The sequence below is a fragment of the Aythya fuligula genome, chromosome 25 (assembly GCF_009819795.1).
Source record: "Aythya fuligula isolate bAytFul2 chromosome 25, bAytFul2.pri, whole genome shotgun sequence".
Classification (NCBI taxonomy): Eukaryota; Metazoa; Chordata; class Aves; order Anseriformes; family Anatidae; genus Aythya; species Aythya fuligula.
The window spans coordinates 5588395-5725921 of record NC_045583.1 but is presented as its reverse complement, the minus strand read 5'-3'; the positions used below and the strand labels follow the sequence as shown (position 1 = coordinate 5725921).

Here is a 137527-nt window from a genome sequence, read left to right as displayed (position 1 = left end):
AGTTAAACAGCCCTAATTTTGGTACTATTGTCATATTGGACCTCCATTTGGTTTCTGCTAGCGAGTCCTTGCAATCCTGTCTCTTCCTGTTTTTTCCCAGATGCAGGGATGTGTGAGTGAAGTGAATATTGCCTCATGGAGCAAATTCACCAGAAAATGATGGGAGAAATGCAGGCAGGCTTCTTGAGACCCTTCCCTGGTGGGTTCCTGGGCAGCTGGGGGGGCGTTCTTCTTGGGGTACCTTTCCCCTGGGGTGATGTCCCTCACATCAGAACAGCAGCATCAGCCTCTGCAGGAGTGTGGGCTTCTCCACCCAGCAGCAAAGGTACCAGCTGTGAAGCCTAGATGGGATGGAGCATGATGTTTCAGCCAGGACTGATGTTCAGTCGTATTTCCCCTAGAAATATCTGCATCAGGGAGCAGCGAAGGTGAGGATGCTGCAGGAGTGATGCTGCTTGCAGATAACAAAATGAGACTCTACAGACTGCTTAAAGGCAAGGCTCAAAGCCCGTCTGAGCAAGATGCAGACTGCCAGAATTTTGCTGGTTTTGTGGGTCTGCCTTTCCCTCTTGTGCTGGATGCTGGAAATGGCTCCTTGCTTCTCAGACAGCTGCCCTGCTGCCTTGGCAAAACCATGCTGCCTGGTGCCATGATGGTGGGATCACTTTGTCTTTTCAGGAAGCACAGGCCATTACTTGTGTTGTCATTGTTTAGCTGTAGAGATACTTCTGCAAGGAAAAAGGGCTTAGGAACAACTTGTGGTACTTGTCTGTAGCTGCATTGCTCAAAGAAGGCGTCATCTGAGCCACCCAAACTTCATCCCCTTTCAGCTTTCTGACCTTTGGTCCAGGTTCTGCAAGTAAGTGAGCCCACCAAAATCACAGGTGTAAATCCCCCCGGATGAGCACAATCAGCACATGGTAAATGCCAGGGTACTTCCCTTGACTATTCCAGTGGACAAATTGACTGGCAGAGATGTGGTTCAAGCAAATGTGAGGGCATTTTAGGAAAGAGGGAGCTCTGAATTAGAAAAGTGACCTGTGTAAATGTAGTGTTGTGGTTTGCTCTCCTTCAGTGACTGGTGTAAGTAAAAAGCTGAATTTGTTTCTTGCTTTGTGCTGAATCAGGCCTCCTGATTTAGTAGAAGAGGTTCCCCCTTTTGCAACAGATACCCATCCAAGGGCACTGAATTAACTGCAGTATTCCCCACAGCCATATGACGATAAAGGTACATCTCAGTGGTATATTGCATGCAGATGTGAAGCTATTCTGCCAGAGCTCCAGCTTTGATCCTGTGGGGCTGCCAGGGAAGCAGAGCAGAGCCTGGCTGCACACATGTCACAACTGTCACGGCTGCTGGAACCAGTGCACCTCTGCCCATGGCCATGCCTCCAGGGCTGGCTTCCCTTTGGCCAGCCTGCACCACCATTATTCAGGGAAAGTTGGGAAGATTTTCGAACAAGGAGTGAACTGGAGAAGAATCCAGATCTCTGGCTGCCAATTCACAGCATGGGGAAAAAATAAACATAAATAAAATAAATAAATAAATAAGTAAACAGTTTGCTGTGAGTTCTTGCGGCACTGTCACAAAGCACGACTGCTGTTGGAGGTGCTTGTGCCAGTTCTTGTCAATCGTGGAATTTTACAGCTGTGTGTCCTCACTTCAGCAGGGAGATGAAAGCCAGTTTCCTTCAATTCATTTGTGCCAGTGCAGGCCAGTCCTGTGTGGAATCCCAGGTATCGGTGATAGAAATGATGCCTGGCATGAATGGATGTGAGTGAGCCCTTGGGAGGAATTGTGTCCCTGACATTGCAGTGACAGCATGCTGAATTGTAGCCAGAGGCTAAGAATCTTCAAACGCATCCCAAATGAAGGAAAACTGCCTGGAAGCTAAGGATTTGTACTTAAAAAAAAAAAAAAAAGATGATAAAAAACAAGTGTGATTTCCCAGCTTCGGCCCACTCTCATTTCGTGCCCTGGAAATGATCCAGAAGGACCTTTATTTCCACAAAACTCAGGGTTGTTCGGAGTTTGACCCATTTTTAGAGGTATGGAACTTGTCTCAAATACCAGATCTAGATTTAGATTGCCACCGTATTTTGGATTCTGGTTTAGGGTCAAATCTATATGAATGGCCAAAGGCAAATACTTCAATAATATTGTGGCCTTATTTTTTTTTTCTGGTAATTTAATTAGGAGCTTGATCTGGTTTTGGGGCAGGAGACAAAGCGGATTGCAGGAGCAGCTCTCTTTAATTAGGGCCATGTATCTGTTGTTAAAGTTTAACCTTTCCTTGCATGAAGAGGCAAAGGCAGCGAGGCACAGAGCCTGGGCAGGGCGTTGCATGCAGGCTGTGCAGGGGCAGCCAGGTATGTGCAGGGCTGCGTGACTGGGGATCCTCTGATCATGCTCGAATCTCACCCCAGCAATCTCAAAGTACCAACTGGCACTTGTGTGATATGGCTATTTATAGAGACCAGGAACTAGAGGGTAAGTATTTATTTACAGTCTGATGCTTAATCTACTACCGAGTGATTGTCTGGAAAGCCTGAGCCCCTATTTTTTTTATTTTATTTTTTTCCTGCTGCGATTTATAACCAGAGCCCTCATCTCCTCTCCTGCTCCTGGTGTTCACATATCCATTCCCCAGGATTAATTCTGCAGAAAATGAGTATGGCCTGGGTTCAGATCCTGCAGCACCTTCTGGTCCCAGCTCATCCTGGCAGGCATCTTGCCTCATTTTCACTGGCTGGCATTCAGAAGCAGAAATTGCAAATCCAGGGCATATGAAGGGGAATGGCATGAAACTGTCACTGCTCTGTTGGATAGGCAGACTTGTTTGCAGTGGTGTGGGATGGGGCAGAGAAGCGGATGGGAGCTGTTGAGTCACTTAGATTCATTGCTAAGTGGGCTGAAAGACAACTGCTGTGCTGTTCTGCCTGCTGACAAAGCAGAACTGCTCCTGTTTTAAGTCACCTCTGCTACCCCAGAGTCCTACAGTGGCCATATATCCTGCCATCACCTACCTCCAGCCTTTTCTGAACCAGAAACCAGATGCTTGTCAAGGTTGGGGATAGGGATCTGGAAGGATGTTCTGTGTTCATCAGCAAGGACTGATGGAGATGGGGACATCTCCCCTGCTCCTCTGCAGCCACCAGCACCTGCCTGGGCTCCGTGTGTCCCATCACAATCAGAGCCCCCAGCACCAGGGCCATAATGATGCTGTGTGCCCTGCTCTGGGGGTGGGAAGGTAAGGGCAGAAGTGGCAACCAGGTGGCAGTAAGCACAAGGGGGATGTGTTAGTGCTCATTACTGAAGCTGGAGCTTTTTAACACTGTACACAGTCCCACCTGTCCCACCCCAGGTGGTGGTGGTGTTAAAGCAGTGTATCTCCTAATGCCTGCTTCTTTTACCCCATGAAGGTATTGCTGGAGCCCCCCAGTACCAGTAAGGATAGCTGCGGGAAGCTGGCATCCAGGCTGGCCCGGGGAGGTGTGGGAAGTGGGTAAGCTAGCAAGATCCATCTCAGGGCCAAAGGGAGCAACGTAGGGAAGAGAATGGTTGAGGACAGCTGAGTATGAGCCTGTGTGCTGCCTTGGGGTGTGGAAAGAGAGCGGGTAAATGTGGCAGAGCCTGGGGATCTGGGCTGGTGTTTGGGAAGGGCTGCCCAGGATGGTGGCTGTTGCAGGAGTGCTCATGCCCCAGTTTCCTTGGGGCATCTTTGTGCCAGCTTCTGCTGTGTGCTTAGCGCTGTGACTGCTCTGTGAAGGTGGTAGCACCTCCCAGTCTCAGCGGTGTTGGACACTTCTGATAAGAACATCAGTTTCCTTTCACTTCCCAGAGTGTTTTACAGCAGCCGAGAACCCTGCTGTACGCCTCTGTAATGGATTTTTCTCTAGCAATTTCCTATCCTTATTGCTTCTTGAGGTGTGGACACATCAGAGATAAGATCCTTAACTTCTGGGCAGGCCAAGGGGCTGATCAGACAGACGATTACTGCTGCTGTCTCCTTCATCCCTGCAGCACCTGCTCTGATGGCACTGCCTTGGACGGCAAAGTGAGGTTCAGAAGCACGTTCCCCTCCCCACCTAGCTCTTTATGCTAGAAAACATACAAGAAGGCCTGATCTCCCTAAACTAATGGGGAAACTGAGCCTGCGACTGAATAGCTCTTGCAAATTTTTGCAAAGGAACCTAAAATGCACAATGAAAGGAGTACATCTTCCAGGAAAAAAAAAAATCAACACATCTAGAAAGCGCTGCATGTACCTTTTTTTTTATTTTCAAATATATATATATATATTACATCACTTTAAAACAGAATATTTGTGAAAGAAATGCTTTTGTGGTAAAAGCAAGCCACCATGTTCCACACAGTCCCTTTGTCTGTCCTTTAAACCTGGTCTGGTCTGCAGGCAGCTCCTTCTGGCTGCCCCTGGCACAACCTGTGGCCTGCCTCCTCCCTCTCCTCCTCCTCCTCCCACTGGAAAGAAAAGGTGTTCACCAGCCCTTTCCCACCCCTCCAGAGTCAGTGCAAGGCATGCTTTTCTGCTCCATCATGTACCCCGTCTTCTTCCTGAGCAGGGCTTCCTGGAGGGGTACAGAAAGGAGCTGGGGAGGGAGCTGTGTGGAGCATTGTGCGCTATGCTGCTGCCAGAAAGGCGAGGAAGAGTGAATAGAGACAGCGTGGCTTCAAGTATATGCATAAACCTATCACACAGAGCTTCACAGAAGGCTGCCACCAGTCCTGACCGCAAAGACACTGGTCTCTCTGGGGCAGCGGTCCTCGGAGCCTGAACCCTGCTGTTCCCTGCGTTTGGCAGGGAGGGTTTGGGCTGTTGGCTCACAGCATGAGGAACAGCCACAAGTGAGGGGATGTGCTGACAAGCAAACTGATAGCTCAGGCAGCTTCCTCCATTCAGGAGAAAAGAGCTGGGGTGGAGGGGGAATACACCATGCCCTCAGATTAAACTCATTAAATGAGATGCTCTTCCTCCAGCTTCTCACCCCCTTTTTACAGACCCATTATTACCAACACGAGTTAAATCTCCCTGCCCACCCACAAACACACACTTCAAATTGAAGGAAGAATTTTCTGTCTGGGCAACTCTGTGTCACTTAGCACCTCCTCTGGGCTGCCTCTGGCACAAAAGAAATACCCACCAGAAAAGCCCCAATTTCCTCTCTGAAATCCTTCATGTGCAGGGACCCAACAGAGAGGGACTGGGAACAGCATCATGGAGCATGTGGCCTTGACCTTGATCAGCAGCCCTGGCTCACACCCGTTTCCAACACCTCCAGCCCTGGGGGCTGGAACCACTGCCTGCAACCCTCGTTGCTGCTTCTAGGGTGCACCTAAGCCTTCACCGGGCACCACGATGCTGAAACGATCCCATGTAACAGATCCTGGGGCTGGGTGGAGAAGGGAAGCAGCAGGAGCCTTCAGTTCCTTTCCCTACCCGGTATAGAGTCAGGCAGGCACAGGTGCCAGCCAGTACAGGTATCACAGAGAGCCAGACCTTCCCGAAATACAGCCCTGGCTTGGGTCACTGCTAGACAAATGCCACATCTGCTCCAGCTGCTATGTCACCACCAAACCCTGTAGCGATTCAGGTGTCTTTGACAGGGGCTGAAACTTTCCTTCTCACCCGTTTAAGCCAGTGAACAATCCCCTCCTTGTGAGCAACCAGAGCTGAGCCTTCTGCTCTCCTGCCTTTCTTTTCCAGCTGAGGGTTTCCTCTCCCTGCTTCCCTTGCTCACTGGGGAAGAAACCAAAGCTTTGGGGGCAGCCACGCCCCAATAGCACCATAGTGGCTAGGAAGGTGACAACAGGGAGAGCCTGCCAACCAGTGCATTACGTGGGCTTCTTTTCATACAGGGTATCACACGTGGCTGGGTTGCTGTTTAAACACAGCTTACACTGCTTAAAAATATTGATCAGGTCTTTATCCTTCCAGAAGGAACTGATTGATTCAACCTCTCAGGGAACATTTGGGGTTATTTTGAGATTTCTTTTTTTTTTTTTTTATTTTTATTTATTTATTTATTTTTTCTTCCTTAGAGCTCTTACTTCTGTAGTAGGGATGCACATTTTGGTAAAAAGGGCTCCTGACACTTCCAGCCTGAGCTAAAGCTGCCTGCACGTAGCCCAGGTGCCCTGCGGTGCCTCAGCCAGGCCCTTCCCTGAACCCTGCCTTGTGGGACTTTGAGGTAGATTCCTGCTGCAGCTCTTCAGAGAGCCCACCGGCCCTGCAAAGAGCATCTGCTGGGGAGGACAAAGCCTTCTCACCTTATTCTGCCTTGGGTCCAGCAGCCCCAGCCCATCCTGCTCCCAGCAGCGGTCAGGCCCTGGCCCAGTCATGTCTGCCCTTGCTGCGTGCCAGGGCCCGGTGTGCGGCGCAGCTCTGGGAGCACAAACCACCGGTCACCTGGCCAAAGAGGGGGCCTGGAAGCAGGATTTTCCCCCTGTGGGAGTTCAGCACCCAGGTGGCTGTGGCTGCAGTGCTGTGGCCATCCAGTGACGGGACGCAGTACTACAGAGCAGCCACCCATTCACGTTCCCACTTTGAGCCTGTCTGCTCAGCCATGGTGCCAGGAAAGCTGGGAGAGGTGAGAGCAGAGCGAGACGACGTGCTGATACCCTGAGGCAATCCTCCCTGCAAATCCCCTGAGGAAATAGCTAAAACGGAAACTTCCCTTTGTACAGCACCTACATCAGAAGTTCCCTTCTCAGTCCTGGTATCACAGACTTTACTAAGGCTTGATCGTCTACCATAAAGCTGAAAAATTACCTTTATTTAAATGGCCCTACATCTGAATGTGGTTTGCAGGGTGAAACCCCTTCTCTGGAAGATGAGAATAAATTACAAGCAGCATGACTTTCTGTACTAGCAGAAGTACTCCAATCTGTTAGAGTTCTTGGAGTGTGTCAGTAAAGTAGTGAATAAAAGTTGATGTACTGTTTTCTTTCCAAGGCCCTCTGGAAAAAGTCCTGCTGGAGACATAACCAAATCAGACAACTAGAGGACTGTGGCAGATCAATAACGTGACTGATTAAGAGAAAAGGAAAATAACAATTATCAGTTCATTTTCGCTGTGGCAAAAAAGCTCCATCTGGTGGTGTTTTCACCCAGAAAAAGAAGGTAAGCTGGCGGAGAGGAAACTGCAGATGATAACACTAGGTTGTTCAGAGTGGTTCATGCCAGAGAAGAGTCAGGAAATCTCAAGATCTGCTCAAGACAATTGAACAGGTGGCAGGATGGTAAATGAAGCTGTGTGTGGATAAATGCAAAGAAGTGCACTTGCAAGGGGACAGATAAACTACAGGGGGGTCAAGCTGCTCACAGAGCATCAGCACAGCTGCAAAACCTGGGCACAGACAAACCACTGCAGGCTTGTGCTGCTCAGTACATACATATTACAAAGAAAGCAACCCAAACAGATATATAGCGGAAGAATATTATAGTAAATATTTTAATGCCTTTTTAGGGAGTACAGTCCAGGACACTCCACCAGGGATTGGGATACTGCAGAAAGTGATGGGCACAGAAAGACTGATATGGAGAGAGGCCAAAGAGTTTGCTATTCTTTCGTTAAAAAAAGAAAAGGAACTTGAGGGACATAAGTGATACAAAGTTATGGCTGGTCCTGCGCTAAGCTGCAAGGAGGAAGGCTGCCAGGTGTCCTCTGTCTGTGCTTTGACAGGACACAAAATCCCAAGGGAGAGACATTGAGGAAAAAATCCACCTGAAGACAAAGGTAGGAAGTAATGACACGGTGAGGTGATAGAGGAAGGTTTTAAAAACACGACAGCCAGGTGTCTGCCAGGAACACCTTTGGTACAGTGGGGCAGAAGGGCTGCTCCCTCTGCCCCCAGTTTGCCCACCCCAGTGACCCTAGGCAGGGCTGTGGGTGAGCTGGGCTCTGCCCTGCCACCGTGACCCCCCTGCCAAGGGGATGAGCCAGAGCAAGGGCAGTCGTGGTCCCCCAGCCCGTTTTGCTGTAGCAAAGCCAGGCGAGGTCCTGCCATTGGGGGGCAGCCCCAGTGGGTAGAGGGCTCAGGCTGCGTATGCCTGTGGTGCTGCTCCAGCCCTGGGGTCCCTCTGTGACAGGAGAGGAGCTCAGGCACGGGTCCATGGCTCATTTCCTACCTCCAAGGTCCTCCTGGCTCCCTCCCCCAGCTGGCTGAGCTGCTCTAGGAGCTCAGTGATGCTGGAATGGCTCAGACAGGGCCAGTCACAGTTTCAAGCCTTATAGTCACCTGGAGTAAAAAGAACAGATGGAACTAAACCATGCAATCTGCACTGGAATGCTCTCCCTATTTTGCAAAAGTCAGAAAGATTGGAGATCGAGCGGCACCTGCTTGGGTCCCTGCCTCCCCCAAAACTCATGTTCAAGCATTAGTCAAGAACAAGGTCAAATCCTTTGCTGAAAAAGCCATGGGTTACCAGGGCAGCGTGCTGTACCCTGCTGTCCCCACAGCCCTGACGTGGCAGCCCTAGCTCAAAGAGGACATAACAAAGAGCCTGTGCAGGGGTGAGATGCAACCAGTGCCTCCCAGTGAGAGCAAGGGAACCAACTGGTCGTACTGGGGCTGCTCACGTGCCACCGTGCAGTGTGCTGGATGGAAGCAGCCAGCAGACTGGAGGGAGGGCAGGCTGCCTGCACACTCCCAAGTCACCACCCCACAGCTTTTTAGTGTTTGGAAACCTGCCGCTTCCCAAGGCCTGCTGGCATGCGGCCTCTGAACTCCTGCAATGGCTGGGGTACAGGCAGTGAGGCACGACTGCGGCCCTGGGACCAGCATCAGCCATGGGATGCTGCAGGTTTGGGCTCTGGGCTGGGGCAGGGGAAGTCTGCCTGTGCCAGCACTGCTGGCTGCTGCCATCGATTGTCAGATAATAGGTTGTGCTCCAGTCACCATGTTCCTTTAAAAATGGGAAGGGGTTGCTTGCTAAAAGGAAAGGGAAAGCTCAAGTATTTGGGCTTAGGAGCACGGAGAAGGTGAAAGCAAGCACCACATGGCTTTCTAACACTGGCTCACCCCTCCAGGGACTTACAACCAATGCTTGGAGCAACCAAGACTGGAATCCCTCTTCGAATGCAAGTCTGGGCTAGAGCCAGCAGCAATGGGGGAGCTCTGTGCCTACCCCATAGAGTGTCTTAGGAACAGCACAGAGTGGAAGAGACACAAGACACATGCACAGATACGCCCACGCTGGCATTATCGCAACAATGCTTTTGTTCCTCCAGAGGAGCCTGTTTTCCTGCCTCCCTGTTGCGGGCTACTGGGGTCACGGCGATGCTCCGTCCTCAGCAGTGAGGCTTAAAGCAGCCAACAAAGTCAAACCTTCCCCCCCTGCTGCCTCTCTCTGTAGCTCCTGGTGGCATCGCTGCAGGTGGCAGAGACCCTACATCCTGCAGCGGGAGGGTCACGGGTCCAAGCTGCGCTCTCTCCCCCCCAGAGGTTCCTCAAATCGCCCCCCTCTCCTGGGAGACGTCAATGCAGGACAGAGGTTTGAGAGAGAGCTTGGCCGGACCCCCCAGTCTCTGCCCCCACGTCGGTCAGGGCCTGAAGAAGCGTCGTACCACTAAATGCCCCACCATCACCAGGGCCACCACCGCCAGCATGTACTTCATGTAAACATTGTCCAGATCGAGTGCAGCCACCTGACGGGAAACAGAGAGTTAGCAGGGGGAGTTAGACCTGCCTGCACCCTGCCTGGTCTGGCCTCCTGCTCTGCCCATGCTGCCGGCCCCACCAACCTCAGCTGCACCTTGGAGCCCATCAGCCTCCCCTTGCCCCCCAGGTCCCCCAGGGCACAAGCCGTGACCCCCCCGGCTCACCCATCCTCCCTGCTGGGCGATCCACTGGGCGATGCGGTTGCGCAGCATGAACTCCGTCACGTAGCGGGCGATGCGGCGGAGGAAGCCTGTTATGCCGTGCTGGTAGACGTGGATGGCCATGCAGTAGCCGAAGCCCAGCAGTGCGATCACCCGGCCCCAGTTAATGCCGCTTTCAAACAGGCTGAAACGAAGCCGATAGGTTTGGTTAAATCGCCCCCAAAAACTGCTGAGGCTGGCTTGCCTCCCTAGTCCTTGAGGCGCATCCCTGCCGCCTGGGCAAAGCCGTGATTTTGTGGCCAAGCAACACATGGCCACCAATAACCTGACATGCTTTCAGAGCAGAGCAACCACAGCCTCGGCCACAGACACTGACACAGACACCCCAGCCAGGTGGATTGGGGATGTTGTAGGAAAAAAAGGAAGCTTCCAAACCCTGCACACACAGCTACAGGCTCTGAATTGCTGAACTGATTCCACCTTGGGATGGCTGTGGCTGTCCTGCCACCCTCCTGTCCATTCCATCGTTCCCTCAGGTCTGCACCCAAATACAAGGGCATGCTGGCTCCTGTGAAGAGGCTCCTGAGCTACCTGGGTTTTCACAAGCCAGGGTGTTAACCCCAGCAAGCTGGAGCAGGTGCCACTTTAAGTTGGCTGTAGGCTGCAGCAAGCTCCAAAGCTGCTGTACATGCAGCTGGGAGCAGGAACAGCAGCCCAAGTACGCCACAGCATCCCAGGCAGAAGGAACAGGATTTTCCCTTTTCCTGCACACACCCCTCCCAGACCTACAGCTGACCTCGCCTTCAGCTGATGCTCCCAAGGGCTGTGGGGCTCCAAAATACATCTAAGTTGTGTCCTAGTGTTCCTGATCCCAGTTTCAGCTGCTGTGGGCACAAATCTGCCATGTGCAGGTTTGGCACTGATTTACCTAGATGTTTTTTTTTCTTGTTTTCCAGCAAGGTAAGCAAGTAGGAAAAGAAAAATAAAATCAAAAATAAATAAATAAAAAAATAAGAAGGGGAAAAAGAAAAGTAAGTGCTGCGTTTTAACCTGGTGCTGCCCCAGCTGTCCCTGCACAGCTGAAGGGAGCTCTCCTCTCTGCAGAGCCGGTCGCAGAGGGCGAGGGAAGGAACCACGAGGACACAGGTAGCACAGAGAGAGGGACAGAGGTTAATTTACCTGTTTGCGGTGCGTTAACCGCCTCAGGGTGGCAAAGCGGTGAAAACAGCGCAGCTTGGCTTCCCAAGGAGAGGGGAGCAGGAAGAGGACAGAAGAGAGGCAGTTAGACAACACACACCGAGCAGAGGGTGTACGGGGACGGGTCTGCACCACAGGAGCTGCCAGAGCCCGGGGCCAGAACCCAGAAAAGCCCTGTCAGGGGTCTTCTGCAGGACCCTGGGCAAACCCTTAAATGTGCATGGGGTCTTGGTTTTCCTATGGACAAAATGCAGGGAGAGGGGTGAGGACTGAGCCCCTCAAGGCACAGTTGGAGCATCTGCAGCCACCTCGGTGGAGCCGGCATAATGCTGCAGAGTAAGGTGCCTCAGGACATAGACACGAGCCTGCATCTGGTGCAGTCAGGGCAAAAAGTTATCCAGCTGTTTGCATCTCAGTCCTCATCCCGTTGCTGTGCTTGAAGTGGGAAAGCTGGGCACGCGTTGCCTGCACCAGACAGCTGCAGGCTTTTGGGGCATCCCAACATCTGGAGCCAGCCCCATCCTGCTCCAACTGGACACCACCATGGGCAGCAAGCGCCTGCCCTTCCCCAGGGCTGTGTTTTCTTTGTGCCCTTCAAAAGCTTGGCCCTCCAGGACTTCCAGCCACCAGCCAGGCAGTGCTGGGACCAGCAGCAGCTATGCCTTGGTCCGGGGCTGGTTGTACACCTGAATGGGAGCTGGGACGTTTGCTTGGTCCCACTTCCCAGCCACTTTCCCCAGACTTTCTGCCCCCAGACAGCTTGAACAAGGACCACCGCTGCATGGCCGAGGAGATAATGTGTGAAGACTGTGCCAGCAGGAGCAAGAGCAGAGGCAGAAAACGCAGGAGCCTTCATGGTGAGCTTGGACAAAGCTCAAGGCAGGGATGTGGATGGAGTTTGAACCAACAGAGTCTGTGTGCTGCAGCAGGGGTGGCTGCTCTGGGCTGGGGAACAAGGTCTCAATGGGCTGCACTGCACCCAGCGGGACCTTTTCATCCCTGCCCTCCTCCAGGAGAAAGTTTCCTGCCTGCACCAAGGGCGCTGGCGCCTTACCTGGAGGCAATCGTGATGAAGTAATCGTAGGCGTTCTCCTTGGTGGGCTGCAAGGATTTCAGCATGTAGCGAAACTCAGCGTCGTACCGCTTGTTAATGTCATCGCCGATGATGGCCAGGCGCCTCCCCACCAGGCTCCCGGTACTGCCCAGGGGAAAAATGGCATTACAACAGACAGGCCAGGCTTCCCAGTAAGACCAGAAGCAGGTCTGTAACGGAGCCTAGCCTGGGGCAGGGTAGAGGGATGTGCGTGCACTTGGTGCCTGAGTTTTACCTGCCCAGCTCTTGCTGGATCTCCGCAATCTCCGGGTCCAAGGGCACTTCTTCCCCGCTCTCTTCTCTCTCCTGTTGGTAGCGGTAGAAGGCGTAGCTCCGAAACACCTCCTCGGTTTCCTGAGCCACCTGGTCTTCTGAGAGAGACAAGGGGAAGAAAAGTCGAGGGGGCAGCTCACCTGCTCACTTTCCCCAAGTTGGAAAGGGATCAAACCTTCGTTTCCAGCCTGAATTTGTGCTGGCCTGCTCAAACATCTCCTTTCTCCACGTGCATCTTTGGCGGTGCCCTCCCATCGCAGTCTGCATCCTTTCCCTCACCCTGCGGCCCCGTGTCTCATCCCCAGCCCCTCTCCCTTGGATGAACACCCAAATGGTGCTCGCATTTTGGGCGGTCGCTGCTCTCAGCAGCCAGCCAAGCCCTCTGCCAGGGGTCTGCACAGCATTTCAGGAGTCCCCAGGACGTGACAAACGCAGCCAAGTTTGCCTCTTCCCTTGCAGTTGCAGGGGACTGGTTGGGGTTCACAGCTATAAGTGAACAGCAGAAAGTAACGCAAAAGCAATCCAACATGGATCAGTTCTCAGAAAGCTCATTTCGATGCCAGACTTGTTTCTTGGAGGGGCACGGGCCACATTTGGATCCTTTTTTTTTGTCCAGACACAGGGCTATCGCCACACACATTGCTGACATTCAGGCTCTCCCCACGTGGCAGCACCTCTCTGTAAGGGAACTGTTCAGCAGAGACAAATTCAGGAATCCTGGACCCAGACCCCAAGAGGCAGCAAAGCTCAATCAGTGCAGAAAAGCCTCTCTCAGCAAACAACGCAGGGTTGTTTCTATTTTAATGCCACCCATGATCGTGCCCTTGCGTGGCATCAGCGATGACACAGTGACCAAAGGTTAAACTGGTCATTTTGGAATAACTGATAATAATTTGGCTGATTCAATCGCTCACTGCCAGTCTCACCTACACCCATCAGCAACGAGGCCAGGGGAGGGTTTGTGCCTTGTGCACGGGCTGCCGGCAGGAACAGAAAGATGAGTTTTTCGAATAACTCAGAAATCATACACCAAAGAGGTGGCTCCTTATCTTGCACTGGCAAGCAGACAAACAGCCCAGCGAGGGGTCTGAACACAGCCGTGTGCGGACCCCCAGGCCCTGAGCTTTGTTAATGAACCCACGTGGAGGCAACGATCCCTGGGCATGGAGAGGCTCTGGGCTGTGAGCTGGTGCTTGTGCTGGGTTTGGGTGCCGCAGCTTCCTTCCCTTGCTCTCGTAAACAAGCAGGGTTTGGCACGCCAGCTATTTGGGGTTCAGCGGGGGCAGGCACCCAGGCAGTCACGTCACCGGCTCTGACAGTGCGCGCGAAAACCAAGCTCAGGCAGGAAATGAGTCAGGAGCAAGTGGCAGCGGCAAACCTGCGCCATCTGGATGCTGCTTGGGCTCAAGAACTGCACGTGGGGCATGGGGACAGATCCTTCGAGAAGAGGGCAGCACCTCTCCTGTGCACCCTGTGCTGCTCGGGGATGGGAAAGGGTCTTGTTGCGGCTGGGACCTGGAGCAGGGAGCCCCCTGTAGGCGTCCCGGTCCAAAGGTACCATGGTGACCGATACCTTATCTCACGCACTGCATAGCTCCTGGGGAAAGTACCTGGTCTGTCACAGGGTGTCTCTGATTAGAGCGTGGTTTCAGCTAGCCCGGGGAATGTATTCTGGCTGGAGGAACACTCAGATTTACAGCACTAGTTTAGCAGCCCGGGATTTGGGGGAATCAGCTCTGAAGTCCAGTTAATGCACTTCTTCCCAATTTCTTTTCTAAGTCACAAAATATGTACATGACAGAAATACCACAGGCACATCCACAAAATCTGTAGGGGACCAACATACCATGGCACATCTGCAAAACCTACAGGGGACCGAAATACCACAAGCACATCCATAAAATGTAAGGGACAGAAATACCATGTGCACACCACAGATTCACAGACATCAAACAAGGTGCAAAGCACTGTGCACAGTTAAAGCAGCAGCAGGACAGCAGGACCCCGCAGACCTGCGGCTTTAGGTGATGGTTTTCAAGGTGCACTGGGAGCACACAACCATCAGGCAAACCTGCACCAGCAAGCGGGGCAGCTCGTTGCAGCAAACCCAGCCAAAACCCGGCCCCGGCATCCCAGCACATCCACCCACCAGCCTGTGTGCACGGTTTTCTGGCCACTTGCATTCCAAACACAGCGATGCTACGGGATGGTGACATCTCCACGGCCCCTGCACAGCCCCTGGGAGATGGACCCAGCCCTGGGTAGGGTGGTGCAGGGACAGCAGAGGACCTGTCGGGCGGAGACTCGGGTTACAGGGAGTTTGGGCTTTGTAAATAAAGGTGAAGGGAAGTGACAAGCCCCTGTGGCTGTGTTTTCAGGGGACTGTTTTTTGTTTTGTGGGAGCAGGTTTATTTGGCGGTAAACAAATCCAACCTTACTAGGAGCCAAGCAGGGAGCAGTAACCAGAAAACGAAACTGACTGAGTCACAGTTTCAGTGAGAGGCAGAGTAAACAAACTGCAAGAACAAAAGAGGAAATAAGCGTACCCAAAAATCCCTGCTTTTAACTATCCCAGGCACTACTTTTAGTAACATGAGGACAGGAGGATGTGCCCCTTTTTCTCCCATATGCTGAAATGCAGCACCTACTGGGACCACCTCTGGGTGTCCCCCACTGGAAGAACGAGGCTCTGGATCAGGACTTGCCACGTGGATGCTCAGGACCAGCAGTGCAGAGCAGGCTGGAGCTCCTCCTGCATCTCTGGGCTCCTGGGGCAATACCAGGGGGCTCGGCATCAGGCAGACTCCGTGCTGCAGGGGAGGACTCTGCTCCGCTTGCCTTTTGCCGAGTGGTGACCCCATCATGCTCGGTCCCCAGCACCCAGGCCAGACCTGCTCCAAGAGCAGCCCCTCGCCTGGATTCTGCTTTCTTTCTCACTGTTCCTCTCTCCCGGGGTGCAGCTGGTAAAAACTATCAGCCTCAAAAAAATCACCCCTCAGATGTCATTACAACTTAACAGCCCTGCTACAGGCTGCAATAGTGACAGATGCAACCTGGCAGCGTCCCTTTTGAGCTCAGGAGATGGGCAATAACCACAGTAGCTGTCCGCACAGAGACTGATATCCAACTGGGAAACATCGGCTGGATCCCAAGGGAGAAGACAGCTCAAGGGACCAAGAACAGTCCCTGGAGGTTTTTGCTTTGAGGGGTTGCAGTTGCAATTCAGGTGTGGGACAAGCAGCATCTGCATTAAGGGAGTTAAGCTAGCTTCCACCCGGCCAGGCAGCACCTTGTGTAACCTACCCCTGTCATCAGCAATGCCATCTAGGATCAAAGGCTGATCAGCTTAAAAATGCATCGTGCTGGCATAACCCTGCATCGCTCGAGATCAGAGCTTCCAGACAGGTAAATGAAAAACTGCCTTCCCCAGAGTCATCTGCTAAGGACAAAGCAATTCCCCTTGCTCTGTTCTTTACAGAAAATATCTTCCCACCCAAAAGAGGAGCGAGATCCTCAAAAAGCCACCACACAGAGCTACTGGGCAAACACCATTGGTTTTAGGATTGAAATTTCTCTATTTATGAGGGAGATTTTCTGGTCCAGATCCTGGACTGAAGTCAAGGAACCTGCTTTAGTTCAGGGGGTGCCACCCCAGCAGGGGCTGGGGGCCACTGCATGGTCTTGCTCGGGTACTTTGCTGCCCAAGCTGAGACCTGTCCCATATTTGCTGATCTCTGGGACTGCAAAGGGAGGCAGGGCCCCGTGCTCGGTGGGATGCCTGAGATAGGTGGGCATCAGCTCTGGCCCAACAGTGTTTTTAGAAGTGATTTTTTGGAACATCCTTTTCAGGCAGGAATAAAGGAGCCATAAGGCACTTCCAGAGCAGGGCTATTCCCTTGTGCAGCCATAAGAAGGATGACTTTTTTTTTTTTTTAATGGAAATCTCATATTGATGGGAGATGCAGTTCAACAGGGAAATCCAATACTCAGTGTCTGTTTGTGCTGGAGATGGGACCTGCAGGGGCACCAGAGCAAAGAAAAGCACGGTCAAACAGTTTCAGTTGCTCTACAGAAACTTTGAGAGCCTGGGCTTAAACAGGTCACTTTTTTTTCCTACTCATTTTGCAGGTGGTCTTGGAGATGAAGACATGGAGGTACTCACAGACGCATGACTAACCTCTCTGAGCAACTATTTATCAATTCATCATTTCTTTCGCATGCGATGTCAAGTCCACAGCTAAGATAAACAACTAGGGACCAAGCCGTACACCTCTCCGAGTTTGTTATGTGAGTATTAAGCACACAAACAAATGAGAAAGCCCAGGTAATCAGAGTAAGAGAGCAGTTGCCAGTTTAGCACTGCAAACTCTGAGTCAGATGGCTGGGTTTTCCAGGCACAACCCTGACACAGCAGACATCCTCACAGAGCCTTGTTCCAAGTCTCTGTCCACTTCCCTAGCAGCAGAAGCAGATATAGCACCTACACCTTTCTCAGCAAAGCGCTTTGGGATTCCAGCTAATGTGGCCCATACAGGAGCTAAGTGTGACTGCACAGATAGTATTTGCACTTGTCCTTCTTCACTGTAGGGGCGGTAAGCTGCATTTTGCACAACTACCTGCAGGTGTGAGGACAGCCATGTCCATGGGATGTCCCCTGGCATGGGATGTCCCCCTGACCTGAGCCTTAGTGTAGTTATCCCAACCGTTCCCAGAGCTGTGCGCACACCCTGGCAACATGTCTGAACAGGGAAGTGCCACCAGCCCCATTTTACAGATGGGAAATGAAGTAGGGCAAGGTTAACGAGTTAGTTCTCTGAATTAGGAACTCCACTTCCTGAGCTCAGCTTAGTACTGTTGGTTCTGGGCCTCCCAGCCCTCCTGCAATGTTTGCTCCCCTTTGTGTGACTGTTCATGAATTACATTGTTCCTCCTCTTCATCACACACTGCCACAAGGCTCCTGCCTTCATCTACAAAACCCTAAAAATACGAGAAGTGTGGGTTGCAACCCAGCCTCGCAGAAACACCAGCATCTTGTCCCTGCCCTAAGCAAGGCCTGGTAGAACAAGGGATCAAGACAACACTCAAATCCTTGACCAGCAGAGAAATCCCTTTGCTCCCTATGCATCCAAAGACAAACAAACAAGGCAAGCAAGCCCTAAATGAAAACCAGGCTTAATACCTGGTGACAAAAGCTTTCTTCCACCCAGTAGTCCCATAGCACATGTTGTTAGAAGCTGCACATTTTTGCTGTCACCTGAGTCCATGTGGCTTCTCCCAAAGAGGTACAGAGGGATCCTCCAAATTCCAGGTGGACCCCTGATTTTTGGGAAACAGACGGGTACCAGTATTGCCAGTAAGTGTTTGCAAATGTACAGGAAGTGTGACTGTAAAACTGTGTGGTTAGAGTTCAGGGCCCAATCCTCTCGCAGGTTTTCACATCAGCATCTCATAGGCCTCAACAGGAAATCAGCATACGTAAACAACTGTTCTAATTTATTTATTTTTATGCCTTGTAGACTTTGGTAAGGGAAGGACAGTTGTGGTTTTGTTGTTTTTTTTTTCCCTCCTCTAATGTGTTCATGCAGGATCCAGAACAAATGGTACTCCGAGATGGAGAAGAGCCTGGGCTGTACCAGAATACAAACAACATAACCAGGCCCATAAACCAGCTCTGAGCTGGATCTGGACTCAGACACATAAACAGTTAGATATAACTTCTAATCTCCAGTATTGACAGAGCAGCGGTGACTCAGCCTTATTTACAAGTCCACCTGCAAAACAGGTTAAGAAGCCACCCGAATTGAACACCTCACTGTGCAGCGGCATTTTATCAGCCGGGGACAAAACGGGAGCTGAGGCTTTTCCCAGCTTCCTTTCGGTCCAGTTCCCAGTTTCACCCATCAGCAGGCAATGCAATCACACCTTCTGCTGGGCTCGGGATGCATGGGGAACGGGAGGCACCGCTTCTTGCCCTTCCTGACCCCAAACTTTTTGTCACCGCCCTGACAAAGCAGAGACCCAACTTGGTCCGGCAGCCAATGCTGCACGACTGAAACCGCTCGGCACAGCACGTTCTCCTGCCTGCTTTAAACCTCAAGTACCTTTCGCTCGCTTGTGTTGGCGGAAGGGAAAGTAAATGACACCCAGCACCTGTGGCACATTGAGCAGCCAGCTGGGGCAATTCACCCCACGCCCAAACCTCCATGCCTGCACCCAGCTGGCAGCAGACCCCAGCTCTCAGCAGCTCCCTGCATGCTGTTTGCTGCATGCTTTGCAAGCCCCCTTGCTGCCCACTGTGCTAGCCCAACACCAAGCATCTCCCAAAAGCTCTGAGTGTGTGAACTCAGGAGTTCAGTTCTGCATAGATGGACAGAGCTGACTTCTTATCCCAGCCCTGCAAAGCCCTTGGAAGAGTGAAAAAACATCTTTTCAAAGAAACACAGCAGGAAAAAAAAACAAGCAAACAAACTAGAAAACCACAGCTGAATGAATATGCTTCCTGCCCCAGCCCCAAATAGCACATCCCCCTTTTTACCTGAATTGAGCTCTTGTGACAGTCTGCGCCCATTGCTGCCCTGGCGTCCGTGGGCCCTCGGTGGGTCTCCGTCGTTCCCTGAGGCCATCGCAGAGATGCTAAGGAGGATCAGCTTTACCTGGAGAGGGGACAGACAGGACGTGAGCCAGGGTATGGCCCATCAGCAGTCACACTGGAGACCTCTTGCTCCTTCCCACACCTCTCAGGTCAGCATCACGGGGCCCCTTTGGCTGAGTCAAGGGCTCAGAGAAGCACTGCTTGCTTTTATCTCCACGAGCAGCCTGGCTCCTCCCTTCCCTGCACTTGCTCCCTCATGGTCACACCGAGTCCTTTGGCTAGATTTCTCCTCTCTTCCCATCATGATGTTTGCAGACAGTAATATGCCACAATAGGAAAGTCACCCAGTGCCCTACCCCGCTTCCCCACCCTTGCTGGAAACCTACTGGCTGTCCCATGACCCAGAAAGTGCTTCTCCAGCCCAAACAATGGCATCATCTGCAGCAGCTTCACACTGGGAAGAAAAGCAAAACCCCAGCACCAAGGGCTGCAGGGCTGCCGGGTGCTGAGCCACTGCATTCCCACTGCAGCCAGCCTGAGCCATGGCCATGAATGCTCAAGAGCAAACCAAGTTGTGACCACAGCCAGCTTCCCCAGCAACAACGCCAATTCCCCTCTGCAAGCACCTCTGGCTCGTTTTCCAGAATTTCTGCCAGTCTCTCTTTTCCTATACCCAGATTCCCTAACTTCCCATTCCTCATGTCTTCCCAGCTCCTCTCTGAATAAGAAAATTAAACCAAGTGTCCATCTCCAACTGCTCCCGAGCTTCAGAGGCAACCTAAAACCATACCTGTGTTTAGGGCTCTGCAAATTTCTCAGCAGCTGCTTTTACCCCCTGCTCATCACACTGACATCACCCCTGGTTTGTGCAGAGAAGGAAGTGAGGCCGCCTGCTTAGGTCGGGGTTAGATCACGGCGGTGGCTTGCCTTTTGTTCAGCATGCCGGTACATGTTCCCAAGCCAGGCCTTCTAATAGGGCTGTGCTGGTGGGTTTTTCTGATTTGCACCAGCTTTAAATTTGTGAGGACACACTGACACACAAAAGTTTAAATCACATTCTGGCCAAAAATAAATAACGAAAAAAAATGTGCGGGTTGCAGATAAATAACCACCTACATCAAGCTTAGGAGTGCAACACCTGGGCCAAGCTCACAGCCTCACATTGATTATTCAGAAGAGAAAAACAGAGATGATAAAACAGATCGTGAAGTGAGGTATGCAGCCAGGGTGGGATGAGGGGCTGGAAATGCAAAGTTTATCAGCCTGGCTTCGAAAGCCCTCACGTATTTGCATATCTGCAGCCAGGGACTCTGAGCCCTGGTGACACACAGATGGAGGTGCTGTTTTTTCCTACACGCCTCCGAGGACAGGATTTCCCTTTTCCTCCCCGACCTCGTACATCGCCATCCAAGGAAAAGCAGAAAACATGCTGAGGACCAGTGGCGGAGGCCGGGGGCGGCAAGGAGCCAGGCTTTGGAGCAGAAGAGGGACGGACACGGTGCGGGCACCTTGGCGAGCGCCTAGAGCAGCCAACGCACACTCAGTGAGGCTGAAGTCGCAGCCCACCTCCCATATGAAGGCTTCAAAGGGAAGCAAGAGCAGACTGGGAGCAGTTCTCTGTCCGTTTGTGAGTAACCAAAGCAGGAGGAATTTATTCCGTGCCTCGCAGTGCTGCAGCCCAAGGCTGCGCTGAGCACAGTGCTGGTCGTGGATGTGTCCAGCCGGAGTTTAATCGCCTCTGGAGCTTTTACAGCACAGGCTATTGATGCAGCCGGCTGTATTCACGTGGCCTCTGCCCAAACCTCAGCCACCAAGAACCGTGAATTTCTGATGTGGCTCCGACTGCTCCATCTGAAGGATGTCTGGGGGAACACCCAACTCCGGAGCCTGTGCCGCAGCTGACTCATGTGTTGCTCCGCACTTGTTGTCTGCCAAAGCCTTTGGAAGTGAGTGTTGCAAGCTGCGACTGGGGCCATAGAGGAACTTTCATTTTCAGTTTCCCTCTTAATATAGTTTCTTGCAGCGCTTTCTTCTCTCGCTCTGCGGAGCACCGCAGCCCTCCTGCGCACATCTGGGACCAGTGGCCACATCCCTGTCCCCTGCGTGTGCCGAGGGGCTGCAACCCACTGCCAGATGGGACCCAAAAGTCCCACTCCTGCAAACTAAATGAACTTCTGAGCTAGCTGGCCGCCCACCTCTGCTGGGGCCAGTGCCTCAGCCCAGCCCCTCCGGTACCCAGAGCCCTCATTCCTCCTGCTTCCTGGTTGCTGCCCTTTGGTTTGCCCCATTCCCTTTGGTTATGAGAATGCTGTGCCAGGAGAGAGCAGGGAGGGTGTGAAGGAGGATTACGACACCCAGATGCTTAAAGACAGCCCAAGGCAGCAGAAAATGAAGGTCCTCCAGGGCTTGGGACACAAAGGCACGGGGAGGCTGCAGGGCACTAGGAGCGGTGTCTAACTCAGCAAGGGGACAATTCACCTCCACCCTGACTTTTTGCTCTTGTAGGAGGCCACAAAGGGTTAAAAGGAGCAGATAGCACCTGAGCTGTGGATTTAGCAACACTTCTGATATGGCACAGGAGCCTTATCTTTATTAATGAGCACGTGCCAAAGGATCGGCCTTCCTGCAGGCTTCCCTCATAAAAAGACCTTTGCCTCAACTGTTCCTCGGTTCGCCCTCCCTCACTCTGCTCTAAGGTCTCTGACATGCTTCCTGAGTGCCCCCAGGACGTGCCCATCGCTCAACTTCTCCCAGCTTTTCTCCCAAAGGACAGTGCCCAGGCAGCAGGAAAATGCTGAGGCCAGCCCAGCAAGGGAGGCTGATTTGTGGGGTGCAGGAGGGCAGGGAACCCGCAGGAACAGGATGGGAGCAGCCCCAGCCCCCCAACGCATTATGAAAATCTCGTTCCAGGAAATGCATGGAGTGTCCCCTGGGAGAAGCATTTCACGTGCCTGGCCCCCAGCCCATGCAGCGATCACACCAAAAAGCAAGCGGCAGCAGGACCAGAGGACCCCAACCCCTGCTCGTTCAGTGCAGAGCCCCCTCCCCCCCTGGAGAGAGCAAATGGGGGAAGTTCGCCCAGTTTTGTGCTTTCCTGTGCCCACCCAGCCCTTGAGCCCCGCGGCAGCAGCTGTCGGGGATGGGGACCTTGCAGCCACCCCTCCCGTGTCCTGGTGGTGCTGAGCAGGAAACCATGCAGCTGAGCCCATGGGGCCACACGTGTGATGCCCAGGGCTGAGGTCACGGCTTGGAATGGAGCTGGCCTGGTGTCACCACGGTCCCCAGCCTGGCATGGCACGGCTCTTGTCACCGATGGCCCCAAAAAACCCCTCTGCCTGCCTCCCAGCACCCGAAGCTCAGCATGGGGGTGCCGGGAGGGCTGTCACTGCCGTGGCCTCACGAGGGAAGAAACAGGGGAGGAGAAAAGAAAAAAAAAAAAAAAAAAAAAGAGAGGAGGGGGAAAAACGCCAAAAAAAAAATGGAGAAAACATTGCCAAAAGAGGCGATGTTTGCTCTTCGGGGCAGCACTCAGCACGGAGCGAGACCTTTCAGCCCTGACCCGGAGACCACTGCCCGCTGCATTACGCCGTGTAGTTCAAATCTCCCGCACCAGAAAAGTGCAGGATGAGGCCCTGGGTCTCTGTCCCTCCCCCCCCCCCCCAACCCCCTCCCACCTCCCTAGGGTCCCCCCGGTGCATTTCAACCCCCCCCAACCCCCGGCAGCGCTCAGCAGCCCCGGCCCAGGGGGGGAGGGGGGAGAGTTGGAAGGAGCATCCCGGCGGAGGCTGGGGGGGGTCCCCGCTACTCACCGGCTCCCGGCGGGGTCCAGGGGGGCCGGGGGGGTCCCGGGGAGCCCTAACACATCCCTCCGGGGAGCTGCCCCATCCCCGCCGCTCCCTTCCTGCCTCCTCCCCGGAGCGCAGCGGCGCGGCGCGGGGGAAGGAAGCGAGCAGGGCCGGGGAGGAGGAGGGAAAAGAAGAAGAGAGACCGAAAAAAAAAAAAAAATTAGAAACCCAACCCCAGACCATAGATGCAGAAGCGGAGCCGGGCAGGGCTCAGCTCAGCTCCCTCTAGAGGCGCCCTCCCCGGCCGGAGCGTGGGAAAGGGGCTGCGGCAGTGCTTTGAGCAGCGCCGTGCACCCAGGGGATGCTCCTGGGGGGCCTGGGGGGGGATTTGGGGGAACACCCCCGGCTGGGGGCACCCTCCGGCTGCGGGACACCCGGGGAGGTTCTCTGGGTGCTGAGCCCAGCGGTGCAGGGGTGGTGCGATGCACCTCGGCACCGTTTGCTGTGATTCCCTGGGTGTCTGCATCCCCTGTGGTCTCCAGTGTGGGTTTTTTTGGCCTTTGGGAAGGCTGCTGGTTCGCTCTCTGTCGGGTTCTCCTGGCAGGTAGGATCAGGAGCTGCGTTAAAGCCCTCAGGCCATTTTAGGTTTCCAGGAAGAAGCTTCCTTTTTGGGCCACCAGGCCAAAAGGGTCAGTGGTGGCAGAGGTGCCTCACACCTGGGAAAGCTGAAATCCACTGAGATCAGAAAAAAAAAAAAAAAAAAAAAACAACCAACCAAACAAACAAAAAAACCAGGGCAGCTGGAGGAAAGGGCGCAATTCACCCTAGAGAGCAAGATAGCTTTGCAGGGGGTGGCTATTTGTCTCAGCCCCAAAGCTTCCCCAGCTTCTTCCCTTCCCCCAGGAGGCTGCCAAGGGCTTCGCTGCTGGGGCTGTGAGCTGCCAGATAAGCAGGGGTTTGGGGCCGGTTTGAATGCTTGATTGCTAATCATCCAATTACTTGTCTACCCCATGGTAGGAGCACTGCTTGTGCCCTGTGGGATGTTCTTTGCCCAGGGGAGCAGAATGAAAGGATTTGATGAATCCCTGCTTGAGCTTCACTGGGGAAGCAGCCCCCAGATGCAGGGGGCACAGCCCTGGCTCCAGAGCTGCCCTCACCCCCTGGGCACCAGCAAAGAGCTGGCTGTGATGGGGGAAGCAATGAATGTCTCTGGTGACCTAGGGGACCAAGGGCCAGGAGAGCTGTGCCTGCTCAGAAATGGCTTTTTGGGGTATAAGACCATAACCATGGAGCAGAGGAAGGTGAGGCAGCAGCTAACGGGGCCTGTCCCCATCAGCCTGGCAGGCAGGGGTCTGCCATCCTCCCAGAGAAACACCTTGACCTGGGGGTCTTGAGGCCCATCAACCTTCATCCTGTGGTGGCTTTTCTTGTGCACAGCTGGCATTGTCTGTGCCTAGTTTCAGCCTATACACCAGCACAGGCACTGCAGGGGATGAATCCTGTACAGGTGAACCCTGCACTTGTCTCGCTGCAACACTGCCTCAACCTGGGTTGTTCCTCAGTTCATCACCGTTTCAGATTTGCCATCCCTCATTTGTATTACCTCACTAGAAGGCAGTGCGGTGAGAGCTTTTGCAAAAGGGGGATCTCATCTAAAATTCTTCTTCCTCATGGCAAACCACTTTTCTTCCACCTCAGGTCCATTGCATGATGCCTCTGTGGCATGGCTGTTGAAACCAGCTGGGAAAGTGGTACTTGGCGAGCATCAGGTAGCCGTGATCTTCCTAACTGAATAAATCTAATTGTGCTGAGCAGGGAAAGCTGAGAAATAAGCTGTGCAGAAGGCTGGGACAAATCGTCCGTGTCCACAGCAAAGGGGCTGTGGGGGCTGAGCTCTCGGTGGGGAGCAGGCACTTGGGCTTCAGGTGCTGCAATCTCTGAAAATGGCTGCTGGAGAGTGTTAAAGAGTGGAGAAACATTGGGGACAACAGGGAAATTGGTGTGAAAACACTAGCTCTGCTATGGGAACGGCTGATATGGGCATTGGGAAATGGTGGTGGTAAGAATTTAGGGGATCATTTGACACGTGGTCTAAACTCCTGCTTTGTATTGCCGTGCTTTTAAGATGTAGAAGCACTGGGGAAGAAGTTCCAAGCTGGCTTTGTGGCTGCAGATACAGATGTGAAAATTTCCTGGCTTCCTACAGCCCCTCTTGCTGGGGTAAGCACAAAGGTGCAGAACAGCCTCACAAGGAGCCTCTGGTTTGAGGACTTGTGGCGTTTTTACGGAGTGATTTCACCGACTGGCTGATGCAGCCTAAACCTGGGCTGCTGCTGGCAAGGGGGCTGCAGTGAGCTGTGCCTTCCCAGCCCTCCTCTTGCCCCACAGAGTGCAAGGGGCTGATGAGAAGGGGTGAATTTTGCGGCGAGGAGGGCTGCAAACTGTGCTTTGTGGGAACCCTGCCCTACTTGGCCGCCTGAGCTGGGCGATGGCAGAGGAAAGGAAACAAGAGGACGCAGCTGGGGTGGGGGGAGAATCTCAGTTTCAACTGATCATGATGACATGGCAGTTTTAGATGAGTTCGGCAGGGGGGAAACCCTTCTGGCAGCCTGTGCTTGTGGGCTAGCTGACGGGTAGCAGATCCACGGGTGAGCAGATGCTGGCAAAGCCAGCCAGGAGAAACTCTTGAGCACAGAAGCAAAACCAAACTCCACCCAGCGAGCTGCCCTGAGAGCCTCGCTACACCCGTGGAGAAAGCTTTGTGCCAGTGGCACTGCAGCTATAGCAAGGCTCTGCTAAGTACAGGAACTTTGCAGAGACATCATGCCCCTGCCTGTGATCCCAGTCCTAGGAAAACTCTGAAGCTGTGCCTGAGTGCCCAAGGGAAAAATAGTTTGTTGGGTTTGCTGCTGCCATCGTTGTCATGAACATATTGCAGTGCGGTGGCAAACTCCTTTTAAAAGTCATTTGCAAAGTCAGTTGCTCATCTGCTGCCTGAAGAAGTAGTATTATAGCCTCCTGTTGGCCATGGTTTTGCGCTGCTGGATGGTGCCTGAGCCTTCCCACCTCCCTTAATGGTGCAAAACCCCCGGGCTGGGCCAAGCCGTGGCGGAGGTGGGCATGCAGCGGGAGTGAGCTGCTGTGGGTAGAAGAGAGGCTTCATTTTTGGGGGTCCCTTTGCTATCCCAGCCCCGGGCTGTGCACGTGTTGCCCCCTTCAGTGCCATCCTTCCCCCCAGCTCATTTCAGAGCCCAGCTCTGTGTTCTGGGACCGTTTGGGGCCGTTGGATTCAAATCCCAGTCGCAGCCGTTGTTCCACCGGCCGGCCCCGCTGCTGACGCTGGCACCCATGGATGCCCCGCAGGCTGTGCCCAGCCGTCCCTCCCTGCTCCGGCTCCTCAGGGGGCTTTTTGGCTACCACCGAAGCACTCTGGGGACACAGGGGCCCAGAGCGGAGCACCAAGAGCCAGGCACCACCAGGGACCCCGGTGGCTCGCAGGGAGAGCGGGTCTCGCCTGCCTACAGGGAGCCTGGGGGCCAGCAGTGCCCGTACTGGGAGCCCCTGAGGGATATGGAGAGGGAGGGCACGGAGCTGCTGCTGGGGGAACTGCAGGAGCTCAGCCTGCAGGGCTCCCTGGGGAGCAGCAGGAGCTGCCTGAGCGCCGGCACCAGCAACACGGAGCTGGAGGTGGCCGGGGATGGGCAGGAGGCTTCTGCCAGCAGCGGGGCCCAGCAGGACACAGCCGGCGGGGTGGCCTCAGCAGAAGCTTTTGGGGACAAAGCTCTGAAGATGTAAGCATGGGTGGGGGGGTGGCATGGGGCCACAGTTGCTTCAGTGCCGTGTCTTTGTGGATACAGATGTCTGAAGGGATACAGTGAAGCTCCCTTGGCTGCATCAGCCTCGTCAGATCCCAAGCAGGCGACGCTTTGCAGAAAGCTGCACGGTTGGATATTATAAACAGACAGTAGCCTTTTTATATTATTATTATTATTATTATTATTATTATTATTATTATTATTATTATTATTATTATTATTATTATTATTATTATTATTTGTTCCTGAGAACACTGAAATGAGCCCAGCACCCCCAGTAAGGCCCCAGTTGGCTTCCCGAACCTGTGTGGTGTTTCAGGGTGTCCTGTACCCCCAGGCAGTCTCCATTCCCTGGTTGCTCCCTATCGACGATGGCACCCATCAGGAGTCTCTGCACTGCTGGGCCTCTCCTGGCTGCTGGCAGGGTGCAGCTGGGTCCAGCTGTGCTGCTAGGGGCTCTGAAATGGCCATGCTGCTCCTGCCTCTGTCCAGTCATACCCAATTCTGTTTTTCCCCCCAGGGATGGGCTCCTCCATGGTCCGAGTGCTGCTGCTGAAGACGTTATGGGCTCTGCAAGCTCTGAGCTGATGTTTTCTGCAGGCTTTGATGCTGAATGGGACAAAGGGCAGCTCCTGAAAGGTGAGTGTGTGGGTTTGAGGGCAAGAAGCCTCCTCCTTCCCCCTAAACCTGAGGGTGTGAGGGCTGCCTGGGGCAGCTGGCTGGCCCTAGGCACCGGTAACCCTTCTCTGGGTTTGTATGCTGCTTTTTGGGGTACAAGCCCAGGGGCTAGTGCTGAGGCCTGTCTGCTGGCTAAATGCTGGCATCAAAACCGTGTGTTGGAGGCTGCCCACCAGGGGGATACACCCAGGGAGCCAGACCACCAGGGGAGTACCCAAGGGCTCGAGCAGAGAGCACTGAAAATCACCCGGGGATGGGATGGGCATGGGACGGGATGGGGATGGGACGATATGGGATGGAACAGGATGGGACGGGACAGGATGAGACGGCGCACCTCAGCCTGTTTTCCACTGAATCCAGTGCCAGGCATGCCTGGCAGCAGGTCCGTCTGCTTTCCTGGTACTGGAGGATCTGGACCTGGCACTGTGTCCCCTTTGAAATGTTTGATTGCTGTGCCAGGGGCAGCATGGAAGGGAGGCGGCAGCTCTGGGGAGTCACTGCTTTCTCTGGGCTTGTCTTAAACAGCAGATCAGGGTGCAGGATCCTCCAAGGCAGAGCTCTCCCTGTGGAACAGGCTCATCAGCATGAACAGACAACAGTGGGCTTCGCATAAGGTTGGTGAGAGGACACGGAGCGTGGTGAGAAGGATTTTTGGGCAAGTCTAAGTGCCCTCAGACCTGAGAAGAGGTGTAGGGAGGGACCAGCGTGGATGATGCTGGCACTACCCAGGCACCAATGCACTGGGGCTATGGGCCTGATGTCTCAGGGGTGTCTCTGAAGCACTTCTGCACCCCCACGTCCTTTCCAGCTGAGCAAGGAAATGGTCTCAGGATACTGTAGGGCTGTGATGGGTGTTGGGATATTTGCTGAAAAGGGATGGGTGGGTGGGAAAAGGGGCTAGCAGCAAGAGCCAGGCTTTTGGGATTCCCTTCCTTCTTGTCTTACAGCCCCCACTGTGACCGTGTTTTTTTAATTGGGGAAAATTGTCACCCAGCAGCCCTAGAATGAGCTGCATGTACAGAATTACCTTGCTGTCTGACAGTCCTGTTGCAATAACTTACCTAACACATTGATCCCAAAACAAGAGACAACTCTACAGACTTGGTCTTCATCTGAACTAGGGGTCTGGCTGGGGATGCTGGTGTTTTCCCCTAGTATCTGTGGGACAAAGTGAGGCCACGGGTGGATGAGCGTGGGTGTCTCCAACCCAGACAACAAAACCAGGGCAGGTTTGTGGCAGAGGCACAAACCTGGAGCACAGCCGAGCCTCCAGCTGCGGGGCCAGGGCTCTGAGAGGTGCTGACACGGGACCTGGGGGAGCAGCAGGAAGAAGCTGGGGTGTTGGAGGGCTCATGCTTTAATAAAGCTTTAATGAACCTGCTCTCTCGGAGCGTGGCTGTGGGTGTGAACGGTGCAGCACGGAGACACCAGACAAACCAGGCCCCCTCTCTGCTGGCTGGTGCAGCACACTAAATCAGCTCAGAAGCGGTCGATGGTTTGTTCCAGGCAGCAGAGGGGGACTCCGGGACAGTGTTTTAACAGCAGTCTTGGGGAACTGCCTGAACGCTTTAGAAAGTTTATTTTATTGTTATTTATTTTTAATAGATTTCCTTTTCCAGCCAGCTGCAGATCCTGCTACTGCCTGGAGAAATACAGGGAACGAGAGCTAAGTTAAGGGTTAGGGTGTGGGAGCCCAGAGCCTGATGGGTTTTGTCTCTTGCTCCCTGTGTGGCCCAGGGCCAGCCTCTTCCCCCGCTTGCCTCAGTTTCCCATCCATACCAGGAGAGATCCCCTCACCTGCATGAAGCACTCCTGAGATGGTTGGTAAATTGGCTCAGTGGTGGGGAAATCTAGCATTTTTCACCATGAACAGCTGCTGGAAATGGCGTTACATCAGAGTCAAGCTTGTGCAGAGGAATTTTATCAACTCTGATGGCCTTTATCTTAATTTTTCCCTGCAGCCTCATGCCTCGGGCAGTTCGCTGGGACTGGAGAGCGAAGAGGAGCCGCTTTTGGAGGCGGCTGACAGCAACCCCACGATGCTGGAGCTGCGCGCAGAGCCCCGCAACGTGCTCCCTGCCTACAGGTGGGCTGCCAGCCCCGTCCTGCTGGGGGGCACCCCAACAGCTTGTCCCCCCGCTGTCAGCCTGCAGAGCAGGGCAGCGGCATCCCCTCGCGGCACCAGGTGGCACTGTCAGCCTTCAAACCGTGCTGAGCCGGGCTAAGGCAGCCGGGCTGCCGCGGACACGCGTGGGGCCACGCCGGGTTGTCCGCTCCGGGCTGCGGGGAGCAGGGGGCAGCAGGGAGGGGGCGCATCGAGGGGCACTGATGGATGCACCTGGGCCACACAGGCTTTTTGGCACGCCTTGTGTGGCCGTGGCCGTGGAGGCAGGCTTGTCTCCCACAAATTCTTGGCCGAAATGGGACTCGCACCCCGCTGCGGTCAGACGGCTGCAGAGCACGGAGCACCCACACCTCCATCCGGCTCGGCACAGCCTGGTTTAACTGGCCAGGATGTGACTAAGGGCAAGTCACCGTGCTTGGGGCGAGCCTTTCCCAGCAGGGTGAGGAGGCAGGAGGATGCTGAGGCTGGAGGTGCGATGCTCTAGCTCCCCACGGCACACAGCTGCCACTCGGACCCTGTGGGTGTCTCCGTGCCAAGTCTGTCACAGCTGTGCTGTCTCTGGGCTCTGAACAAGGAAAATATGAGGCTCGAGGCAAGGCACTTCTCAGGCACATCAGATTTATCAAATTGATTAAAGAAAGCCCAACATCCAGGCTTGTTCCTGCAGCAGCTACTGGTGCATGATGGAAGTTAATTGAGCAGCCTGCTTGCTGTGTCCCCAGAACCCAGTGTGAGCCATCCTGTCTGTTCCAGGCACTGGAAGAGCTGGGATCTGCTTAGGACAAAATAACTTACAAATACATCTCCCGATAGTCTGTTGTATAACCACGGGAAGGGGGAACATTCGGCATGGAGCTACCTCTGATGATTCTGTGTGTGCTCTGAGTGTCATTGTCTGGGCTGCCCGCAAGTGGGGAGCAAAGAAGTCCCTGGTACCTGCTCCTCCACCCCTGTCCTCAGCATGGCCCTATTCCAGCCAGACCATTCCTCAACTTTGCTCACTGGATCTGAAGCATTTCAATCAGCAGAACTCCCATCCCTTCCCTTGCAGTGTCTCCTGAGTCTTTTTTTGGCACCCAGGGAAGAAAACCCATCGCCTCCTGGCTGTGAGGGCTCCTGCAAGCAGAAAGAAAACTCTCCAATCCTTGGCACGTCAGCCACGGAGAGTGGTCAGGCATGCTGGCAGACCTCGCAGCAGGCAAAAAGCTTGGGACAACCTGATTATAGGGTCCTGCAGGTCTGTCCTGATGTGACCCAGCAGTTGGTGCCTGCGGCCGATTCCTGCTGCAAGGACAGGTTCAGAAAATTGGTCTAGTTTGCTGTCATACGCAAGGTGACTGCTTCTTTGACATATTTCTTTCTTCATCCAAGGTTTTCTGAAGACAAAGTGGGAGAAACCGTTGGCTGCTTTGGGAGAAGCCGGGTGGAGCTGGGAGCAAGTGGCACAGGAGCCCTTGGATAAAGGTGAGGGTGGTCAAGGGAAACATACCCTCAGGGCGCTGCCATGGGGCATCTCTCCATGAGCCAAGAGCCCCCAAGGTGACCTGTGGTCACTGCTGGTTGTCACCAGAGAGCTCTCAGCACCTCGTGGCTGGAGCAGGGCGAGGGGTTGGGGCTGTGCTTCGGCCTCCTGCCCCAAATCCTTGGGGGACCACTTGGGCCAATGCGTTTAAAAGTGCGTGGTGTTGGCCCCACAACCCTGTGCTGGTAAAGCTGGGGGTTTCTGAAGAAAAAGCAGCACCTTTCAGCAAGGTCAGTCATCAGCTGAGCCTAGTTTTAAGGCTCTGCCTTTGGGCAGCGTGGCTCTGCACCTCCCTGCCTCCGTTTTGCCTTTCCTACCATGCCACACCAGCTCCTGCCTGGTCCTGCAGGGCTCAGTGCCTCGTTCCCGAATGCCTCTGAAGACCAGTGTGCTCCTCCCCAAGGCTGGGACAGCCTCAGAGAGAGGAAAGAGCGGCTTCCTCTGCTCTGCCCGCAGGAAGAGCGTGTCTGCGAGGCGGGGAAGTGGGGTGCTGCGAGTCGGTGTGCATGGGGTCCCTGCACAGCCTCCCCTCCCCGCCCTCGTGCCAAGCCCCGTTGTGTCGCCTTGCCTTCAGCAGCTGCAACAGGGGGATGGGGAACTCCTGAATATTGCTGGAAAAATGTGTAGAGGCGTGTTTTTTTTTTGTCTTGCACCATGCAGGCCAGGAGTTTTAGTGGGTTGTTTGGTCAGTTGTTTTTTTTTCTCCTTCTTGTTTGGCTTTTTTTGCAGCCACCTCGCTCTGCAGTGTGTGGGCAAGTGCAGGTTTCTAGCTTTTAGGAAGGCTCCCAGAGCTTAATGGGGACACTGGGGTGTCTCTGTCCTCCCTTGTGAGGGCCTGGGGCCAATCCTTGAGCCCACAGCAGCTCCTTTCAGCTTCCAAGGGGGTGTCTGCCAACAGATGCCCATTCACAAGCATGGTCCACGGTTCAGGGACATGCCTGAAGTCGGTGGGGTGCTGCTGGCACCCAGCTCGATGGGGCTGGTGGCCAGGGGTGCAAGCAGCCAGGTGCCAGTGGAGTGTCGGAGCATCCTGGCTGCCCGCTGTTGGTTGCAGCGTGCTGGTATGGGTCCAGCTACTGCCTGGAGAGATGCTGGAGGTGCAGAGCTGCCCAACATCACCACCCTGAGGTGCACTCATCTCTCCTTCCTCAGATCCAGCGCCGGGCAGGGATGGGGAGCAGCCCCCAGCAGAGCCTCCCACACCAGCAGCCCTCCTGGAGGAGACCTGGCGCTTCCCCTCTGCCCCCTGACGAGCCCCTCGCTCCAGCTTCCTCCTCTTCTTCCCTCTGTTTGTTGTTCATGCACATGCCCCGTTTCCTTCCTGCTTTCTCCTATGCCCGTTCCTTGGAGAAGGACCCTGGATCTCACCGCACAGACTGGCACAGCCAGGTTTGGTTTGAATTTTTTTTAGATTCAGCATTTAGTGTGAATAAATTGTTCTCGCTTCTCTCTCTGATTATTTACTTTCCCTTATTAAACAATTCTTTGTCAAATTACTTTTCCTACTTTCTTCTTTTCCTCCCTCCCTCCAGCTTTTTTTTTTTTTTTTTTTTTTTTTTTTTTTTTTTTTGTGTCTTCCACGTTATTCTGTGGCTTTTAATGCTTTTATTTATTAGTTTTTAAATTTGGGAGTAAGAAGAGGCAGGTCTGTCTCTCTACATGACCCGCTGCAAAATGAGGGGTGAGATCCTTCAGCCTGTGTTTGTCCCCCCTCTGTGGGGCTGAGAGGTAACACTGACCTCATACAGGGGTGCTGGTGAGGGGCTCCCTGTCCCCGTGCGGTGGAGAAATGCCACCCTGCTCCTTCATTTACCCTTCAGGTGTTTGGGATAAGCATCCCACCCCATCCACCTCCAGCCCTGCTTGCTCCATGCCCACTCATGCACCGTGCTGGTGCACACCGAGTCCTCGCTTCGTCCCATCCCCTGTGGCCATCCGGAGACATTTGGCAGTGCCGTGTGCTTGGACCTGACCTCAGCAGCGATTCCCAGCGGCTCAGTGATGACCGGGCTGTGCGAGCGGGGCTGGAGGAGCTGCTGGCAGCCCGGCTCCTGCTAATCTGGGAATTGTATGCCAGGAAGCACACACCCAGCCGACCTGCCCCAGACAAAGCCCGCCGTGTACGCGCCCGCTCTCCCCCGGTGTTCCTCTGTGCTGCTTGGGACTATTTCTGAGCGGTCCCCAGCGGGAGGCCGTGCTGGCTCCCTCCCTGGACTTCTCCCGAGGTTTGGGCACCTGCTTTGGGTGCAGTCCCAGAGCTCGGCCCTCCTGGAGCAGCCAGGGCTCCTGGCAGGGCTCGAGATGCTCTCGCAGCCATTCCGCACTCCTGCTGGTCCCTGGAGTACATCACAAAATGAGGCTGTGGCACCTCAACTCTCCTGGCTATCCTGGAACATCCCATGACAGATGAATTCCTTCCCTGCTTGTCTCTGGGGTTTTTACTCTGGATCCTAACAGTGGCAAATTAACCAGAGCCATCATTAATTTCTTACTAAATTTGTGTGGCAGAGCTATTGTGGCAATAGGTCATTCCTACATTGCCTTTCTGGGTACCAAAACTCTGTCCTTGACACATCCTAGAAGCCTTGAGCTCCAAATAAACTTGACTTCTGTATAAAGCAACCCGAGATTTCCCAGAGAAAAGCGCTATATAAATTGCTGGTATTATTAGCAGTCTCCCTCTGCCAGGTCATGTGTCAGACACCAGCGCCCAGCTCGGAGGTGTTAGGAGGAAGGGTTTGCCTTGGCTGACTCACTTCAGAGCAGCTCTTTTCAGGGTTACGCGCACCTCCCCGGGAAGTAGCTGGTGTCATCTGCCAAAATGGGTCTGGCAGAGATGTCAGAGTCATTTCCACAGCATCCAAGCATCCCTGGTCAGCACAACCCTTGTCCCTGCGCACAGGTGGGACATGGAGCCGTCCTCGCTGAGCCGTCCTCGGTGCTGCTCAGGGCAGGGAGGCAGAGGCGAGCTGGCTGGGTTATTCTGCTCTCCCCTTCGAGGGCAGAACTGGGCCCATCGCCTTGACAAGAAGCTGCATGTTCACGTGATGCTCCCACATCCTGCTCAAGGTATTTTAAGAACGCTATTTACAAACACCAACGAGGTGCTAGGGCAAGCGAGGCTGCTCGCAACCTGTGCAAGGTAGAGAAGCTGCTGCAAACCTTGTCGCTTTCCCAGGCACTGACAGCAGAGGTTGATGCAATGCCAGGGGGCTGGAACTGCTGCAGCTTGTCCGGCTGCAGAGACGGATGTGCCGATGGGACTGCCCTAGCACCAGGAGCCTCAACCCAATTTCCTTCGGTGCAGCCGTGCTCCGAGACGCGAGGTCTCACTCTGCTTATTCTGGGTCTGCGATAGCACCACAAAGTCCCTGCTGTGGTCTCCTTCGCATGAGATGCTGCACCAAGATGGAGCAAAATAGATGGCCTGCTCCTGGAATAACTTTCAGTCTGAGATTTCCAGGTCTCACAAAGCTGTCGTAAAGTTGCATTACAAATGTGAGACACTCAGATATTCCAATGATATGAGCCAGCGTAATAGGATATTTTCAATGAAATATTCATCTGGATCCTCGGCCTCTGAAAGGGATAGAGCTCTGCTGGCTTCTGTGGACTCACACTAATTTATTTTTTATTACGACCCATTTGTATTGTGGTCGCGGTGAGGAGGTTCTAGGAGATCACCTCCAGCCAGAGATCCCATTATTGCAGGTGTTCCAAAATCACAGAACAACTAGACAATCTGTGCCCCAAATTTGAAACCACCAAGGACGTAGCCTGGTATTTTTCAAAAACAAAACTGCTCTAGCACACACAGCATTTCCTCTGTGCAGGGCGTCTGCATACACTTAGGCTCTTCCCTTGCAATTCAGCCCAGCCTCAAAAGTCCTCTCTCTGCTGATGGTATCATGGGGCTGTGAAAGAGATTGTCATTTCATCAACAAAGAAGGCTCAGAGTCCCGGACAAGACGGGAGAAATATTTGTGAAACAAAGAGTCCATTTTCAAGGAAATCATCTGTCTTGTGCAGCAAATGAGAGAAATGATTCAAGCTCTGGAGGCGAGCAGCTGAGGCAGCCTGTGGGCAGGAATTTCTCAGGCCACGGGCTGACCGGTTCCCCTGCCTCCTCCAGAAACCAGAACGGGACCCAGGGCTGCATTTACACGCAGATGTAATTCCTGCTTTCCACTCAGAGGTTTGAGTCCCTTTGCAGACACAGAGCGTAGATGTACCTATTTCTGTCCACACCCCTCCCAAGGAAACTCCCTGGGCTTGTGCAATGGGGCACACACACTGGGGTAACCCAGACACACAAAACTGAGCCCCAGAGATGCTCCTGGCTGGGATAAGGAGCAGTGACTGACCCCATCAGATAAATCCCCAGGTTTTCCAGCACGCACATCCTTCATAGGGCTGGGTGCTGGAAGTGGCTGCGTGCTGCTCAGCCAGGCTGGGCACACTCCCTCCCAGCAGCATCGGAGCATTTTGCTCACCAGAGCCATGATTTTGATCAAAGGAAACGTTAGTCATTGGAGAGCTGAGCCTTTGGTGTTAAAATTAAATGCTAGATGGTAAACTGGCATCCACGATAAAGAAAACTCCGCTTTACCAGCAGGGACGTGCATTGTGTCCCAGTTTAAAAATGCAACAAGGCAATTGTGTCCTGCCTCTGTGCGGGTTTTTCATTAGCTTCACAAAACCAGCATTGCTCCTGGGACAGCCCAGGCAGATTTTTAATCCATCCACTCCCCAGTTGTGCCCCATGCCATGAGCTGAGCCCCAGCCGAGGGGCTGATGCCTTCAGAAATCGGGGCCCAGCTGCTGCTCTGAATCAGGCTGGAAGGAGCAGCATCTGCTGCAGCATGTAAGAGAGCTTTGGGGTCTGTTGGTGGTGTATAAAACCCAATATAACATTACCTATAATTTTTAAAGCCAGCTCCAGTCCTGCAAATAAAATACCTCCAAGGTCCGTTTCTCTGTTCTTTAATGGCTATAAACTGTTGCCAACTATTCCTCTCCCCTCTCAGCTTGGTTTGTAGTATCGGCACAGCCTCTGGATCGATTTACACGTACAGGCAGCAAACAGTCGCTCCCACCCTCTCCAGTCCTGTATCCCACAGCTCAGCGGCCACGGGGTGACTCAGCAGCGCGGAGCACGGGCATGACTAACTCTTCCCTCCACAGCAAACAGGGATTTCGGGTCTTTGTTCAATGCATTCCTCTGTGCCGGTGGAAGCTGCCTAGGAACCACCCCGGCCCAGCAGCGTGACTCAGCCCGAGGAGGAGCACTCTACGGCTGGGGTGTGAGAGGACACCGGGCTGTGGCTCTGCCAGGGCTGCCCTTCGCTGCTAGCTGGGCTGCAAGCAGGCAGAGCAGCAAAATCCCTCCCTGGTGCTCCTCAAGCACACCCAGCTACTCTTATTCTCATGAATGGATGTTCTTTTTTGGTGGCCTGTCCCTTGAAATAACATCTCAGGCTGCCAGCCTGGTTTGCCAGTAATCCTCCTGGTGCCATTTGGGCGGCTTCCTCCAAGTGGCTTTTGGACCTGCTGGGAGGGTTTGCCTGCCATGAAGCTAAGCAGGGTGACTGCTGCTGAGGTTTGTGTCTGGCTTCTCTTCACCCCCCCAGCACGATGAGGTGGTTTGGGAGCGAGGACCTCATCCCTCACCCAAGACACCCGTGGAGACATGCCCAACGAGACACTGTTACCGCACACCTGATGTTCCTCTCCTCTGTGTGCTGAGCAGGTTTTAAGCAGGAAAAAGCCAAAAACTTTGGTCCAGCAACACCCAGGAGTGGGGCAGCGAACCCAGCCCTGAAGCTTTAACTGCAGGTGTGCCTTTAAAGGGAGGGAGCTGGAGGGGAGGGGTATTTCGTATGGGGCTGGAGGGGTTGCAGCTCTGGGGCAGACGTGGTTTGTGGTGCCTGACCCTAAGCAAGGACGCGGTGGGTCCTGAATTGTGAGTACCCACCCTGTGGGGTCTGACACTGCTCTTTCCTAAGCAGCTGGTGTGTTTGGGTTCTGCTGTGTTGGGACACATGCACGGGGTTGTGACTTTGGAAGGCTTCCCCTTGCCCTGTGTAGGGCTTTTGGGGCTCATCTGAGAGAAGCCTCAGCTGCACCCATGGGAGCAGCTGGGCCTTGAGCCTGTGTGCAAGGGGCCGATGGTCTGCGTCCTTTGAGAGCAGCAGCACTCCTTGCTGCTGTTGCTCTCTGCTCCCACATTTGCATCCAGACCTTTCCCCAGTGCACCCAGGGACAGGTTTCTGCTGGAGCGAAAGCAAAAACGTGTTTTGCAGCCTGGGCTGGTAACTGCTGTGCTGGCTGCCTCTGGGGGTGCCTCCGTTCCCAGCCCCGGCAGCCGGTCACACCCCATGCTCCTGCTGAGGGATTTCTGCTGCCCCAGGACGGGGTTCGCTCTGACAGATCGCAGTGCTCAGAACACAGCAGAGCCCCACTGCACTCACCTCCCCACCAGTTCCCATAGCTGGGATCCCAACGCTGACCCTGCCCCAGAGAATACCCATGTCTCCCCAGCCCTGGCACAGGGGCACAGGGTGGAAGGGCATGGATGGGATCCCTCTCCCGGAGCCACCTGCACCGTGGCATTGCTGAGCTTGCCCTGAGCATCTCCTTTGATCTGGGCGCTGCGCCACGTTTCCTCTCATTAAGGGAGCCCATAAAACCCACCGTGAGCATGGCCTGCTGTGGGCAGGGCTGCCTGCACGCTCTGGTGCTCAGCTCCCGTGCTCAGCACGCCCTTGCCGGAGGGAAACGGCGTCTGATTGTCCCCCCCGTCCCTCGGGGACTTGACCGGTGTGACGGAGGAGAGGCGGTGGCCGGGCCTAGCCAGGGAGGCAGCTGGCCCTGGCCACGAGCCACACGGTAACCCAGCCTCTCATTCAGCAGCAGAGCGTGTGGTTACCTCAGCAAAGGCTGTAATTAGGCTGCTTGGCACTAACTTGCCTCAAAAAAGCCGGGGAGGAGGGGAGAACCTCACATCAGCCATTTTAGGCAAAACTTTACAGGGGGGAAATGGAGGCCAGGGCAGGACAAGCCTGCTGTGGGAAGCTGGTTCCTCTGCGCTCTGTACTTTCTCTCCACGATACCCAGTGCCCATCGGACCAGACCCTCCCAGTACACCCCAGTTCAGCCCAGCAGAGCATCCCAGTCCCCAGCTCAGAGCTGGAGCCTGTCCCACCGCTGGCCATGCGCGGAGGTGGGCACCGTGCCCGCTCTGAGCCGCGGCAGGAGCGCACTTCCCGGCCACGCTGCGATAAGCCGCGCTATTCATTCATCACAGTGCACTGACCGCAAGCCAGGCCAGAGGGCCTGCGTGGCCCACTTGGAGGCAGAGGAAATGCTGCTTGGTGTGGTAATCAATCTCCCAAAGAGCTATTGAAAGCGGAGGCTGTGCTGCGGGAGGCTCCAGGCTGGAGCAGGGTTTGCGGCAGAGCCCTCTGGGTTTCATCAGGGGCTGAGATGAGCGAGTGTAGAGGGGCAGAAACGCAGCCAAGCTCATGCGGTCAGAGCTGATCTGCTTCCAGAAGGTCTCAGGGCTGCTCTTGAAAACCTGCCCATCGATGGGGACTGCACGAGGCTGTCAAGGAGAGCTTGGGGAAGTAACAGGGTTTTTTGCCCAGGGCGTGAATCAGAGCGTGCCCTCGGAGATGAGCCAGCGGAGCTGCGAGTGATACTGTCACACAGGGGTGACTGTAGCGGGTGATGGAGTGGCCAATGTGGGGCAAAGCCCCCTTGTGCAACTGCTCAGGAGCTTGTGTGGAAGGCAACGAGTGCGGGGCTGTGGCTGGGCAGCCCAGTGAGGGCGGCTGTGCAACGCCCTAGCTCTTGGGCAATGCGTGGGGACGGATGGGGAGCGGAGCTCACCCCTCGCCCTCCCTGTCCCTGACACTGTCTGCCCTTGTGGCCTGCAGCGAGGGTACAGCTGGCAGCCCCAGACCCTGCTCCACCCCACAATTAACCTGTGTTTGCTTATTAGGGAAGTTACAGGCCTGTGCAAACACTTCCATTTGCTCTTGATAAAGTCAAGGGAGAAAAAATTGTGCCCGTGAGGTGCGGCCAGTCCCAGCGGGCTGCACACCGGGTGCGAGGGCCCTGTGGGGTCAGCTCGGCCGAGGACCAGAGGTGCCCCCGGTCCCCGCTGTCACCTGGGCACTGCCCTGGCCCTGCTGCTCCCCAGACAGCTGCGGCGTTTGTCCCGAAGTGGGCCCGGCGTCGCTAACGGCAACTGCTAATTGTTCTCTTGCTCTGTACTATATTTAATTCCCCACTATTATTTTTTCCCCTTTTAATCATAAAAAGCCTAAATTTCCCTCGGGGAAGGTTATTGGCTCTGCTGTGGAAATATACCTGCAACTTGCACGGAGCTACACCACGGGGGGATTGGCTGTATTTTTAAACCCAAGTACAAAGTGTCTTCAAGCTGGCTTTGCTTAACCCTTTTTGGGGAGGCTGGGTGGGACTGGGGAGCTTTTTCCCCTCTGCTGGGCTCCGGCTGCTTTGCCTGCCCGTCCTTGGGGCAGGGTGGGCCTGGGGGACAGGAGGATGGGCAAGGGGTAAAGGTAGGACTGGAGGAATTGCCCTTTTTCCCTATTTTCCTATGTCTTCATCATTTCTGTCTTGCTGGTGTCAGCCCAGGGTTGGTGCAAGGGATGCTTTTTGTCCACCGTTGGGTTCCAGCCACCCTTGAGGGGTCAGAGGGGCTCGGGTTAGCACGTGTAACCTGGAGCCACAACACCTTTGAGGATGTGGGCCAAAGTCATTCAGTCTGCAGCTATTTTGGGGAGCTGCTCCCGTGAGGCTGCACACTGCCACCGTCGGGGCCAGCCGGGCAGGAGAGGAGGCACAGATGGGACAGGCAGGAGGGAGCTGGCCCTTGTCCAAGCTGTTAATGAAGTTGTCTGCGGGGGTTTCAGCCCTGCCCTGACACACCTTGGGTCCCCTTTCAGCTGGCTGCTGGTGGGGAGGTCTGGGGTTTGGGTTTGCAGCTCAAACCAAGGAGATTTGGGGTCACCACGTCACGCAGATGCACGTAGCATCTTCTGCACCAAAAGGACGTGTTTTTTTTTTTGTTTGTTTGTTTTGTTTTGTTTTGTTTTGTTTTTTGTTTGTTTTGTTTTTGTTTTTTTGTTTTTGGTGTTGGTTAAACTGGACTCTGAAATCCTCACCAAGGAGGAAAAACATCTCCTGTTTGCTGGTAGCTGTAGCCTGCAGTCAGTCCTGGCCTGATTCTGTGGGGTGGCTGGGGCAGGAGGAGGGTACAGTTGTGTGAAGGGCACCGTGCAGACCCCAGGGTGGCCTCTGCATTGCATCCGTGGGCAGCAGCGGGGTCAGCGTGCCCGGCGCCCACAGGACAAGGGGGGCAAACTCGCCTCCTGGCCAAGAATCCCCCTGTTATGTGCATCTGCTGACAGCCTTCCCGCTCTGCACACAAGGGCCTGAGTGTCTCCCTCTTTCCTCCCCTAACAAAGGAGCCTACAGTTATTTTTCGCTTTCCTCTTGCATGTGGCTTCACCCTTGAGTTCCCAGCCTGGATTTGGGATGCCCAAGGAGATCCAGCAGGGCTCTGGGATGCTGCTTGAATACCATGACCGGCCCAGCATCCCTGCCGCATGGCCGGCAGTGTTCCTGCTCCCACAGCCTCTGGCCAAACTCGAGCTCCAGCTGGGCTCCTGCCCAACCTGGGGGGGGGACTCTTGAGGCTGTCCAGCTTTTTGGTGGGTCGGGAAGCCAACACGGTGCAGCTGCAGACTCAGGGAACTCTCACTGCGAAGCCCGGCAGCCGAGGGCCGTCGTGGGAAGGGTGTGCGGGAGGTGTGGGTGGAGGGGATCTGTTGCCAAAGGAGCATCCTGCGGACGAGGCTGGGGGGCCCGGGGGAGGGAGGCGGCCCCGCAGTTTGAGAGGCTGCCCGCAAAGGAGCAATTTCAGCATGTGAAAGGAATGTGGCCCCAGCCCCGCCAGGGATGAAGGCTGTGCCTGGGAGCGGGGATGGCTGCTGCTGGACTGACTCACCGGCCGCCTCTCCGCAGCCGCTTCCTCTCTGGGAGGCAGAAACTCCCAGTTTTTATTTATCGCGTGGCCTAAAGTAGGGGGTAAGGAAGGAAACGCTCTTATTTTTAACTCCTCTATCTCCCCGGGGTGTGGGGGGAGCGAGGCAGCCGCTTGGCTGCGTGCTCCTGGGAGCATCCTCACGGCCAGGGCCGCTCCACTCACCTGGGGCTGCAGCCTCTCTGCAGCTCCTCCCAGCATCTTGGGGTCTGCACCCATGCCAAAATATCCCTACAGGTTGGGAGCAGCCCAGAGACCACCCTGGGGGCACACATGGGGTTGACAGCGTGATGGCTCTGTGCGGTTGTGCCCGCATTGAGGTGGGTGCAGAACAGGCAGGGGTGTGTCCCCAAAACACATTCTGCTCCCCATCCCTGATGGAGCTGAGCGGGGACACAAGGCCCGGAGTGGGGATGCAAGGCCCAGAGCGTGGGCTGGATGTGGTGCCCACCACCCCCAGCGTGGGGACGGGGCTGCCTCCTGTTTTGGAGGTGCAAATGAGCCCGCGAGGGGCTTCACCTATTTGTCCTTCTGGATGGCAGAAAGCTGGCCAGATGTATGTTTGCTTAGTGCAGTGGGATGTTTTTGTTTTTTTTTTTTTTTGCACTTCCAAGGGATTTTACTGCTCGGTGCTCTGCAAACATGAGCAGTCCCAGGGGTGCAGGAGGACGGGAGCTTTGGGAGCCCAACTTGGGCTAGTGGTGCCCGGCCGTGCCCGATGATGCCGGTGGGCGCACCGCGTGCTGGCTGAGATGCCACTCATGCCTTTGATCAGAGAGGCTGATTTGTGCACAAAGTTTTGGTCTCTGATTCCTTGGGGGCTTTCTTTGAGCTCCTGTTGTGAAACCTTCATTTGCTTTTAACAGCAGCGAGTTTTTTTTTTTTTCTTATGATCTTCTCTTTCCCCCCTCTGTTGCCCTGAGATAAAGGCTTCTAAATTTGTCCTGTGCTGAAAACGCAGCTAATCCTGATGGACCTGAATTCGCATCTTCCCCGAAGGAATTGCACTAATTTTTTTTCCCCCTTTGTTCTGCCAGGGGACCTGTCCGTTTCCTCGTGGAAAAAAAATCACTATTTAGGGCAAGGTTTAGATTCCTGAAACCTGTGTGTTTGTTTGCAAGGAAGGAGGACAGGAGGGAAATAAATGAGAAAAGCATCATGCCTTTTTTTTTTTTTTTTTTTCCCCCTTCCAATATTGTTTTTACAGCAGACAAGTTTTAATTAAATTGCGGAACTAGGGCAGTTGTGCTGTCCAGAAGATGCTCTGAGGACTCGATCCTTTTCTGCTGGTCCTTTTCCTTTTACACCGGGAGCTCGGAGCTGCTTGTCCAGCCCCAGGTTCACCACAAAAAGGCTCCTGATGGGATTTAGGCACCAGGGCAGGTGGGACTTTGGGGTGTGTGTGAGCCCTCCTGCTGCTGGCGGTGATGGGTGGGCTGGGTGCTGGATGGGGCTGGCAGCTGGGGGGGTTTGGGTGATGGCGCATGGGTGTGAGGGGCACAGAGAGGTGGCAGGAGGTGAAGCAGGATCTGCTCCAGCAGGGGACCTGCCTGCTGGCACCCGGGCTTCAGGAAGCCTGTCTGACCACAAACACTTGCCTGGGGCAGAAAAATCCAGCGAGAGCTGCCTTGCCCTCAGCCCGGGGCTTTCCCCTGCTCCCAGGTGGTGCGGGATAGCCAGTCTGGGGGAGTGCTGCCTGAAGGGGGGCTTAGGAGCGGGGACGGAGGGCTGGGGGCCCTGGGTCTGCTCCTGGGGAGGATGGAGCAGATGGAGGGGTGGTGAGAGCAGTGCCCTCACTGCGGGGGCAGCCGCAGAGGGGCTGGGTGGGACGGGGTGGTCGCAGCAGCCTCAGTTTCCCCCTGGCAGGTGCTGGGGGTGATGTCACATCCCACCTGCACGGGGAATTTGGTTTGGTGAGAGACACAAAGTGCAGCTGCCAGCTCCCAGCACCTCCCTTTCTCCTGTGTTTGTGTACGGGCAGCACCCCGAGAGCCCCCACGGCTGGCAAGGAAGCACCCGGTGCTTTTCCAAGCAGAGGAGTCCAGGGCCAGGGGGGCGAGAAGGAGACCCCGGAGGGGCCGGTGGTGGGGCTGGGGGGCACTGCCGTGGGGCTGGGGGGCCAAGCGCCCTGGGGAGCTGCATCGTGGGGTGAACCCAGGGCAGCTGGCGTGCGGTGGAAGTGCTCGCTTCTGCCGGGCTGCTGCGAGTGTGGCGTGCCCAGCCTCGGCGATGCAGGGACTGGGGGCTGCTCGATGGCTTTGGGGTGCTGCCCCCCCCAGCCCACGCTCCCCCAAGCCGGGAGGCGGGGAGCAGAGGGTGGGGCCTCTTTTTGGGCATCCCCCCCCTCACACACACACACCCAGGCAGCTCCGGTTCTCCTCCCAGGCCAAAATTATTTGCATGCTTTTTCGAGCAGGACTTCCTGATTGCTCTCTATTGGCTGCAGGTAGAAAGCTGTGCGGAGACGGAGACACGGACAGCCGGACAGATCTCATGCAAACCTCTAGTTGAGCCTCTTCCCCACTCTTCTCCTCCTCCTTCTCCTCCTCCTCCTCCTCCTCGCAGCACGCCCGCGGCTGCCTGGCTCCCTTGGCTCGCGTCCTGCCCAGCACATGTAAAAGTTGTGCGAGAGCCCGTGCCCGCGTCCCGCTCCCCTCCGCTGCTCGCAGGGAGCCGGCGAGGAGAAGGGGGTGAGAGCCGGGCTGGAAGAAGCCCCCCTGGGCTGGTTCCCGTGAGCCCCGCTTGCCCCATGGTGGATTTCTGCGAGGGAAGGTGACTTGGGGAAGAAGCGGCGCTGCGCCGGGTTGAAGGCAACCATGAATGAGATGTCAAGTTTCCTGCACATCGGGGACATCGTCTCCCTGTACGCCGAGGGCTCCGTCAATGGCTTCATCAGTACTTTGGGGTGAGTGAGCCCTGTCCCGGAGCCTGCTCAGCACTGTGGGTTTGTTTCTCCGGGCAGAAGGGGAAGGGGAGGTGGTGCCGGGGCTGACCCCGGTGGGAACAGGGGCTGGGGACCATTTCCTGCAGGTGCGGGGCCATGGGGAGTGCAGGCTGTGCCAAGGGAGCCCCTTCCACCCTGGATGGTCACTGCTGGGGCAGGATGTGGTCCTGGGGTGTGGGGGGGGACCTGCATCCCACTCTCTGGCAGCCGTGGCCAGAAGTTTGGGGACTGGAGGGGACGAGGTGGGCTCAGGCAGCATGAGGGTCCTTGGGGCTGTGCATGAGGCTTGGGCAAACACAGTCCCTCTGTGGGGCACAGCAGGAGGAGAGCTGCCAGCCCTGCCCCGTGTGGCTGCTGGTGGCTGTCCCCTGGGCCAGGCACTGGTAGATCTCCGGCTCTCACTGCCCGCTTTGTGGTCCCACGGAGCCAAGCTCACAGTGAGCATCGCTGTGGGGTCACCACCCGTGGGTGCCCATGGGCACCAAGCCCTGCCAGGTATTAGGGGCAGTGTGGGCACGACCAGGTCCAGGCTGAGCCATCTCCTTACAGCCCCTTCCCACAGCTGAGCAGGAGGGGATCTTGCAGCCCCACCTGGGGACACGTAGGAACCTCAGGGACCTGTCCCTTGTCCCTGCAGTTTCTGTGCCTAAGCGGGAGCATTTGCCCAGGGAGATGCTCCGTTCCTGTTGAGGACAGGGCTCTGGCAGGGCTGCTGGGTGCCCTTGGGCACAGAAGGGTTTGTACCTCACCGTGGGGTGCCTCGATACAATGGGGATCACTGGAAACGCCGCTGCTCCTGGGCTGCCCAAAGCAGGGACCCAAATCTTGCCCGCAGCTCCGAGCGGTGCCGGCGCCGCTTCCAGGACGTGGGTCTGTGCCAGCACCTGCCCCATCGCGCATGTAGGAGAGGCTGAGATCAGCCAGGAATGTTGCCTTGGATGGGATTCCTGGGGCAGGAGCTGCCTGGCCCTATAATCTGCGATGAATGCACTTGCTCCCACATGCCTGTGTATAACCGGAGCCGTACATACCGGCGCCCACACGTGTACGCGCACCCACTGCTGGGCACACGCAGCCTCCCGCTTAATGCCCTGGTGCCCAAAGCCCCGCTGCTGGGTGGGAGTGGGCGAGGGCACAGACACAAAATCTCCGTGTGCCCACCTGCGTGGTGCCAACCTCGGGTCCTGCACGTGCAGGATGCGGCCGCTCTGCGCCCAGCCCTCCCTGACGGGCCGGGTGGGAGGATGCCCCCCAGGGCCCTTTCGGAGGGATCTCCTGGCGGCTCTCTCGCTTTCCCAGCGCGGGGATGTCCCAGGGCAGGGGCTGTGAGCTCAGCAGTGCGGCACTGAGCGCGCCTCCATCCCGGTGGGAGCCGGTGCTGGTTATTAGCCCACGCAGCATGTCCCAGGGGCTCGCCAGGAGCCAAATTAAGAGGTGTTTAGACACTCTGGAGCTCCAGTCTCTTTGTAGCTCCTGTCCCCAGATCCCTCTATTTTATTTTATTTTATTTTTTGCAGAATGCTTCTCTAGTTTTATAAACATCTCAAAAGCAGGGCTTGCTTGGAGAGACCATTCTCCCAGGCCCCAGCGTAGCTTTTGCTGGGCAGCCTCTCTTTCCCAGGGCTCTGTTTCCTCTGGGTTGTTTCCCACCCTCTGAAACTGTTTTCCCTTGTGCCCCGCGACCTGGGAGACCCAACCGCACCTTAAATCACTCCTGCGATAAGGGAGTGGGTGACTCACTGAGAGTGCTTCTCCCCAGCCCTACTGCTGCCTGTTTGGGACCTTATTTGGCTCATTTGCAAGGCAAATAGCTCTGCCAGCCCCAAGCTGGGCGCTGCGTGCCCAGCTGAGCACCCTGCGGAAGTGCTCCCTCCATCCTTCCTCGATGAAGGCAGGAGGGTTTGGACTGGTGTGGTCCGCAGCGGGATCCCCAGTTTATATGGGATGACACGGAGAGTTTCCAGGTGCTGGTCCCAAAAGTTAAAGAATGCATCCCAATGTCCTGGTGCTGCGGTTCCCCATCCTGGCAGGGCAGTGAGCTCTTCCCAGGGGAACTTCTGGGGCCTTTGGGGCATCCTGGCTGATGTGGGTTTGAACACCACCGAAATACAAAGCCAGGGGTGCCTGCAGGTGATGCCGCAGGATGCGCAGGGCTCTGTGCTTGGATGCACCCCAGGTGGGAGGCGCAGCGGTGCTGGCAGCCCCCGTGGCCACGGCTGCAGGACACCCGGACAGGCTGCAGCGGGGTGCGTGGCTCTGCAGCCGCTGAATTAAACCCAGTGAGCCCGGTGCGTTTGTGCTGGTGGTTCTGGACCAGGAACAGCGAGTGAGGAAGTCCTTCACCTCCAGCCCAGGGTGAAACCCTGCAGGGGAACGGACCCAGATGACACACGGGGTGCTGGCCGTTCTTGCTTTGAAGAGCTCAGCCCCATCATTTGGGAGATCTTGCGGGGCTCTTAGCAGCCCCCATGAGTCCTGGATGTGGGGGTCCAGCAGCCCTGCGGTGCATCGGGGAGCAGGATGCCCTGAAAAGCAGCAGGGAAGCGGGACCAGGCCCCGCATTAACACTAAGCCTTAACTTTTTTTTTTTTTTTTTTTTCTTTTTTTAAAGTGGTCACTTTTCCCTGTTCATCCAATGGACTTGCAATGGGGGTTGGTGGCAGGGGGAGCCCTGCAGCCCCCCCGGCTGAGCCTGTTCTGTTCATGGCCCCATCAAAGCCCCAGGGCACAAACCCTTCCTCCTGCAGACGCTGCCTGCAGTGGGCGTTTGCTCTGCAGGAGGAAAAACCACCCTCTGAAGGGTGGGGAGGACTCATGTGCGCTCCAGTGCTCGGCTAAGTGGGGGAACGTTGGCCAAAACTCCCCAAGTCACTAAAATGCTAAAGATAAACTAGAAGGAGGAGGTTATTTAAGAAGGGCAGGGCAGGAGCTGAGCACTGAAGCAACACTGATGGGTTAGGGCATCCGTGTTGCTGGAGGCATCCCTTGGCTGGGTTGTTCGGTGCCCAACGCATTACCTTCGTGGCAATGGGAGAGCAGGACAGGCATATTGGAGCTGTGAGAAGGGGTCTGGGATGTGGGAAGCTACCCAGGGGGTGCAGAGGGGTGCAGGACCCAAGGGTGGGCTCCTCTTCCCCCTTGGCTCTGTTCAAGGCTGTTCCCAGCAGGGAGGATGGCTCTGTGGGGCTCTGCTGCTGAAAATTAGAGGTGTCCGAAGGAACGGTGCTTTTTATGCTCAGGGAAAATGACCAGGAACCCATCACCAGTAACTCCTGGCGGCTTTGTGCTCATGGAGCTGGAATTTCCAGAGCTGGGACTTCAGTGGGGAAACGGCTGCTGCCATGGGATGCTTTGTGGGCATCATCCGTGCAAACCAAACCAGCGCCAAGCAGGGAGAGGAGCTGGGAGACCTCAGTTTGGGTCCTGCTGGATGCGGTGATGCCGTGAGCCCTGGGAGAAACCGCTGCCAGGAGTGTCCCCATCTCACCTTGTGTCCCCAGTGAGCCAGCACCCAATGGCTGGAGCCAGAAAGTAGCAGAAGGACGCAGGTGGGGACCCCATCCCCACCATCCCAGGGGGCTCGGGGACCAGCACTGTGGGCTGGTGGAGGGGCTGGGCCAATGGTAAGCCCGCCTGGGTGGCAGTTGGCTGTTTAACATGAAATACCACCTTTGATGGCTGTAATTGTGATTGCAGGTGGATTTACAGGGTGGAGCAGTTCAGGGAAACACAGTTGGTTAAAGGGTAACTTCAGGCCTGCTGGGTCAGGATGAACTCGCTCCTGCGGGGAGGAGAAGCACGCGAGGCGCAGAGCGGTGTCCTCCCCACAACGCGGGGACAAGGCTGTGTTTTTGTGGCCGTGCCACGTTCACTTGCTTTACTTTTACTTCCATTGCTCTGCCAGGCCAACCGATCCATGGGCTCTGTGCCGGAGGGGCTGACCCAGCCCTGTGCCTGATGGCGAGCTCTGCTCTTCCTTCTCCTCCTTCTTCTCTTTCTCCTCCTCCTCCGCTTTCTCCTTCTCCTTCTCTTTCTCCTCCTCCTCCTCTTCCTCCTCCTCGCCACCAGGACAGCCCCAGCTGGCCGCCGTCCCTGCTTGGGTTCAGGGCTGCCTGGCCTGGAGGTGCTGGAGGAGCTGCATCCCCTGACCTCCGGCGAAGGCTCAGCCTCGCACGAGGCCAAGTGCACTGGCTGCGGTCCAGGGAATCACTTTGTGCTCGGTTTTTAGGCACGCAGCACAAACCCCGCTGGACCCGCCGTGACGATTCGCAGGGCTTAAAGCTAACCAGATGCAGCAGGCTCGGCGAGGCGCAGGATCAGGCCCCCGGTGCTCCCAAGGGGCGCCTCGGAAAGGCGAAGTGTGGGGTTTTCAGCAGTGCCTCCAGCCTGCTGCTTCTCCCTGCATCATCCTCCAGGTGCTCGGATGCTGATGAGGTTTTCTCATTAACACCTGGGAGATGAAAGCCGCAGTGGCCGTGCCCCACGCTGAGCAGCACCACTGCTCTGAGAGCAGAGGGAGCCCCGCTTCGTGCCATCCCCCTGCGCTGATGCGGGTTTTTAGAGCAAACACAGCCCGGCCCCAGCAGTAACCCAGGTGACTCATGTCCACCGCGTCAGGATCCTTTCTGTTTTCAGTGATTTTTAACCCAACAAGGCTTGTCCCGAGTATCAGTTTAATAAAAACAGTGCTTTGCATTCCTGCAGAGCGTGTAATTCCGGGATTAAAGACACTGCGACTGCTCTGAGCTCATTAACTAATTAAGGTTTCCAGCCTGGCAGGTCGCTATCTGCAGCCCAGCGTCGCAGAGTGATAGTGCCAGGCACAGAAGTTCCAGGCAGTGGCTTGAGATGGAGCTGGCGTGGGTAGGAGATGCCTGCACCATTTGCTCTGGTGCTGGAAATGGGCTGCGTGGACCCTTAGCTGCAATGGAGAACTTAAATTTTACTTTTTTTAATAAATGGAGCAAGCCTTCTGCTGCTGTAGGTGCTGGTGGGCGCTTGCTGAGGGCTGGTGCTTTACTCCGTTGCTCTCATTTGAGTGGTGCTGGGGGTGCAAAGCAGCATTTCAGAGTAATAGAAACCAAATGAGTTTACGGCTGGCATTGGGCTGGGCTGAGGCTTTGCATATCTCCTGTGCGGTGAGATACGTGTGGTAAAGCCCCTGTCCGCAGCTGCCTCTTCTCCTCCTGGCACTGCTTTGTCCCATCCTTCCTTACCTCTCTCCCTGCCCTCCCGAGAGCCTGTGCCCTGCAGGAGCTCGGGGACGGTCCCGGGTCCTTCCCCAGGCAGCCTGGGCTGGGCAGGCGTGGGTCTGGAGCCCAGCACCCCCCTGCTGCCAACCACGAGTGTGGGCACAGCTGAGGCAGTGCTGCCTAGCGAAAAGCTCAATGTTTGATTACCAAAACCTCAGGGCTGGGTTTATTTGTTTGCCTTTTCCAGTCTTCTGGGGCTTTGCTAGTTGTTCTTAAGCTGTTGCTGCCACCAAAACGTTTGAGAATTTTTTTTATTTTTTTTTTTTCTCGTTACTTAAAATCTAAGGTTAATCTGCTCCGAGCCCCAGGAGCTGGGGCTTCGGCAAACTTTTCTCCTGCCAGCACCGTGACCCCTGGGTGCCACAGTGCGAGGTTTGGCTGCACCTTCGTGGCCTGCTGGTTCCCTGAGCTGTACGAGGGATGGGTCCTCCCAGCGGGCAGAGGGGAGCTCCTCCAAACCCCCCTGAAGCGGCTGGGAGAGGCTGCGCACGACAGCCAGGAGAAACAAGCTCTGGCTCGAGAAGTGAGGGTGAAAAGCAAAGGCCCCGCGGTGCCGCTGGCTGCGTGGCGGGACGCCGGCTCCTGCTCCAGCACCTCTGCTGCCAAGGACGCAGCAGCCTTGGGGTCCCCAGGGCCCCAATCCATCAGCACCGAGGCCAAATTCCTCTCTGCCGAGCTACGAAGAGGAATTTTCCCTCCTCTGGAGAGCGGCTGGGGTAGGGGAGGGAGGCCGGATCGGCAGAGCGGCACGTGGGATTTTTCTTTCCATTGAAAACCCAGCAGCACTTTGCCTGTTGGGTTTGTTGGCTGCATCGAGAGCCCCCAAGGAGCAGGAAGAGCAGCGCGGGCTCCGCCGTGCCCTTCGCTGCCGTGCCACGTGCCCACCGCGCTTCTCCTGTCCCCATTGCAACGCTCCCCCCGAGGATGCTCCCTCTGGGATTGTGCAGCCGCTGTGTTCCTGCACCCAGCCCCTCGCTTCCCAGCTGCCCGGCTTCAGGTGGGGACACGCTCCTCGACGCTCCTTGCTTCCTCGCCCGGGGCAGGAGCGCGGTTTCTCTCCCTGCATCGCCTCCTGGGGGCTGGCAGAAAGCAGGCGAGCGAGCCCAGCCTGTCTCGCTGCAGCACCCGGCGCCCGGCAGCCCTCGGGCGATGCTCACCCCTCCGCGATTTTGGGGCCAAGCACAGGGGTGCCTCATCCCTGGGTGTGCTTCGCTGGCCTTGGAAACTTTGGAGCAATGGCCTGTCCTGAAATCATGGGGAAGGGCTGCAGCACCCAAGGCCAAGCCCGCAGGAGTTTGCTTAACGCTGGGAAATGAGGAGGGGGCAGGCAGGAGGTGCAAAGCCCTTTGTGTCTGATGGGCAGAGCCAGCATCCCTGGTAATAATTAATTACAATTAACAACTGGTTCCAGGGGGCCCTGCCACCTCCATCTACAACAGTTACACCCCCTGTGTCCTGGTGGGGTAGCTCCTGGCTGGAGGAGAAGAACCATTAAGAGCAAGCTGAACCCCTCACGTTTTTACCAGTTTAACGAAGACCTGGGGCCGGGGGCTGTGAGCAGTAACCTCAACCTCCAGCTCGGGCAGAAAGGCTGGCTCCACACGGTGCCCATCGCCTCGGGGCGGATTTGGCTCAGCTGAGTGCTGAGCAAGGCAGGATCCGTTCCTGCAGGGTGTGGGCATCAGAGCTTCCCTCACGGGTCACTGAGCAAAGGCCCCGGCACCCAGCATCACCGTGCTTCGAATGTCGCTTTGGGGCAGGCACCCATGACAGGCTGCAGGAGCTGAGTGTCATCGAGCCAAATATTTATATAAATATAAATGCAAAGGGGTAGGGGGCAGGAGGTGCAGGTTTTGATGCTGTCATTTTGGGGCTGGTGCCAATGCACATGTGCCCTCATGGTGCTGTGGGTTCTGGGGAAGGCACTTCACTTGCTCAGGCCCCGCTGCTGCCTTGTAGTCTCTGAAGCTCTGTCCCTGCTTGGTCCTGCAGGCTGGTGGACGACCGGTGCGTGGTGGAACCAGCGGCTGGAGACCTGGACAACCCTCCCAAGAAGTTTCGAGGTGAGATTGGGGCTGTGTTGGGGCAGCTCGGTCACTGCAGTGACACCGTGGGGACACCACAGCCCTGCGCATCTGTGCCAGGGATGGGGACCGGGGTCCCAGCTCGCTCAGGACCGGGGTGAGCCCTTTCCAGAGGAGCCTGGAGGGATTTTAGCTGCTGTAGTTTGTCACCATGGCTTGGCCAAAGCCACCCTCCTCAGTTCACCTCTGGGTGCGTTTATACATTTACTGGAACCGCCTCCGTGCTGGGATGGTCCTTGGGACCCCATAACCCAGCCCTATGGAGCAGAGAGCTGCCCTCTGCAAAGGTGGGTCCGTACCCAAACACATCCCTAGGGATGCTGGCAGCTGGGTATCTGCCGGCTGGGAGCAGGGGGGAGAAAAAAAAACAGGAGGGGACAGAGAGAGGGGCAGTTGCAACAGGCAAACTACTTCAAGGCAAGCCTGTTAGCGCTCAGCGCTAATTACATCTGCCCTGCTTGGCTGCACCTCAGAGAGAGCCGGGGGATTAAGCCACCCTTTTACAAGGCGGGTAGGGTTTAGGTAAATCCCTACCCAGCCTTGGCGGTCACGTTTTGGGCCGCACCATCTCCTCGAGCGCTCGGGGCCGTACTCGTTCCCCGTGCTGGCAGCGCCGAGCGGGAGCGAGCTGCGACGGCCAGGCCGGGCGGAAAAGGGGATGAGTCACCCGAGGGCTGGGATGGATCCCGGCGTGTGGGAATGCTCGGGAAAAGCCCGGCCAGGCTGCTGGGGAGAGCCTCCTGCTCCCAGGCTGTGTTAGCCCCTGGGAGAGACCTTTGGGCTCTGCGGGAGCAAAGCGCTGCACCTGGGGCATCTCCTTTGTGCCCAACGCTGGGAAATGGTGTTCTTGTGCCTGGCACACTGCAGGGAGGGGTCCCTGAGGGCATCCTGGTGGGTCTGGGTGCCTGGAGCACCCTGCGGGTCCTGCAGGTGCTGTGGCAGGTAGGGACCGAGGCACGGCTGTGCTCCGGGAAAACTTCCCCAAACCAGTGATCGCGTTGTTGGATTTGGGGGTTGGTTTATGGCAGCCATTCTTTATATACCAGCTACCATAATTTCAAGCCCCTTTGAAAAAAAAATCTGTTTAAATACTGGTTTCCCACTCTGCTTCGTGCCCCAGGCCCGTTCATGTTTTTTAATGAATTTTTTTTAACTGCCTGCAGTGGGGTGCTGTGCAGATGCCTTCCCCACTGCCAAGCAGCGACCTGGCTCTCCGTGGAAGCCGCTGCCACTTGTTTGGGTCTGGGGCTGACTTTGGGGACATCTGACAGCCCCACAGAGCCCCGCAGCCCTGGCACACCCGGCAGCCATCCCTCTCCCAGCGGACTTTCACCTGGGGCTGGCTGGGAACAGCTGGGAGCTGGGCGCAAACCGGCACCAGTTCCGCGGGCTTGCTGGTCCCAGCAGCCGCAGCGTCTCCCTTCCTGGACATGGGCGGGTGTTGAATCTCTTTTCCAGACTAAGGTCTGCTCTAGACGTAGCCCTGCTCCCGGCAAACCGTATCAGGATATCCAGCCGCTTGTTTTAATGGCCGGAAAAGTAGCAGTCTGCCTTGTCGATAGCTATCACCGCGAGGGAGGTAAAAACAACGGGCTGGTGCTGTTTCCCTGCTGCAGCAGCAAGAGGCTTAAGAGGATTTTAATGGGTTGTTGCCATCCCCGTATCCTGTGGCTGGACCCTGCCCTTCCCGGCTCAGCTCCCTGGTGCTCGTTGCCTCGCCACCGGGGGGTTTGGGGGCACAGAGCGGGGAGCAGGGCCCTTCCCCACGAAGTCAGACCCAGGTGGGTTTTGGAAGTGCCCAAAGCCAGCCAGGAGCCTGGCTCTGCAGTGAGGGGCTCTGGCTGGGCTGCCTGCATCGTGCCCTCCGAGCCTCTGAAAGGCACCTGGTGCTTCTCGGATATTTGCTTTTCGTTGTGCTTTCTTCCTCCCAAGCCTCTTCTCGGCCCTGCCTTTGGGCACATTGGGAAGAAGCAAATAAAACACCAAGTCCTGCACTCAGTGGGGCAGGTGCCTGAGTTGAGGCTTGCGGCAGAGTCTGTGACGGTTGCAGGCCAAGGGGGCAGCTGGAGCCTGGCTGCTGGTGCCTCAAATACCCTGGATCCTCCCTGGTGGACACGCGGGAGGTTTCATCTCCATGGCTGTGCCCATCAGGAGCTGCTCAGCCCCATCCCTGATCCACATCTGGGCGCTGCTCCGGCTTGGTGCTCGCCGCACAGTGCTGACATGGGAGCTTTCCTCGGCTTCCCTGCTTTCCGCCCACCATCCATCTTGCAAAAGCTCCTCGGAATGTACACCTGGGTGCCAAAACCTCCGGCTTCCAGCACGAGCCTTGCTGAAGCCTTTCCGTGTGCAACTGATTCTGTGCCTCAGTTTCCTTCCTTGCAAAACCTGGCTTGGCGTGCAGCGATGGGGATGTGAGCAGCCCCTGCGGACAGGGAGTGCTTGGAGGCAGGGGGTTGATTTGCACCTCTGTCTTAATAGCTACGCTGGATTTTTTTCCCCTCCCTCATTCCTCAGTTTCTCCTTTCTACCAGGTCCTTTTGCAACCTAATTAGCAATTTAATGAAAACGATTCAAGGTGCTGCAGGTGGCCCGGAGTGTTTCTGTGGCCCTGCTTGGAGGCAGTGGGAGAATGCAGCCAGGCATTACAGCAGCTACACTCGAGTCCCTGATTAAAAGCCCAGCGTCACAAAGCCTCCTTGGCACGGGACATGCCATTAGCAAATAGACCTGTAAAGTGAAATGTGAAACTTGGCCCCTAACCAGCAGCCCAAGCCGGTGAGAACTGTGCTCTGTGCTTGTTTGTTCGTCACTCCCAGGTAAATAAATACGTGCTTGCCAGCGAGCTGGGACCGGGGCCAGAGATGGAAGTGATTTTTCTTTTTGTGTCTGAAGGTTCTGGGCTGCTATTTCAGGCGTAATTCGGGTGACCCAGGCTGTAGGTCCCTTCCTGCCGTCGCCCCCTGTCCCTACACAGCATTGTACCATGAGCTGAATCAGATGCATGATGGAGCTGCCTCCTGGCTTCTAGAGGGCCGCTCTTGTGCCTGGATTCACAAAACCCTGGGGGTCTGCACCCCCCCATTTGGCCACAGCAGCGTGGGGAATAACAGCAAACTGGGGAGCAGAGCACATCCATGCTGCCAGCGTCTGGGGGAGCCAGGATCCAAACCCTTTGCATCCCCAGAGTGTTTCTTTTAGGACTGGAAGTGCAGCTGTTTGCAATCCAGATTTTAGAAGTGCTGGCTCGTAGCTTCCAGCATTGTTAATTAAGTCTCGTTGTGAGCAGGCACGGGAGAGCAGCAGCGTGTTTGCAGAGTCCTGGTGGCACGGCTACCGAGGGGACAGCATCCCGCGGCCTTGCTGCCTGGGTTCGGGGGCTGCAGAGCAGCGAGGGCAGTGCGGGGACGCCTGCTCCTGTCCCTATCCTGCTGCCTCTGCTCCCTTCCTCCAGCAGGATCCGCTCCCGGTTCAGCCCAGCTGTGCTTCATCAATACGTTTTCTCCCCCTGAAGCTTTCCTTCCCAAATTGCGTGGCCGTTTCCGATGGGAATGCTTCTATCGCGAGTCCAAGCAGTGGAGTCACTCCTGGCCTCTTTATTTATTACCCAAAACTAGTCCATCAGCTACCAGCGAGAGGCTCATCCTTCTACCTGTCTGCTCTGGACCCCTAGCAGCAGATGGGGTGGCTGCGGGCTGGGAGGATGCTGCTGGGTTGGGAGCAGGGGCTCTGGGTGACGCTGGTCCCAAGCCGCTGTGGCTTCACGTGTGCCTCCCTCTGCTCCCAGATTGCCTCTTCAAAGTATGTCCCATGAACCGCTACTCTGCCCAGAAGCAGTACTGGAAGGCCAAGCAGACCAAGCAGGACAAGGAGAAGATCGCCGATGTGGTGCTGCTGCAGAAGCTGCAGGTGAGCGGAGCTCCCGGCGCAAGGCACTGGCCAGTGGGGACGGTCCCCGTGGGCAGGTAGGGTGGCAGCCACGAAACCCCTCACTGTGCAAACCCAGAGACATTCTGCTTCCTGGAAAACATGCCTGGGAAGCCAGGACCTGCCCTGGGTGTTTCTGTTTTTGGGTGTCCCCCTGCTCAGCTCTGCTGCCTCCTGTCCCGCTGCCTTCCCCCTGGCACAGCCCCGGCACCCAGGGGTGCCCGGCATGGAGCCGTTGTGAGCAGGACCTGCTCCAACGGGCTGGGGAAGTGAAAGGCTCCTGTTGACTTCCACGAGGTTTGGAAAAGGCCCATGTTAAACATTGCATAATCACCTCAGACAGCTGGCGAGGCCCTGAGGATGATTCATAGCACCGAAGCTCAGGCAGGATTCATTAAATCATCTCGCCAGGCTTTGAGCTGGGCCCCGCAGCTCCCCCAGCTTCGCTTTTGGTGAGCGAAGTCCAAGGCAGTGTCCGGCCAGGGCGTCCTGGCTTGGGTTGGAGATGCCGAGACAGGGTCAGCGCCTCCTTGACCACGCTCAGAAACATGCATTTTCCTGCTCTGCTTAGGCAGTAATTTGTAACGTTGACAGCCGTACTGGCCACGACTGGACGGAGAGGCTCATTTCTGAGCCTGATTGATTGAACCTTGCTTCAGTTTTGTCTTCAAGAGATCCTGTAATTTCCTCGCTCTGTCCTGCTGCTCCCGGTGTTGCTCTTTTGGCACACGCCGCCGGCACCGGGAGCGGGCTGAAGACAGCAGCAACCCCCAGAGAGCTTCCTGAAGCAGCAGCAGCCCAGGTCCCAACAGGAGAAACCCTGCCCTGTACCCACTGGTGCCTTTCTGTGCTTGTGCTCCTGCCCCTTTGCTTGTAAGGGGGTTTTAGGCTCAGTGTTTTCTCGGCCGACTAATTGCAAGTGCAGCCAGATGCACCACAGAGGTTTTCCTCCTACCTCTGACATCTTTGGAGCCACCCCACAGCCTCTGGGGCTGCCCCTGTGCGCATCCCTGGTGCCCCATCCCTACTGGGGACAGACTCCGCTCCCTATGAGGGACAGGCTGCCAAGGTCAGCCCCTGTTGGCTCGGGACAGCCTGTCCTCCCTCCTGGCCCCGTGTCTTTCAGCAAGGGAGGAGTTGAGATCTGGGTGCAGATTTAGGAGCCACCGCGGTGCCTGATGTCTCACCGGGGCCGTGTTGCTGCACGGGGTGGTTGTTAAACTCCCAGCTCGGCAGCAGAGCGGGTTTCCCCAGGCTCTTGGTTTGTTTTCCCAATGGCATCAGCCACCGCTGTGGTCCCTGGCCAGGTGGGAGCACATCACATGGGTGTCACCCAGCGCTCTGTGGGGATGGAGAATTAACCAAAGCGGTGGCAATGCCCAAAAGAGTGAAGGGGCTGGAGCCCAGTGCAACGTGCTGTGCAGATTCAAAGCCCTGATTCGCATCACAGACCGCCTGCCCCATCCTCCCACAGGGTACAGGCTGTGATTCCAGCTTTCTTTCCCAATTCCTCATGCAAGAGGGGGAGGAAGCAGGACGGGCAGGGGCGGATGCTCTCCCAGCCCCATCCCTCGCTGTGGTTTTCCCATCCCAGCTCCATGGGAGCGCGGGGCTGGTGCTGCCCAGGCTGTGCCCATGCCGGGGCCAGTGCCGCACCCTCGCCATTCCCAGACGGATCCGCTGCCGGAGCAGATTCCTGCCTTGCTCCACGTCTGTTGACAGCACCCCTCTGGCTGCCAGAGCCGCCACGTTGAAAATGTCTGTGGTTTAGGAGAGAGGGGCTGGCAGGAGCAGCCCGTGGCAGATCTGAAAATGCTGACAGCTCCGGGCACGGCACTGCTGATGTGCAGCCTTCTGAATGTCGGTGTCGGTGCTGCCAGGAGCCCCCAGTGCCACTGATCCACTGGGATGTGGCATCGCCCCAGCCCTTGGTCCATTTGTGGTGCCACCCCGTATTGGGGAATTTTGTAGAAGCCTGTCCAAGTTTTTAAATCCTTGGCTTAAAGCTCCCATGTGCTTCATGTTGTTGCGTAGGGCCACAGCAGGGTCCTGGGCTCAGCTCTCCGATGCTGAGGACCATCTTACGGACCGTGGTACCTGGGGGACAGAGGGATGCTGAGGCCATGTCACAGCCTGTCCCCTGCCCTCCCCGTAGCTCAGGGTGCCGGTGGTGCCCCTGGGGCTTGCTCTGGGTGGGATGGGGCTGCTTCCACCCTGAGCTCTTCTCCTTTTGGCATCCAGCATGCAGCCCAGATGGAGCAGAAGCAGAACGAGACTGAGAACAAGAAAGTGCATGGGGACGTGGTGAAGTACGGCAGCGTCATACAGGTACGGCACTCACAGCTCCTCTGCCCCCAGGCTGCTCGGGCTGCTGGGTTTTGGGGAAAAAACACACAGATCCAGTGAATGTGAGCTGGACACCTGGTGGGCAGGGGCTTGTGGTGCCCCTCCTGGGTAGGACCGGCACCGGGGACCTGGGGCTGTGCCAGGTCACCCCAGCTCACCCCAACGTTTGCTCCTCAGCTCCTGCACATGAAGAGCAACAAGTACCTGACGGTGAACAAGCGGCTGCCGGCCCTGCTGGAGAAGAACGCCATGCGGGTGACGCTGGATGCCACCGGCAACGAGGGGTCCTGGCTCTTCATCCAGCCCTTCTGGAAGCTGAGGAGCAACGGAGATAATGTGAGCACAGGGCTGCAAAGCGCCCAGAAGAAGCTGAGCTGAGCAGTGCTCAGGCATACCAGGGCTCACATCCCCACCGAGCACCCTTCTCATGCTCTCTCCCCTGTTCTCCTTTTGCTCCCCAGGTAGTTGTGGGAGACAAAGTGATCCTGAACCCCGTGAACGCCGGGCAGCCGCTGCACGCCAGCAACTATGAGCTTGCAGACAACGCTGGCTGCAAGGAGGTGCTGGGGCTGGCTGGGGGCTTGACTGGTTTTCTTTTTTTTTGTTCTTTTCTTGTCCCATTTCCCTTCTGGGATTGTGACCTTGCTCTCTTGCTGCCTAGGTGAACTCAGTCAATTGTAACACCAGCTGGAAAATCAACCTTTTCATGCAGTTCCGCGACCACATGGAGGAAGTGCTGAAGGGGGTAAGGAAGGAGATTCGGCTGCCGGCCGCTCGGGACGCGACGGGCTCAGGGGATCCAGCCCCATCCCCTGCTCGGGCAGGACACTGTAGCTGTTTGGCTGTGTGACAAGGGCAGGATGCCTCGAGGGGCTTGGTTTCTAGGGGAATTCATCACTCGGAGCACTTAACAGGGAGCTGGAGCTGGGATTTTCGGTATCTATGGGCAGGAGGTGCCCAGGGGGCATCAGGTTACCCCCTGCCTTATTGTATTCAATCGGCTCCCAAGGACAATATGAGGCACACATGGTGCCAGCTCTGGTTCCAGCTACGGGGACAATTTCTGGCTGTTCAGCCATGCAGCAGGGCTGGCTGCTGCCTGGGAAAGGAACTTTCCCTGCAGAGCTATTGTTCGGGTCGGAGGTCCTCCAGGAAGCAGCTGGCTGGATATTGATTGTTAGGACCTCACAGATCTTCATCCCCAGGCGCCTGCTTATCCCCAGCTTCCTCTGCATCCTCCTCCTGGGGTGTTAATGCCATAAATGTGTTGGTGAGCAGAGCCTCTGCCCGCTCCGGGGGTGCGAAGTGGGGGGTTTGTACCCATTTCACAGCCTAGGGAGTAGAGGCAGAGAGAAGCAGCTGGTGCAAGTAAACAGAGTGATGGCATTGCAAAGCACAGGGTGCCCCCGTGTCCCCACCACCCCATGCACGGGCAAGGTGCCCTCCCCTGGGCTTGGAGGAGCATTTGTGCTACTAGAAGTGGCTTTTAGCAGAGCCATGGCCACCCTCCTTCATGGGGCTGGGGGGGGGAATGCTGCCTCCGTGTCCTCACTGCCATGTCCTGGTGCCAGGGGGACGTGGTGAGGCTCTTCCACGCCGAGCAGGAGAAGTTCCTCACCTGCGACGAGTACAAAGGCAAGCTGCACGTCTTCCTCCGCACCACCCTGAGGCAGTCGGCCACCTCGGCCACCAGCTCCAACGCCCTGTGGGAGGTGGAGGTGAGCGGGGCCGTGGGAATCCAGGGTGCCTCCCCGTGCCTGGGGAGGCTGTTGGAACCAGTGCTTGTTTCGGTATGTTTCTGGCCTTGAATTTCCACTTTCTGGTGGCCTGAGTGCCCTGGTGAAAGCCAGCAGAAGGCTTGAGCTCTGAGAGGGAGCTGGAAGCCACGTGTGCTGACGGATGGGCGATTTTATAGCTCGTGCTGCCCTGGAGGAGATGGGTGTCCCTCAGCCCCTTGGTGGCTCAGTGCCCCAAGCTTCTTTGCTTGTGGGCACCTTTGGGACAGGATGGGGATCTTGTCACCGGTGGCTTTGCTGGGGGCCAGGACCAGGACTGGTATCTCAGCCCTGCTCTGAGTGCTCCTCTGCTCCTTCCAGGTGGTCCACCACGACCCATGCCGAGGGGGCGCCGGGCACTGGAACGGCTTGTACCGCTTCAAGCACCTTGCCACGGGCAACTACCTGGCAGCCGAGGTAAGGGGGCGAGCACAGGGGTACAGAAAGCTGCCCTGCCCTCGAGAGGCTGTCAGCAGAAGTAGAACCCACCCTTAGATAGAGCAGTGATGTCCAAAATGCTCCTGGCTGCCTCCCCTCTGGCCCTGGCACGTGTAACCAGGGGGCAGTAGGGGGTGGCTGGGATTTTCCTGTTTGCTCACTCTGGGCCAAGCGACTGTACTGGCACAACCTCCTTGTGGGATGGAAGCAGCAGATAACTCATCTGGCTGCATTTAACTCTTCCTGTCCAGGTTTTGTCCTTCCTCATCCTCTGGTCAGTGGAGGCATCCAGGGCTGGGAAGGGCTGGGGGAGGTGTGGGCAAAGCCTGAGCCTGGAAACCCCCAAATGGGTTTTGCTCCCATTTAAGGTCGGCTTAAGGCCTCCTGACAGAGGCACAAAGAGGTTTCTGCTCTTAGGTAATGTGGTTTATATGACACTAATGCCCAAGGGAAAAGTGTTAGACCTGCTGCCAGGGGAGCAGGGACGTGCTGAGGGAGCTGGGTGCACCCCGTGCTGAAGGCGTGCCGTCACTGCGGAAGATGACCTAAGGGGGCCCCTTCTGCCACAGGCAGGATGGAAATAGCACTTACTGGATCCAATGCTGAGCCTCTGAAATTTGGGTGCTTTAAACCAAAAGACATTCAGCTGACCTCTGCAGAGGAAAGAAGATCCCCATCCTGGGCTGGTGCTGCCTGGCTTGTGGTGCTCAGTGAGACCCTAACCTGGGGCCTCGAGGGATTTGCAGCGAGAGCTTGTCTTGCTGCGATGCAGAGCCCCGGGGCTCGCTCTGCCCCTGTCCTCCTCCGTGGGGCTGCAGCTCTGTGCCCTGGGCGTGGGTCACGTCCTCCAGCCCCATCCGGGCAGGTTTTGTCTCTCTGCAGTGTGCATGAGCAAGGAAGGAACAGAAACAACGCCCCACGCTTAGGGCTTTGGAGGGACTGAGGGGGAGGGCTGGGAGCTGTCTTTCATCTCCCTCTTTAACTTTTCAGGAAAACCCAAGTTATAAAGGAGACGTGGCTGAGCCCAAAGCAGCGCCCACGGTGAGCTGTGTGCAGCCTTGCTAGCAGAAATGCTGCTGCCGCTGCCTGAAACCACGCTGCCTCTTAGACTCTGCCTGAAAGCAGGGAAATGCCCCAAAAAAAGAGCCCGCCACGGGGACAGTGCCCGCGCTGTGCCACCGGGTCCCGCTTGGTGCTGAGGTTGTGGCTGGAGGCTGTCCTGGCACAGGGCTGCCGAGCAGAGCATCCCGCATCCCGCACTCTAGAGTAGCATCCCCATGTCCCGCTTGCAAGAGGACCCCGCCGAAATCTGTCGGAGAGGGGTCCCAGTGCATGTTGGATCCCCAGGCCACGGGGGTGTGCAGACGAAGTGCTGGTAGAAGAGAGATTTGGACTTATTTTTTTTTCCTCTTCGGTGAGGTTTGGAGAAGGGGTGTCCCCGTAGCTCAGGGGCATTGTGCCATGCTTGTGCTCTTGCAGCCCCTCGTTTGCCTCTCCACTACGAGGCTCAGCCCGGCACCCGAGCCAAAGCTTCTGCACTGAGCGTAGCCGCTGCGTGTCCTCCGATGCTGTGTGCACAGAGAGGCTGGGCTCGGCGGGGCGACCTCTCTGCTCGGGGCTCAAAGCCATTTTCCCTGGTGCAGGGGGGCAGCAGCCGCTCCAGCCGCAGGAACACAGGGGAGAAGATCAAGTACCGGCTGGTGGCCGTGCCCCACGGCAACGACATCGCCTCCCTCTTCGAGCTGGACCCCACCACGCTGCAGAAGACGGACTCCTTCGTCCCGCGGTACGTGAGAAGCGCCAGCATGGAGGGGTGGAAATAAAGAAGGGAGGATTCATCCACGGTGGGAAGTTTTGTCACAAGGGAAGCTTTGCTGGGTGCTGGGGGAAGTGGTGGGTGCCAGCATGTCTGCGCGGGGGCTGCTGACCAAGGCACCATGCTGTCTGCAGGAACTCGTACGTGCGGCTGCGCCACCTCTGCACCAACACGTGGATCCAGAGCACCTACGTGCCCATCGACATTGATGAGGAGAGACCCATCCGCCTCATGGTGCGGCCCCATACCCTGCTCCCATCCACGGATTTACCCCCTGGCTCCTTCCTCCTTCCCACCCCGCTCTGCCCAGGGGCACCCCAACCTTCACCCAGAGACCGTGATGACCCAAGGGGGCAGTGGGCCGCCAGCCCACAGCCTCCCCCAGTCACGTCAAGCCCATCCCAGTCCTTCCAGTGGGGACAAACTGGGCCCCTGGTGCCAGCTGGGTGGATGCGGGGACACTTGGTGCTGCCCTGCCTCTGTGACACTGCTTCCCTGTTCCTTCCCAGCTGGGCACGTGTCCCACCAAAGAAGACAAAGAAGCGTTTGCCATCGTCTCCGTGCCCGTGTCTGAGATCCGGGACCTGGACTTTGCCAACGACGCCAGCTCGATGCTGGCCAATGTGGTGGAGAAGATGAACGAAGGTTTTCTCAGCCAGAACGACCGGAGGTAAAAAGTCATTTCCCTGTGGAGATGGGGCTGTGCTGGAGCCCTCCAGCATCTCTGCAGAATGGGGCCCCTGCCTGGGTCATGGTGCCGGCTCTGCCTTGCTTTCCTGCCCGTGACCCAAATCCACGCCTGCTTCTCCCAGGGATCTGGCGAGGAAATCAGATAACAGCACAGACCCGCTCTGGCCCCTCCTTTGCTGCTAGAAAAATAACTGAGGGGCTGGGAGATGGCCCCATGATAGGGGCAGCCTGGTTAGTCACGGTGTTATTTTTAGGTGGGTGGGTTCTTGGCGTTTCCTGAGCAAACACAGATACCCGGTGGGACAGAGCGAGCCGCTGCCGCCCTGCCAGCCCGCCCCACGCTGGTCCCATGGCGCTTGCACCACTCTGAATGTGACTCAAGGGGCAGAGGCATTGAATGCAAAATCCCCGGCGTGAATCACGAGCACAAACCCATGACATTTACCATGGCACCTGACTTGAGACAATAATTTCCGTAGGAACTGCAGGGGCTGCAAAGCCTCACGGTTCAGGGCAGCCACTGGCCTCTAGCAGTAGGGAGGATCGGCCAGCAGCTTCCCCGGCAGTGTTTTGAGCCCTGAACGTGGGCTTTTTGGTCCTACAAAATGTGCCAGCAGCATTGCAGGCACCTGAGCACGGGTGGGCTGCATGCGGTGGGTGAGTGGCCTCCCTGGAAGGAGGGTCCCACCGCCCCGCTGGCACCGTGCCCCTTGCAGGTTTGTGATCCAACTGCTGGAGGACTTGGTGTTCTTCGTCAGCGATGTCCCCAACAACGGCCAGAACGTGCTGGACATCGTGGTGACCAAGCCCAACCGGGAGCGGCAGAAGCTCATGCGGGAGCAGAACATCCTGAAGCAGGTGAGGGGCCATGACCGTGCACCTGGGTAAGGCTGAGGTCTGGCAGTGCACCAAGCACAGCTGATGCCCAGCCATGCATGGGAGGCTGTGTGGAGGGTGACACAGCACTTACATCCCTGCTTTTGGGGCAGATCTTTGGGATTCTGAAAGCCCCCTTCAAGGACAAGGGTGGCGAAGGGCCCTTGGTGCGGCTGGAGGAGCTGTCGGACCAGAAGAACGCTCCCTACCAGTACATGTTTCGGCTGTGCTACCGTGTGCTGCGGCACTCCCAGGAGGATTATCGCAAAAACCAGGTGGGCTGGGGGGTAAAAGTGGGGAGCCCCCATCCCACCTCGTGTTGCACAGCCCTGGGGGGCTGCAGAGGTCGTGATGGGGTAGGGGAGCATCGGCAGACCCTGCTGTGCAGCCTCACACTTGCCATCTCTCTGCCCGCTCCAGGAGCACATAGCCAAGCAGTTCGGGATGATGCAGTCCCAGATTGGCTACGACATCCTGGCCGAGGACACCATCACGGCCCTGCTGCACAACAACCGCAAGCTGCTGGAGAAGCACATCACGAAGACCGAGGTGGAGACCTTCGTCAGCCTGGTGCGCAAGAACCGCGAGCCACGGTGCGTGCCCAGCACCCCCATCCCGAGGGGCTTTTAGCAGCTTGACGGGTGGGATGTGCCTTGAGCAGAGGCAAAAAGAGCCCCCCCATGGACCCCCTTTCACAGCAAGCTGTCTCTGCCCTGCCCTCGCTCCCCAGGTTTTTGGACTACCTCTCGGACCTGTGCGTGTCCAACCACATCGCCATCCCCGTCACCCAGGAGCTGATCTGCAAGTGTGTGCTGGACCCAAAAAATAGTGACATCCTCATCAAAACTGAGTGAGTAGTCATGGGGAGAGATTTTCCATGGCCAGGGTTCAGTGCCTAGCCCTGCCTGCTGCCATGGTGCCCCTGTAAAACCTGGAAAATCCCCATCACGCCCCGAGGTGCTCCATCCTCAGCAGCATCTCCAGGTTTACTCCTACCCCACCCCAGGCTGCGGCCAGTGAAGGAGATGTCCCAGACCCACGAGTACCTGAGCATTGAGTACTCAGAAGAGGAGGTCTGGCTAACCTGGACCGACAAGAACAACGACCACCATGAGAAAAGCATCCGGCAGCTGGCACAGGAGGCCCGGGCTGGCAATGCCCACGACGAGAACGTTCTCAGCTACTACAGGTGACAATCCTGTGGCACCCTCTCCCCAGGCTCTGGGGAGATGGGGTGAGGACGTAAGGGTTGCATGGCCTCGCTCCTTCTCCACCTTGTCCCCACACAGGTACCAGCTGAAGCTCTTTGCCCGCATGTGTCTGGACCGCCAGTACTTGGCCATCAAGGAGATCTCCCAGCAGCTGGGGGTGGACCTGATCTTCCTCTGCATGGCAGATGAAATGCTGCCCTTCGATCTCCGGGCGTCCTTCTGCCACCTCATGTTGCACGTGCACGTGGACAGGGACCCCCAGGAGCTGGTGATGCCCGTCAAGTTTGCGCGGCTCTGGACCGAGATCCCCACGGCCATCACCATCAAAGAGTGAGAGGCGCTGGGGCTTTGGGGGACGTGGGAGGTGGGGTGGCAGATGTCCTCCTGTGGTCTCCATCACAGTCACAGGCATCGCTCCTGGCCGTGATGGCTCTCAGCATGCCCCTGGGCAGTGCTCCTGCCCGGCTGGGCAAGGAGACCCACTGCCATCCAGCTCATCCTGCCGTCTCCCCTCGCAGCTACGACTCCAACCTCAACGCCTCGCGAGACGACAAGAAAAACAAGTTTGCCAGCACCATGGAGTTCGTGGAGGATTACCTGAACAACGTGGTGAGCGAGGCGGTGCCCTTCGCCAACGAGGAGAAGAACAAGCTCACCTTCGAGGTGCGAGACCTGCTGGTGTCACTGGCACCTCGCGCAGCCATCGGCCACCTCCATGCCTTGCAGCTTCCTCTGGGGCAAGGCTGTCTGTGACGGCATCCCATGTTTACAGCCCTGAGCACAGCAAGGTCTGGAGCTTGCTTTGTCCTTCCCCAGGTCGTCAGCCTTGCCCACAACCTCATCTACTTCGGCTTCTACAGCTTCAGTGAGCTGCTGCGCCTGACGCGGACGCTGCTGGGCATCATCGACTGTGTCCAAAACCCACAGCTGATGATGCAGGCAGTCTACAACGATGAGGTGACAGGTGAGTCCCTGCTCCAAAACCAGGCACGGTCCCAGGGGAAGGTAGTTCCTGTGGTCTGCCCAGTGCTTTCCAGTTTGGGCTGCAAGAGAGCAAGCTGCAGGTTTGGTTGTGTGGAAATTTGGGCTGGGTATGCAACAGGAGACAGGAGATGCTGAGTCCTTGGCCACAGCAGAGAAATAGCCAGTCCTTCCTGCTGGTTCTCTGGTTAACAGCTACATTTGCACTTGAAGTGGGCCCTTCCATCAGTCTTCTTCCCCCTCTCTTCCCTCCGCATTAACTCTGTGGCTGCTTCTGCAGGGAAGAATGTGCGGAGGTCGATCCAGGGTGTTGGGCAGATGATGTCCACCATGGTGCTAAGCAGGAAACAGTCCATCTTCAGCCCCCCGAGCCTCAGTGCTGGCTCTACCCCTGAGCCAGTGGACAGAGGGAGGAGCATCGAGAACGAGAACATCGTGGTGATGGAGACCAAGCTGAAAATCCTGGAGATCTTGCAGGTGGGAGCTGGAGGAGCATCGTGGAGCTGTGGGTGGGACCTGTGGGATGGGGTGGGAAGATGTAGTTTTCTGATGCAAGGAGGCAGATGGTGTGATGAGAGATCTCACTTTTGCTTTCTTCCCTCCCCACTACTGCCAGTTCATCCTGAACGTGCGGCTGGACTACAGGATCTCCTACCTGCTTTCCGTCTTCAAGAAGGAGTTTGTGGAAGTCTACCCCATGCAGGACAGCGCGGCCGATGGGACAGCTCCAGCCTTCGACTCCACAAGTAACTCTTCCCCTTTGCTCCTGGTACAACCCCAGCTCCAGCAGCTCTCCATCCTCCACCTCTGCTGGCTGGGAGCCCAGGGGATCGGAGTTTGTGCAGGAGGGACGAGGTGTCCCATGTCCATCGTGGACGCTTGGACATGGGCTGGGAAGCTGGGCCGGATCCTGCGGGGTTTCTGCTGATGCATGGGGATCGTGTTGGCCACCTCATTCATCTCCCTTTCGTCTCCCTGCAGCTGCAGCCATGAATCTGGACCGGATCGGCGAGCATGCAGAGGCCATGTTCGGTGTGGGGTGAGTCCCTGCTCCTCTAGTGCATAGGTAGCCTGGCTGTAGGGCCCTTCCTGTATTCACTCTGAGGCTGAGAGCTGCAGGTGATGAGGAAGACAAGACTCTAAAGGCTAATGTAGCTGTCCCCATCAGCCCTGAGGGCTGACTGAGTGCACGCAAGCTCCCACGTGGCTGCTAACGCTTTCGTCCCGGCTTCAGGAAGACGAGCAGCATGCTGGAGGTGGACGACGAAGGAGGGAGGATGTTCCTGCGGGTGCTGATCCACCTAACGATGCACGACTACCCGCCGCTCATCTCCGGCTCCCTGCAGCTCCTCTTCAAGCACTTCAGCCAGAGGCAGGAGGTCCTGCACACCTTCAAGCAGGTAACCCCCCAGCACCTCGGTGCTGGTCCTGGCTGGGGTGGCTGCACCCGATGGCCACTTTTCTTGGGAGGGGGGTCTGGGTGCGGATGGGAGCGGGGTCTGTGCCCCAAACCGGCTGCACAGGGGAGCCCCCGGGAATGTCACTGCAGGTTCAGCTCCTGATCTCAGCCCAGGATGTCGAGAACTACAAGGTGATCAAGTCAGAGCTGGACAAACTCCGCACCATGGTGGAGAAATCTGAGCTGTGGGTGGACAAGAAAGGCAGCGTCAAAGGGGACAGCACGGGGGACGGGAACAAGAAGGAGAAGAAAGAGGTGAGAGTCCTGAGCAAGGTGCTGGGAACTAAGTGGGGAGAGGACTGGGGGGCAGAGGAGCAGCTCACTTCAGTCCAACACCCGGCAGCTCTCATTGGGCCACACACACCTCTTGGGGAAGGGTCCTGTGGGGTGCAGTTGTGGCCCAGGCTTTGGAGAGGTGTGGCGGGACCCTGACGCTGCTTCTGTCCCCTCGCAGCACACTGCTGATGAAGAGGTCATTGCTCCAGGAGAGAAGAGCAGCGAGAACTACCAGATAGTCAAGGGGGTGAGTAGGACCGAAAACTGTCCCCAGGGCTGGCTGGGGCACCTGCAGGAAGGGACAGGGAGAAACTGGGGGGGTACTTCCAATCTTTTCTGGGGTTCAACCATCCATTGAGTTCAGTCTCTTCTGGGGCACATCTGGATATCAAGCAGATCCCTGGTGCTGGTGGCCATCCTGGTGGCTCCTAGGCTCAACTCCCCTCTGGCCTTGCTCCTTCTCTCTCCAGATCCTGGAGCGGCTCAATAAGATGTGTGGTGTTGGCGAGCAAGTGCGCAAGAAGCAGCAGCGCCTGCTGAAGAACATGGACGCCCACAAAGTGATGCTGGATCTGCTGCAGATCCCCTATGAGAAGGTGGGTGGGCAGAAGCTGGTTGGTCCCAAAGCGTCTGGGCAAGGGGTGGGGGACATAGGGACACCCTGGGTTGGGCATGGCTGGGTCCTGTGGCTGGGCAAGGCAGGAGGGGCAGCAGCCTGCTCCATCCCTCTCCAATCCCGGGTGTTTGTCCCCTCTCTGCCCTTCCTCAGGGTGATGCCAAGATGCTGGAGATCCTGAAGTTCACCCACCAGTTCCTGCAGAAGTTTTGTGCTGGCAATCAGGAAAACCAGGCCCTGCTGCACAAACACCTCAACCTCTTCCTGACCCCAGGGGTAAGGAGAGGGGGGCAGCGGGTGGTCACAGGCAGCAGCACGGGGAGAGGCTTCAGCACCGCTCCTGGGGCTGAGAGCAGGAGATGGAAAGGCCAGGAGGAGACCCCTGGAAGAGGCAGGGCTGGGGCATGAAGGGGGCTGTGCCTCGCAGCCCCCAGCCTCACTCCGTCCCCCTGGTTCTGCAGCTCCTGGAGGCCGAGACGATGCAGCACATCTTCCTCAACAACTACCAGCTCTGCTCAGAGATCAACGAGACGGTGCCGCAGCACTTTATCCACTGCGTGGCCACCCACGGCCGCCACGTGCAGTACCTGGACTTCCTGCACACCATCATCAAGGCCGAGGGCAAGTACGTCAAGAAGTGCCAGGACATGATCATGACCGAGGTAAGCGCCTCTACCCCTCTCCCCTACGGGGTGCAGCAGGGCACGGCTCCCAAGAGGAGTGTGCTTGGCTTCTCCCTCGGGCAAGAGCCTTCCCAAGCATGCCGGTTTCTCCCTGGAGTTGGAAAAATCTCCAAGAGATGCAAAAATCTGAGAGCCAATAACCATTCTGCAGTGCCACAAGTTGTGATTTACGATTGCATCGCAAATGTCCACTTTTCCCCATAAACGCACGACCCATTCAGCCGGGTGCTCCCTCTCAGCCCTCCCCGGTGCAGAGGATGCATTTTTCTGCCTCTCGAGGTTTCTCACCCTCCTTCTGCGGGGCGGTGACCAGTGACCCTTCCCCACAGCTCACCAACGCTGGGGACGACGTGGTGGTTTTCTACAACGACAAGGCGTCGCTGGCCACCCTCCTGGAGATGATGACGGCAGCCAGGGACGGGGTGGAGGAGAACAGCCCGCTGATGTACCACATCTCCCTGGTGGACCTGCTGGCCGCCTGCGCCGAAGGCAAGAACGTCTACACGGAGATCAAATGCACGTCCCTGCTGCCCTTGGAGGACGTGGTGCGGGTGGTGACACACGAGGACTGCATCACAGAGGTACGGGGTGCCTCTCGAGGAAGGCACCGGTGGCTTTGCTCTGTTTTCTGTCCCTCTGATGGTGCCCGCACCCTGTCCTCTCCCTCCCCGGCAGGTGAAGATGGCCTACGTGAACTTTGTCAACCACTGCTACGTGGACACAGAGGTGGAGATGAAGGAGATCTACACCAGCAACCACATCTGGACTCTTTTTGAGAACTTCACCCTGGATATGGCCCAGGTGCGTGAGGAGGGCCTGGCAGGGGTGACACGGCAGCAACGGCTGCTGCATTGGGTGGGGACAGCTCAGTGCCACTGAGGCTCCTTGAAGCCTGGGGAGTCAGACAGGGGGCATGGGCACCATGGGGACTTGTGTAGCTGCCATACTGGGGAGCAGTCAGAGCTCTGGCACGGACCCAGGAGCTGTGTCACCATCCATGTCCCTTGGCTCAGCAAGGTCTCAGCAGCTCTGCATGGCAGCATCATCCACCCAGAACACTTGGTCACCTTGCCCTGGAGCCATTAGAGTCCTCCCTTCTCCTCACAGATGTGCAAAAAGCGAGAGAAGCGCCTGCCGGACCCCACGCTGGAGAAGTATGTGCTGACGGTGGTGCTGGACACCATCAACGCGTTCTTCAGCTCCCCCTTCTCGGAGAACAGCACCTCCCTGCAGGTAATGAGGCTCTGCACGGCCGGGCCACGCACGGAGAGGGGAAAAGGGCTCACCAAGCCCTGAGTAGCGAGGTATGGAAGCACCTTGCTCTGATCCAGACCTGCCTGCTCTCTCCTTCAGACCCACCAGACCATTGTGGTGCAGCTTCTCCAGTCCACCATGCGGCTGCTGGAGTGCCCCTGGCTGCAGCAGCAGCACAAGAGCTCGGTGGAGGCTTGCATCCGCACGCTGGCCATGGTTGGTAAGGAGCCGTGCTGCGGGTATGCTCTGCTCCCCTCCAGCCGCGAGGATGCAGCTGCTCAGGGCTATTTCTGCTCCAGCAGAGCCCTCGCCCCTCCCGCAGCCGTGGCAGGGTGCCCTGGAGAGGCTGCTGGCTGGGAACCGGGAGGTTTGGCTCTGGGATGTGCTTTTTGGGCTGTAATTTTGGTGACCGGGGTGGCCAGAGGCGAGCTGAAGGCTGGGTTTGGTTGGGAGATTCCTGGTGTGTCCCTCCTGGGGCTGGGCCCAGAAACAAAGCCAGCATTTATGGCAGATTTCCCTCGCCAGGACTTTGCCCTCGGCCTGCCTGTGGCTGCCTGGCTCAGCGTGAGGGTTGTCAGCACTGAGTCACCATGTGGAAAGCATTGCGTGGTGGTGAGACACCGGGTGGGGACAGCAGCCAGAGCCTTAGGATTCCCCTTTGTAATTATAGGCAGGGCACTTACAAGCTCCTCGTGCTGGGCTTTCCCAACTGCAAAGCAGAGGCAGTGCCTCTTTCAGTCCTCTTTCTGTCAGTCTAGGGGGGCTGCAGGCAACGTGGTGCTGCTCTGGGGAGGGATGTATGGAAATCCTGCACCACAACCTACCCAGGGGCTTTTTCTCTTGTATTTAACTCCTCTCCTCTGTGCTGCAAATGAAGAGCAGGAGAAGGGGTGCCCAGCCTGAGGCAGCGTGGCAGGACCCAGCCGATGGCATGGGCTGGACTGTGGCTGTCCCCAACCCCGGCTCCCTCTCCCGCAGCCAAGAGCCGCTCCATCGCGCTGCCCATGGACCTGGACGCCCACGTCAGCTCCCTGCTCAACAGCAGCTCCACCAGCACTGTGCAGAGGAACACGTCCAGCTACAAGACGGCCACGCGGACCTTCCCCCGCGTCTCCACCACCCCAAACCAGTGGGACTACAAGAACATCATAGAGAAGCTGCAGGTACGGGGCCAGCAGGTGGTGGTGGTGCAGGTCGGCGGCGCAGCTTGTCTCCACTGCGAGGCAGCGAGAAGACATGGGCTCTGCAAGCCTGTCCCGTATTTGTATTTGTGTCTCCTTGGTATGTGTTGAGCTAAAGGTGTGCGCTGTGACTTGTAGGACATCATTAACGCCCTGGAGGACCGCTTGAAACCGCTGGTGGAGGCTGAGCTGTCCGTCCTGGTGGATGTCCTCCACCGGCCAGAGCTGCTTTTCATGGAGGGGACGGAGGCGTACCAGCGATGCGAGAGCGGAGGTTTCCTGTCCAAGTGAGGATGCTTTGCAATTGCCATGGGGTAGCTGGGGAAGGGCTGCTGACCTTCTCCCTCTGTGGGTTTTGCACCTGCGGAGTGGAGGGGTGCCCTTGGGGACCCCGTGTCCCTCTCGGCTGTGTGATGATGGCTCTGCTGTGCGTGGCCAGGCTGGTGCAGCACACCAAGGACCTCATGGAGACGGAGGAGAAGCTGTGCATCAAGGTGCTGAGGACGCTGCAGCAGATGCTGGTGAAGAGGAACAAGTACGGTGAGAGGGTGAGCACCGTGGCCCCATGGCACATCCCCTGCCCCACTCCTCGGCTCTGGCTGCCCGGGCTGGCAGCACCCTCCCCGTCACAGCCCGTGGGTGCTCAGCCTTGTTCTGCTCTGGCGCTGGCACTGGGAGCCTCGTGACGTTTATTTGTCTTGGCAGGGCAACCTGCTGCGGAAAATGCTCCTGAACAATTACCTGCAGAACAAGAAGTCCAGCTCCAAAGGCGAAATCATGGATGCTGCTGGGGGAGGTGAGTGCCCCTCTCCGCCTTTCCTCGTCTTTCTGTGCTGCTCTCGCTCATGTTGAATGCCTGGTTCCCAAACCACAGTGGAATAAGGTCTGTAGCTGGTCTCCATGCTCGCACCTCCATGGAAGTAAAGGATTTAGGGAGAAGAGGGGATGGGTCTGAGATGTCCCTGGGAGTGACTTGGCCATGCTCCTTCTCTTACACCACCATCACATCCGTCTGTGTCCTCTCCTGCAGGCCAGGACCAGGACTGGTCCGCTATCGCTGCTGTTCAGTGCCGGCTGGACCGAGAAGGGGCCACCAAGCTGGTGGCTGACCTCATCATGAACACCAAGAACGAGAAGATCTTCCAGGAGAGCATCCTGCTGGCCATTCGGCTGCTGGACGGAGGCAACACTGAGATCCAGGTGCTTGTGGTGGGCACCAGCCCCCGGGGACTGGGCAGCCGTTGTTTGATGTGTGCGATGCGAGGGTCACAATGTGCAGAAGACAGGGGCGCAGGGCAGTCCTCAGCCCCTGGCCGGTCCCCGAGCAGCAGACTTTACCAAAATTTTAGGTGCATGCATTTGCTCACCATCTGGGGGAGGAACTGCAGAAATTTCTCTGCTTTCGGGTTTTCCAGCTTGGTGGCTGGATGCTGTGAAAGGGGCAGGTTGTTGCCGAGGGTTTCTGGAGTAATGCTGATGCCCTCTGCCGGGTATCGCGGAAATGACTCAGATTTGCAGCTCTCAGGTGATCACTTGCAGGTTATCTTGAATTCCTCATCATGGGGAAGCCAACGAACTTTACACACAAAAATCATGGGCTTCCAAGCCTGGAGCTGCTGTAGTTGCTGCTTGCTATGTCCCCAGCCCTGCCCAGGGTGAAGGGGGGCACAGGCACAGGGGATGATGCACCCCTATGAGTCCAAGAGGACTGTGATCTCCAGGGCTATTGGAAATAATCCTGCTTGCCACGTTATCCCAGGCAAGGGCTGGAGTGCTGGAGGCTAGTGGATCAGAGGGGCAGGCTGGGGTGGCTTGGATACTGCAGCAGAGGCTGGAAGTGCTGTCCTCCCTCCTCCCAGAAATCCTTTTACAACCTCATGACGAGCGACAAGAAGTCCGAGAAGTTCTTCAAAGTTTTGCATGACCGGATGAAGAAGGCGCAGCAGGAAACCAAGTCTACGGTGTCGGTGAACATGAGTGACATTGGGAACAAGCCTCGTGAGGACAAAGACGAGCCCGACCCTGGCACCAAAGGTATGGGGTCGTGTCCTCCCAGCTGGGCCAGTGCCTGCCTCGTTGGACAGCCTGATACTAATGAGGTTGGGTTGCCCAGCAGGACGAGGAGAGGCCTTCGTGATGCCAGGCACCCCCTCCCGATACCCGCTGGCATTAGGGTTTCGGAAGGGCCATGACGGTGGAGAGCAGGGCCAGAACAACGAAATGGGGGTGACGGTTCTGATTATGGAGCCTATCCTGCGATTCCTGCAGCTGCTGTGTGAGAACCACAACCGGGACCTCCAGGTTGGTTCTAGGGGCTGCTAGGGATGGGGACAGAGGCTGTAGGACTGGGGTGCAGGAAGATGGATTCTGCCCCAGCTGGGTCCAAAAAAACATTGTGCTGGCTTCCCTGTGCCTCAGTTTCCCCATCTGCAAATGCACCATCCTTTAGGATTAACTTTGCTTGGTGTCCTGGAAGGAGCCGATCATGGCACAGCTGTTTTCATGTGACTGGGTGCTGCTCTTGGGGGGGTCTGTACACTACAGGGGAGGCCCTGAGCCTAATTTTGCATCAAAATTAGCTGGAGGTTGTGCTGGGAGTGGGGCCAGAACCTGGTGTCCCTGTCAGAGTGATGCTGCTCAGGCTTGTAACTGCAGGCTTTGCTCGACAGAACTTCCTCCGGTGCCAGAACAACAAGACCAACTACAACCTGGTGTGCGAGACGCTGCAGTTCCTCGACATCATGTGCGGCAGCACCACGGGGGGGCTGGGGCTGCTGGGGCTCTACATCAACGAGTACAACGTAGCCCTCATCACCCAGACCCTGGAGACCCTGACCGAGTACTGCCAGGGGCCCTGCCATGAGAACCAGGTCTGTGCACATTGTTGCAGGTCTGGGTTCGTCCTTGCGTGTCCCATCCCATCAGGGATGCCCAAGGAAGGATTTTGGGGGATGCATGGGACAGCAGCAGGGATAGGGGCAGCTCTGGACTTCAGGGTGTGAAGGAGAGCGCAACGTGGGCTGCAGGGGTTTCCTGTGTGGACAGTGTGTGGGTTACGAGCTCCTGCTTGGCTAGATAATATGGTGATGCAAAAATAATATGGTGATGGAAATAGTGCCACTGGCAGGGAGAGGAGGGGTCTGGGGCTCCTGGAGCAAAAGGGATGGTTCAGCATGAAGGCAGGGCACAGCTTTGGACCTGAGCTGTGTTGGAGGTGAAGCCGGGAGGGATGGCATCACCCGTGGGATAACCTCACTGCATTGCTGCCCTAGAGCTGCATCGTGACCCACGAGTCCAATGGGATCGACATCATCACAGCCCTCATCCTCAATGACATCAGCCCCCTCTGCAAGTACCGGATGGACCTGGTCCTGCAGCTGAAGGTAGGCAGGGCCTGGGGCTGGGATGGTGGGCACGTGTGTGCAGCACTGCGTGGGCTCCCAGCTTGCTGGCACGTCCGTGGGCTGAGCTGTGGGGTGAGGGGGATCTGAAGCAGGGGCTGCGTGGGGCTGGTTCATCTCCTGTGTGCATGGCTTGGATTTATGGCAGCCCGTGGTGCAGGGGGGTTCTGCCACTGCAAGGTCCTGGGCACAGGCAGGGCATAGCTCCTCTCAGCACGGGTTTCTCCCTGCCAGGACAATGCCTCCAAGCTCCTCTTGGCCCTCATGGAGAGCAGACATGACAGCGAGAACGCCGAGCGGATCCTCATCAGCCTCCGCCCGCAGGAACTGGTAAGGGCTGAGCGGGGTGGGAGGGTGAAAGAGCCCCCACGAGCCCCTGTAAGCCCCTGGGCTTGTGGCTCCTGCTGGAGCTCTTACACCTCTGGCTCCTAGTGCAGTTTCTGGCTTGCAACCCCAAAACCACCTCGGGTGCTGCCCTGACACAGCTCACACACCACAAGTATCCGTCTTGAGTCAGGTTCCCGGAGCTGTTTGTGGCCAGAGGAGGAAAATGAGGTGAGGAGACCAGGACAAGCTCACCTGCCCTCTTCTGCCTTCCAGGTTGACGTGATTAAGAAGGCCTATCTGCAGGAGGAAGAGTGCGAAAACGCTGAGGTTTCCCCCCGGGAAGTCGGCCACAACATTTATATCCTGGCGCTGCAGGTACTGACGCTGCAATCTGCCGTGACAGCAGGGCTCCCACCAGGCTGGGCTCCCCATGCTGTGCTGGGCTCCCACTCACCGATTTGCACATTTTTCTCTGTGTTTATTTACATTTCCTCCAGCCAGGCTGGGAAATGTGCTTTTTGCCTCCCACGAAAACCCAGCACCCTGGCTTAGTGGCCATCCCCCTAATCCCCCTAGTGCGCACCCCGTGTCCTGCTCTGGTGTGCAGAGGCTGCTCCGTCCTGTGCTAACCCACTCTCGCTGTCCCCCTTGCAGCTGTCCCGTCACAACAAGTCCCTGCAGCAGCTCCTGAAGCCAGTGAAGCGCATCCAGGAGGAGGAGGAGGAGGGCATCTCGTCCATGGTACGGAAAGCCCTCGGGAACAGAGGCAGAGCTCCCCGACCCCAACCAAAGGCTGTGAAAAGCTGCTGCTCCCAGCCTCACTAAGCTGCCCTGCTGCTTGTCGTTCAAGATTTGATGGGGTTTAGTGTTCCTGGGGGTGGGGGGACTGAAGAAAGAAAGATTTATAAGAGCCAGTGTAGCCAAATCTACAACCCAATGGCACGTGCACCCGTTATAACCCAGCTGCAGAGAGCTGTGTGTGCGGGGCTCCCTGGGGAAGGCTCAGCCATGGGTGACATCCAGCTTGCTGCAGGGTGCTGCCCTGCTGGGCTCCTGCTCCTGTTACCTGCTTCCTCCCTTCCCTTCAGAAAAGGAAGGACTGAGTCCTTTGCTGTCATTTCTTGCCTCTGCCTTAGATCCCGTACAAGATTCAGCAGTAATGTGATTTCCCTAGGGCTTTAGGGGCATTGATTTGTAATTTGTGGATTAGCAGCTTTTGGATGTAATTATTGCAGGGAATCGAATGTCTGTCACCTCAGGGAGCGCTCGTACTCCTCTAGGAAGCTTTAATTCATTTGCTTTTCCTTGAAACCTAATCGGGTTCAGTACGTTTTGAGGAACGGCGTTGTCAGTGCAGTTAGACCCGAATCCCCCCGGCTGTTCCCACTCTCATCCTCTCTCCTCTCCCCACATCCCAGCTCAGCCTAAATAACAAGCAGCTGACGCAGATGCTGAAGTCGACGGCTCCCATCCAGGAGGAGGAGGAGGACCCGCTGGCGTATTACGAGAAGCACACGTCCCAGATTGAGGCAAGACCTGTTTGCTGCTGGGTTGCTAGTACACACACGGCTGATGAATCCCACGTGTGCTCCGGCTGTCTCGTGCCCGGTTACTCTGCACCGGGAGCCTTCCCATCCCTGTGCCTGCTAAAAGCAGACGGGTCCTTTGTGCTGCACAGAGCTGGAGGTAGTAGCAGAGCCCGTTGGGTGCTGGGGGAGCACAGGGTCCCCCCAGACCCTTCCTTTCTCTCCCCACAGCAGCTGGGATGCAGTGGGAGCAGCCCCATCCTTGCTTGTTGGGGTGGTCCATGTGCTGTCAGTGTTCGTCCCAGCACAGCCACTCAAGGATGCCTTTGCTGGGTGGAACTGTAGCGTTAGATGTGTGGCTGGTGATATTTGGATTTGGGGAGGCACAGCTGGGGCTAGGAAAGCGGAAACCAAAGCGTGGTACGGGCAGGATCTGACGGCACCCTCCCCTTCGCCCTGCTTCCTGCAGATTGTGCGCCTGGACCGAAGCATGGAGCAGATAATCTTCCCGGTGCCTGGCATCTGTGAGTTCCTCACCAAGGAGACCAAGTACCGGCTCTTCACCACGACGGAGCAGGACGAGCAGGGCAGCAAAGTCAGTGATTTCTTCGACCAGTCCTCCTTCCTCCACAACGAGATGGAGTGGCAGAAGAAACTGCGCAGTAAGAGCAAACCAGACCTTCCTTTAGCACTGGCCAAGCTCGGGCTCTTTGAATAGCTCCTGTTTTGAACCTGGGGGACCAGCTGTGCTTTGAGGGGGCTGTGAATCCTGGCAGCAGCCTGCAGATCACATCTCTGCCCCTTGTGCCCCTTGCTCTCTGCAGGGCACAGCGTGCTCAGAAGTTTGCAGGGAGTGGAGGTTAATCGAGACCTTCCAGCCCAGGGATGTTTCCTCCATGCCTGTTAGTGCAGTTCCCCTGAAATGCCTCTTACAGCACATTCTCCGGGACAACACCGACAGCTGTGTTCCCCTACAAAGCCCGCTCTTTATTTGTTTTCAGCTGCCTTTTCCTAAGCCAGCATCTAGCAGCTGTATTTGGGACATAAACTTGTTCCTCTGCACCATCCAGACTTTAGGTGCTTTCAGGGCTGCACCAGTACGGACTTCCTGGCTTAAAATAACAGGAGCTCCATCAACAGGAGTTGCACTATAAATACAGCGATACAGCTAAGAGGTAGTGTAGCAGCACTGAAAACACTTGCAGATCCAGTCTAAACTATCTTAGGAATTCGGCAGGAAACAAGTTTCCAGTATGACTGGGAAGTTGCTGGCTGGGTCTCCTTTGGGACGGAGAATCAGGCTGAAAACACAAAGGCGCTGTTGTTTTGAAGGATGCGAGGATGTAGGAGGTGGGAGATGGGGAGGAGGGGGAAGTAAAGAACGAAGCCAATCTGATTCCAAGGTGCCAGAGCAGGTCAAAGGCCCCAGGAGCCGAGAGGTGTGAGCAGTAACGATTTGAACGTGCAGTTGTGTTTCAGAAGATGAGGAGGGAGCTTTTGTCAATGGCAAGAAGGAAGCAGGAGGCAAGGGTCCCTCCAGGCCCGCTCGCTGCACTGAGCCGAGCCGTTTGGATGTCAGGGAGGTCAGAGCCTTCCCCAGCTGACACGAGGTTGGCTGAGATGTGTGTCTGCCTCCTCTCCCTCCAGGCATGCCGCTGATGTACTGGTTCTCCCGCAGAATGACGCTCTGGGGAAGCATTTCCTTCAACCTGGCTGTCTTCATCAACATAATCATTGCTTTCTTCTACCCCTATGTTGAAGCCACCTCCATGGGTGAGTGCCCCTGTGTTCACTGCTCCTCGGGGTGGTGGACAAAGGAGACCCTCGTGTGCAGGGAGCACTGGTCCCCGTACTTGTGTTCTCCCGACCCTTTCTCTCCTCTTGACTCCTAAAGCCCCAAGCCTTTTCTGCTGGTCCTGGCAAGGGACTGAATCAAGATTTCAGTTGCCAGCCCTCCCACGACTTCCTTCTTAGGGAACAGTCTCTTCTCCCCAGGCTGTACTTTCTGTGTTTGTAAAATGGAGGAAGTAATGACAGAATATGTACCAGCTGTCTGGAAGTCTTAATCATTTACAGTGGTTGTGAGATCTCAGATAAAGGATGTTAGAGAAGTGTATCAGTAAGGACCATCTTAGCCAACACTAGTCTCTGTGGCCAAGCGTCATTTCTGTCTTTTTTCCCTCTGTTAATCAGCACGATAGTTTTTTTTGGACACTTAGGACAGCAGCACAGTGTCGGATTGACAACGTGCATTTAACTTCATGCCATTTAGTTGTTGTGGGTCTTCTCTTTCCAGGAGTGCTGGATTCCCCACTGATCTCGCTGCTCTTCTGGATTCTGATCTGCTTCTCCATCATGGCCCTGTTCACCAAGCGTTATGGTGTCAGACCGCTCCTCGTGGCCCTGATCTTGCGATCAATTTATTACTTAGGAATTGGACTCACTCTGAACATCCTGGGAGCTCTCAATGTAAGTTCTCATCACGCTGCTAGAAAAGGAGCACAACATCTCATAGCACAGGAGACTGTTCTGCATTCCTGAAGTGCAGCAAACCTCACTCCTTCCCATTTCTGGTTGTTCTCCAGCTGACCAACAAGATTGTGTTCGTAGTGAGCTTTGTGGGCAATCGTGGCACCTTCATCCGAGGCTACAAGGCCATGATCATGGATGTGGAGTTTCTCTACCATGTTGGCTACATCCTGACGAGTGTCCTGGGACTCTTTGTGCACGAGCTCTTCTACAGCATCCTGGTACAGTAAATGCAGATTTTTGGGGCTCAGACATAGCCAGAATGCCCGGTTAGAAGCTAGAAGTTTCCTGTGACATCTTCCAGGAGCTGATTGATAACGGCAGTGAGAACAATGCACTGAGCTCTAATCTTTGCGTAGGCTGATCTTTCTGCCTTCCGACAGTATCTATTACTGTCCTTCCCAGTCTTTTGCTATCAGACTCTTTCTAATCTCTACTGTGTACTTTATCTGGGTCAGCTGGGAGACAACGTGAGCTGGTGAGGGCAGAGGCAGGGGACGTGTGTCCTATTCTCGGCTCTCCTGCTGTGCATAAGTCACTTCATTCTTCTACAGTAAGATGGAAAACTTAAATGCTTTATGTGAAAGTTAGTCAATGTCTCCTGGGTGATCCAAGCTCTCGGGATAAAAGGGGTATAGGTAGGCCAGGCATTGTCACAGAAAAGCACCCTATGGCATTTCTTTGCTCCTGGTCCTTTCAGCTGTTTGACTTGATCTACCGCGAGGAGACCTTGTTTAATGTCATCAAAAGCGTGACGCGGAACGGGCGCTCCATCCTGCTGACAGCCCTCCTGGCGCTCATCCTCGTCTACCTCTTCTCCATCGTGGGCTTCCTGTTCCTGAAGGATGACTTCATCCTGGAGGTGGACCGGCTGCCGGACAGCAAAGCCAAAGGTGCTTCAGGCCATTCCCTTGCTGGGCTTGGGCCAGGCGGAGTGTGGGCCTCTTCTGCAGCTGGATCATTGCAGGAGACCCTGGGAGCACGGGGCCAAGCTCCTGGGAGCACTGGTTTGGGGCTGGGGGAGAAGGCGGCTGCCTGCACTGACTTAGGGACCTCCTGCTGCAGAAAATGGGGTTTTGGGGGCTAGGAGTGACAGCAGAGAAAGGGGTTGGCAGCTGAAAATGAAGTTTATAGTAGAGGTCTTACTGAAACCTAAGCAAAAGATTCAAAACCTAGAAGAGGCTAGGAGAATACGAATGAAGCTTCTTTATTTTTTACGTTGCTTGAATATTACAACGAGATGCAGTTGAAGAGCACCTGGACACAAGCAAAGAGCTTTGCTAAGGCAAGCTGATGCCCTGACAAGGCTGTGTTCTCTTTTACTTGCAGATGACCCCTTGGGGATGCAAAGGAACATGGAGACCTTCATGGAGTCATGCAGTGGAGACAAAATTAGCTGCTCTGCTGTGCCCACTGCCTTGGAAGGTAAGCAAGCTCATTAGAAAGCTGAGCTCTGTTAGCAGCAGAGTAGGCTGGCTGCTTTGTTTGTTTCCATCTTTGAAAAGATGCTGTGAGATTTTTCTGAGCTCGCTGACAAACAGCCCACTGTTTGGCACATATTAAGCAAGAGGCCCGCAAGCTCTGTACTGACCCTGGCATAAAAATGTTGAAATAGATTCAATTTAGTCATAAAGAAAGTGGGAGCTTTGGGAGCGCTCAGCCAAACACCTCCACTGCAAGAAGCAAGCTGGAGGAGCTGCTGGTTGGGAGATCCACACCGAGCACCTGCTCCCAGATGGGACACTGCACCTCATCTTGTAGCTTGGGATTCTTTGCAGTGGTACTTCTGCCCTGTGTGTGCTCTTTTTGCTTTTATTCCCCCCTGCCCTCCCTCTGGTATTCTAGAAGCAGACGCTGACCAGTGGGAACGAGCCTGCGACACGCTGCTCATGTGCATTGTCACTGTCCTGAACCACGGCCTGAGGAACGGAGGGGGTGTGGGTGACATTCTGCGCAAGCCATCGAAGGATGTGAGTTTTGGCAGCACGTTGGGCCCCTCTCTGCCAAGTCCTGCTGCAGATCCCACTGTGGAGCTGCCCTTCCTCCCTGGAAACTGTGGCACTGCCAGCTTTTTCCCCTACAGCCGTCCTTCAGTGCTTTCCTCCTCTCTTCCCCACCACACCCCAGTTATTGCTCCCCACCTTGCACCCTCAGCCTACGGCCGTTGCAGCAAAGCACAGTTGGAGTGGCTAGAGGAGAGGTGTGCGAGACGCATGTCTTTTTTCCCATTTGTCCATTACAGGAATCCTTGTTTCCTGCTCGGGTTGTCTACGACCTCCTCTTCTTCTTCATTGTCATTATCATTGTCCTCAATCTCATCTTTGGGGTCATTATTGACACCTTTGCTGACCTGAGGAGTGAGAAGCAAAAGAAGGAAGAAATACTGAAGACCACTTGTTTCATATGTGGTAAGTGCTGGGACCCTGGCTCAGTGTGCCTGCAGGAACTGCCCCCATGTGGTCCCTCTCTTTTAAGGTTGACCTGTGACATGAAGGAAGGAAAGGAGTTTCAGCTGGTTTGGGTTTTCATTTGGTTCACAGCAAAACTTAAATCTCTTCACTGGTGGTGGCTGCAGAGTGAGGAGGCTTAAACAAGGACACAAACCGAGAGGGGAAATTATTCTTCCTCGCCTCCTGTTAATGAGGTGTTAAACTAAATGCCACGTTGCGGTGTTCTCGTCGCTGTGATCCCTCCTGGGACCAACACTTATCAAGTGGGGGAAAAAAATGCACCATATTACTAAGGAAATGAAGTACAGGAAAATGTTCCAGAATGCTTTCAGTCATAGGAAAGCATCCACAAAAGCCAATCCAAGCTTAAATATAACTTTTTTTTTTTTTTCTTATTGGATCCACTGGGTGCATTTTGTTCTTTCAGATATACAGGCAGGAAGCATAGCTAGTAGTACTTTAAATAGAAGCCTCCTGAATACACGACTGGGTTATTTTCCCCCTGCTTTCGATGCTTGTTATGTGCTAAATGCCAACTAATTATTAAAAGCACTTCTTGAAAGTCACACCTGGGACAGGAGGCAATTATCTGTACTTTCTTTCGCATTTGTTTGCTTGCTCACTTCTTACCTTCTCGTCTCCCCTCCACCTTCTCTGTGCTTGACTGCCTTTCCCAGGACTCGAACGGGACAAGTTCGACAACAAGACAGTGTCCTTTGAGGAGCATATTAAATATGAGCACAACATGTGGAACTACTTGTACTTCATAGTGCTGGTGCGAGTGAAGAACAAGACAGACTACACCGGGCCTGAGAGCTACGTGGCGCAGATGATAAAGGTACGCGTCCTCTCAGAGCAGCTACCCCAGGGAAATATTTGGGAACAATGGGCTCGCCAAAGAAAAACAGTTTTGAGAAGAAACTTTTGCAAAATATTTAAGAATGTTGTTGTTCCTTGGGTTTCTTAGGTGGTTAATTCCACTCGGCAGTCTCAGCCAACACTGCATTGTCTATTTGATGTTTTGTACTGTGTATTTAAGGATTGAACCAAGGGCAGAACCAGGCAGTACAGAGTGTGACTTCAAGGTTATTTCAAGGCAAAAAGGGAGGGTGAGGAAACTTAGAAAAGAAAAACCTCTGAACTTGAATCCAGATGGCTGTATAAAAAAAGGTGCAAATGGACCAGTGGTGGAAAATTTGCAAGGATCCATACAAAATGAGCTTTGGGGAATTTCTTTAGTCCCCAGGCATAGGCAGGCTTCCTGTTAAGTTCCACCTGGTCTCTTTCCAGAACAAGAACCTTGACTGGTTCCCTCGGATGCGAGCCATGTCGCTGGTCAGCAACGAAGGGGAAGGAGAACAGAACGAGATCCGCAACCTTCAAGACAAACTCAATTCCACGATGAAGCTGGTGTCCCATCTCACCTCCCAGCTGAACGAGCTGAAGGAACAGGTACTAAACGCTTATAAAAAAAGGAACACCTGAGTGTAAAACCCCCCTGTCCTTATCAAAATAGACAGCGAGGCAGAACAGGAGGCAGCATAGGCAAGAACAGAAGGCAGAACCAGCCCCATCCAGTACAACTCTGGATACAAAGCAGAGGGCTCGTGTTCCTGACCCCCAAAACAGAGCTACACTTGGGTCATGTGCTTTTTGATACTTCCTCACCAAACTCACAGGGTGTTCTGGCAGATGCTTAAAGCAGCCTAGTCAGTCACAGACCTGAGAAGCATGCTAACAAACATAAAAAAAAAATCTGGTTTCCTACCTCATTTTTGTCCTTGTTTGAACTCTAGATGACAGAGCAAAGGAAGCGCAGACAAAGGATGGGGTTTGTGGATGTCCAGAATACAATGAACCACTAAGACAGAAAAAGCATCAGCTTCACCCACTGAGGGACTGAACGTATCTATCAGCTGCCGAGGCTGCTTATTCCTGGGTCCTGCGCACGGACATCGCTGTCAGAGAAAGCCGGGCCATGCGGAGGGGCTTCCAAGTCAACATTTTCCTTAGATCGCTTGTAAGCAATTCAGGAAGCAATGACTGGCGAGGATTCCTCAATACCTGGACCCACATGTTACTCCAATGCCCTTATAGGAAGATAAATTATACAAGACTTTTATTCCTCATTGCAATAACTCTTTTATTTTGCAAACGTGGGGGGTTGTATCTTTATCTCCATGTGCTACGTGTGGGTGGCCTCCACCTCAGGTGTAGTGTAACTAGCGGTAGGGCTGCAATATTTAACGCATTCCAGGAGCGTCACTAGTAAAACATGGAACTTTGCAAACCAGCCATCATCTCTGCTGTACCTGTTCCATGCCGATTCCTCTCCATTTAGAGTTCTGTTCATCACAGTGGTGCAGTAAAGAGGCGCTAAACTCAAGGATATGGATTTGAGCATTTAACTCACCAGATGAGGATGAGTACCTGCGCTAGTACTACGTGGACTGGTCTTTTGTCTTGTGTGGACAAAGAATATCTGGGCAGTAGTAGGAGACTGCAGGTTTCCAGGAGTTCACTGTGAAGGGGTGTCCTGTGGTTTAGTTTCATCTCTGGTGTAATGTTTTACTTTTTTTTTTTGTTTGTTGTTGTTGTTACTTAAGAACTAAAGTGTAAATTGCCTTAAGTAAATTAAAAACAAAAATCAAGTTATAATAAAAACTTAAACATGGTAAAGAAACCTCCCTTCCTGTACACTCGGGGATGCAACAGGGCTGTTAGAAATAGAAATACAGAGCAATCCAAAGACCTGAAGCCAGAAGGTCTTACCCTAAGTGCTCCACCACCCAATGCTCTTGGTTCCAGCTGTTAAACATTACAATGTAGCCATAGAGAAGATGAAGAATGCTACCATGATCAACTACCTTGAACACCAGCCTTATTTTCTGAAGCTTTGGATCAGAGCCTGCTGCAAAGTTTCAAATTCTTTCACTACTTGCCAGGAAAACACAGTTCAAACATAAAAAGGAGCAGCTGTTGGTGCTGCGTGGAGCCAAGCAGAGTCCTGGCATAGCTGTGTTCTAGACACACATCCTTCCCAAGCCAAGCAGTGCTGCGGCCATCCCAGCTACATGCCTGTGCCTCTGCCTCCAAAAACAGGGGCTGATGCAAGCACTAGAGCTTTAAAAGGGAATAAAACTGAGCCACAACAAAGGACTAAGCAGAATTGAGCTTTGGTAGAGTAACACATCACAAAAACCGATCTTCACCCCTCACGTATGCAGTAACCCCTACAGAACCTTCCTTCCATGCTGAGGAAAGCCTGTCCAGCAACACACTGCTCTAGACCATGTATGGGACTAAATCCCATTACACTCTTCTTAAACTCCTCTCTCATCACCATGGTAAACGTTCACCCTCAGTCATCTCCTGTCTTCCCAAACAGGAGTTCTCCAGAGGAAAACAACTTGTGATAATTAAAGTTATCCCAGCTCAATTTCACTGTTACCAGTGCTAACACAGAACCACCATTACAGCTGTATTTCTGTGTTATCACCACTGCTGGCTTCCCAAGCAGATTTAAAGCTAGCATGGTTGCACCTATGTGCTCTGGCATTTCCTGATGGTCTGTTTCTCATAATACAAACGATCAGATCTAACAACACAAAGCTCCTTCTTTTACATTGATCCAAGAACTTTCGTCACAGATGTGTTCAGGTATGGCCTAGATTTCCAAAAAGAAAAGAGTGGGTGTTAAAAATAAAGAGTATAGGGTGTAGGTCTGAACAAAAAATGCTGTTGCTAAGAGGAATGAATGGTTTTATTCATCATGGCAACATACAGAGCTTAGGAATATATACAGAGGAGAATCTGGGAGTTAGCCTATCACTTCAAGTCCTCTTCAGATTTCTTGGCGGAAAACCTTTCTCGCAATTTTTTCCATGTTCCTTTTTTCATGTCTTCCATCTGTTTGAGAATGTCTGCAAAAGGAGAAGGGAGAGGGAGATGGGGAAAGAGGAAGAAAAGCAGAAAAGCAAAAGCATGAAAAGCCCTTTTTTAAGCCCTTTGCCTTACATATATTTGCCTTTTTTCACTTCTCATCTTAATGAATTTCTATTTCAGGACCTGAGGCAAGTTTGTTTTCCCTTCCAATCAATTGTGCTGGGAGTCCCTTATCACTAACAACTAATATTCAGTTTCCACGCACTGCAATCGAAGTTAGGAACTGGAGCAGAACAAAACTGCACTAGCTTCCTATATGGCATTTAATAAATGATTCGGCTGAGAGTACTTCTGCATTGTGGTACCCTGTTTTCTCTCAAAGTCTAATACAAGAGAAGAAATACTGAAGGGAATATGAACACAGTGAAACAGAAGCTGAGAATTTTCCAGCGATGTAGCAAATGTGCATTTTTTTCACACAGCTCCTGCCACTCTGTCTCAAAGAGCCTTTGCAAACCCTCTGCTATTCCTGCCCCCTGCAAAACACAATCGACTTTTTGTCCTGCTAGATTACTGAAAATCTCCTCAATTAAGCCTGTACTTAGTTCTTGTTAACCACCCTAATAAACTTGCACAGCAGTCCAATTCAGTCCTTTAGTAACTGGTAGAAGTATAAAGCCAACACAACAAAGACTAGAACGCACTTTATCTCTTGCACTGATTTATTCCCAAATCAATCACAGTATTAATACCTGTTGCTAGAATCATCTTGCAATCTTGCACTGTCACTCCAGTGAAGCTTGTTTCTTTCAGGCGTGGATACTTCACAAACAAACAGGCAGGTGAGAGAAGGAGGAAGAGAACAAGATGTTACTTGTAGTGCACTAACACAGGTAATTATGTCACCAAATAATAGAATCCTAACTTATTTTCCATCAAGCTCTAAGAATTCTGTTCATCCATACCAGGAACTATCATCTACATTGTTCATACATGTCACAAAGGCCAAAGCGTCTGCAGCTTTCAGACTGAAAGCCAAGAGACTGAAGGCACCCGGCAGTGCAGCATCCACCTGACTGCTCATTTGCCTGCTCCATTCCCAGAAACCCTGCTGGGATGTGGCCTGCTGCACCGACAGCTGCAGGTCCCACAAAAAAGGCTGATGATGGCTAATACCAAAATGTTTACCTTGTTTTTGTAGTAGTTGGTGTGGATTCTGAGTAAGCTCTCATACATTTGGTCACAGGTCTCAGGGTCAGCAATCTGGAAAAGGATAAAAGTATCGCACAAGTCCCGTTTTAAACCTGCAGAGCAAAACCATTTCATTTTAGCTAAAAGCTCATGAAAAGAACAGTAAAGGAGTATCTTTGTTACTTTTTCAGAGCAATGCAGGATGCCGGCGACCCCTATTATGCTGCTCCAGAATGCAGCAAATTTTCTTTCCCCTCCATCTCTCACCAGCTTGGCCTACAAGAATAATGAGGCACCTAAGTTCCAGAATGAACCTTGAATTCTGCTCAAAAAGATACGACAGATCAACTGAGCACACAGCTAACGCGAACATAGCTGTACGGTTTTCTCACGCTTACTGGCCAGCACTGTGAAATCTGTGAGATTTCTTTGATCAAAGGCTGGTTTGGCCGCCTGTTTTATTCTAAAGGATCAAACAGGATAAGATACTAGGATGGAAGGTATAAAATCCTGGCAAGGCTAAAAATAGTTTATAATTGATTAGGGAAAAGCAGCATGTAAGGCACCGTACAGCTTGTGAAGGGTAAATGGATTTCTATTTTGGTCTAGTAAGTTGGAAAGATTTTGCTAATACCTAAAACTCTCCGAGGTGCCTCCAACAGGTGCATCTGCCCTGCAGAGCCAGCTATTTAGCAGCACGAATGGCATGTCAACTTCTTTTTCTATCCTACAGTGGGGCCAACCTGACCAGAACTCTGCATTGCTGCTCGATGACATCAAACATAAATGATTAAAACGGATACATGAGTAAGTATAGTATGAAGAGCAGCAAGACAGAATAAAGTGAACACAGCTCATCTGTCCTCAGGCACTGGCACATGTTCAGCACAAGGCAGGTGATGCCTCTCTCCCCTGTGCAAGCCAGGAGAATGGAGGAAAGGCTCTCCTGATACAGCAGGTAATGGCTGCTCCGGGAGAGAGGATACAGGGACAAGCAAACTGTTAAATATAAGCACCATCACGCAGCTACCTATTAAATAGGTAGCTGAAATAGTACTGCCTGTAAAAAATCAGCAGATCTTACTCCATGTGAATTAAACGGGCATTACACTGACAAAATGTCTTTTAAGGTTCTAGCGCTTTTCTCCTACATTCCTCCTGCTGTCTGGCAGTACATTTCCCTTTACTGTATTAAGTCTTTATACATACAAATTGACATCAGTGCTGCAGGCATCAATTTAGATTTTCAAGATGAGTGGCAGCTTTGGGATCTCGTAACCAATTGGTGCAGCACATTCAGCTGTCCTGGGCATATGAAAAAGCAATAAGCACTTTCTGAAATGTCTGCTGCAGCTTATTCTGGTGACCAATATAGAATTAGGTGCCTATAATGGCACATTGTAGGAGAAAATGCACACCTGGAACAATGTTTTTATGCAAAGAAAGGGCACATTTACATTCCACAGCACCACCTCCAAGCTTGTAAATGACTGCAGCCCAAGTCAAGTGTTTGCTTCTTTTATTTCAGTATTGAAACCTGAACTCCAACACAGTTACAGCTGGAAGCCAGCTTTAAAACCACCGCATCCCAGCAGTGATGGATTTTGCAGCGTACCCCACCCCGTATCGTGTTATCAGCCCATCCTCACAGCAAGCAAACCACCCTGAACTCCACGACGGCCCTGACAAATTTTCTGCATCCCACTTCCCTGAACGCTGCAACAGGGGGTTCGAAACCCACTGGAAGAGGGCACCTCACAGCACATATCGCAACCCGTGCGAGATCTCCGCGTACAGCGAAGGTGCCTGGAGGGAAAGAAGAAAGGAAGGAAGGACAGAGGGAGGGAAGGAGCGCAGCCCGGCCCCGCCGCACCCCCGGTCCCCGACCGGACCCCCAAGGCTCCAAAATGGCGCCGGGCCCGGAGGCGAGGCAGCGGTGGCGCACCGCGCATGCGCAGCCTCCCCCCCGTCTCCCTCTGGCTCCAAAATGGCGCCGGACCCTGAGGAGGAGCAGCAGCGGCGCACTGCGCATGCGCATCCCGCCCCTCAGGCCCTAAGATGGCGCCGACCCCTGAGGCACAGCGGCGCAGCGCGCATGCGCGGCCCTTTTCCCCCATCTCTTGCCCAGCCCTCAGCGCCCCGCGGGCCGCTTCCGCCCTCACCTGCGTGTTCTCCCCCTCGCGGAAGGCCTGCGCCACCCGCTGCCGCAGGAAGATGCCCAGGTCCCGCTGCCGCTTCGTCTCCTCCACCGGCCACTCCTCGCACAGCTTCAGGAACCGCCGGTACCTGGTGGCCGCCATGGCGGCCGGGGCAGCGGGCACGTGACGGCGGCCGCAACTACGGCGAGCGAGAGGGGCCGGGGGTAGGGTGCGCATGCGCAGTGACAACGCGGGGGGGGGGGACGTTGGGGTGCTGCCCCTGTGGTGCTGCCATGGCGGGCTGCTGGCTGAAGGCAGCATCAGGGCTGGGTTTCTGGCAGGTTCAGTGCCTACGGAGCCCTGCTCGGCTCGCCCTGCCGTGTGGGGAGGTTGTGCTCTGGCTCAGAGTCTCCTCCAGGCAGGAGGGTGGTTAAATGGTTGGAAATGTCACTAGTCACAGAATTGTCTAGGTTGGAAGAGACCTCAAGATCATCGAGTGCGTTAATCAGGCACTCAGGCGTGTGCTCAGATAATGATTAGGGGTGGAGAAGCCCCCCAGGGTCACCTGCTCCAGCCACCCCCCCACCACTGTCCCCACCGAGCCGTGTCCCCAAGCACCAGCCCCAACCTCTCCTGGAGCCCCCCCCAGGGATGGGGACTCCCCCACCTCCCTGGGCAACCTGTCCCAACGCCTGCCCGCTCTGTCTGAGCAGAAATGGCTCCTCATTGCCCACCTCAACCTCCCCTGGCACAACTCCAGGCCGTTCCCTCTGCTCCTGTCCCTGGTTATCTTCGAGAAGAGACGACCCCCGGCTTCCCACACCTTCCTTTCAGGTAGCCAGCTGCTGGAGTTTCCCTTCAGACCCCTCTTTGTCCTTTCCCCATCCAGCCCCGAGGGCCTGGTGGCAACACCCAGTGGGAGGCTCAGCAGTGCTGCGAAGGCTGAGGGAGGTCTGCATAAAGCCCTTCAGGTGGGTTGTGTCGGCCACATTCAGCACCAACCTCACTGCACAAGCATGAGCCAAGACAACTGATGACTCAATCCTTTCACCGCTGAAGCAGAGTGTTTGTGGTGGTGTTTTTTTTTTTTATAGTCATTGCAGTTTGTGGGCAAGAAATATGCAAGGCTGTGAACAACATTCAGTAAATAATCGGGTCTTCCCAAATCCACTTCAGGCCAAGTAAAATATGCAATTGGGCCAGATGACTTAAATTTTCCGGCAATAAATTGCTGCAATTTACCAGCTGTATGCAGTAAAATACAAGTGAAGGGGTCTCCCTTGAGATCTGATATTTAAACCTGTGGAAATAATGTCTCTTTTGAAAACACACAGCCCTAAACAAAAGATAACATAACGTCAGGATACTCTGGAAGTGCAAAAAAGACAGACAACAAGTGAGCGTTACTTAGACAACTTTATTTGTATCCCCAGTCCCCAATAACTGGGTTCTGTACCTCTATTCCTTGTGTAAGGACTTTTCATACAAGTTTCCTACACCATGCAGGAAGGAATTATATTTGTTCCATAATAAAATCTGTCAACAAAAGCTGTAAACATTGTATCAAGTTTTTGTTTTTGTCTCCTCCAAACACATACACAATATTTGTATCAAAGAATTTCTAGGTGAACTTTAATGTCTAGTCCATGATTTTATTTTATTTTTTTAAATTAGGAGCATAAGTACCTTGATGTGAATGTTTTTTGTGACTGGTATCTGACAGGATCATCACATTCCCATACGTCAGCCCCCAAGGAGCTTCTTGCCTAGAAAGTTTAGGAAACATGCCCTGTTATGTCCTGCAGGGATATTAAACCTTTGCAAGGTCCAGTTCTTGGTCTGAGGAACACCCGCTTTTACACCTTAAGCAGTACAGAACCAGGAGCTCTGCGTCTGGTACATTTGTGTTTCAACAAAGCACCAAATACCCGCGCTTTATGGAAAATGACTTCCAAGAACAGTCTTGCAGCGCTGGGCACGTGGAGTGTGAATGTCAGGGTGTGCATTTTTCTTCCACTTGTGTCTGTGAGTGTGTTCGGCCCGTAGCACTGAGCGTGAGATGAGAGTAATGCTGCAATCTGTTAAGACCTGCCAGCTCATTTTAATAGTCTCACTCAAATGCACAACATCTTCTTAGCCTGCTTGGCTTTGTGAGTGTGGTGGAGGTGAGCAGGTCCTATTTTATCATTAAGACTCTTTCAAGTAATGCTTTCTTTTGACTCGCAAATAAATCAAGGACAGCAGTAAAACAAGAAAGGAAAATAAATCTTCTGATTGATTGCAGACAGAACAGATTCTTTCAGCTCTTTGCTTTTTACGCTTCAGTTCAGTAATGGCACGTAGCAGTTTTTCCTAGCAAGCTGTCCATGCTCTCATTCCAAACCGTGCACGTGACATTCAGCAACTGTGAGGGTCCCATACAACTGACCCAATGCAATACTTCTCAGGGATATCGGTCACTAGTAAATTCAGGCTATTTCACAGAATTCGTCATTTTCCTTCCGAGATGTTCTGAAGAATTTTGATGAGGTTCTCCAAGCCAAAAATATAGCCAAGGTCTGGCCCGTCATAAGTGGTGTGGTTGCATTTGGAGCCTTTAAAAGTGGTGTGAGCAAAGTCTATCATGCGGACGTCGACTCTGGCGTGATTAGTGCCATGTGTTGTGGTGCAGTTTGTTTTTTGGAAGTGCCCCTGGAGGTGATTATCCAAGGGTGCTGTGTTCTCCTTGTGCTCCAGTCCGTCATAAATGATGAGAAGTGAGCTGGAGTAGAACCTGTAAGAGCTTTGTTTCCTGATGACAGACAGCAGAGCTTTTAGCTGCAGGATGATGGGCTCCAGGACGTCTGTTCTGAGGTGGTTACCGTTGCACAGGAACTGGCGCAAGGCTTGCCTGAATCCTTCAGGTGAGAGTTTCCTCCCGTAATATTTATCCTTGCAGAGAAAATGGCCAGTGTCCACTTGGTAGACCTTGAGGAAAGAGAGCAACAATCCAGATTCAGTGGATGTCTTATTGTCGTGTGTGTGTGTGTGTGTGTGTGTCCCCACCAGTGTTCTGGCTTTTGCCCTTATCTAAAAATTTCAGTCCCAAGCTGAGACTCAGATCCTCTGCAGTTGAACAATACTGGCAGTGTACTGCAGGCTTCTCACTGAATCCCACCTCCTGCCTTTTCTGGAGATTTAAACTCTTCAATTTAAGCCACTGGTGCAGATTCTTCTTGTGCTTCTATAAATTACCCCTTTGTAAATCCTGTATAGCTCTAAGTCTTAGCCACATCATTACTGATTTATAGCATTTTCCCTCTGGCTATGTCAGGAGTTTGCAGTAGTACAGGAACACCCCAGCTTTGTTCCTTCTCTTAGTACAGGTAGCAATAATCTTGTTTTCTTAAACAGAGGAACAAGGTACAGACAGAAATCTTTATGTATGTGAGGCAGTGGTAATACAGAATAAGAACTGGAAGCGTGAATTCAGAATTAGCTCACATACCAGCTGTAACTTAAAGGCTAATCTGCTCAGCAGAAGGATGTCAGAGACCAGAAAGAGACATAGTTTTTGACACTGTTTACACTGCAGTGTATGTGCTTTATAATCATCATTGTCATAATTATCCTTCAGGCAGAGCAGAACAACATTTTGAAACCTGCTTGAGAACTGTGAGTGAATCAAATGTGTAGCTTCCATTTCTAGCAGGGAGGGCAGTGATTTTAATCAAGAAGAACCATAATATTTAGCACAAAAGCAACCCCTCGCTCTTGCAGCAATCAGACGAGACAGCTCAGCAAAGGCATGAGTGGATGGAGCAAGTGATGCTTTCTGTTTTTTTTTTTTTTTTTTTTCGTTTTGTTTTGTTTTGTGCAGCAGCCAGGAGCTGAGCACAAGAGGAGAATCTGTGTTCATGTACAGGCAGATTCTCAGCTTGAAGGTAATAAAAATCTCCAGAAGTCAAATGGGTATGGGAAAAGGTTCCCCTCTGCGTGCCATATTCTGTACTCTTCCCTAAGCATCTGCCCTGTCTGAGGATAAGATGCACAAATCGAGTGGCTTGCTCTTACAGCCTCTATTTGGTGGGAGACAAGAAGGAATTTACTTCAGTTTACACCAACAAGGGAAAGAATCCCTTTGGATTTCCAGCTTGGTTTCAAGCTGCGTGTCAGGCAGGCATCAGAAGGACCTGGGTCTTACCTGCATCCCACAGATGCGAACACCCAGAGAGGCAGAGGTGCTCTGTTCACACTTCTTGATGTGACGTGCTTTCTTCTCCTCTGAGGCGTCATCTCCGTGCTGCCGGGTGCCCATCTTTAAGTCCAGGATGCAGGGATAGCTGTATTTTGATACCACATTCTCAAGCAATAGAAATTCTGGGCATGAGTTAAGGGAAACCCAATACTTTTAAATTCTAATTGAAAGAGGTCTTAAATCAAAGCAACTGCTGACGCTCTCCATAATAGCTCACAACTGTAATGAGTCTTTCTGAGCCAATTTTACCAACATGTCATTGCTATAGGCCCCTTGCTGCCAATTGCAGTTAATTTACTGTAGTACAGTCCTACCAATTAAAGCACCAACAGCTCCATTCTCTAGTGACACCGTAGCCCTGGGCTGTCAATCCAACACCTTGCCTCAGTGCTGTCCTCACCCCAGTGGGTGTGGGGGAAGTTGTTAAACTGTATTACTCACATGACTGGTGGGTAATGGAGTGTAATAGGAAAATAAAAGGCGAGGCGGCTGCTAATTCCTGTATAGTTGTGTTTTTAAATGTATGCCAAGGGGATCTTTGACTTAAGCTTGAATACCCCCTTATGGGAAATATTTTTTTTCTTTTTTTCTTTTCTTTTCTTTTTTTTTTTTTTTAGATAGTGGGAGAAGAGAGCAGCTATATTCTTTTGTTTTTTGCTTGTTTGTTTGTTTTTGCACAGCAGCTGGACAGAGAAGGGATGCGTACCACTGCAATAAAACATACATTGCTCATGAGCTGATATTTGTAGCAAAGGCTGCGATGGAGGAGAGAGAAGAGAAAGGATACGGTGAAGTTTGTTCTCATTATACTTGGAGGACATGCGGTTCAGGTGCTGCCTGTGACAGTGCAGTCCCCAGGGGTTGTAGCTCTTTCTTTCTGGCTGGTTTCCGTTTGCATCTTCCAAAAGTGGATCTGTGTGGTACTGAAGGTCTGTCCTCAATAGCATCTTCCCTGGGCAGCTAGTCAAAGAACACAAAAGAACACGCTCGGTTTATACGCTCCAGAAGAGAATATTCCCTCCCCTCCTCTTTTGTAGAGCCTCAAACTTGATAAGGGAAATTTTCAGGGACTCTCAAAGGAAACATATTCATCATGTCCAAACTGCAGAGATCTTTTGTTACTCTGTAAAAGTAATTTTCAGAAAGCCAGCTATTGCTGGATGCCAATATTTTCTTTCATTATAATTTCAAAGTGTGCTTGGCTTCTGTGAAAAGCACCATTCATGGTGTCAATGACCAGGAATCTCTATCTACCTAACAGGCACAACACAAGCAAATTGTCCAACAATAGGAATGATTCTCAGTTTCCACAGGCTGGCTTCGAGGAGGGAAGCGAGGGAGCAAAAAGGATATTTGTTCTCCTTGTACGGACATTTGCTGGCCCCAGAGCCCTAACTCCATTCACACCGAGGGCAGCGGTTTCACGGTAGCAATATTGCACCCTTCAGTCATAGCTGACCGAGGTCTTTTCTGAAGCAATTTGACATGAAAGATGTCTTGTGGAAAGCCTCTGCAGGTCCTGAGGTCAGGGTGTGCTTGCGAGCACCGTGATGCCTTTCAGAGACAGCTCTCTCTGGGGATGAGGACAGGATTGAACCAATCTCGAGTGTGGCTACCAACCTGGCTGGCTACCAGAGAAGAGCACTACGTGCTCGGTGGCTCTTCTCATGGGGCCTCTCCTCCTTTTAAAGCTGGCTGCACTTGGAGGAAACGGGCTTAAAGCAGGCATAATGAGGCATAAAATCGAGCACCTCAGCCGTAGCCAAATCTGCCCTGCTCCCTCTGTGGGTGAACCATGAAGCCGGCAAGCTGGACCTTGCTTTTGTTCTCTAAGCCTAGACCTTGCCTTAAACCAGGAGCTGTGCCACCAAAACCATCCCGGTTAAACCCCACCGAGACCGGGACAGCTCCAGCTGCCAAACAGCAGGCCAGGACCAGGAGAAATCTGCAGGGAGCCTCCTGCCCGTGGCAAACCCTCACCTGTCTTTGAAGGTCTTGGTGATCTGCGTGTGACACCTCTTGACAAGTGTGTGCTCGCTGCCGGTGCCGGTGCTGGCAGCCCACTTGCACTTGTGCCATATCGTCACTGCCGAGTCGCCGATGGCGTGGTCCAGCCGGCCGCAGCTCTCCGCCTGCAGGCTGGGGCTGGCGAGCAGGGTCAGGTTGCCGAGGCTGTCCTTTTTGAGGTGCACAGAAATGACACCTGCAGGAAAGGAGGAAAAGCAAAGCAGAGTGAGGTTAACCCCTGTGTTAACGTACAGGCTCAGCACCAGCGGCACAGCTGCCCCCTCGTGTTTTAGTGGTCCCTCACACTGATCCCGGCCTGGTTTGAGGCCCATTAAACACCATTAGTCTGAGACCCTTGGAAAACAGCCACAGGCTTTTCTAACGTTCCTTCCCCTCCTTCTGTGGGCTCTGCTTGAAAGCTGTCTCCTCCGAACACCATGTTCCCTCCTTCTCCATTCCTTCAGGCTCTGTTACGCAGCAAGTGACCCAGCAAAGACCCCTGCATTGGCCCAGGAGCTCCTGCCTTATTTATGACGAGGGATTAAGGTCTCACTTCTGAGCGCAGGGCAAGGTGGAAATGTTCTTCATTGGTAGAAAGCAAAGGGAGGGTTGGGGAATGGGAATTTTCCAAAGATGACCAGCATGCCAAGTGCTTCTTTTAACTGGAGAGCCCCCAGGAACAAGGGCAGAGGCACACATAGGGGTTGGCAACGCTGCCTGCGTACGTGATGGCCACACATTGTCTTGGACGTGTCCTTCCCCCAGCACCAGGACCCTGGTGGCAGGATGACGGGAAGTACTGGACCCTCACGTGCTCCTGAGGAGGAATGCAGCCATGAGCACTGATTATTTCTTTCCGCTCTAAGTGCTTAAAACACCATCGTATGTTTTCGGATTGTAATTTTCCCTGACTCTAATGGGAAGCACAGGGCTCAAATGCCATTCAGCCCGTCACACGTATTTAGCCCAGTCTCTGCCCATCCCTGGCATCGGGACTGCTGCCTCCGCGTGTCAAATAACAGAGCAGGAATGGCCGTGGCTGGCGTTCCAGACGGCTCTGACCTTTCTGGGAAAGGCTGATAACAGCAGTCCTTCTCCCAGGGCAGCGCTGCTCCTGCAGCCCTCTGTCAGGGCTGTCCGAGCCTCTCGAGGCAGCGTAGGCATTTTTAGAGCATCGCCCTTTCGGTCTCAGAGGGGATGCCAGCCGTGTGAATCATCAGCGGCAGCACCCCGCTGCTTTCAAGTCTGGCAGCAGCAAGGCAGATTCAAAAGAGGACGGTCTGGGCTGTTGAACCAACAAAACTCATCGCTGGAAAGAGCCCCCGTTAGCAACACACGGGGCTGGGGCTGTGCCAGCTGTCTCCTGGGTGTCCTCGCTTGGTCTGCTCCTCGTTGCGGGGAGATGCATTTCTGCAGCTTACCAACGAGGCAGCTCTCTTCTCCCAAACAAATTTGCCAAATAAATATGCAAACTGCCTCCTCTCCGTTTAAAGTGAGATTACGGAGAGTAAACACAGACACAGGGGTTTGCCCTCCCTGCTGGGTTTTGCCGACCAAGGGAAGATTTGCAGGTCTGCGGCCACCAGCCACCTCCGTGCAACTTGGGGTGGTCCTGAGCCTCACATCCCTGTGAGTCCCACTGTGCCCTCGTGTCCCCTGTATGGCCCCTGTTTAGGTACCTTGCCCCAGGTACAGCACACAACCGCTTCTGTTCCCTTTTGCTGTAAAAAAATCTGCATTAATCCTAATGGTGTGCCACAGCAGGATGGGCTAAATCTGCTAACTTTGTGTTGAAATGAGTGAGGAACACACGCAGGCTGCTCTGCCCAGGGGAGACAGGGGCTGGAAACCCCTGTGGGGTTCTTTCCGTGGGGCTAGAAACCTTAATTAGGGGGTGAGTGATATTTTTAGCTATCTCAATCCTTTGCTCATGGTGCTCATGAGCAGTAGGAGCTTGGGAGCTACATATTCCTCAGGCTCCAACATCACCCGCATGATCTCTAGCAGTGTCCCGTTTGTAAAATCCATATTACAGATTACCAAGAGCAAGTGAAATTCCTATCAGCTCAGACGTTTGCTTTGAATTTTCAGGGCAGGTGGGCATGAAAAAAGCCAACATTTATTTATTTTATTTTTTTTTTTTGCTGGAATCAAAACCCTTTTATCTTTAAGAAGTCAGTGAGGGGGGAACAGAGTCCTCGATTCTAAAAATCTAATTCTCAAATCTAGCACTACGCCTCAGTTCTGGCACTACAGCAGCCTGTAACCTTAAAAACTGTCCCAATTACATATCTGCAAGTCAATGGAGCTGTGCTGATTTACATAGTGCTGACAATCTGGCCCTAAAAATGTTATATATAGCATGAAACTAAGAGTTCTTAAATATCTTACATTAATATGAAAATTAATGGGGAGATTTTCAAAGGCAAGAACAAGCAGTTAAACTGCAAGGGAACGTGATCATCTCACCTCCTTCCCCCTGAACACCGCTTCATAAACCTGCATCCCAGCCTTACAATTACTTTTGTTTCCCGATGTATTTCCTTATGGGAAGGCTGGTTTTTGCATATGTCCTGCAAGTGACCTCTGTGTGCAAAACAAATACAATGCTGCCAACCGCCTCTTTTATTGCTACTTGAAAACATCTGTCTGGGAGCAAAGATGGGCTTGGGAGCAAAGACGTACTCAGGTGCTTGCCTTTGCTTGCCTTTCAGTGCCACCACCAACACAATCCCACTCACTGGGAGCCCAGTAGCTGGTATTTCTGGTGCCATCACCATGCTGGTGGCACCCCAGGGACCCTCAGGAGCTCCAACCTTGTATCCAAACCCCCCTGCAAGCTCTGGATGGGGCGGGAGGAGGTTTGGAAGGGGCTGGTGTGGGAAAGCCAGCCTCAAGGTCACCGACCTACCCCAAAGGGTTAAGTGAGCAGTGGATGTTTTTGAAGCAGCCAACTGGGTGTAGGATTTGAATGATGACATTTGATCAGCGCTTCACATAATGTCATCATTACATAATGATCCCTGAGCCCCCCCCGCCTAAGAATAGAGATGAGGAGCGTGGACACGTGTGAGCGGGTGATGAAGACCTCAGGATTATTCCCCCTGGTGCTGATCTGCCTCGTGGGAAAACGTCCCACCTCTTTAATTTACCCAGCTTTCAGGGCTGGGACGGTTACGAGCAGGAAAAAAAAATGAGTCTGCCCAATGCCAAATTGGAGGAGAATTGCTATTTAATTACCCCTCATTGCAAAACTCACTGGGACTTGCAATAGAAAAGAAAAAGATGACAAAAAGGGATTAATAACCGGGCCACCCCTGAACTGATAAACTGGGACTGCTTAATGTCTTTATTAGAGAGACAGAGCAGGGCTTAGCTCTCCAGCACTAAACCCTGGCTCCTGCTAAAGGAAATTGCTTAGAGGACTTGTTTTCTTTCTTAAGCATCTTTTTAATATTGTCCCATAAATCTACAGGGGCTCCTGACTTTCTGGAGAAGGGGGAAATTGGATTGGAAGTGCATCAAGACCTCAGCTGACACTTTGAGCTCCTTTCCGTAACGCTGAAGGACCAAAAGATATTTTAAGTTTTTAGGTGACAGCTGAGCTTCTCGCCTCTCACAAAAATCCAGGGTCAGGAGCTTTACGAGCAGCACAAGTCTGGCAGTAAAGGCAAAAATAGTGAGGGAATAAGGAAGGGAGGGAGGAAAGATATCTTTAAAAAAATAATAAAATAAAATGAAAACATGCTAGGACCCTCACGGACACCCAGTGCTGTGTTTCTATAGCTGAGAAACACAGTGCTGTGTTTCTAAAGCTGAGAGAGTGGGGTTTGATTTTTAGAAGCTAAGAGATTCTTGCCTCTGTTTTTCTAGGGATCCATGAACACAGAGCACTGTAGCAGGGCTTGGCTCAGGTGGAGCAGCCATCAAAACAGATGTTTAATACAGACCTGTGCTGGTTTTTTCCAGGCTTGGTATTTCATGCTGGCCCCAAGGACCACCTCTCCCCCAGCTCATGCTGGTGCCAGTCCTGACCCTTTCCTTACCCTCACCAATTCACTGCCTCTGGCCCAAAACTTTACCTCCTCAAAATCAAGGGGTGTGGGGCAAAAGCAAAACCCCTGAACCCTGCTCCTGGCACAAAACCCTTTCTTCTCACTCTATTTCAGAGCAGCATCTCGACTCCCAGAGTTATTGTACGGGGTGATCTGTTGTGTGATCCCAAGGGCACGGGCAGCTCCCACAGCATCACGTTAGCAAAAGGTCAGGGCAGCACCAAGCAGGAGAGGGCCAGCTTCCTAATTGGGGTTAATGAAATGTTAACTGCATGGAAAAAGCAGTCTATTTGAGGGCTAGCACCCACAAGGAATGAAAGGTAGCCTGGGCAGGCAGGCCGCTTCGACTTGTCTTGCAGGTCAAAGCCACTTCAGAAATACATGTATGTAGTGCTTCTGCCTGGCCACAGCTCCTCTGCATCTGGGCAGCACAGCAGCACGGGGTGGTTTGGAGATCCACAGCTGCTAAATAACCTGGCAGTGTTCATACAGTGTGTGTGACTTGTCAGATCCTGGTTTAGAGAAGTCTCTCCAAGCCCCAGCTTTCCTACCACCATTCACACGGTGTCACACCAACCCATCCGGGGCCATGGCCAGCAAACTCCTCAAAGCCAGGCTGGGAAAAGCCAGCCTCGCAGACCTGCTTCTGTGCACACATCCTTGCTGAGCAAAACCTGACCTGCATGAACAAAGGGGCTTCCCATCCCCAACCGAGCCATCCCTCCCATGCTGCCACACCTTGAACCCACGCTCAGGGCTCATCCTGGTGGCACCCCCATCACCCATTTACCACGCGTGGGGTCGCACCTTTGTACTGGGGCGTGAACTGCCGCATGGCCAGGGGCAGCGACTCGTAGAAGCTCAGCTCCTGCGAGACCAGGGGCTTGCAGACCGTGTGCTCGTCGTACTTCATCATGCTCATGTGGCCGCCCACCTGGTGGACGAAAGGCTCCAGGAGGACCACCTTCCTGCCCTCGCTCTGCCCCACCATGCTGCTCGGCGCAGGGCTCGCTCCCGGTCAGTGGCAGCGGAGGGGTGATGGGTTTTGGGACATGCTGTGCTGGGCCACCTCACACCGTCTCCGGGCTCTCACCCCGTCTGGCTTCTCAGTGTGGCGCCAATGGTGTCTGCAAACAGAGGATGAAAGGGACAGCATGAGAAGGGGGGGATGAGGCACCACGAAGCCTCCGCCTGCAGTGGCATCGGCAGGGCTGGGAGCACTGCCTGGCCTCGCACAGCCCTGGGTACTGGCTGGGAGCCCCGGCGTGACATGTGGAGTCCAGGAAAGACCCGATTTAGACCTGTTGCGGGTAAAAGATGCAGAGGGGGACGATGGAGAGGAGCTATCAAATTAATGCGGTGGCCTCATCAAACCAGCTGGATCAGGGCATTCCTTGGACCAGGAATGCCGGGTTATTAATACGCTGTATAATACCACCCCTGCTGTGAAACAATCTCAGTTTGCCTTATGAGACAGTGTTAATGCTGGTCTTAGTCTTTCCCCAGGCTAGGACATTCCTCGCGAACGAGGTTTATTAATAAAGCCTCTGTAAGCTGCTGTCCTTGGGCAGCTCCCTGCCTCTCAGCACTGCCGGTGGGGTTAGCGACATTTTCTACACCTTCTAGAGAAACGTGAGGCTGGGACATTCCCTGCCATGTAACACCTGAGTGCCACCGGGAACATTTCCTGTGCTGTGCTCATACACACAATGCGAGGATGTGTCAAAGCAGCACCCGCACGGCTCCCACCCAAGCTGCAGCTCCCTCGGCCCCTCCATGCTGCCACAGAGCCTGGCTGGACGATTCGCTTCCCAATTCCAGCCCTAGACAGAAATCCATCCGTGGCTGTGGCAGGAACGAGCTGCTGGTGTAAGGTAGGAAAAGCACCAACACACTCCAGCAGCTGCACCCTGGCTTCTCCTGCAAGTGCCCAGCAAACCCTCTCCCTTCTTCACTTTAATTATTTGCAAGGATGCTCCTGCTCTGGTGGACATTGGGCAGGGGAATTCTACAGCTATTGAGGAAGATAAAAAGGAAGATTAAATATTTACACTGAGGAAGCATCAGGCTCCATGCCATCAAGGCAGTAAAATCAGAGGAAGATACTCCAGACCCCAAACTACAAGTGATGGAAAAAAAATAACATATATTGTTGTTATTTTGAGGGCCAGTTCGTATTCCTACAGCCCTCCAAAAGCAGCATGCAAAGCCCTGGCTGGCCTGCCCCTGCTAATGTGGTTGACTTCCTCCTTATTTCTCCAGCCTGGGACCTCTGGCATCCCAGTTCTGCTAGAAGAAACTCAGTGCAGTAGAGGATAACATCTTTGGAAGGTCCATTTCCTTACACCAAAGCTTGCACAGCTGGGTGGGCGCGACATCGCCTCTGCCACCCCGCGGCCAGTGCCGTCACCCTCTCCATAGCCAAGGGACACGAGGGTGGCACATGGAGCCACTACTCTCAGATGCTGGTGGCCAAGGGGGGGCGGCATAAACCTGCAGGTGCCCCATGGCAGGGCACCCGCTCCCTCTGGGTCTCTTCCCTCCTGCACCTGCCAGCTCTGAGTTGCAGCGCGTTCCTCGCCCTGCCACAAAGAGCCGAAGCTCCGACGCTTGCATTTCTCCTTCTCCCTCCTCCTGCTGTAATTAAACCCCTGAGCAAGCAGGCTCTCCACGCAGGTGCCCGCTTTGTTTTTCGCCTGGAGGAGTGAGATGAAGTGGGTTGGAGGCACAGGAGGAGAAGAAACCCTCCTACCTGCAAAGCTCGCTCCTTCAGCATCCCCCAAGGTGGTTTGTTTTATTTTTTTTCCTCCTTCTTCCCTATTCTTTCGTCACTGCACACTTCAGAAAGGAATTTCTACTCTACAATTACCAGCCTGCACCAGCTTGAGCGAACAAAGCCAGGCCACTTAGATGAGTGCTTTTTAGCCCAGGAAGAAAGCAGCTCTTCAGAGCCTTTCTAGAAGTTAATAAAAGCATTTAGCATTTTGTTAAGTTGCAACAACTTTTAAAGAGGATTTCTCCCTTGAAAGCTGTAGGTTTGCTGTTGTGTTTCTCTCTCTTTTTTTTTTCTTTTTTTTTTTTTTTTTTTAATCCACTCCCTTAGTTGAAAAAAGGAGAAAAGCAAAAAGCAAGCACATTTGTCAAAACACCTCTTTGGAGCAGAGAGTGCAACCTGACTTCAATCTGTATTTATTGCTTTAGAGACAGTCCAAGGCTGAAACGCGGCTGACACAACACACAGTGCTGGGAGCCTTGGCATCGCTAAGGGAGTCAGGGAGAAAAAAACACAATTTGATAAGGCTCTTATTGTTTGCTCTTAAGCAAAACTCCGAGCAAGATTTGCACAAGGGAGAGAGGGCTTCTTTTCATTTACTTTTTGTTCTGAAGCAGCTCGTTCATTCCGCGCAGATAAATGTTCCTGCAGACACTCACTGAGCCAGGCTGGGCTCCTCTGAAACAAGACACTTGAAATAATTCACTTCTGCCAGCTCAAGTTATCGTGAATGCCAAAAGATATTTACGTCACTAAAAATACATGGAATTACAGATAAATCTGTATCCTCAAAAATAAAACCAAGGAAACCTTGAATATTTTTTCCTCCAGCTAAAATGAAAAAGTAACCCAGGCACTGCAGATGAAGAAGAGGCAGAAAATTTGGGGGAAGGAAAACATTTCTCTTTACAGGGAACTCCCCTCCCCAGAAAAAACACCCGAGACACGATGACACCTGCAGGGAAGCATCTTCCCGGCTCTCCCTCCGCCGCTGTCAGCGCACGGCAGCTTCCCTTGCGGTGCTCCCAGCACCACACTGCTGGTCTGAGGACAGTTTGCATTTCTGACACTCGTGTGTGTGGCCCAAGGACCTGCCAGGCTGTTCCACCCCAGCCAAACCACGGCTCTGCCTTCTGCAATTCGTGGATGGGCTTGGCCAGGACACGCTTGACCAGGGCTTTTGGGGACATGGCCGGGTGCTGCTCCCCTCTGTGCTGCTCTCATTTAGGGCCAAATGTCAGAAGAGGCTACGAAGAACAGTCTATTTACTCCCAACTCTAAGCACAGCCAAAAGAAATCAAGCGGATGAAAATCTCTGAGCTTTAATTAGCGCCTGCTCTGTCCCATCCCGCACAGCTCTGGGCCCGACAGCTGGGGGCAAACAGAGCCCAGCTCCGGGAGGATGCACACACCTCCAGACAGCCCTGCTCACCCAGTGCTGCTCGCAGAAACGCTTTGGAATATCAAAAAAGGAGAAATGCCATAAAAACAAGTGCCCTGTCAATAGACCGGGCTCTCAGTGTCACTGGGCACCTCAAGGAGCGGGGCTGCAAAGCCTTGTTTCAAGCGCTGCAGGGTGCTGCATTTATTATTATTATTATTTATTTTATTATGTGTTTTCCTTAATTAAAAGGCAAGAAAGTAACTTGGCTGTTGATCTGAAGAGACCTACATGTCCGTAGCTCTCTCTAGCATGGCTGACCTAGATTCAAAGCCAGCTCCTGCACTGAGCGCCAGCCCAGCCCTGGAGCAACGCGCGGTGGTGTTTTGCAAATCTAATTGCCCCATTTCTGTTCAGTTTCTGGCCTTGTGCCTCCGAACACCTCGAAGCCTTGGCCGTAAGGAACATCCGACTGCTTCCAGCCCAGCACACATCCTGCCAGGGTCAAAGCAAACTCGGCCTCCCTCAGCTGCTGCAAAACAGCAAAAACTGCCCCCAGCGCAGACCCCATCCCGCACGGCCTCCCCTGCCAGCCTCCTGCTCCCTGGTGCAAATGCAGCTAAAATCCCCAAATCTCTCCCCCCTGTCACACAGATGGGTTTCTCATTACAGCTGTGAAGTTATTTATAAATACAGCTCCTCTTTCTCGTCTCTGGTGGAGCTGCCTTAGCGCCTGGTTCAGCTCAGCCTTCGCGCTGAGGTTGGGTCACCCAGGACAGGGATGATCCCACACGGGCTGTGAGCAGACACAGCATCGGTCCTCGATGAATTTCCATTCCACCTTTTCTGCTCTTCCCTCAACCGCAGCCACAGCCAGCATCGTGCCAGGAGTGAACAGCTCAGCTCTTGGGGCAGGAGCCCAGCTCGAGCCATAAATCCTGATGTGCAGAAACCCTGAGCTCTTTTATCTTGCAGTTCCTTTCTTGAAAGAAAATGACGTTCATAAACTTTATGACCAGTCCCCGCATCCCTCGTGAATAAGATGCAAAGATACAGTTTGCTGCACTGAAGGATTTATTTGGCAGCTCTGTGAAGCATCAGGAGGGAGGGAAAGGAGCCGCGTTATCCTGGATGGACCGGCCTCAAAAACACCCGGTTCCACTGCTGGGATGGGGTGAGCACAGGGATAGGCACAGGTCGGGTAACCCAGCATCCATAGCAGCAATATTGGGGTTTATTGGCCATAAATCTGTCCCCACATTTTAATCACTCCCAGCGCTCGCTGCCCTGAGATGGCACCTAAAGGGCTGCCAGTGCTGTGGGACATGGCACTGGGTCCCGAGGGAGCAGGCACAGCTCCCTCAGCCCGTCCTAGCCCTGCCACCCCATGCCATGACACGGCGTTCACAGCAGCCTTGCGACCACAGAAAGGATGGACGGGCACAGCCTGAGCTGCTCGGGGCTGCTTCCCCTGTGCATGCTTAAACCCAAGCTCCTGCAAGCCTGTCGTGGCCAGCTTGTACCCATGAAGGGCAGGCTGGGTGGGGACGGCCACGCTGCCTGGGGACACACACCGAGCGGGTCTGTCGTCAACTCGAGCTTGGAGCAGCTCTCCCACAAACGGGGGCTGTTTCTGAGAAACTGGCCCAGACTGGCCGAGCACTGGAGGCTCATCTGGACATACACCGATCCATCTCACCTTGGGGCTCTGACCTGGACGTGCTTTCCCTTACCTTCCAGCCAGTGTTTTTTTTTAGGAGCTGTGCAAAAGCGGGGACCCGGATCAAAACCGACCTTTGCTTCCCATCACAGTGCTGCCGACCCTCACTCCAGCACGGCTCCCGCTGGCCTTGGACCAGCACCGGCACCACCAGGACCTCAGCACCAAACCCCTCTGCCCCAGCACCAACCTGCCCCATGCTTCCCAGCAGTGCCACGAGCTTGATGGAGAACCCAAAGCCACGATGCTCATTTTTCACCCACCCTGGTTTGCTCCAGAGCTTCCCACCCACCCGGGTGCTGCTCTCCCCGTGCTCCCATCCCTTGCTGCAAGCCACAGCCGTGGCTTCCAACAACTCCCTGTGTGCTCTCCGAAATCGAGCGCTCGGCCACCTTGTCCTTGGCCACCATGAGCTGATGCTGAGGTTGCCCTGGCTCTCACCTGATGGCCACTGGCTTCGTGGCTGGTGTCGGCGCTGCCTGGGCTGGGCTCTTGCTGCTGCTCGGTGTTGCTTGAGGACGAGAAATGAGGGAGCTGGGGGGGGAGCCCGCAGACATTTGGGCCATCACCTGACACTGCCGACATTTCTGGCAAGTTCCTGGTATGTCCAGCTGACAGCTGAGGTTTAAAGGGGAAGAAAACAGCCTAGGGTGTTACAGGAAAACAAAGCTGTGTGCGTGAGGGTTAAGGCTTGGAGGAAAGGGGGCTGGTGGGTGCAGCACCCCCACCACGTGCGAGGTTTTCCAGAAACCGTGGCCATGCTCCAGCTCTCCTGTAACCAGCTCTGCAGGAAACCAAACGATTGTTGCTTTATTTCAGTGTGTGCAAAGCTCCCCCAGCCTTGTGGTGCTGCTGTTTCTAGCCCTTCAGCAGCAGGCTGGGGCCCAGCTGTACCCTGCAGGGAGAGGGCAGGGGCTGGCGCTGAGCCGGGGGCTTCAGCAAGCAAATTCTCCGGCTGTTTGCTATGGGAAATACACCGGGACAGCGCGGGGAAAGATGGGGCAAAGGGGCTGGTATTGCAGCAGGGAGGCAACGGAAGGAGCTGGGATGCTTGGGATAGACTGAACCGCTGAGCTAACGGGCCTGGGAAAAGGAAAGATATTTTTGGAAAGGGGAGGCGGGGGGTGAGACCGGGCTGTGCCCGAATCCGTGCAGCAGGTGAGGGCTGAAGCAGGAATGGGGGTGCGGAGCCCGCTGACACCTGGCCCTGATCCTGCCAACGGCCTCGTGCAGGGAAAATCGACACCCGGCACACTGGGACCGGCGGGGGAGTGGAAAAGTCCCGGAGAGTTTCCTGCCAGCGCCGCAAGGACAGCGCGTGCCCCCGGCTCCCCAGCACCCCTCCGCCCCTGGGAACACAAACACCCCCCTGCGGGCACCCTTCCTCCTATGCCTGCTGCTGCCAGCCCGGCGTGTCCCAGCGAGACCCCTTTGGTATTTTTGGGGACACACGGCACAGGCGGGCCGGGCATCCCGCAGGACGAGGAGGTGCCTGTGCTCGTCCCCCTCCTGTCCCAGGGATAAAATAAAGGGGGGGCACCAGCAAATCCCTGCCAACAAGCTGGGCTGCGATGGGGAGGGCAGCAGAGGGGGTTGTTGCAAGGTGATGGGAGGTGGGGAAGGAAATCTTGCTGCTGAGCTAATGATCGAAGGATGCGGTAATGCTCGCTAACTGGGGGGGGAGAAAACAGGATCACGGAGGCCAGAGGGATCGAACTGACAGTTGGGGGCAGAGGCCGAGATTAAAGGCGAGGATAAAACACAGCCCCTGATTCCCTGCTGCCTGAGTCCTGACTTCACTCTGCTTTATGCTGCTGTATTAGCTCAGGAAAGTGCCTTAAAACAAATAGAAAAAATCCAAAGAAAATAAAAAAAGCTTGATTTCGGCAGGAAAAAAGCACATGCAGGCACTCTGTGAATTCAGCCAGTGGTGCATCCCTGTCAACAGGCTTTTTATTTTTTTACCCCCTCTGTGCTCTCACCACAAAAGGTTCAAGAACCTTTTGCCAGGTGCTCGGGCAGCCCTGTACCTCGCTGCCTTCTGCCGAGGGGTGTGAGGCTTCCCTCAGCCGCGGTTCAGCTCTGCTCAGCTTCACCTGCACCGTGACAGCCCTCGCGCCACGGGAGAGGAGAGGTTGGGTGTAAAACACACCGGGCTGGGGAAATCACAGCCCCACCATGCTGGGGAGAAAACAGCTCACTGGATGGGGGGCCACAGCCTCTGAGAGACCTTCACAAGTCACCATCTGTAAGGAAACCAGGAGGCATCTCAGCAGCACCCGATAAATCAGGGAGTAGGGACTGAAACACGACGATCATCCAGCTGCATCAGCACCAGGAGGCTCCCAAGGAGCCCCGTGGTCCCTACACACATTTGGGGACACGCTGCCCATGGGCTCGGCTCTGGAGCATCTCTCCAGCCACAGCCCTGTTGAAGGATGCAACCTCGCGTGCGGTTTTAAATCTGATCATTATTAAGCTGGCAGGAGGAGGGGAGACCCCTGGGCAACACTCCCCAGCTCAGCGAGAGGCAGGACCGAGCACCCCGAATTGCCCTGCGGTGCCCAGCACGTCTCCAGCAGCCCCTTTCCCCCTCGCAGAAGCCCGCCCTGCTATCATATGCATTTTTAATGCCTGCGTTAATTGCTTCAATCTCATTTTTATGTCAGGCGCACCGCTGGGCCGGGAGACAAGACCTCGGCAGCTCATGCTCTGGTAAAAACAAGCGCACGGAGGACGCCGAGCTGGAGCCTGCGAGCGGCTCGGGGCCGCGGCCCCCCGCGTGCTGCCCCCGCCAGCAGCCGGGCTGATTGCCGCTGCCGAGCGGCCGCAGAGCCGCAGAGCCAATTACTCAGCCTCTTGTAAAAAGCAGAGCGCTCTAAGGGGAGAGCAAGCCCGTCTCATATTAAAACTATGCTAATTAGGAACTAATTACGGGCACGGAGATATTATTACCCTTGGCCAGCTTGAAGGCTGCAGCCTCCGTCTGATGGAGACGTTGGTCCCGAATCCAACCCACTGCCAGCTCGGGCAGGGACTGCAACAGGGAGGGAATGCCGTTATTAGGGGAGGCCAAGCTTCAAACAAGCCAGCACGGGAGGCTCAGGATCCCTGGGTTCTTGGTACCCTCTGCACCAAAGCCGGGCCTCATCCTGACACAGCTTGGCCAGGACCTTGCTGGAGCTTCAGCTGCTGGCTGGCAAATGCAGGGCACCTCGAGGTGCCCTGGCTGCTGGTGCCACCTCTGCGAGCAAACCAGGAGCTCCAGGGGGAGCATAGTGTGTGGGAACCCCCCCCCCGAACTGTTTTTGAGCTGTTTTACGTGCAAGCTGCTCAGCTGCACCCTGCGAGCCTTGCTCGCAACTGGTGGCCAGCAGCTCCTGGCCACCCTCAGCATGTTTTCCTCTGCTGTTGCTGTTTGGACACAGGGAGATGTTTTGGAGTGAAGAAGTAAACAGCCTGAACCCAGCCTTAAGGGAAGTCCCTGTCAACAAAAACAGGGCAGGTGCTTTCCTCCATCAGAGGGCAGGTCATGGAGGCTCCTGCCCTCAGGAGCTGCTGTTCTGCCTGGAGTAGGGGATGGAGGAGCCCAGGGGCTACCAGGGTGCAAAAATCCAGCCCCGTGGACAAACAGGGAGTCAAACAAGGCTTCCACAACGTTTTGGGGTCTCACCTTGGAGACCCGAATCAAAGACACCCGTGGGCTTTGGGTCAGACCTTACCAGCCTCCCTCAGCACAGAAGTGCTCACACAAAAATAACTCCTGTCTTTGCAAACTGACGGCGGTGGCCAGGCAGGGCAGAGACCTGGTTCTGTCTGACTGCACCTTACTCTGCTGCAGGGAGATTCGGTGCCTTAACGTATCCAGAAGCTTTTGGAAACACCTACCTGGCGGCACCTGTCCCAAGTTCAAGAGCCCTTGTTTTAAAGGTTGAACAAAATCACATTGGAAATCCTGGAGAAGGCAGTGGGGAGACGTTGCTTCAGACAGGGCAGCGCTGGCAGGAGGCACCTTGGGCAGGGCTCCCTGTCTGTGCTTTTTTCTTCTCTGGTTCACGTTGATCTTTCCAGGAGAACTGGCGTGGTGCCCCGACTCTGCGTCCCATAAATAAGGCACAGCATCAGCTGTCATGTCAGCAGGAGACAAAACATTTAATGTGAAAGGCTTTAAATGGAAGCAGGAAATGAAAAGATAAAGGGCAAATTTTATTTTAGATTCCTTGTTGGTACATATTTTCCTTTCTGACAGTGAGGGGATGCGATGGCTTTATCAGCCCACTGTTTGAGAGTTTATTTATAGAAACTTAATACTTTGCAAGAAAGTGGGAGGGGGATGTTAGCAGCTCAGGTTGGGTGAATGCACCGTGTTAGCAGAGCAATGAGCAGGGAAGGGAGATGAGCTCCCTCTTCTCTGAATGGAGCTGGGATTCTGGGAAAGCTGCTGGTACCGTAGAAACCATCAATGCAGCCTGTACAGAACACACAGGAGCATGGCAGCAAGAGCGGCATCAAACCGGTCTTCTGTGCTCTCAAAATTGCAAATGAAAGGGGGAAGACTATCACGGAAAACATCCTGGCAACTTGCTTCAAAGCAAACATCCTCTGGCACATGTAATTACACCAAACTGAAGACTCTTTCCTAACCTTGAATACATTGCAGCTGTAACTTAGCAACGTAGACTGGGTGAAAGCATCTAAACAGGAATGCAGGTTCAGAGGAGAGATTTAGCCTCACATTCCCTTTTGTTCCCATACCTTAGCAACAACCCAGCTCCGGAGAGGAGGCAGCTGGCTCCCATCGACTTCCACAGGAGCCACAGATCCAGTCACCTCTCCTGCTGGTGGAAACCTGCCCCTTTATAATCCAGACCTACATTATGAGAGTAATTAAATATTGCTCTAACCAAACACCAGTGAGTCAACCCCGTCCACTGAAGTTACACAACGATGACTCACGGACTACTGTCGCTGTCTCACGAGTAGACTCTGGAGAAGTTAAAGCTCGTGGTGTACATGCTCTGAGTCACTGACACTCAGGTGAGACAGGAATTGAAAATGCTCAGGCAAACAGATCCCAAGGACAACTTCCCAAGGACTTGCCAGCATTCATGCAAGATTTGCCTGTGTGTCTTCTACTCACTTTGCAACCTTGGAAACCTCGGGTATCTGGTAAATAGTCTAAAATGACTTTTTGCCTTCATTCTTGATATAAATATCTTCCCTTTTATAGTGCCTTGCAATAGACTTGCTTAGAGATCATTAACCCATGGGACACCAGGAGGAAGTGTGGTGCCTGGTGACAGACAACAGCCCAGGAGCAAGGGCAGGGACGTTGTCCCACTCCAGCGCTGTACCCCACACCCTCACCACCTCCCAAATCTTCCTGCACCGTCACCTGGCATTTCACACCATGTCCCCCAAAAAAGGCAAGCTAACCACAGCCTAAGGAGGTCCCAGCACACAGGATCAGCAGCAGCTTGGAGCAGAATCAAGACTTGGTGCAGAAGCTGTTGTCACACCCACTGCACGAGGGATCTGCCTTTGAGAGAACAATGGCAAAACGTAAGAAACTCGAGGCACCCTCAGCCACCGCAGACTGACTGTTCCGTCCCATTCCCCGCTTTGAGTAAATGCTTTACAGCGGACCGCAGGAATAGCGATTAAGCTGAACTAATATTTACGGTTCCACAACACCCAAAGCTGTCACTCTCTTCAAAACGCAACTAAAGAAGACAACTGCCTTTCATCCTCACCTCTACTTAATGCCAACTATTCCCAAAACACGGATTTAATTTGCAACCAAACATCTGATACTCCTGGGCTATTGCGCTGAGATCACCAAGCGTCACAAGGATCCACATTGTCTCATTAGGCTGTCACGCAATCCCCATACCATCTTCAGTGTTATACTTAGAAACTGTCAGCTCTCCAGAGCAGGAACTACTTGATCTACATGAGCAGAAGCATTTGGAACAACCTGTGACTCCTCAAAAAAAAATAATAAAGGTAACAAATCATTTGTAATAAATTTATTTTATATATTGGCTTACAAAGCTAAATTGAACGTGTAATAAACAGCACCAAGCCAGTTAAATTTATTCTACAAAAACAATTGTAATACAAAAACATGACTGCAATGCTTAACCTTTCACTCCGGGTTTGGACGGTTAAAAAAAGTTAACCCAAAACCTGCAAACATTAAAAAAGGCTTAAGAATGTAGGCACTGGTGTTTGCAAAGATGACAGCAGTGAAGATCTCGTTACAACATTTCAGAAGAATCAAGGCTGCCTTCGCTTTATTCCCTGTTTAGTGGTTAATGCCTTGAAGACAGCTGTCGATTCTCCTCTTTTGGTCAAACACCCTACCTTTGCAACCAAAACCGAAATACAGGGATAAGAATCAACTCTGTTCAGGACACCTCCCACGTAATGCACAAGACCTCCTGTGTTTTGTTCCTCTCTCCACCCATTTTGGCTGATGTCTAGCAGGAGGCATGCAAGGAGTCTCTGCCTTCCTTCCGCTGCAGCCTGCAGGATGCACAGTGCAACACCCCACCAAAACCAGCAGCGGGGGGAAGAGGTGCAGACTTCATACAGGGAGGTGAGCAGGGATTGGCACAAGGAACCAGCCTTCCACGTGGCATCCCCAACCTGTAAACCAGGCAGGAGAGCTCTGACAGCCATCCTAAGCTTACCTGCCAGCCCAGAGCATGGAGAGGAAGCTCTCCACCCATCCAGCATCAGAGATGAACGCAAACATTCACATGGTACCCAGAATGGTAAGATTAAAAACATCTGCTGGTTACATGGGTTCAAATATCTGCTGGCTTCTCTCTGCAGGTTTTACCAGCTTATGCCAGAAATGAATTTGGTCCCTGCTGTCTCAGTGGTGACCTGGACAGCAGTTTTATAGCACTGGGAAAAGTAGATTAACAGTATCTCTGCCCAGTCTAAGCTGCCATGCACTGGAGCTGTTTTCTTTGGAAGAAAAAAAAAATAAACACACACACACAAAAAAAAAAACAAAACACAAAAACAAAAAACAGTCCTTTGCTGGATATAAAACCAAACTTAAGTAATTAAATTATGGCAGATACAAAAGACAATGCCTGCAGCATGCACAGAGGATTGATCGCTGCTCCTTGTACCGGTCGCGAGGCTGCAGGAACATTGACTTGGCAACCCCTGCACTGACACTCCAAGCATTGTAATAGCTCTGCTCTGACACACAGCACACACATTGCAGCTGCCCAGGATAAACATGTACATTCAGCCCTAATAAACTTTCCAAAGCTGCTCTTCAATAGCCCACAAAGCAGTCCCTTTGGCTGTAGCCACAAGAAAGCGCTTTCTGATACTTCCTATATTCTTTGCTTTCCACCCAAATTCCCCCCACCCCCCAGAAAACATAAAGCACAGAGATTGCAGACTTAAAAAGTGAAGCAGGATCACAAACGCTCCTCCATCCCTCCCTCCCCAGCCCAGCCCAAACCATCAAGGCACATCAAACTGCCCTCCCTCTACGACGACCTCCACCTGATTTTTTTTATTACTCATTTTCCCCATTTTTGAAGGGTGAAGTGGACACAAACATTCTCCCTTTAAGGAAGCAGCAAGTGCTTTCATCACTACCTTTGTACTGATAAAATCAAATTCTAACAAAATGTATCTTTACTGCCACCCTAATGTTTCCATGGGAAATGTTAATCTCCTTTAAACACATTCCTTGATGGATGTTGCCACCAATTGGCTTTTGCAAAATTGAGGTCAAATTTTAAAAACCTAACCATTGTCAGAGAGATCCTAAGTCTCTTGATATCAAGTATAAAAATTTGTTCTTGTTAAAAAATTGTTTTAGGCATGCTTGCCTACAGAAGCCAGATATCTGCTGGAAGGCTTTGGTGTGATTCTAGCTTCCCACCAGCTCAAGCCCATATTCTTTCCGAGCCAACATTATTGCCCTGAATTTTTGTGTGTGAAGATTTTCAGAAAGAAGAGCAAACAGATACGTGCAATCCCCAACCCAAGGAGAGTAGGACCGTGACCTGCTCTTTCCCACCACCAGAGAAGGGACTGCCCCCTTGCAGAGGAACATATCAACAGTTGCTCAACTTCTGCTCCTCTTTAGTGTTCTGAATCTGAGACGTACGAAGGCTGAGTCCATCTCCATACTAGCATATCCTCTCCTGCTACCCTGTGTGACTCTGTCTGAATCCGTGACTCATTTGAAGCCAGAAACTCCACAGCTCTGTTCCAGACCCGCTTCATTTTTTTTCTGCAAGAAACAGCGACAAAAAGAAAATAAATTAGAATTGTATCCTTATTGTGCTTTCCTGCTCACAGCCATTGTGGCTGCTGATCAAGCTAGGGCTGGCTTCCTCCTGTTCCCTTTGCAGACAGCAAAGGAGATTAAACCAGAATTCTAGTTTAGAGGTGATTTCAGCTCAGGACATGAACACACGAGTCCTGCCAGTGGGGAAGATGAGACCCTCTGGCAGCACAAGCAATTGATGACTGCCCTGGATTTCCAGCCCGCTTCACGTTGCAGAGGCACTCGATCTGCAAGCTGCCGCCACCCCCTTGATCTCTCCCCTGCAGAGATCTCTCAGACCAAGGAGAGCAAATTGGAGTTCACTCCAGTTTCGAATCAGTTTTCTAGTAATTCTGGGCACCACATACACAGAGATCAATTAAAACCAGCTGAAATAACTCCTTTTCCTACTGGTTGTATTGTGACTAATACAGAGGGAGAGCATTTAAGACTGCAGCGCACACAGCATTCTGTGCTGTCAGGCAAACAAAGCAGCGCCATTTAACCAGAAGGAAAAAAAAAATCCTGCAAAGATGAAATAAGTGGCATGTAAACCACCAAGAGCCAGGCTGCAGGCCTCTGGCCTCACCACCACCTTGACCACGCTTCCTTTTCAAAAAGGCATCAAAATCACCTATCAAAACCACCATCAAAACCAACCACTTCAGAAGAGCCTCCCAATACCCTATTCAATTCATGTAAAGTTTTGCTCTAAGAAGTGCAGCACCTTCTGCAGAACAAGATACAACGGCTCAGAAAAAGGAGAGCACCCTAACACAGATCGGATGAAGGAGAGAAAATAAGATGCACCATGCCCAGAAAAAGCAAAATCCACTTACTGTGTAACAGAATAACGACAATAAAACCGTGTGACTGCACAAAATATCAGCCTCTGGACTGTCATATTAATCTGCAGCAGGTTGAGACAAAGCCTGAGTTATGTCAAAATCCTTTATGAAGTGAAAGGCCAGACAGACTTCTTGCAGTCCAGCTTCCCAGCAATTGTCTGCTCATGGTCTCTTAGCCAGGAACTGTAGTTTTGAGCTGAGGTGAATAACATCGTGCTGACAACGCTCCTTAAAGAACAAAGTTCAGCTCACCTGCTCTGAGGAGGGATGAGGCTGTCCCGAACGTGGAGGATGCCGACATAGGGGTAACGCTCCAAGTTACGTTCCCATTCCTTGTAATGGTCCTGGACAACGGCTAGAAGGCAGGAGGACAAAACAATGAGAGACCTCAATGCTGCAGAGAGGAGAACAGTGCTACCTGGGTTTAGAAAGCTACTGGATTCTACCTATGATCTTCTTCACCATCTCATACATGGCTTGCTCCTCTTCCTCCATCTTCCGCCAGCGGTACCTAAGGAAGATCAGGATTCCCCAAAGAGTTACCAGACCTAGAAGAATAGAAAAGAAATAGAATTCAATACTGACATCTGTGTACGTGCCCAATGCTAGCAGTTTTATTTTTGACACCTCCCTGGAAGCAGCATTCTTCCTGCCAGCTACTCAGGCCTGCTTGGAACTGAATCCAAGCATTTCATTTTGTTCACCACGGCAGCTGCACCCCACAAAACTGTTGGTACTGACAACACCTGCAGCAGCAGAACATGCGTGCATGTGGGAGGTGGTCAGAAGGCCTCATCACAGACTTTTTCTCCCCTACTAGAAACCTCAGCATGACCACAGGGCTGTAATTGTCTAAATCCCAGAGCTCTCTCCTTGCTAGAGGCCTCCCCCACAATAATCACTTAGGAAGACTGTCAAGCTCCACTGCTCTGAAGATAGCTTCTTGATAAGGAGATAAAGCCTGGGGCTCCAGTGCCAGCCTGAAATTCAGATCTATAGTGAAGGTTTAGCATTGACAAATGTCCCTTTTACAACACGAGCTAACTTTAGCATCTCAGTCTCTACAATAAACATAACTATCCCCTTTCACCCCCACCTTGTCTGGCTAGGTTATCAACTATTCAACACTCATCTCTCGTTATCACCTTGCTCAGTAAGACTTCTGTCTCAGCTGGGGCATGACAGACTATTCCAATAAAACCTGTAACACTGGAATGCTACAAGTCATTACTAAAGAGTCCAGAAGACTTTGTAGCCTTGTGCACAAAGAAAAAGAAAAAATGAACCTTTCAGGTAGGTTAACGTACTTATTTTGCAGACCACAGTAATGGGTACTTGAGGAATACTCAGAGAGCTAATCAGCTTGCTGATTTAAAGTAAGTGTTAAGCACTCACAGCACAAGAGCAGGTCCACAGGTCTCTCTCTATTGCCAGAACAAAGGTTAATTAGAAATTAACTCATCAGCAGATTTATTTCACCTCTGTTAGTAATTTCATACAGCTGTAAAAATGTGTGAGCACATGCGTGTTCATCTCTACAGCCAGCAAGGGGAAAAGCTGATTAGAAACACTGACAACTTACTCCAGAAAAACAGGAAAAGGTTCATGATGGCAGTGACCACTGCCCGACGGAAACGGCAGCCAAGACCCATCTGAGGATGGGCGGATTCGAGACAGACCACTTGCTCCACCTTGGTAACTGGTTCAGAAAGGTCTGTGCCTCTCAACCTGATGGGAAGAGGCAGAAAATCTTCAGTGAAGAGAGAACACACTCCAACTGCAGTCTTTAATCAAGAGAGGGAGAACAAACAGACTGCAGATGCAGTAACTCGTTCTATACACCACAAAGAAAATACACCAACATCCTTGCAACTTCTCTTTTCCAGAACATTTTGGGACTGGCTGCTTAGCAAGGAATGGATATGGCTTTAGAAAAGGCAGCAGGGCTGGAACTCCCACTGGTAAACTGAAGTCTCCCTCTGCAGACTCTTTGACAGCACCTCTCAGCGTGTAGAAGATTAAACTTTAAATTGGATTCCCACCTCCCAGCACAGAGAAATGGAAATGTTTACTGAGTCACTCATCAGCAATTGCAGAGAGAGCAGTTGAGGGAGACTGCAAATGTCCACGGAGGTTGCGCTGTTTTCCTCAGTACAGATGAGCATAAACAGTTTAGCTAGAAAAGTGACAACACATCAACTGTATCTGCAGTGAGAAACAGACACACCCTCAGAAAGCATTCACGGCAAAATCGATAACACATCCTCCTGCAAAATCACTCGTCCACACCTGCTGCGCTAGCCGATATGCTTTTAACTCCCTTCTTTATATATAGATCTACACTGATGTGGTTTCCTTATTAGATACTCTAAGCCAACAGGCATCAAGCAAACCAAGTGAGAGCCATCAGATTCAGAGGAATTAGACTAAAGGGGATTTCATTTTTTTAAGCTACTAATTCATTCTAGGTTTGCAACGAATAACCTATTAGACAAAGACATTTTCTCAATTTACTAGCGCACAGCTCACAAACTGCTGACAGCTTGTATTTGGTTACTGGATTCTACAGTAGCTGGAGACGCACAGTTGTTTCCCACCCCTTGTCTTATTTACAATCCAAATTCCATGAAAATATTTAAAATATGCAGGAGAATCACCGAGTGCAGAGCTCATTTTCAGTTCTGCCTCTCAGACTAGCACCTAGAAAAATAACCTCACGTAGCGTTTGCTAAAAATGCCACCCGCAGGTTTTTAAGCATGCTGAACACTCGTTCTGCACGCTACGCAGACTTCATGAAAGTGGATCCATTTGGCGAACAGCCGGCAAAATTGCTAATTATGAAAATAAAAAAAATGGAAATATATCGTACCACAAGGCTCCTGACACGAGCACTGCTCCCGTATGAAAATATAAATTTGAAAACTCTGGATCCCAGCCCACCCACAAATCCGAGCCTGCCACCAGGAAAGCAATATCCTGTCCTGGGAATTTGCCACACACCAGGAATCAAAGTAGTAGACACTGTCTGATCATTAAATCACAGCAGCAGCCACCGAAATTTTTTTAGGGAAAAAAATAAAGCAGTGGCAATTCATACAAGCTATGCCCATAAGCTCTAGCATTACTACTGTAATGCTACAATTCATTTAATCAGAGATACATTCAGCAATATTAAAACGCAAACAAATGTTCAACTTCAGAGGTAACATACAGTGGAGGCAGCCCACACTTCCCAGAGGCAGATAATAATGTCTGTGGACTCTGGATAACAGTCTTTCATTAGATTATGGCCTGAATGTTGTGTTTTTTCACCTGAAGAAACTAGTATTTCTGCCATTTCTCATGTACTGAAGTGGGTGGTAGCCAAGAAACCCAAAAGAATAAAGCCCCACTGGTGACTGACCAACCCCTACATAGTCCCAGTTTGTTCCTTTTAACATGTACTGTGTGTTCTGCCAGAAAGACAACTGACACTAAAGATACCAACCATTCAACAATCTATTTCCTCTCTTCCTCACAAGAACTTCCTCCAAAGGATCCCAAAGCATGTGGGCTGTTACCTACTGAAGAGAACGTTTCACTGACCTAAATAACCCGATCCCTCTGGTCAAAGGATGCAGTTCTACACAATACTGAAGCTCTGGCTACAGTAAGAGTACTGAAGGAATGCATTATTTGGGCAAAAAGTGGGTACATGGGCATGTTTAACATGAGTACTGTAGTCAAAAGACTGTGAGCAAGACACCAGGACCATTACTTCTAAACCCTGCAGTAAGCACAACGTAGCAGTTGAGAGCCACAAGCAGCCATGACCTCAGATTTCTACTTCATCTGCGAAACAGTGTGTTCGTGAACGCAATGTCCCCCAGCACACAGGCTGGGAAACACGCTCAGAAGGAATGTCTGCAGTTGCCAATCTCTGCAGCAGGACCGTACGTTTTATTTGGAATCTTGCCTACCAAACACTGACAAAGCCAATCTCAGATTATCTTTGGAAATCTAATGAGGAATGGAAGCATTTTGTGCACACCACACAGGATGTCAAATTACGTAGCAGCCAACACCAAGAAACGAGATTTTGAAACAGTGGGTTTCCACTTACCATATTCCTAAATCCTTGTTACTGTTCAGTATCCAGTGCAGGGCAGCCTCAAACTTCTGCGGGGAACTACCAGTTATATTCTGCACAGAAGAATCCATAAGAAGATTGGTTCTCCATTCATTTAAAATACCAAATAACATTATTTTATTACAGTAGGGGGAGAATTTATTCTATACAGTCTGTCCCTAGGTTAATTCTTATCATAATTCTGCAAACCGAAGGAAGGAAAACTACGTCTGAAGCTTGGTCTGGACTAAAATCTTCTGACTCTGGTAGATGATGCATGAAGCACTCTGTAAAATAACACTATCCCAGACTGTTAAGACTAACCACTAAATACAACATAATCTTACTGACAGTTTACCATGAAAGAAATGGAATGCTAGATCAAAGCAGTCTGTCTTCTGACACTTTTGGGTATAGAAAAATCTTTCTTCTGCCCAGCCCTCAATCCAGGGAAATTTCTGGTTTCACAAGACTGATGACTATGGCGAAACAACAAACCATTAAGTTAGATTTACAGGGGCTGAATCAGAGATGTAGGAGAAGATTATTTTCAAACGAACTGCTGAGAACAGGACTGGCCAAAGGGGAGACTAGAGATATGGGAAAGAATCAAAACAGGATGAGGAAGTAAAACAGATGGTGAATTGCTTTAGTGTCTATTATTTATTGCCTTGTAAGAGACTAAGCACTACGTTATAACAATAGCTGTTCACAGCCTACTCACCACCACGTGATCCCTTGCTTCACTAACCCAAATGCATTTGCTTTTTAGATTCTCAGGGTTTCCGCATTCAAAATTACCTGGTAAAAAAGTCAAAGAGAAATCATGTTTTTTTAAAAAAGCCTTCGAACACTTCAGAAGCACACTGAACTGTCTATAAATGCTACCCTTTAAATTCAACTATAGCTCTGGGCAAAATGATTACAAGGTGGGATTTATATGGTAGGCAGATAAGATTATGACTATTAATAAAACCCTCAACCACTGCATATAGGTTGGAAAGGGGCAATCAAACCTCATGTTTCAGTGTGTGAACTACTCTGCGCAGAACGAGGGGAAAAAATGCCATTTCTTCCCTTTGAGGAGCATGTAACTGCCTCTCTGACCTAAAGCCCTGCAGAGGGGCTCTTTCCATCAAGCACCAAAGACTGCACTGCTGAAGTTCCAGATTAACACACAAAATGCTTCTAAGAAGCCTATAGCCCAGCTCTGCCTTCTACACAGGCAAAGGAATACTGGCCAGGAACTTGGGTTTCTACATCGTGCTTCACAAAGCTGACTAAACAAATGTGCTAAGAGACTATGTAAAACTGGTGGGCATTTCACAATACGAAGTCTGGTTTGAAAAGCTTTAGCAATTCTATGAAATTCCAGTTATCTAAAGGATTCAGCCCTGCTGAGGTCTGAAATCTGAAAAATGGAACTTATGCACCATCGCTGATTAACACTATTATCTAAAAACCACCACCAACAAAAAGGTTTTATTTGTCCACTGAACTTCTAGCAGCCTTCTCCATCACAAAATACTAGTAATGGATTGGACTGGCGCATATATGGTAGAGACTGGCTAACTACTGTGTGGGGTTAGCTCCTCAGCCAAGTGAACCTGCCTTACTCAAGACCGAGAAAACACAGAAGCATTCACATAGTCAGCTACCACACTTCAGCAGAGAACTGGCAAATTTCTTAAGTCGCTTCAACTCCATTTGTAGGAACACGCTGTAAGTTTACACTTACTGGCTCTGAGTGTCTTGAAGACAATTTCAAGATACTTGTAGAAAAGAACCATAAAGCTGAATATTTGTACCTCAAGTTCCCAATACATCAAGTGCAAGGAACACTTGCTCCACAAGAGCACAGTGATATAAGCGCATTAGCTAAGCACTGTTCAGATTAAAAATAAACACATCTTTTTCTATTTTTCTATTACCTGACTTTCTCAGAGCTCCTCAAGTGGAACTGACTGTTCTGCAAACCCCTCTCTTCAAACTAAGGTTAAAAATGTCCAGACAGCTGGGAGAGGCAGTTTGTTGAACGTTCACAAGTGCTTTATAATGACAATTGGAACTCACCGGCTTGTATGGACAAGTAGTTATACAACTCATGCAGTATGTTCATTATTATGTCCTTGTGCTTGGCTTGACAGAACTGAAAGTCAGAAACAGGTAACGAACATGAATAAACTGGCAGCAACAGGGCAGCAGTCAGACTAGCTAAAAAACATCAAAATGAAATACCAGCAGTGGGGTTTGGCTCAGTTCTGCATCACTAGTTCAAATTAAGCACGCCTACAGCAAAGAGCTGCAGTTTCTGAGTCAAAAGTGAGCTTGCACATCCTGTACAAGTGCCACTGACTCCCCTAGCTCATTGCCCAGGCTGCACCACAGACACCCCCTCAGACAGACCGCAGATCAACTCTGCATGCCCCAAACACCACAGGAGACCAACCATAATGCTGAATCCAACACATTTTTTTTCTCTCAAAATAATGCATTATGATAAAAAAAAAAAAAGGCTGTACAAACAATTTGAAATGAAGTTCAGGGAATTGGATTAAGTCTTGCATTGTTGAAGCTGAACACAGGTAGGGCTTTGTCTGTAAACCAATATTACTTCTGTTACAACTATTAAAGAAATTGATTCACATAATCAGGAATTTAATTTTTTATCTTTCAGAGTCTCATATACAATCCCAATTTAATCTGGCCCATTAATTCCAACTCATGAAATCAAAAGATAGAACTAATAATTTTATAGTGATACTGATAGTGGTGGAAGCTTCCCAGAATAATTACTCTTCTGTGAGAATCCCCAATCCCCAATACTTGAAAATAAATAAGTATATGCTTACATCATCTGTTCTTTTGTCACAATCCACATGCAAAAGATTAACTACGGGAGAGAAGAAGGGGAATAAAAGTTAGCTGGCTGCAAAACAATAGCTTTGATCAAGAAAGCAATTATGTCTTTTAAAAAAGGCTCTACTTTCAAGTCTGATTCTGCTGTTCTTAATTTACTTTGCACAGTACCTTGCACATTCAAAGCACTGCTTTGGTAGGCAGTGCTGAAAGCAAAACAAATAGAAGTGGTTTTGTATCAGGGTGAAAACAATGAACCCCATTCATCTGCAAAGTAAAAATTGTGGCCCAGGTGTTTTAACAGCTCCAGTTTAAGTAGATGCGAGTAGATGAGAACTTGCACTGATCTTTTGCAATCTAGTAATGCCACCCGCTGTATGCCACGGTCACCTGACATATCACGGTAGTAACAAGGATTTAAACTGAGACTTTGCAAGGCAGAAGCAGCAGGTCTATTTCACTCGGAGCTGTTAGTTCTGCAGCTTATGGCCTCTGGTTTAACAGCTGCCTCCTGCCCTGACAATTGGATACGGACTGGCCACGGGTTGGTCATACACTCCCTTCTAGCACTGTTAACTACCTGTGTACTTAAAAGAGTGCTCAGCTGTGCTGTATGACTTCTTGCTTTAAAGTATCACTGGTTTAGCAATTACCTAACAACGTCCTAAAGGGCCCATCAGAAATTCAGTGACATTGGATAGCTTTATTCTGGCTTTGAGGAACCAGGACACATCCTGGCACACACAAAGCGCACAAACATCTACAAGCAGTACGCCCAGTTTCAGTTCCAAATCAAAACTCCTCGTTCAGTTCAAAGCCATAAAGCGTCAGTATTTCAATTTGCTTTAGCTGGGGAACTCTGCTCTATAAGCAAGGCAATGGGGAAGCCCGTTGTCATATCCCACTGAAGCTCTGCCACGCTCGAGGTGCAGAAGTACCAATTCCAACTCTGTACTTCTCTGCGGTCAGTGCTTTGCAGAGTCTAACATTAAAACACGCCACAGGCAGTTACACGGGCATTATGTGACACAATGGACAGTCATAAAATACTTCCTAGCAGGAACGTTGCTCTCCATAAAACCTGGGGTTTTGAAAAACTGAAGGCCAAACTCATTTGAGCGGGGAAAAATAAGCACACACTTGACTGACTTTCAATGACACTAACAAGGTTTCCCAAGGACAAGGGGAAAGGGAAATAGGGACAGAAATAGAGGTGTCAAGTTATGGCACTGATAATGATAAATCTGACGGTGATAGAAGTAATAAAGGGAAATCATGAAAAGTAAAGTTTAAAAACTGGATTAAAACAGTGCACGTACAGTTCTCCTCTCCCTTGTCAAGCCAGCCTGACCCAATCATCTTCACCATGAGGATGCCCAGAAAAATCATCAGCAGCACAAAGCTGGCAAGGAAAAGGAACTTGGAGAGGTAGTACTCGAGGCCTTTGCCCTTTCCTTCCGTCCGCTGCCTGGGGGTTGTCCGCAGCAGCTTCGTGCGGGGCGTTATTCCCTGTCCTGCTGCCGATGCATCCCAGCGGCTGCCCGAGGCCAGCCCTGCATTGCTTGCAGAGCTCCAGGGCAGCCGCCGGGCCAGGCCCCCTGCCCAGCCGCCAGGCTTCGGCTCCCTGTCCTCCTTCCTCCGAACACTGGACAGCAAATCCTCTTCCCCTCTCCCAAACTGGTGGCTCAAGCCAGAACGTGCCGCTGCAGATCCCCAGTGGGTGCTGGGCGCTACCTCGCTCTCCTGCTTCCACCAGCTGTAGGAGGACAGACCCTTCCTATCTCCTGCTGCCTCTGACAGAGACGGGGAGCTCTGCCCTGTAACTCGTCCTAGCGACGCACCCCAACCGCTCCTAGATGGCAGGTACCCGCTCCCATCGCTGGAAAGGGGTTTGGAGCTCAGCCCCCCACTTCTGCTTGTGGATGTGCCCCAGGAGGATTCGGAGCTCAGCCCCCCGGCCCCATCCAGGGATGTCCTCAGTCCAGCCCTGGCGCTGAGCCCCCCACCCCTCTCCACAGATGTGCTCCACTGGGATGAGGAGCTCGACTCCCGAAACCCATCCAGGGACGGCCTAGACACTTCGCTGAGCCCCCTGCTTCTCTCCACTGAGCTCCCCCCAAACACTGAGGAGCCCGAAACCCGAAACCCATCGGTGTCCAGCGCTGACCCCGCACTCAGCGCTCCCCCTCTCTCTGCAGACGTGCCCCATGGCGACACGGGGCTCAGCCCCCCAAACCCATCCAGGGCTGGCTCTGGCCGAGCCGTGCGCCCCCTGCTCCTGTCCTCGTCCAGGTACCACTCGTAACCGGAGCCGAGCCCCCGGGCCGAGCCCCCCTCAGCCCTGCCGCTGTACCGGGCGCCCCCCCAGACCAGCCTGCCGCCCTTCCCTGAGGCCTCCCTGCGGGACACTGGCGGCTGCCCCCTCTCCTCCTCCTCGTCCTCCTCCATCTCCTCGTCCTCCATCTCCTCCTCATCCTCCTCCTCCTCCTCCTTCTCCCTGCCGCTGGGGCTGAAGCCGAGGCGAGGCCGGGAGGGCGAGGCCTGCTGCGGCCTGCCGGCGCTGCGGGCCGGGCTAGGCGGGGCTCCGCGGCCCCTGCGCTTCGCCGCCGCCACCTCGGCCCGCAGGCAGCCCAGCTTCTTCACGTAGACCTTGCGGGTGGTGTCGGTGATGGGCCCCGGCCGGTAGCCGAGCGCCACCAGCTCCTTGCGGAGCTCCGCGTCCGTCAGCTCCGCCATGGCCGCGGCCGGGCTCCGGGCCTCGCCGGAAGGACTCGGCCGACGAGGAAGCGCCGCCGCCATCTTGGGGAGGGCTCGCGGCCCCCTCCGGGCGGCCATGTTGGGAAGGGCGGGAGGGGGCCTCAGGCGGCGTCCCTCGGCCCCCGTGGGCGGCGCTGTATGAATAGTTACTGAGGTTGGGAGAGACCTCCAAGATCATCTGCTCCAACCATCCCCTGCCACCACTGTCCCCACTGAGCCGTGTCCCCAAGCACCAGCCCCAACCTCTCCTGGAGCCCCCCCAGGGACGGGGACTCCCCCACCTCCCTGGGCAACCCGTCCCAACGCCTGCCCGCTCTGTCTGAGCAGAAATGGCTCCTCATTGCCCACCTCAACCTCCCCTGGCACAGCTCCAGGCCGTTCCCTCTGCTCCTGTCCCTGGTTATCTGTGAGCAGAGGCCGACCCCCAGCTCCCCACAGCTTCCTCTCAGGGAGCTGCAGAGAGCAATGAGCTCTGCCCTGAGCCTCCTCCAGCCCAAACACCCCCAGTTCCCTCAGCCTCTCCTCACAGGACTTGTGTCCCAGGCCCTTCACCAGCCTCATAGCCCTGCTCTGGACATGCTGCAGGGCCTTGATAACCTTCTTGTAGAAGATTGTGCAGATCGAGTGAAGGTGCTTCTCAGGGAGGGAATGCTGCTGCCCACCCCAGGAGAGAGGACAGGGGGAGGAGCGGGGAAAGCAAGATGAGAGCAGCCTTATTGTTCCCAGCCAACCAGTGCCACTGCCCCGTCACCCTGGGAGCCAAACTGCACTGGAGCGAGTAGGGATGGTGAGCTCCTCTCACCTCGCTCCAACCAAGCTATACCAATTTTTGACACTTTTAGGGACATTTATGGAGTAAGAAGTGTCTTTCCCTGCCACCTGCCACCCCCCTACACATGTTTTCCTCATCCCTTTCCTCTCTGCCAAGTTACAGTCGTTGAACTGGCACCTGCCAGGCGGGCTGGCACTTTGCCACTGCTTTGGGCAGGATCAGGATCTGGGTCCTGGGGATTTTTGCCGGGGAAGGAGGTTCCTTACGTACTTGAAGCCTAAAAAGGCAAAACCAAATGTCAACTCGAAAATTTATTTTGGCACAGCAGTGATGTACAGTAATTGCTTTTTCCTGCTGCCGCCTGTAAAGAAAGTAATGAAAGTGGCTGAAATACTGTGGCTTAATATCAGAATTTAATTAAAGATAATGAAAAAGTGGTGATGAATGCTTGCAGACTGTCTGTACATCGCCGTTTTTGTGATCGACAGATGATACCAGAGCCGTGGAAACATCGCAGTGCCACAGGAGTGGGACCTGTGGGGAAGGGGCTGTGGAAGAGCCCTGGCATAGCTGCCTGCCACTCACAACTGTGAGGATGGAGTACAGAAGGACACAGAAACCTCCGCTGTGTCCTCAGCTTAGATGTTGCATCTTGTACAATTCCAGCAAGTGAGGGCATCTTTGATTTTAATGAATGCCTTAAATACAAGGCAAGTCAGCGAGGCTCTCAGCTTCCTCTCGCCCTCCTTTCATGCTCACTTTGCTGTCGTGCCCTTCATCTAATTCAGGGCATCAGACAAGGCTTGCCTTGCTCTTCCTTATTTATGTGAGAAAGCAGCAAAGAGATACTGAGATTTGTTAATCTGGTTAGCAACAACAAATATACACTTAGTAGAGGCCAGGGAGCCCATTAAAAGAGCATACTCCGTTCCGATGGGAAGTGTGAATGTGTGAAGCCGAGCCTCCCCTGCTCACTAAGTGGAAAGTACAACTGACAGCTAATAATTTGGAGTAGTGTCTAATGTAAATACAGAATTAGAATATGCTCTTAGTACACAGTTTCTGAAAGCTCACAGCTTGCAGACAGTTTGGAGAAGCTCTGCCTAGACTTGCAGATGCATGCTGGTATCTAAGCATGAGCTCATACAAGCTCATGAATTAAGTGAATTTCTCTTGCTTGAGGAGAGCGGAGCAGAGCAGAGAAGAGCACCACTCTTCATCTTCATTTGCTTCTGGAAGTCAGGGAAGTTGCAGCAGTTGGCCCAGCATTGTGTGACCTTCAGAGTGGAGAACATGGAAGTGGTGTTTGAGAGTTGGAGGACTGGGGAAAAGTTGTGATTCTTTTGCAGAAGGCAGGTTGGCAGGACCAATGCTCAGCAGAAACAGATGTCTCCTTGTGGAGAGAAATCCACTGCCCCTCTTCCTTCTTCCCTAGCAAGCCAGACCCTGGGAACATCACTGCCTTCCCTAGACGTACCTGGACACCATGGAGAAGAAGGCAGGAGAAGACATCCTCTTGGAGATGACAGAGGGCATAGCACCATGTACAAACACCTATTTGTTCCCATTATCTTGCCAACAGTGCTGCTGGTGAGGTTGACAGTGGACCCTCTGTTTTGTGCAGCCCCTCCATCAGCCACACAGCCCGGGGCAGCAGCAAAGGCTGCTGGGGCGAGCACAGCCCTGCCAGTGCTGCAGATGGGCTGTGATGCTCAGAGATCCTTGGCTAAGGAAAGCCAGTTCCCAGCCCACGGTGGGAATATCTTGGCTCTAAATATCCTGAGCTGGCTGTGGGAAGATGGGACAGTGAGGACGGGACACCCTCCACCTGTCCTGCTAGCCCAGAAGCTGTCTTAGGCCAGCTGGCAGTGACTCAGCTATCGAATGGGAAGAGCAGGAGTGCCATGCTGTCTGCTTCTCCTCCTGAAGCACCAAGACAGGAGTGGTAAAAGCAGAGGGGTAGAAATAGATCTGCACCATCTTTACACAGTGCCTTAAGAGGGGAGCGTGCTGCATCCCAAAAAGCAAGTCAGCAGATGACTGCCCACCCCTGACAGAGGGGCTGCCAGAGAAACCGCCATCCCACCCCCACCTCTTATCCCATGGTATTTGGGTGACAGTCCTGCATATGCCACTAGGGGAAGTGTCAAATCTTACTTGGGAGCCGACTGTGCCGATTTAACACCCTGTCACTCACAGCCGCGGCACAGGTGTGACCCAAGAACACCACTTCTTGTCCTCCTCGTATGTCGTGTCCTCAGCCTGACAAGCTTAGGTTAGAAAGGGGGTGCCACTTTCATCCTTTTCTCTCATTCTCCTCCTTTCCAGCCTCTCTTCCCCCAGCTGTTCATCCTGCCATGGAACTTGTTTGGTTTCTGGAGCAGCAACATCTTCCTACCTGCTTGCAGGCATGGACTTCAGCGCTGCTGGCTGAGCCATGCCAAAGCAGCCTGCTGGGGGCACTGTGCATACAGATGTGTCCCGCAATTTGGAACCCCTTTTTCTTCTTAACCAGATACATCCCTGACTGCAGGAGTCATGTTTGGGAGGGTGGTTGGGGTGAATATCTGCTTTGTTCCCACTACTCAAGCCTGCAAGTTGGAGGGAATTTTATTCCGAAAGCTGAAGGCCCCCTTGCACTTTGGTGTAAAGTTATTGCTGCAGAACAAGAGAGAGGGTTCATATGGTTATTGTCACAAGCTGCCATGCATCCCACAGCTCATTTATACCTTGGTCAACTGGGAATAGAGCACAACCAAGGACTGGGGTGAAAGCAGAGCTTGCTGCTGCAGCCCAGCAGTGGCTTGTGTGGGTCAAAATTGAAGATCAGAGGGAGACATCCCAGTAAAGGCTCGTTTGTGGATCTCCTTATAGAAGTCTCTGCAGCGCCAATCTGCATGGAAATGGTCCAGGAAGCAAATCCCAGAGGCTCACGTTCACTTTCTTATTTACTTTTGCCACTTATTTACTTTTGCTTGCCACTGGGTAACATTCCTTCCTACACAGCATGGGGAGCCAGGAAACCCCCTCAGTGAAAGAGCAGGGCAAGAGGGATGCTAGAGAGACAGCTCCGACCTGCAGTAGAGCTTCTGTAGGGATCTAAGAAGCAGCTTGCACTTCAGGTGGAAACTATCCATGTTTTTTTTCCACCTGCCATAGCAGGGCAAAATTAAGCCTAGGGTAAGGATTTAGGTCTTTCAGAAGTAATGAGTGCCCCTTCAAAGCAAACAGCCTCGTCTCTGACCTTGCTGGACACTGGTGTAAACACAGTGCAGCTCCTCCGGTGATTTCCATGACAGATTTCCCATGGGTATCACTCCACTGCAGATGGATTTGCACTGGCTGAGCTCCGAGCCCAGCAAGACATGCAGTTGCTTTTATTTCCAGCCTAATGGAATGTATTATTTTCCTCCTGCTCAGACTCCTTTATAGTGCTTCCATAGCTCAACCTGCCTCAGCAATAATCCCTGCAAACTTCCAGTTACACCGAGCTGATCAGTCTATTCAGTAGGAGTATACCTTCGAATCAAATATTAAAACCGGAATCCACTCTGTGCTGGATGTTGCATTATACATCGGGAGATTTCATTTCTCCTAAGGGATGGCTTGCAGCAGACAGTGCACCAAGGAGCTAGAAGCGTGTATGTGTTGTTCTAGCACAAACACAGCTATTTAAATGAGCCTCAGTAAGAACAGAATTTGCGTTAGGTTGGGAGGATAAAATTGGATTGAAGTCGGATATATTCACATACGTACCATTCATCTCATCAGTCCTTACTTTACATATGTTGGATTTCCTGCTGCCAGTAGAGAGGAGCAGCTCTAAAATAAGCCAAAGGTATGTAAATGGAGAGCAATATGTTCAAGTGGAATTACGATGTCACATAGAGGTTTGTTTGAGAGCCAGAAATCGGGCCAGAGCTCTGTGTCATTTCACACTGTGTCTGTTCACATCATAGCTACGGGTGAGGTGTTCCCTGCAATGCTGTTTAGATGCGTGTAGCCTGGCTGAGCAACAGGGAGTTAAGATTGCAGGTAGAAACTGCACATCAGGACTCTGGTATTCTCCCAGCCGTGTAGGAGAATTGCCCTGCTGTGTCTGGAGCATTGAGCTGGGTGGGAACCCACACCCAAGCTCCTCAGCCTGTGCTTCTGTCCCTGGTTTGTCCCTGTAAATGTTCCTCAGTTTCCCTCTTTGCCAAAAGGGAAGGTTAAAAGCTATTAGTCCACGAAGATTAATTACTCATGTGCTGCAGCATGCTTTGTGCTTCTCAGAAGGACGTGATTTCTCTAGAACTGGAAACCCTCCCTCTCGTCTTTCCCACACTTGCTGCTTGCCATCTGGCTGAGACGCATGCAGAAAAAAAAGGCACAAATCCTCCATTTAATTATACTGCGCATTTTATTATCTCACCTCAGATTTTGTTGTTAATCTCTTTTACAGATTTCGTTTACATAAGTGGAGTCTTTCAGCTTTAGCAAGCTGCATCGCTTTCTCTTCTGATGCTGCAGATATCAGTCAGCTAAAAAGCAAAGAGGAAAGAACAAGTGTCCTTAAATTTATCATTCAGTCTTTCCCAGGCTTTCTATATCATTTTCTCCTTCTCAGCTCCTCACCTGAAAAACAAGGAGGCTGAAATCAGCACAGGCCAAAGTAAAATAACTCCCCCAGGGATAACAGGGACTCTGTTGTCTGGGGTATTTAAGCCCAAATCAGACAAAGGTTCAGTGATAATACTAGTGATAATCATTCCATCACTCCTGAGGCTGGAACAGATGCATCCCCCCCCTGCCCCTGCATTTTTCCTTTTGCAATTCCTATACACTAAGAGAAAATCCCAGGGCTGGATTTGTTAGCACTCAAGACCTTGAGCTGCAGCCAATTCACCCAGTGTTAAGCCCCAGTGCAGGGAGCAAGGTGTCCACACCTGCCTGTGGGTGCCAAAGTGCCTCACAGCTTGCATTACAATTCTAATGCAGCTAGCATTGTAAGTGTTGTTGGAAATTACACCCTAAAGACTGAGGACTATTGGGGAGGACTAGGGAGGTGGAAAGCAGGGCTGGGGAGAGCTGCTGGGAAGTGTTGCAATGCTGCTAACAGTCAACAGTGGCTCTGGGGCCAGGACAGCACCCTAAGAGAGTGTATAACCTTCCCAGAAGGGAACCGCGTGCATGTGAGTGGGTGGGGTATCTGAGGACTCTGTAAAGTGAGCAAACATGACACAAAAGCCCTTCTGAGGAATATAAATATCTCGGTGATGATGAGCTGCTGAGAGGAGGGAAAGGCAGAATTCCCAAGGCAGGAATCAACCTTCTGACAGTACCGTCTGGGGTGTCCTGTAACACCTCCGCGAGCAGTTTCTCCAGGACATCTTGGTATTTTTCCAGCTGCCTCGAGATGAGCCACATCCCGGCTTTAACAGGAACAGCTAGCTGTGGAGGAAGCAAGAAAATCAGGAAAGGCTGAGGGGAGCAGAGGCAGGCAGGTTTGAGTGCTTCGACCCCACTTTGCTCAAGTCAGTAAAGGGTCTAATGCTGATGTGAGATGATCCTTGCATGGGGAAAAGCAACATTAAGTCAACCCCACGTACTGCAGTGCAATCTTGTGCTGGTGAAAATGTCAAAGTTTTCATGCGTTGGAGCATCTATGGTCTGACTCAGAAATACAGAGAAAGGCACCTACCGGCAACAGGCTGCAAAGAAAAATCATTTCTGCATCTTAAAATCCCCCACTATCTCATACCTTTACCCTTCAAGACAGCAGCTTTACTGATGCTGGCGAAGCATCCTGCCTTAGAAAGGACTGAGAAGGAGACATCGCCCTGCCTCCAGCCTGACTTTGAGCCATGGCTCAGATGTGCTAGAGGTAAATAGAGCTGCTCCACTCGTGGCTGGAGGCACGGGAGGGCTGCAGCGTCTGGGGAGCATTGGACAAGGGATGTGCCAACTGTTTAATGCTTTGAACTGCAAATCTTTGCTGTTTAAATCCTATTATTGATCATCGGTGTACCGCAGTTATGAGAGCACTTGCACATCGACCTGTGTCTTGGCCAAACTCCAGGCTGGCCCCACTGCCCGTCCTGCTGCTTGGGCTAGACCTAAAAGCTCCTTTGGCTGGCAGAAGGCAGCTGCGCTGAGCACAGGAGTGGCTGCATCGACCGGGCAAAGGGCTCCCCGTATTCAAGTGGGAAAGTGCAATTTTCGGACTTAGCTAACCAAGTAAGCGTGCCTTTGAGGGCTTAGACTGGCACTTAAATCCCTAAAATTGGCAATTTTCTGCTCTATATACAGGCTTTGGGGGGTGCAGCTGTACAGACCCAACTTTATAAATAAGATCCTGGCAGTGCAGAGGACTGAGATGGGAGGTGAGTGACACCAGACAGCTGATCCGGAGCTGCCTGAAAGAGTGACAAGTTAAAACCAGACCTGAAGCAGAGCTGCAAATTACTGCCTTGCAGTTGGCTGGCGTTCACTGAACGGCGGAGACAGACCTCATGTTGTTTCCATCTTCCCATGCTAAGGGAGAGGCCAGGCAGGTCTGAGGGGTGACCAGGCTGCTAAACCTCTGAGATAATTTATGGCTTGGAGGTAAAACCTTTCTCTGATGCATCCTTGCCTGGTTGCCTGGCAGAGCTGGTAGGAAATGGGTGTTATCGCTTTACACAGGGTGTGAGCTCCCTAATAACACCCTCTGGCTTCTCTTGTGGCACCTGGTGGTCACCAGGCCCCATGGAGCAGCCCTTGGGCTGTCAGTTCTCCCCCACGTGTCCCTATGAGCTCTCAGAGTCGCAGGGTTCAACGTACCTGGATTGTTGTGACATCTGCGCCAGTCTGCTCAGCGAGGCCTTCCTCATCCAGCTGCTGCAGCGGGGTCAGGGATTTCTTCTGCTCTCTGTTCCTCTCCTTTTCCTGCAACCCCACAGCAGAGAGCAAACAGGGAAGTGGTGCCGTGTGGCAGCTTTGCACAGGTACCAAACCCTCTCTGCATCACATCGACAGTCACGGAGCAGGGCAGAAAACCAGAGGGACTGGCGGTCTGAGCGCTGCCTGCAGCATCCTACCCTAGGGCCACAGCTCATGGGGAACAGAGCTGCGGTCATCGTGGCCTTGGGGATTGTAACTGTGATATGCAGGAGGGGCTGCAATGCTCAGTGTAAGGCTGGGTTATGGGACTGCGGGTAAAGCTCTGCAGCAAACCTGACACTCCTGGATGACTGCTTTGATCCGTGCAAGACACTGCTGGCAGCAGGACGTGACAGCTGAGCACACCGACCTCACGCAGCCATTCCATAGGCTCAGTCCTGGTTCTTTTCTGTCTCAGTGGCACCGAAGTTTAACAAAAACCTGCACAAGCTCATTGCAAATGGAGAGCTCTGTGCAGACAACACATATGGCCAGACTTTCTTGGAAGTCTGTAACATCAGTTCTTTCCCACTTATGGGGCTAATCTTGGCTTCAGGACCCTTCCTTTCTTCCTACCCCAAACAGAAAAGCCAGAGTTGCTTCGGGGTATGACCGACAAAACAGGATGAAAGATACAGCGAAGGCTGTGCTCAGCGCCATGCTGACTGCTTGCTGTGCACTCGCTTTGGTTTGAACACGTGCTCGGAGGAGAAGAGGCAGCCTCTAGAAGAAAGCTGAGACTGATTTCACCCACGTACCTCCAGAAGCCCCTCAATCACCAGCAGACACATAACTAAAAGGGTGACGATATATGAACTGTCTGGGGACTGTGCGTGGGTCCCCATCTCCTCCTTCAAGGAGGCTGAAGGATGTCTGTGCTCCCCATAAGAAGAAATCACTATCCAGTGAGCAAGTAGGTGTTGGGAAAAAAAAGATTCCTCCCCAGTATCAATGGATTGTGTCGTGCGGGGGAAGCTCCCTTTGGCTGTGTTTAAGGAGAAGATGCAGTCTCTGAGGCTGCCTGCCTGACACCTTTCAACAGTATTAGTTTCACATCAAAAGAAAAAACATTCTCTCTGCACATCCCAGAGGTGACAACCATCTGGAGGATGGTTAATTATTTGTTACAACAAAAAGACCCATCAGTATGATGATGGGAGGCTGCAGCTTCTCTATAGGAATCACAGCCACTAGCATGGAGGAAAGAAAAGCAAGAGCTGCTAGCAGCAGATGATGTCCCGCACGGGTTTTTTAGTTTTTATGTAAAGGAGTCCAGGCTCTTCTTTAGTCTCAAGTCTTGGAAGTGTTCTCTGCCATCTCCTACCACTATGGGATGAGGAGGGACTGCCACTCTTAGATGTTCTGTCCTAACAGAGGGGGCAGACAATGGGATCAACAGTGGCATGGTGTACACAGGGCTTGGGAGCAGAGGGAGGAAGAAGCCTTCCTTATGTTTTTCAGGGCTCCTGCCACTGCAGGACATCCCATGAGTTACCTGCATCTTTCGGAAGTCGCTCTGGGTGAAAAATGGCACGAAGCCTTCAGTCTGTTCAGCCAACATGGACACCACGTACACCAGCAGCAAACTGGCCATCGCCTTCTTTGAAACCATCGTGAGAGCCTGAACAACACAGGAAGGAGGGTGCCGGGGTGATAACAGAGAGGGCCGTTTGACAAGAAATCCCTTTGTCTTTTCATCAGCTGCAATCTAATTTAGCCACCAGCTAACTAAAGGTATATTTACTCATCCAGTTGCTCCTAAGCTGAGAATAGAAGTGCCTTGACTGACAGTTCTCCTCTCAAACTATTTCTTGTAAACAGATTTGTTCTTGAGCAATATCTCTGGAGACTGAAAGCCCAGCCCTTCAGTACGGTTAAAGACTCCCTCTGTTCTGCAAGCTTTAGCCCTCCAGCTGTAGTGGTTTAAGACCTCCACACATCCAGAGCAAAACACACGCGTCAATCCCACTGACAGCAAGGGAGACGGTGATGCTGCAGGAGAGAAAGAACTTACTACAGCTGTTTTGTTAAATTTTGTTTTTATATCCCTCACCCTTGAAAATCTGCACCGATAGACCGAATCCTTTAATAAGCCTCACTGGGTTCAAGAGAGCTGGGAAGGGTGTTTGCCAGCCCTGCTGCATAAAAGTCTGGTATAAAGGGCTTTAAAAACTACCTTCTGAAGTGATTTAACAGTGACTTTGCATTGGAAGAGAACTTATATAAACATTAAATGCTCTCTTTAAATATTAAAATATTCTCTCTGGACGCATTTAATGAAGTCTGCTCTCACGGCTTAACTACTCTACCTGACTGGAGCCTGATCCTTAATTAGTTTCAGAAACCTCTCGGTTTGGACATTATTAAAAAGACATTGTTAGGTCAAATTTGACCCCTAAATTAGATTTCCCATAAATATCAGCTAGTATTGAGCTGGAGGCCAGTGGAAGTTAATAAATATTCCCTTCCTGCAGCACTTGCCGGTCACATCCCCCAGCTTCGTGCCAGGCCAGGGGAGCTCCCATAGCAAGTGAAGGTGGCTGCAGCCCCACTCCTCTCCCTCGTCACTGCTCTGCACCCAGGAGAGGGCATCTCATCCCTTACCACTCACACCGGGACAGAAAACCATCAGGAACGCTCAGAGATCACCCTGGGAGACCTCGCGAAATGGAGCTGTTGCTGGAGTGATCAGAAGGGGAATTTCTCAGGCTCTCCCCTTGTAATACAGCATGTCAATATGCATATGTGCTGATAATGCGGTGTTATCTCCGCAGCATCAATCTTTTGTGTGGTTTCATTTATTCTAACGCTGCAATGAAATACTACCACATACAAAGAAATAAACTCAGTCACCTCCTTCATCTCGTATTGACTAGCCCTTTGTGAATTGATTCTCTCCCTCTTCCTCCAGAGAAACACCCCCGCACATTACTCGAGTCAAAAAATATCTTTTCTGAATGTCTATTCCTTATTTTGTAGGCAGGACATGTCTGTCAGACCCGAGATCTCCGGCTCAATGCCTCTCCAGGCAGATATGTACCTTGTTGTTTGTGAATTTGCTTCCCAGCTACAAAGAGAAAGCACAAAGCAGGAGGATCCCAAGTTCAGCATCAGCACAACAAAGCACCGAGGTCACACGAGGCTGGGAGCAGCATTGCCCAGCTCGGCTTATGCCTGAGTAAAGCGGGAGTGAAGTGCCAATTTGAGGGCAGGAGGGGTGAACATCCACCTGGTACTGGTGTGAGAACAGTGACAAGGAAGTGGGTTTATCAGCCAGGCTCTGTCTTCCAATAAATAAATAAATAAATAAATAATTAAAAATGAAGTTGTTACCATCAATAGGAGCTGTACAAATACATGTATTTTTCTTCTTGGTCTGTTTAAAGCAGTTTCCCAAGTGCAGAGGGCACCCAGGGCTTGCCGTGCCTCTGCAGCACTCTCCAGTGTCTGCTGGGTGCTCACGGCAAAACAAGAAGGCAGAAGGTGATGGAATCAATGCTTCCACCATGTGTTAAGAGCCGAAAGCACCTTTCCCCTTATTTAAGCATTGATTTCCTCCTTCTTTGTCAGAGCTCTCTCACGTTTAGCAATTGCTGCTGAAGCCAACGGGTTCTGGTGCCACCAGCACCCACCCGAGCACCCACGGATCACCCCACCGAGCTGGGGAATGGAAGCACAAACCACACACCTACCTGGTGAGCGCAGCCCGGGTGCTGGAGGTCAGACCTCTTCTTGTTCCCTCTCACACCTGGATGCTCCTGCTGTGCTCCCCACCCTTTATATACCCATGCACACACACAGCTGTGCACACACCGGTGCCCCCACTCCCAGCAGGGCCAGGGAGCAGCTACCTGGCATGCATGGAAACGAGCATGCCAGATGGGCAGCACCGTTATCTGCATCAGATTTTTAAGAGTTTCTCGTTTCCAGGATGATCCCCTGGCAGCTGTTCTCTGTGCATCCCACAACTGGATAGGGCCCCTAATGCAGATTGCTGCCTGCCTCAGTTTCCCCATCTGTAAGGTGGATAAATTCTTCTCTCAGCTTGTCTACATAGGCTGTGAGCCCCCAGGATAATGTCTTTATGATGCAAGTGTATCAGCAGTCAAATGATGCATGCACCGATTGTATTTCTACTGTCGTGTTAACAAATCACAGTAACAACAATACCAAATGGTGCCAAAACCACAGCAGAATGAAGTTTGACCCACTGGCATTACGGAAGCATCCGTTCAAGGCAACAAATCCCCTGGCAGGATCTAGAGCTAAATATTAGTATAATAAATAAAATGATATATGCTAAACCTATCACCAAAAGCTTTAAAAACTGAGCAGATGAGTGGGGAGATGCCAAGGCAGCCCGAGCTATTTATCTGCCCGTTTTGAGACCTGTGTGGCCCCTGTTACCATAATAACCACACATCTCACAATCCCGGGCACAGCACTACCCCTCAGGGACTGAACCTTGCACTAACATCTCCCTCCAGATAAATGAGGTGCAGAAAGAGAAAGCGATTTGCTTAAGATCTCCCAGGGTTGTCTCTGGAAGCCATCAGACAGGCGCTGAGGCTGGAGGGTTTGGGATCAGGCCAGAAACGTCCCGGTGCTGCTCACAGATCAGCGGCTACACACCAGGAACCTCGAGAGCAAGCAGCCGCAAGTGAGTGAGATGCAGGAGGAAAAAATGAGGTGGAGAAAGCAATGAAAGCCTCCTGCATCAAATGGCTTCACGGGGTGTTAGAGCAGGGTTCCTGCCCGGCTGGTTGAGCACTAAGCACTGGTGGTATTTGCTGGAGACAAGAGGAAAAGAGCTACAGCCCAAACCCCTAAAATGACTTTTCTCACCCATCCGCAGCGCAGCTGATCGATGCGATGTGTACACACCGTGCTGCATGGTGCCCCTCGCAAGGCGATTGCTGCTGCCACCGCAGTCAATACTGCTCGATTTGGGCCAAATCCTGGCTTAAAATTGTGGCAGTCGCTGAGATGTTTCCCAGATCCCTGTGTATTTATTACTGTTTATCGCTGGGCAGTGAAGTGGTCCTGGCTATAAAACTTCCGGGGAGCTCAACATAGTTTTTCTCCCTGGGACCATGGGTATGTGTGTTGATGAAAAGGATATTATAGAATAGGTTGTTGGGCTAGCTTTTATTTATTTATTTTTTTCCTCTCCCACCTTTGCAAAAGAATTTGTGCAAAGCCCATTTGACACTGGTCCTTGTTTTAATTGACTTTTTCAGTATCTTTTTTTATGGTTATGATGGATGCAGCTGACGAGTCAGCAGATGGTGTTGGGAAGTGACAAATTAATTACCAAGAAAGGTCACTTTTGCAAAGCACTAAACTTTCCCGTGTCTTGTCCCCTTTTACCTCAAAAATGTGGCTGGCTGGCAGCTTTCCCATCCATCTGTGGTGAAGCTTTCTGCATTGGAGAGCACAACCTTTAAAATAAAAAGGAAAGATGAAAATTAATCATATCTGTATTAGCTGGATGCTGTCGGCCAGCTTCACCTCATAATTATGCAAAGGTACAAAAAAGGGAAAGGAAACAAAACTGGAAATAAGGGACCTGACTCCAGGACCTCCACAGTGGAAGCACCAGAGCAGGTGGGAAAAATGGGCACAAACGGGCACCCTTTTGTCCTATTTTTCCCAGTCCATAAAGGCAGGCTTGGCATGCCCTGTCACCAGTGCAGAACGAGGATATGGGAAAATAAAAGTCACAGCTGGAAGTCTGACCCCTAGCATCACAAGGCAAAAACTCTGCCCTGCTGCAGTCCCTGTAATAACTCGCAGTCTGCAGGCTCCCTTAAACCCTCCAGGTTTTATGAAGCAAAATTACAGCAGAGGTTAGAAGCTTAACCAAAAAAAATGATGTGCAAAATGAAGCCGCTCGCAGTCCTGCTTGTACCTAAAGTTAAACGTTTGCCATAATTGGGAGTAATTTTAACAGGCAACTGGCAGTGGTAGTGCAGTCCGTTAAGCCATGCATCAATTGCAGTGTCAAAGAATCAAGGGAAAATGAGTTCCTTGTGCCAGCACCACCAAGCATTTGTCTCCATGTCCTGTACTTTTCCCTCCAAGTCACTCCGTGCCTGGGGTATTTTGGCAAGTGGTTGGCATCAAAAACAGGAGCTAGAAGCCAGCGCTGGTCTGAAGCTGAGCTTCGGCCCCAGGCTAAGGCAGCACATAGAGAACAAGGGGGAAAGAACAAATGGCTGGAGCCCTGCTGCCGCTCTGCCTGGTGCATGGTTGGGAATCTGTGTGCCCCAAAGGCTGTAATTTGGGGCTGTCAGAGCCATAGCACAGCAGGTCACCCTCTTTTTCGCCCTTGTCCGAAAATCTCCTTGAATGGGGCCAGCACATACAAGATGGAAAACCTTGCCTTTGTGCTTGGAGGAGTTCAGTTTGCTCTCACAGCTCCATCAGACCCACAGTAGCCATCAGGTTTAGGCAAGTTCACAGCCCTCAGCCCCTAATTCCCCTTCCTGATTCCTACAGGAGTATCAATCTCACCTCCCTCACATTACAGTGTTTTTACTT

At 53.2% G+C, this 137527-nt stretch overlaps 6 protein-coding genes across 10 annotated transcripts; 1 reads left to right on the top strand and 5 right to left on the bottom strand.

Moving 5' to 3' along the window:
• Window positions 1–6046: 6046 nt before the first annotated feature.
• On the bottom strand, window positions 6047–22922 carry BAK1 (BCL2 antagonist/killer 1). The gene is made up of 6 exons (XM_032203327.1): window positions 22809–22922; window positions 18943–19060; window positions 12369–12504; window positions 12095–12238; window positions 9847–10027; window positions 6047–9669 (listed from the first exon to the last, which is right to left on the bottom strand). The coding sequence occupies exons 2-6, from the start codon at window positions 19028–19030 to the stop codon at window positions 9565–9567; spliced, it is 654 nt and encodes a 217-aa protein (XP_032059218.1). The 5' UTR covers window positions 19031–19060; window positions 22809–22922; the 3' UTR covers window positions 6047–9564.
• Window positions 22923–43390: 20468 nt separating this feature from the next.
• Window positions 43391–83686, top strand: ITPR3 (inositol 1,4,5-trisphosphate receptor type 3). Of its 4 annotated transcripts, none has more exons than XM_032203082.1 (58): window positions 43391–43901; window positions 51185–51255; window positions 55064–55185; window positions 57445–57531; window positions 57727–57885; window positions 58011–58109; window positions 58211–58294; window positions 59121–59267; window positions 59646–59741; window positions 60753–60803; window positions 61406–61548; window positions 61713–61812; window positions 62088–62248; window positions 62985–63126; window positions 63258–63419; window positions 63565–63737; window positions 63875–63994; window positions 64151–64333; window positions 64434–64685; window positions 64874–65018; window positions 65172–65319; window positions 65617–65813; window positions 65953–66082; window positions 66318–66375; window positions 66571–66736; window positions 66886–67050; window positions 67250–67318; window positions 67542–67667; window positions 67841–67963; window positions 68149–68349; window positions 68700–68951; window positions 69046–69171; window positions 69478–69603; window positions 69724–69844; window positions 70603–70787; window positions 70944–71092; window positions 71245–71353; window positions 71511–71601; window positions 71836–72005; window positions 72665–72839; window positions 72919–73106; window positions 73475–73675; window positions 74078–74188; window positions 74441–74536; window positions 74807–74908; window positions 75188–75274; window positions 75952–76062; window positions 76529–76721; window positions 77707–77832; window positions 78359–78528; window positions 78645–78809; window positions 79289–79481; window positions 79918–80013; window positions 80434–80558; window positions 80831–80996; window positions 81716–81876; window positions 82329–82490; window positions 82835–83686. In XM_032203082.1, the coding sequence occupies exons 1-58, from the start codon at window positions 43813–43815 to the stop codon at window positions 82901–82903; spliced, it is 7995 nt and encodes a 2664-aa protein (XP_032058973.1). In that variant the 5' UTR covers window positions 43391–43812; the 3' UTR covers window positions 82904–83686. The 4 variants fall into 4 exon arrangements, with proteins under 4 accessions (XP_032058973.1, XP_032058971.1, XP_032058972.1 ...); XM_032203080.1 differs by having other exon boundaries at window positions 78356–78528; XM_032203081.1 differs by having other exon boundaries at window positions 72922–73106; window positions 78356–78528; window positions 82835–83685.
• Window positions 83687–84783: 1097 nt separating this feature from the next.
• On the bottom strand, window positions 84784–88446 carry LOC116498949 (ubiquinol-cytochrome-c reductase complex assembly factor 2). 2 transcript variants are annotated; one of them, XM_032203454.1, is made up of 5 exons: window positions 87869–87910; window positions 86298–86390; window positions 86112–86186; window positions 85676–85745; window positions 84784–84961 (listed from the first exon to the last, which is right to left on the bottom strand). In XM_032203454.1, the coding sequence occupies exons 1-5, from the start codon at window positions 87878–87880 to the stop codon at window positions 84867–84869; spliced, it is 345 nt and encodes a 114-aa protein (XP_032059345.1). In that variant the 5' UTR covers window positions 87881–87910; the 3' UTR covers window positions 84784–84866. The 2 variants fall into 2 exon arrangements, with proteins under 2 accessions (XP_032059345.1, XP_032059344.1); XM_032203453.1 differs by lacking the exons at window positions 86298–86390; window positions 87869–87910 and adding an exon at window positions 88277–88446.
• A 2296-nt stretch (window positions 88447–90742) lies between these two features.
• On the bottom strand, window positions 90743–99542 carry IP6K3 (inositol hexakisphosphate kinase 3). Its single transcript, XM_032203349.1, has 5 exons — window positions 99359–99542; window positions 94470–94692; window positions 93277–93449; window positions 92436–92611; window positions 90743–91219 (listed from the first exon to the last, which is right to left on the bottom strand). The coding sequence occupies exons 1-5, from the start codon at window positions 99540–99542 to the stop codon at window positions 90743–90745; spliced, it is 1233 nt and encodes a 410-aa protein (XP_032059240.1).
• Window positions 99543–110439: 10897 nt separating this feature from the next.
• LEMD2 (LEM domain nuclear envelope protein 2) lies at window positions 110440–123288 on the bottom strand. The gene is made up of 9 exons (XM_032203028.1): window positions 121872–123288; window positions 120546–120586; window positions 119767–119842; window positions 118418–118494; window positions 117688–117767; window positions 115167–115312; window positions 114031–114132; window positions 113837–113939; window positions 110440–112700 (listed from the first exon to the last, which is right to left on the bottom strand). Exons 1-9 carry the CDS (start codon window positions 123286–123288, stop codon window positions 112550–112552), a joined length of 2193 nt encoding a protein of 730 aa, XP_032058919.1. The 3' UTR covers window positions 110440–112549.
• A 5226-nt stretch (window positions 123289–128514) lies between these two features.
• Window positions 128515–132596, bottom strand: MLN (motilin). Its single transcript, XM_032203363.1, has 4 exons — window positions 132480–132596; window positions 130886–130990; window positions 129406–129514; window positions 128515–128698 (listed from the first exon to the last, which is right to left on the bottom strand). The coding sequence occupies exons 1-4, from the start codon at window positions 132594–132596 to the stop codon at window positions 128673–128675; spliced, it is 357 nt and encodes a 118-aa protein (XP_032059254.1). The 3' UTR covers window positions 128515–128672.
• Between the last annotated feature and the right edge of the window lie 4931 nt (window positions 132597–137527).

Bases quoted from the DNA above. Each gene is read 5' to 3' on its own strand.
- BAK1 (XM_032203327.1), bottom strand. From the start codon at position 19,030: ATGGCCTCAGGGAACGACGGAGACCCACCGAGGGCCCACGGACGCCAG. The intron at 12,239-12,368 runs GTAAAACTCAGG...TCCCCTGGGCAG, and splicing joins ATCCAGCAAGAGCTGGGCAG to TACCGGGAGCCTGGTGGGGA. The intron at 10,028-12,094 runs GTAAGGCGCCAG...GCTTCGTTTCAG, and splicing joins TTCATCACGATTGCCTCCAG to CCTGTTTGAAAGCGGCATTA.
- LEMD2 (XM_032203028.1), bottom strand. From the start codon at position 123,288: ATGGCGGAGCTGACGGACGCGGAGCTCCGCAAGGAGCTGGTGGCGCTC. The intron at 120,587-121,871 runs GTACGTGCACTG...TCTCTCCCGTAG, and splicing joins TGACAAGGGAGAGGAGAACT to TTAATCTTTTGCATGTGGAT. The intron at 119,843-120,545 runs GTAAGCATATAC...TCTGACTTTCAG, and splicing joins GTGACAAAAGAACAGATGAT to TTCTGTCAAGCCAAGCACAA.
- MLN (XM_032203363.1), bottom strand. From the start codon at position 132,596: ATGGTTTCAAAGAAGGCGATGGCCAGTTTGCTGCTGGTGTACGTGGTG. The intron at 130,991-132,479 runs GTAACTCATGGG...GTGGGGTTGCAG, and splicing joins GCGACTTCCGAAAGATGCAG to GAAAAGGAGAGGAACAGAGA. The intron at 128,699-129,405 runs GTACTGTCAGAA...CTTGTTTTTCAG, and splicing joins GTTACAGGACACCCCAGACG to GTGAGGAGCTGAGAAGGAGA.
- LOC116498949 (XM_032203453.1), bottom strand. From the start codon at position 88,414: ATGGCGGCCACCAGGTACCGGCGGTTCCTGAAGCTGTGCGAGGAGTGG. The intron at 86,187-88,276 runs GTGAGGGCGGAA...ATCCTTTTCCAG, and splicing joins GCGAGGGGGAGAACACGCAG to ATTGCTGACCCTGAGACCTG. The intron at 84,962-85,675 runs GTATTAATACTG...CTCCTTTTGCAG, and splicing joins CAAGATGATTCTAGCAACAG to ACATTCTCAAACAGATGGAA.
- IP6K3 (XM_032203349.1), bottom strand. From the start codon at position 99,542: ATGGTGGGGCAGAGCGAGGGCAGGAAGGTGGTCCTCCTGGAGCCTTTC. The intron at 92,612-93,276 runs GTATCCTTTCTC...ACTCATGCCCAG, and splicing joins TAATGAGAACAAACTTCACC to AATTTCTATTGCTTGAGAAT. The intron at 91,220-92,435 runs GTAAGACCCAGG...TCTTTCCTCAAG, and splicing joins TTCGCATCTGTGGGATGCAG to GTCTACCAAGTGGACACTGG.
- ITPR3 (XM_032203080.1), top strand. From the start codon at position 43,813: ATGAATGAGATGTCAAGTTTCCTGCACATCGGGGACATCGTCTCCCTG. The intron at 66,737-66,885 runs GTAACCCCCCAG...ATGTCACTGCAG, and splicing joins TCCTGCACACCTTCAAGCAG to GTTCAGCTCCTGATCTCAGC. The intron at 69,172-69,477 runs GTGCGTGAGGAG...TTCTCCTCACAG, and splicing joins TCACCCTGGATATGGCCCAG to ATGTGCAAAAAGCGAGAGAA.